We start from the raw sequence: 144,179 nt of genomic DNA on the forward strand, positions 1-144,179 counted from the left end.
ATTTCCCCTGTGAGTCTTTTTGCTTGGAAGTATACCTGGGGATCAAATCTGAAGCTGATTTAGCTGATGTAGCTGAGTAAGGCTGAATCTCATTGGGAGGCTTGGTCACATCATCAAGTGAAAGGACAACAATTGCAGCTAAACCAATTAATTTGAATGGAATTGCTATGATCAATATATTCAGTCATATGCAGAGACAATGTATATCTGGGCAATTTCTGTTTGCATCATATTTGTGCTAATGACCAATAGTAATCAGACTGACGGTGTTGATGTTTGATTGAATCCAGAGATGGAAAGGAAGCATCTGAGGCATATTGATCTATCCGCTTTTATTGAACCTTCCATTGTCTTCATTTTGATTTGGTTCCCCTTTGTGCTACAGCCCTGTTTTTAACTGCATTTTAACTATTGACTTGTGCTAAATAAAATTGTATATTTTTGATAACTTGACACCGCGTCTCCTTCTCCATTAGTATTCGAACCTGTGTGTCCTCTCTATAACTGAAAGAAGTGTTAGTATTTCCTTGGGTGAAACTCTCAAGGTGGCGTTGTCGGAGTTGTGAATGGTGTAATCAAACCAACTTTAACAAATATATTCACCTATCCTCCCCTCTGCGGCTACTGCCACAAACTGGTTATTGCCTTCATTTTGTATATAATAGATGTATTTTCTTTTTAAATGGAGGAATTATTTTGCAACACAAGTTTCTGAAGAAACAAACTAACTCACAAGAAAATAAATAAATTACGTAAGTAGTGCTGCTGCATAAAGGAAGAGAATGTCTTTGTGGAAACTGCTATTCTTCATATAGCCACACCAAACCGTGCACGGCGGTCAAAGACGTTTAGTTGTTAGAAACACAATACTTCACTTGTAAACCTCTGCTTTATATAGAGATGTATATATCACGTTGCACGAGCATTACAAATATTTGAATGCTTTCCAAAAATGCTTGCATCGCATCATTTAAATTGTTTGCCGTTAGAAAAGTTATGCTTTCCTTGCCTGAGCAGCACCACTTTGTGTTTTGAGTTCTACTGCCGGGCATTTCAAAGACTGCCATTGATGATCTGACAATGGACCTTTGAAATCGTAACAAGCTGAGTGCTCCAGACATGTTGCTGACCCTCTTCTTTCCTAGATACTGAATACCCCTTGTCTTATGTCACTTTCTCCTGGAGCCACCAGTGCTGACAGTGGCAGAATACAAGGACCGCTCGTGTCTAGAAATGTCCTCCTTATACCCCTCCAGAGTCTTAGAAGTGAAAGGAGGAAGGACACGGCGTCACTGTGACACAGAGCATTAGAGAACAAAGGAGCAAACTAAAAGCGGAGGTCTTTGTGCACTGAATTCTGACCCCTGCTGCCAAATGTAGGTTAAATATGAACGTTTTGTTGAGCTATTAGAAAGATATGCTTCCATATTCACAAGTTGGAGTTGCCACAACTTTTTCTGTCTCTAAATCTGGTGTGGAAGACAAGAGAGTTGCTTTAAATATCCCCACACCAATACTCCCGCAGTTAGCTGGCCAGGTAGAGAGTTATCACGCTCATGTCCCCTCTGTGGCTATGCATGTTGGTGTTGGCAGTGGGCTGCACTTGCTCTCAAGGCACAATAATGGTCTCAGTCCAGTTGTTCATCAACCTTTTCTGCCATAATTTGCATTAAAGTGCTAGAGACTTGGATTCAACCTTAAAACTTGTTGTGCTAATGGCTAAATACAGCACAAAGCCAGGAGCAAGTGTCATAAAACACCAATTGTATTGCACTAACTTGCCATAAAGGTAATTGTCTTTCACACACACACTCTGGCACTTAAACACTGCTCTCCAGCTTAGTTTCCTCCAACGGTCACCACAAAGCCTCAAGAGGGCCACTTCACATTCCGCAAATCACAGAAGGCGATGTAATTATAATGCTGGATTGATGTGATGCTGTTACTGTATTTGGGGTATAGTTATTTTTCAATTTATAGTCACATCCACAAGCTTGAAAGTGCAATTGACCTTTGGCCGAGCGCTCGTCCCGCTTTGTAATCGTCCTTAAACTTAACAAGCTATCTCTTTTGGCGTGGCACTTATGCAGTTTACAATGACAACCAACACAAATTGACCTTTGTAACTGTTGGTAATTGTTAAAAAATAATGGGTCCTTGATTTCAGGCAGGTGTGCACAAGCAGGCTTTCCCACTTCTATCATGTATCTTTTTTAACAGCCGCAATTACAACACTTGCTGTTGATCTATCCCCGTAGCTGGCTAGCTATTTAAACTAACGTTTTTCTAAAGAAACCCTATAACGGGGATATGGTCTTACTGGCTTCCAAAAAGTCAGCATCTTCACCAGTTCATGATCGATGTGGAAGACATGACAAATAATGAAATGATATTTTGCTTGTATTGCAATGTAGTGCTACTTTGTCCTGGCATTAAGCGGGAATCCATCCGTCTGTTTAGCTTACATCATTTGACAAGCAAGACACAGGTTGGATGCTTTACTTTCATATTTTTAAGCAGTATATTTCACTACAAGAGAATAGGCTTTTAGAATAATGACTAACAACATTTGGTAAACATCGGAACTAACACAGTTGGCTCGATTGAGTTCAAACTTGATCAAATAATATCAACAACAGGATGATGGATGTGTGAGCTTGGAGACTACTCTGTTCACATTTAGGACCGGCTTCCACATAGTGGTTGTATTGTTGTTGTACATTTATATCCCTTGTATCCCTTTTTGGCCTTAGAGCAATTCTAGGTTAGTTCGCTAGTGAGCTGGTCATGCTAATGTTCGTAGTTTATGTTAGAGCAGATAAAAGCAGTGTTTAATGCATTTAAAAAGGTAACTATAGACAATTGTGTTAAACTCAACCCAATGCTCACCACGACATGTTAGCTTGTTTTAGCTAATAGGCTAATGGTTGCTAACCTATGATTGAACTGTTTTGGAATTAAAAAATGCAAAATTCTTCAAATATGTTTGCGATTTATTTAGGTGAATGGCGATCACTTGGTTGTCCTGCTTTTTGTCTCGCATATTTATGCTGACAATGAACTTTTCCTTTATCCCCCCAAAAATGTGCTAAATAAGTAGCATTAATTTCTCTCAATTTCCTTCACATACGACATTCTGTTTCAAGTACCTACTTTTTTGTTTCAAGAAGTTGCTTTCCAAGGCAAGAGTCTCTGTCAAAAAATGCATTCTCTTCTCTTTCATCGACAGTGTCATTTAATGAGAGGCACTTACAGAAGTCTCTAACACAATTAAGTGTTTCATGACACCATCGGTAAGAAAATTAATCCCTCCAAATGAAATTGGTCTCAGTGCTCAGTGTGTCACCCAGTGGGATGCAACTTCATTCCTATTCATTGACCCTCCATGACTTAAAGCTCATTTCCCGAACACGTCGCTTCTCGAGGCTCCCGCAGCAGGATGCAGGCTTTCAACCGGCCTTCCCCTCTTTCCATTTGATTCAAGGATTAGATTTGATTACAGATTTGAGCTGGACAACTTCTGCGAAAGCCGTGCAATCCCCCTTTTTTTTTTCTTCTTGAAGTCTTGTTAAATTTACATAAAGCAGACGGGATTTTGGCTTGAGATTCTTCAGATTCTCCCATGTTTCATGAGCACAACAAGGACGGTTACAACACATTAGATTAACACAAGTGTAGTCAAAGATCTAGGAATTCATTTGTTGACTGATATATTGCTACCATCAACTGTTCCTTCGGTGAATAGGTCCACGATTGGCATTCAAACATCCTTTAAAATGACATTCACTTTTTGCCATTGGCTTGAACCTATATCTACAAACAATACACGGTTTCACTCTACACATCTTGTCTCAAATGATGTTCCTAATTAATAAAATGACAATGTTCAACAACAAGACAAAGACATGTTTTTTCTTTCCCCCTTTGGTGGAAGTGTATTGTGTAAGTGTTTATGTAAACATCGTTTTGACAGCAGCTCTCAAATGAAGAGAACCATGTGCCACACAAGCAAAGAAATAATACAACCAAAGTCTTTGCGCACTCATAGTCCGCATCTAGGACAGGTTGGCAGCAATAGAAAACAAGTAATACATATTTTTGTTTTGCGTAGTCATGAAAATATCTGTTTTATACAAAAATTAAATACAGTTACAGTATGTTACAACTTTTTTTGCCACTTTTACAGGTGAGCTCAAGCATGACTACAAAGCCTCTGAAAAAGAAAAGGAAAAAGTACTAGATTTGTCAAGGGGCTCGATAATAAGACATGTGCAGCATTTGGCAAAACAACAGACACCCTTCAGCAAAGTAAATTCACCAGTCACTGAAACACAGGGGGGAGAAGGTGAAGGAAAGGAGGGGAACAGTGAGGAAAGGAGATAGCAAGTCGGGAAGGAGGCTGTGAGGCAAGATGTTTTAAGATGTCCACATTATTATTATTTTAATAACTTCAGATGATACTTAGAAATCATGTGTCTAGTTTTGTACAGTCTGCTCTGAGTGTGGGCAGCTCGATCCCAGTCTTCAGTCTGCCTTTAATAAAGTACCAGCCAATGACATAATCAAAAAGCCAAGGCTCCAGCCGCTTCCTCTGTGACACTATCAGACAGCAGTGACTCCACCTATCCCTTCACATATCCACTTAGCATTCAGTATAACCGATCAGTGCACAAGCTGTTGCACCAGTAACACTGTCACCCACCACTGTGGCCTTGGATGTACAAAAAAAGTTGCTTATATTGTATGCTGAGCACATTGTCCTGTATGTCCTTAAGGTTGAAAGTTCAATCTCAACACATGTGGTTTTAGGGTTTTGGTTGAGGATGAGAGGCCGTTCAGGTCTCTCAGCAAAGGGAAACGAGCAATAGCGGGAGCACTACGAGGGTAAGCGCGAGCTGGCGGACGATGGGGGGATGATGGAAGGAGTCCTGTCCAGACAGTTGGTCGTCACACCCCCCGGGACCCTGGCAGCGAGCTCTCTCACACAGGACGCCGGTGAAGCTGGGGGAACAATGGCACCGCTGATGATGGTGGCAAGTGCCACCGTTCTGACAGCGCAGCATCGCGTTGTCACACACCCGAGCTGCAGAGACAAAGTAAAAAGGGCAGGGGAGACAGGAAGGGGTGATTAATAGATCACTCAGTGATAGGGAGGCTGAGAACATGAACAGGCAAGTTCACAGGGCACAAGCTGCCTCTTCTTGTCCTGTCTGCATCGGTCTGTGTCCTTAGAGCACAGCTGACACATTAGGGAGGGTGAAGCCAAGGACTTTGTGAAGAAGTATGCAGAGGAGGAGGAGACGGATAACCAGAACACATACTATATGAAAACTAGAATGTAGTCCACAGCCTGTGACAACCCCTTCCCACAAATGATTTGTTATGAAACACATAGACATTTTTATGGATATTTTTAGAATCGCCAAAGGGACTTCAGGGCAAATCCTGCCTCAACAAAAGCGCAAACGAACCATGGCAGTGATGAGGTAAATTAACGATGAGTGAATCCAGGGATGCCAGAGTCTTGTGAAACAGCCCCCCCTGTGTGGGACAGGAGAATTACATGTTGCTTCCCTGTGGCACAATGCAACCTGAAGAGGAGAAGACAAGGGACCTGGCAACACCTTCCCCTTTTGATATGCAAATAAGCATGTTCAATGATAAACAAATTGCTGTTGTTTTCTTTCTGGGTTAAAACAAACAATACAACACTATTAGGATATACTAATGTAACATCCTGACCTGCACTGTTCTAGTTGCCACCACACATTTCTTTGTTTTGATATAGATTGATTAGGACTGCATAACCTAATATACTCATTTCTAGACAATAGATCACAACACAATTATTCCAGGAAGCCTTTCTGCTGGCCGAGGTGAAATCCTGGAAGAGGTCATGTTTGCCAAGAGATTTCACTGTAATTGGATATCTCTGCTTGCATAAATAGTAATCACATTTTTGGTTTTCGGTAATGTGTCTCGTGCATCAGAATACACTTTAGAAGAAAAATAATTGCTCCTGCCAAAACTATTAAAAAGACACTGGTATTGCATTTAAGTGAATAATATTCCACTTCCCTTCACACAGACGCTGTTATGTGCTTTAAATGGAAATTTCACCTGGGGGTAAAGGGGTTTTATGGGATTTGCAATAATTCTGTGATGAATTGTTCTAAATTACTCTTTAGGTAAAACCACTTTCCCTGCGTTGTCTGCCTCTACTTCCGACAACCCTGAGAGGCTGGGTATGTCAGCCTTCTTGTGTTCAACTGTTTTTATGTATTTATAGACGGATTGATAATGATTGCATTGTAAGAGCAAATATAGCTGCTCTTCCAGTCAGTCTCCTGACTGCGTGATGGATTTCTCCCTGAATGACTGTTGAACACTGGTGCGAAATAATGAGACTGCCAAGAATCCACTGCTCTTTGATGACATTTCCAATTGATGTATTACAAATGTTAGTTCACAAAACTTGAATCGCTGCGGGAAATATATCATAAGGTTTATAAATGAATCCCAAAATACAAACACTACACTGATCAACAAGTCATGTCATGAAGAATCTGTTTGTTTAGATTCAGGCCAATACATATCTTGCAATAGCCTAGTAATCCAAAGCAAGAAAAGAATAACACTTAAGTGGCTATAAACCATATTTATTAAAAGTAAACCAAATGATATACCAAATTGCTATATATAAAATAAATTCTGTGATAACCAGTTCTATAGATGGTTATTTTTGTGAATTTCAACTCTCATAAAAATAAATGCTACAATTGTTCTTGTCTGCTGGATGTGTGAATAAATTGATTGCAATACCAACTTAACATTTGATAATATATCAGCGTAGTGTTCACAGCTCATCTTAACTGGTCCCAAGTGGCCACAAATCAGTAATTGCAGGTTTGATGACCGTTTAATTTGGATCTGTAATCCAATGCAAAATTGCGATGTCCATATTTGTCAAGTAAAACAACTCTTAATAACATATTTTGCAAACACAGAAGTAACGTGTTAATATTAGTTGGTATTAATATCATTTCTTGAAGAGGTCCCCCTCTAATACTAGCGTACGAGTATAGGGCTTTGACCAAGTCTGACAGGACCCAGACTTTTAGAGAGTCCATTTATGCCCAACAAAGTAACATTACTAATGCAATAGTGTTTGTAGTTGAACTTTGCATGCATTAAACCAGACTCCTGAACTACAGAGTGCTGCTGCCCTGTCCTCCGTGTGTTCAAACATTAATGGCCCGGTGGCTCCACCCCAATCACTAATTTTCAAAGAAGCTTTCTTATTTGACAGCTAATGGAAAACACCTGCGCTCTGTGTTTTGGTGAAAAATGACCATGGGATCAGCTAAGTCTCCATTAAGGTCCACACATTAACTTTGTTTCCTGTGGCCGAAGAGTAATCTCTCTGTCCTCCGGCGGACCCTCAGGACCGTTGTCTTTCTAAAAGCATCTGTAGCCCAATTTGTTTTCTGATGCTGAGGCTTAAGCCTGCGGTGTACTTGTGGAGCCACAGGGCCCTGCTGTCAGGACAAATACTGAGGGGAATTATTTTGTGTTGCTTGAAGTTAAATCTCACTAAGTGTTATGGTATGTGTGAAATAATTAAAAGTTAGTAAGTTGGTACCTTTTATTTACTATCCAGTAGAACATTTTAGTGAACCTTTTGGGTAACACATCACAGTTAGGCCAATGTGATGTGAGGCTATATTTTACTTTCTTTCTTCAATACGTGAAACGAAAAATGGGATTATTATTTCATAATAAAAAGCATACGGAAAGGAAAAAGAATGTTTAAAGGGTCAATTATATCAATATCAATGTATTATATCCTATGTTTTTCCATCTCCTGTTTATAATACGGCCTTTTGATTTAAAATGAGGAGCCTCCAAACCCAAGCATTACAAACCCAGATGACAGCAGTACTCACTGAGATGAGTAGACTGTACTTGAGGTGTAGAGTCAGTCAAATGCCACCCTTACAATTGATAATAAATAGAAAATCTTTCTTTTGGAACGATTTATACCACTGTCTCTTCTGTAGGCAAGTGCCCTGTGTTATTTACTTTCTTACACTTACTCTTGGACTTGTGCTGGCAGCAAGTGAGAACACAGCAATGTGAGTGGCTAAGCTGGTTCTCTCTCCGAGACATATGTGCACCTCACACCTCCGTCAGATGTGTGACATTTTAGCAGTATAACTGTTGTGACAGATCCTGCCTTGGGCCTTGGTGTCGCACGAAGCAACATGGAGAAAATACAGCAACAGCACAATAGTGAGAGATGGACAAAGAGCTGCATTTCATTTCATACTGCTTCTTCCAGGGGACAAAAGAAGATGTGTTTAGGAAACAGGGGGTGTATTCTGTTTTTAGACTGATAATACCACATTGAGAACATCACATCTGTGTTGACATCAGCAGGAAGAGAGCTAGTTAATATCCTAAGATGAAGCTTTTTTCTGAAAGATCTACATCATATATACTAAAGAAGTTCTAAAGAATAGCCAACCTTTTTTAAATGTGCCAATTGTCATTAAAATACCTAATATTGCACAAACCAAGGCCGATAAGAGCCCAGGGAGACAGCAACACATAAACGGAAGCAATATAGAACGGTTTGTGGATATATATAGTTTAGGTATTCATAGTGATTAATTGAATATTTTAAATAGCTTTAATAACTATAGATTCACCATAGCAATCAACTATAACTGGAGACAGTTTTCAGATACAGGAACTTCTAATTATAAGCTCTGAGACAGAATAGTGTTGCTTCAATTACATTGGATCAATATCTTTCGCCATGGTGTCAGAGTAAGCTGAAACCCGCGTTCAGCTATGCCTCGTGTTATCATATTAACATGAAGGTTTCGTCATTAGTCATGACTCGAAGCTCTGAAGTTCAATACCGGGTGTTGGCTGCAAAGAAGCATTTTAAAGTAGGCATACAATATTGCATCTGAAGACGGAGAGGCGTGGTTTTCATTTTAAACATGTCAGGGTTGGTAAATGCTGGGAAATGTGTTATTGTTAGAATACAAATTACATTAAATGCAAGGAATGATTTAAAAAAAAAGTTGAACATTATTTACTTGTTGAGAGTTGTTCTAAGCTAAAGATAAACAAGAAAGCAAATACACATTCTGTGTCTTAAACATATAGGATCTTTAAAAAAAATGTTTGGAGCCTATCTATAATTGAAGTCCAAGAGGCAAACAGTGTAATGATTGCTTTTCTTTTTAATACATACAAAATGATCAAGATGACTGAAAGGCGTTTTTTGCCCAGCAATAACAATTCCAATTTAACCTTGTTCAGGTACCAAACACACAATTTAGAATTTGAGGTTTTATTGCAAAAGCTAAATAACTACCTTGTGTGAAAAAATTCTCCTCCTATGCACTAAAGCAGTGCTTCTAGTAATGTACCCCCTTTGAAACGTTTTCTCAGCCAAGTACCCCCTGGCCGACCCCGAACATTTTTGATCGAAAAAGCCTATATAAATAATTAAAATATAGTGATGTTCCCTCAGTGTGTGAGTTATGAACTCCTTCGTGCATGCTTTGCAACAAACTAAGGATATTTAATAAAACATTTTTATAAAACAGAGTTTTTCGATTGAAGTAATATCCGTTTAACAAACCAATGAACAACATGATATATTGTGAAAAACTATAAAATACAATACACACATTTGACATGTTTATATGAGGAGTAGTAGTAGAAGTAGTAGTAGAAGTAGTAGAAGTAGTATTAGAAGTAGTAGAAGTAGTAGTAGTAGTAGTAGTAGTAGTAGAAGTAGTAGTAGTAGTAGTAGTAGTAGTAGTAGTAGTAGTAGTAGCGGAAGTAGTAGTAGTGTAGTAGAAGTAGTAGTATTAGTAGTAGTAGTAGTAGAAGTAGTAGTAGTGGTAGCGGTAGTAGAAGTAGTAGTAGAAGTAGTAGTATTAGTAGTAGTAGTAGTAGTAGTAGTAGTAGTAGTAGTAGTAGTAGTAGTAGTCTTAGTGGTTCTATAGGAATATTTTATATAAAATTGTGTTTTCTATTTAACTTATTGTGCTACGATTATTTTTGTAATCATGCATGGTATTTTTTTAATCAACCTTTTTTTAATTAATTTTTTTTAAATCTCACGTACCCCCTGCAGTACCCCAACGTACCCCCAGGGGTCCGCGTACCCCCATTTGAGAATCACTGCACTAAAGGATATTCCTATGGAACACCCACTGTCATGGGGCATTTAGAACGGCTTAAGTAAATGCAGAGAATGCAGCACACGCTTTTCATTGACATTGTTCTCGGTGAGATAGATGCTGCGTTCTGACACTTTATATGGAAATGATGCAGATTACAAAGGAAAAGTGTTATTCACACCAGTCCAGTTTGTTTCACCTCTGACGCTGGCACATCTTGTTCCCAGCTTTAAAAGCTTCGATAAGAGAAGAAACACCCTCTCTTGATTGTGGAAATCCTGAAAGTCCTCTTTTCATGTGTTCTTCTCGTGGCTGTGAGAGCAGTGATGCAGATGCAACTTAACACTCACTACACAGGATATCTGGGCCGCAGGATTAGCTTGAGATAGCTGGAGATCAATCTACATAAACCACCCTCCAGCCTGTCCTCTCCTCTCCTTCCCCTCTTTCCTCTTTCTCCTTGCGTACATGGCAGAAAGGGTGCACCCCCAGAGAGCATTCTGAGTAATTAAAACGAGGGCATGATCAAAGAGGGTTATGACGCTGTGGACTTGGTGATCATGAGGCATGTGGTCCATTCCCTACGGTGTTCTCACAACAAAAGGTCTACCTTGTAAGGACCAGCGTGTGTTGGTGTGCATGCAAGATGAAAGCATCTGGGCTTTGGGAAAACAATCAACTCCATACCTCTATTAGCATATTCTATATTACACTTTTTTTTCAAATCGCCAATCAATAAGCAATCAGTTGTTCCTATGTATTGTTAATGTCATGCTGAAGTTACAAATCCTATAAGCCTACCTTGGTTACGATTTGCAACACCAAGAGATGAAGCATTTGCTCGATCTGTGTAAAAATAGGAAAGGTTATATTACACTGGGTTGAAATATATTTCATGCTGTTATTTAGTTAAAGTACAGTAACAGCATGCAGAGATTTTAAATATATATAAATAGATATATATTTTTACAATAATCGGTACGTTTGTGGGCTGATTTGCCTTAGCATTATTGGAGAGTTTCTTGTGTTTTAGAGTATGTACTGATGTACTGTAGAAAAGTGTGCATGCAGACTTGATGAGTGAAGACAAAATGCAGAGACATACATAATGGTAGCTGCTTTTGTTATCCATTATTAGGAGTCCCCTTCAGGCATCAACACAGATGCATGGTGGGAGCCGTGTCTTCATAGCAAAAATAATTGTTTTTTTTCTGGCTTTGAGCCAATGTCTGTCTGTTCGCTTAGAGCACATATTCTAGAGTAAAAGGGAGAACATCTTTCTCAACAGGCCATCACATTAGGACTCCTCTTGTATTTAATGATCGAGAAAATATCTTCTTTAATCTTAAACTGTTATATTTTGTTCTGAGTTTGTTAACTAATAGTCTATACTTCATTAATTACTGCTGATGATTTTGCAAGCCATGCTGCATACTGGTTGGATGGATGCCTGGAAAGAAGGACACGTCTATGGCTTCCCTTTTAATCCATTGGTCCATTTTCTATATGGCTATTTCTATACACAATTTTAATAGGCCTTTTAAAACCTGGGTGGGGTCTGTTATTCAAAAACACATGAACAAAGCTCTATCTTTCAGACAAAGCATTGGATCACTTAAGATAAGGTTCTGCCTGATTGCCTTTTAGGATGGATATTTTTCACTGTAGAAAACATAGTGATGAATGAAGATGATAATACAGCACAATCCCTCACACCAACTTCATACGTCAAACAAGTGTTAGTCACGACTGAGGGAGGAAACCATAAGTCAGCATGCCAGTTAAAAAAGTCTGATCAACTTACGCGCTGGTCCATGGTTATTGGGGATACCTGTGGAAAAAGCAGGGACAGTGTTTCATGAATAGCGTCATTTTACTCTTGAAACTTGAGTCATGAAACTTCGAGAGGAAACAATATTGTTTGCTTGGAATAATTCAAAGCCGAGCAGCACTTGGTCTCCACTGTGTCCACTGATTAACAGCAGCCATTGCTCTGCAGAGAACCTGACCACATGGTCCAACACCCGCCCACTTCTGATGATAATAACAGGTCTGCCAATGGCGAAATGTCAACGGAATCAAAACTCTATGCGGAAACGTATTTTTCATCAGGATTTTCATTTATCTTTTAACTAAACATTCTTTTTGTTATTGGCTTGATAATTGTAATTGTTAACAAATCTCTGAATGAAACCAGTCAAACAGCATCTGCAAATCATTCAAAGTGTGTGTGTAATCTTCTCCTATTCAAAGGTCAGTGGGATTTACGATATAAAGAAAACAGATGTTAAGCCAATCAAATAAATGAAAATATAAATATATTTTTGGAACATTTGCCCATGATTGATTTTCAAAATAGACACTGTCGGCTGGAAGAACAATTATAGTATTTTTTCAAGTTATATTCAAAAGTCAGAATTTGGCAACCCTGTTCTCGTCTTTGTCTAAAGCATGTGTTATCTGCCCGTGGATTCCCCATCTCTGTGTTGCATTAATGTAGCCAGCTTTGTCTTGCCCCATAGTTTGAGCAATTTCTGGTCATGTTCTCATGCTTTTCCCTTCTGTCAGTTTGTTACAGTGGGAATTGTATATTGTTTGCACCCCATTCATCATGTCATTAGCTGTTTAGGGCTGTCACAACAACGGCAAGCAGATTTTATGCTCCGATTTGCAAGAAAAAAGCAAGCTTCAATTTCTAACCAATAGTTGTTCTGTGTGAGAAATGGAGGGCAAACAATATTGCCCTTTTTAAAGCCAAAGCGCATTCTAAAAACTGATCAAACTCTCAGCCGCAACCCCTCTTAACCTGTGAACCTGCTTTGGAACTCAAGATGAGTTGACGCTCCCTGCAAAGTGGACTGTCAACATAATTCTCAAAGTGATTCCTCTTCTGCTCTGCAGGATTTTTCCCCTCCTTTTGAAAGCCTAGGATTTGAATCACTCTCAGTCACTCTAAGCCGCTGACAGCCATGGCCAATAGCAACGCAGGGCTCCATTTTGGGCTCTAATTTAGTAGACGAAGGGTCACGTATGTCCATATATCTACATGTGCAGGGATTTGAATATGTAATAGGCCTCACCCTGTTCCTATCTGTGAAATAAATGACTTCCATGATTAAAGAGGAACATTGAAGACAGATGAAAGCTATTAAACTATAATTACATTTAGCACGTTCTGGATATTTGTCTTGATACGAGGCCTGTACGTTTAATATTCTTAAAGGGAACATGAGCTTCACATAATGAATAAAGGCATGTTACACGACCTAGGCGTTACTTATGAGAGAAATAAGAATAATTCAAGACCAAAGTTTGTTCATTTAACACCTGGGGGACCAATAATGTTACGTCACTTCCATGTGCAAACATTATTGCATTTTATGCCACTGCCAAACAAGTGCTAATATTGCTTTTGAGATGGCTAGACCTTTGTTTCATCGGTTCAGTGCAGATGCGGCCAAGTGTTGGATTTTTTAATAACGGCCTGTCAATCTGACAGTGAGCACCACATTGCAGGGAGGCTCATAACACCGAGGAGGTGCAGGGGTAAATCCAGCAATATCTCCTTGGAGCTCACAGACGTTCCTAAAAACAAACTCCCACTCGCAATCAAATGGGTTGCATGTGCACACACACATCCACACAGGTTTTGTGCTCAGACATGCATGCGCACACAACCACAGACACATAATACTCAGACAAATGACCGTGTAATTGTCCAATTCATCAACCAAAGCCCAAAGAAGAGCAAGACAAGGTACTACTGTTACTGACTGCACAAATGTACTCGCACTAAATCAGTGGATCAATAGCAATATCACATGTCTGGAAAGTAATCTAATCAGATCACCATGTTGGATAATTCAAGTCAGACAATCAAACCGAGCATCTGAAAAACCTGCTGTCAATCCCCGCAGATTCCTGCCATGAGAGTTGCTGACTGTGAGTCTGAATCAGTGAGAATGGAGGACCAGAGGGCTAGATCTTCACCATCTGGCCTCGCCTGGCCGTCCACCACCACATCCACGAGTGGCTGTATTAGATTTATTGAGGCAATGAGCCCCCTGCCTCAGGCGTGGGGTTTGATAAATGTGACTCAACTCCCATCCAAGATTATAATGGGGATAATGCAAAAGAGCACCTTCTGCCTCAGAGATACCGTGTGAACGGGGAAAGAAATACCCGGCATTATTTCACCATGGTGTTGAGGCAGGAATAATACATTCAATGTGTAATTATTGGAAGGATGGTTGCTATACTGAATGAGCAGAAAAAAACACATGACATTTATTTATTCCCTACAAATCAACATACCCAACAAGGGCCTAAGGGGGAACATGACTCTTTTGACTGTTCCACCATCACTGTGGTTCAAATATAGGTTATCTATACCCAAATACCTGTTCACAAAAAAATGCTCATTGTCTGCCTTTTCAGGAGCTTCCAGCTGTATCCTACTATTTTACTGATTTAAAATTGGACTAAAATAATTCCCTAAGAGTCGGCGGACAGCCAGAAAAAGACGAAGACAAATGACATTATTTTGTTAGTCTTAGCTGAACACAGACAAACTCCAGCAGACAAGATCAGTGCATGTGTTGCTAATTAGCTTAAAGGTAACATTTGTACAGTTTGTAAATAGATTTTCTTCGGTGCAAATCCATGCAAATGACCCAAGCCAAACATTTACTTTATTTCTGTCAATAGGCGCATTCATACCGCAGTACTTTTCCCACAAAGGTTCATGAGAACTCTTTAGTTCTTATGAACTAAGTACAGATCGCGTTCACACCGGATCGCGTTCACACCGGATCGCGTTCACAAGGATTAGGCAAATGAAGCCGCTGACATCACTTCTTCTTCTGCTTTGGGTTTACTGGCAGGCTGCAAACAACTTCACGGCGTATACTGCCACCCGGAGGGACTGGCTTCAGTAGAAGCTGCTGGGACTCCCAGCAGCTTCTACTGAAGCCAGTAAATCGCCAGAACGCCGACACCTCCTCATCTCCACCGCTCCCATGTTTTCTTTTGTGTTGCCATAAATTAGTCTCTCTGCGTTTCTGCGCTGGGCTAATGCTAATGCTAATGCGAGGATAATAAAATGGCGGCTTCATAAAACTTTTTGGGAGTTTTACAGGACGTGGTTTGCATTCCGCCCAGCCAATCAGAAATAGGAACCTTTTTCTCCCACGAAAGTCCCTGCTAGAGAGCAGGGACTGAAAAGTGGGTAAAAAAGGTTCTGATTAACTAATTTGAGTTCTGGCTCTTTTTGGTGTGAACGCGATATTTCGGAACTATATCGGAACTAAAGTGGGAAAAGTACTGCGGTGTGAACGCGCCTAATGGTCTTACTAGTAAATTAGACATATATCTACCATTACATTACAAATACTCATATACTTACATATATTTGCGGTTCCTTTGGGTATGGGGAGGTAGGAGCCCACACTCCAGGCTCTTCCGTGGTAATGCTTCTTACAGCGGCTGCAGTCTGGCCCTGTGGTGTTGTGTTCACACTCACAGCCCAGCTTCCCCTTGTCAAACACACAGCTGTTGGCATGCAGGTTACACTTGCACCTGAGACAGAGAGATAACAACAGACAGACACATGAATGGGCATCATTCTGCATCCATTGAATCAATAACCTCTGGAGAGAATAAACAAAGTCGGCCTCTGCTGCAGCGTGTATTAGTGCTTTTCAAATGTTTCCACAGGAGTCAATTGAAATCCTGGTGGGTTAGCCGACTCGGATCATACCTTCACAAAGCGTCATTGTGCTCTTCATTTGTCTCCGCTTATGTGGAGAGAACAGTGAGGCAAATCACGTTACCTTTGCCACCCTGAGAGCTAGATAAAAGGCAATCTGTGAGATTCGCTAATTGAGCGAAAACCATGGATCTGATAGAGATGATAGCATAAAGAGGAGCTGCGTAGCCTGAGAGTTCTCTTTTCTTTCTTTTCAAAGTCTTTCATTGTCATTTGGCAAGGGAGCCTTCAGGCAGGAGACCCTCGAGGTTGACAGAGCTGGTTTATTAGACAGAGCTGTTACAGATGCTCCTGACCGTAGAGGAGAGAAGGCCTGACAACTGCTCAACACTTAACCAAATATAGTCCCTAGTTTGATCAAAAAGAACAAGTGTGCTTGTCTTTCCAATATTTCGGGGAAAAGTTGGTTTATCTCAATCGTGTGTTTCTAACAATCAGAATGAACATTATTTTGTCACGATCTGTCTGTGTTGTGTTTTGTCTCGTCTTGATCTGTCTTTGGTTTTCCTGTTTTTAATTTTCTGTCTCTGGGTGTTTCTCAATCGCGAGTACGCTTGCTTGGTAGCACATGTCTGCCGAGCATCTTGCTTCAGAAGCGAGGCAAGAATCCTTCCTGGCATTCGGAAAACAAAGAGTGGAACAGGCTAGCAAGAGTGTGCAGGTGTGCGTCATATGAGAGGCCCCGCCTTACATTTTCCGCCACAGATTTGGGGAAATTGGTCCGTGCGCAAAGCATTGTGGGGATTTTAAGGACGCAAAGTCTACTCATGTGCAGCCTCGAAATTTCCCCCAAACCAAGGACGCGGCCTCGGTGGAATCCAAGTATGCTGGACATTGGAACGGTCCTGCTGCGCCACTTGATGACGTAGCATCATTGAAACACCCCTGCCTGATTACCCGATTGTGTGCACCTGGTGCCCCTGTGGTTTCTCCTCCCTCCTCACCTGTGTCTTGTTTGTGTGATTAGTCTTGTGTGCATTTAAGTTCTGGTTTTTCTGTCTGTCATTGTTAGATCCTTGTTGTTGTTGACTGTGTTCACGGGGGAGAGTTATGTATGTTACGTTTAGCCTTGAAATAAAGGTATTATCTGTTAAACCTGCATTTGGGTCCTGCCTGCTTCGCTCAACCCTGACATATTTGTTCTCAGAACCGTTGTGAGAGTTGTGTTTACTGCCAGTGAATAGCTCTATTAGAGACAGACATGCAGTGTTTGATGTCCAAAGAGATACTACAGTTTCATATTCAATGTGTATTCCAGCTATCAATTTCTATATTTTAGTCATAAGAGGGTAAAAGGTTACACCTCAGGAACCTAGGCTTCCAAGGACATGATGTTGTGATACATAATGAGTTGAATGAGGGGGAGGCCATCGGCTCTATCTGACACACAAAGCCTCCCAAGTGGTTCGGCGGCTCATGGTTTCACATCAGTCCTATGTTTGTTTTTACAAAGTGCTTCCAAGGGAAGATGTCTCCCTTTTGAGAGTGAGGTATCTGTTGCCTACAATCGCCAGTGAACATGAGACAGAGAAATCAGCCATCCAACATACATCCATTCTAATTGACTTCCTGACCTTACTGGGACGTCTCACATTAATGATAGATAACTGCGGGAAACTGTAGCCTGGTATGTCAATCTGATAAGCAGTATAAAGTCAGTGAATATGTTCTAAAGTAATGTGGATCTCTGGTAACATCCACCTATTGGTAACACTAACATTGGTAAAAGCACAATTCAGCATTTGTAAGTATCATACAAAAACATACTAAATATTTTTATATAGATAACTATACCGTATAGTCGCAAAGAGACCACTGCGAAATGTCAGTTTCTGTGGTTTTACTATTAATAGGCATGTGGTCTAATAGAATGAACATGTATTGTTGATTTCGAAACCACTGACAACATTTCTCCCACACAAAAAATATATTAAGATAATTGTCCAGATCTTGCAAAATTCAGAAAGAGGGACATTGGAAGACATTTTGAATAATACTTGTGCATTTTGTTTAGAATTGCTTACTTAACAGAAGTTTCAAACATAGCACAGCCATTGGGACACTGGACTGGTGTATACGCCTCACTGCGATTTAACTAAATCATTTGAACATTTTCTATAACTCAAAGTAAAAAACTCCCCAAAACCGAATGTGACCATGCAGAAAATCTAAGATGATCATTCACCAGAAACAATTATTGTCATTTGCTGGGAAATGGATTTCCAATACTGCCACAACAATAAAGCTCCAAACAAAACTTATTTTGTTAATCTTTAAAAGAAAATCACCATCTTTCCTCGGGTTAAGTGCTGTCTCACTACATAATGGATGTGACTGCACACCAGATCACATTCACAGCAACTAAAAGTGAGTGCCTCTTACCCCACATTCCCCAAAGTCCTTAACTTTTTAATCAATTAAAGTCCCTGCTCCATAAAATTAATGACTGGGTGTAGCTCTTCTGCCATGCAGACAGCAGCAGCTCCCTGAAGTCAAGTGCGATGAGATTTGACCTTCCACTTAATTAAAAACCAGCAAAATCTGGATCATCGAGCCCAACCGGTGCACGCGGCACGCTGATAGAGCAGATGATGGGCACTCCGGGGAGCTCTGGGATGTAATGCTTTTGCCGCTGGCATTGTCATATTGCAATCAGAGAGGTTTTTTGTCCCTAATTTAGCCACAAGAGGGAAGAGATCTACTGTATGTCCAGCCTTTTCAACCTGCGCCATTATGAACACTGATTTTATAAAATGTAATGACCTTTAAACCAGTGTACAGTCGAATAACAATTGGTATTTTCCAAACAAGTGACCCTCCCCTAGGAGATACTGGAAATCATCAAGCGTCCTTGACTCTTACTCATCAATTGCATTTGTTCAGCTTGGGGTAAAATGCTCTTAGAAAGGATGAAAGGAAACTGTTATGGATGTTTGTTATCGTTCTGGTGTCTTTCGTGCCACAAAGGAATAGTGGGAGTGATTACAGTACATGTTTTAAAGATGATACTATCAGAATCTTGGTGTCTTCCAATGTAATCTTGGAAAATGTGATATTTTGCAAGAAACCTTATTCAAGGTTACAGTTGTTGCAAGAGGATATCTTGAAAGCAATATGAAATATTTATTGAAGAAGAGCAAGGTAAATATGACCTGTTACATTTCCAAACAAAATCAGTATTCACACTGTAATAAAGTAATGTATGTTACATTTTTGTGTTCGTTTTTTACTGTAGTATTACATTGGTATGCAATGGCAATATAGTGTTGTGCAATCCCTAGGCAAATCATACATTATTGTTGTACTTCTTTTTAATACCAAATAGTTTAAATTAAAATAGTTTACAGAGAGTCTTTCATTTTCCAGAGTAACCAGAACATCACTACCGTTTCATTTTGTGAATTAAATGTGTCCATTATTCCCTTCACCTTCTTTGAACAAGCGTGAAGGCATTGTATACGAAAAATCTCAACGCTATCTGCAAGGTGAAATCCCATTCAAGTAGAAGCATTTATGTATTTTACTGATGTATTATATGGGCGGTGGTGGCGAAGTCCATAGGGACTTGGCTTGGCAACTGGAAGGTCACCAGTTCAAGTCCCAGAAAGACCAAATGCTACCGAGGTGTCCCTGAGCAAGGCACCGTTCCCTACACGGCTCCCCGGGCGCCGTGCATAATGGCAGCCCACTGCTCCTAACACTAGGATGGGTGAAATGCAGAGAAACCGTTTCGTTACATAGTACCTGTATTACGTAATGACAATAAGTTGAATATATCTATTATGAATGGACCAAAGCTTTAACATTCAACAGGATGGACTTTAGGCTTGGTCTCATTACGAGTGTTGTCATGACCTTCTTTGTTACAAACTACCTTCTTTAATCCTCATAATCAAAACAATTATAATGTGCTGCATCTTATTAATGCTTCATCTAGTGAATAATGAGATACAGATACTGGACTATAATCGTGGCCTTAGAATGGGCACGCTAAATGTAACAGGACAAATCTCTACAGTCAAGTAAAGGTGAGGCTCGGGGCTAATTTGTTGATATTCTGGAGCAGACAGCAGCAGTGCCCTGTCTGCTGCCTAACCTTGGCTAATCCTGGATACTTGGCGCTGTGTTGACGGGCTCTCTGAGTCTAACACAGCTTTCCTGTTTTGTGACAGCTTCTACTGTAGCGTCTCTGATTCAAGACAAGAGAGCAGCACAGCACTCGTTAAAAAGGAAACTCAAAGTACGAGCGCCAGAGCTGACGGGTTAGGAACACTGTTCAACCTTTCAGAGACTGCTAAGAAAAATCACATTAAAGCCACTTAAAGTGAACATTTTTGCTTTACTTAAATGGATGTTTCTGGTCTTGGCCACATTTACAGTAATCAAACTTTAAACTGAATTAACTGCATTCTTGCAAGTGTAAGTGTTTCACTGTAAAACATACAGCCTTGAGGTAATTGCGAAAGACTACGAAGAGTATGATATAACTTCCATCTGTTGCATCACCTCTCAGACAAACTCCCAGTTGATAAAGTACACTGAACTCGGTGCCAAGCGATAGAAATGTTTGAATAGGGAGACAACACGGTTATAAAAAGACATAAGATGTCTGGGTGCAGATAATGAATACAGCTGGATTAAAGTAACTGATAGGTGATGTTTTTTTAACCCATGCTACCCATAGAGCAGGGGTGGGGAACCTTTTTCCTCTCAAGGGCCATTTCAATTTCAACATCCTCCGAGGGCCGTACAAATGATTGACCTCTGCTTAAAAATACTAAAATAACAGCCCATTCATTTCGCCTTTCTTTCATGCTGTGCAAAGAAAAAGCAACCTCTTAATCCAGATATCTCACCATGACTCGCGTATCGCTTGTTTAATTTTTTTGCCGTCTAGATTTCTTAATTTTTTTTATTTTTTGCGTGTGTTTATAAATTACCTCGAGGGCCGTACCAAATGGTCTCGTGGGCCGTATACGGGCCGGGGGCCGGGGGTTCCACACCCCTGCAGTAGAGGCATCTTTGTTTGAAAAATGCATTAAAAATGTAAGGAAAAATGTGGCTTTGAAGCCTACAATACATCAAACCTATACGGACGGCTATATGCCTATTGCTTTAACAGCACCAATACTGCAGTATATGAGCCTGGTGTTCCCTATTTTGCAAAATTAGTTTGGCGACATTGAGCATTTTATAAAATAGCTATTAGGTATTTAAGACTGCACCTTTTCCAGTTTTTTTTCCATTGGAGATTTAACCCATGACTGCCACTCTGCTAAGACCCAGTGAGCAGACCAGGCTCCCTGAGCTCTGTGTTTCTCACCTATTCCCTCACCTCCTGGTCAGTAACTATAATGAGCATCCATGCTGTATAAATACATGCTGAGCTTTCCTGAAACTTTCCTCGATACGGCACTTTGAGAGCCTCACAGCCTGACAGTGAAAGCTCTGACAGATACAGAGAGATCAAGGCTGCTGAGGGGAAACTTTGGCCTTGTTGAAAGTTTTAGAGATGAATGTCAATGTGTAACCTGGACAAACCAGAATAACCTGCCAAGAGCTTCCAGGGAAAGGCTGTTTGATGTCTGTTACAGTAAAAGAAGAGATTCTCTTGAAATGTGGAATGTGAGCTACACAGGAACCGACATGGAATTATTTCATTTAAAAAAAAAATGTAGTCGTGGAATCCTATCCGGTTAGAAATATCAAAATGACAGAAATAATTGTTCCTGGAGCCAAAGAAGAATGTTTATCATTCGTCAGTTTTAAAGGGGCCATGTTGTGCTTACTTTCAGGTTCTAACATTTTATTTTGTGCCTCTACTGTGACATGTTTATTTTTCTCATCCTGCCCGTGATTAGTGCTGCGTACCGGTACGCCGAACCGGTACTGGACTTGTAAAACTTTTCGGTTCAAGTCCGGTTAAAACCGGAACGTCGGGAACCGGTACTTGGACTCGCAAAAAAACTAGCACTTACGTCTATTCTGGTTTCTGTGGTTATTTAAACATTCCCTGATAAACGTTATTCAGTGTCAATAAATGAGTGCTAATCCCAGTGTGCTCAGTGTACAACATCACATGTCATTTCCCCTTCGATTCACGGTTTGAAAACGTAGCATTTCGCCACATGCTAATGCTAACCGGAAGTGAATAATTTTCAGAATAAACGTATTAAGTTAATAGCGTGAACTTCCGTTTTTTTCAGAATAAAACTGATTTAAATTAAATAGTGTATTTAATTCAAAATTACGCCATATCAACATTGATTTTAATTTCTAACAGTATGTATGTACATCACTATGTATGTAGTATGTACTGTATAATGTACACATGTAGAGTTGTAGAAAATACATGGTGTACAGACAGTACAGTACACTCTGACTGTACAGTCACTACAGTGTAGCCTATACTGTATAGTAGGTGTGTAACAGTGTAATGCGTATAGTCTACTCTACACTCTACCTTTCAGCAACGTTTTAGGAATGTAGGCTCAGTCAGCTCAGGGACTGTTTGGTTACTTTAGTTTGGTAAATGAAATAAATGTTTGAACTTTGTAGTAGTTCACTGTAGTTGCTGTCATAAGTCATTTGTAGACTAAGTGGCAAAAAGTGTTTTTTTTACATTTGTACTTTGTAGAGAAATGTAGACACAAGTTGGAAGGGAGCACAATAAACCTGACGAGTTTGAATTTGAGTTGATTTTCAATTGATAATTAGCTCACAATAAGTTCACTTTAGTTACTCACACAACTTGAAACAAGCCATGGGTTCAGGTCCGGACTTATAAGTCCGAACCTGAACCTGAACCTCTGGACTTGAGTCCGGACCTGAACCTGAATGTGAGTCCAGGTACGCAGCACTACCCGTGATACAGCACCACTTTTCACAATGTTGTGATTGGTCAACCACTTAGTGATGTGTGATAGTGATGTGGGGATTGCCCACAATATTGAATATGTAAGTCGCTTTGGATAAAAGCGTCTAACACTTAGTGATGTCCTGCCCCTAAACATATGTGTTGGAGCACTAGCCAATAGAAGCGCAAGTGTTACATATTGATGTCACTATGTGGAAGAGCAATTCACTCTGAAGGGAACTTTGGGATTTGCAGACCATTTACATGCACAAAAACCTTTAAAAACAAAGGGAAAGGGAAAACCAAATTGCATTATACAGTTGGGCCCCTTTAAAAAGAACACAAATAAAACAGAAGATAAAAATAAGCTAAAGTTGAATAACAAGATTAGAAGGAAAACAATTACAGTGCACGGGAAGACACAGCATGAGACAATGTCTCACATTTAATTGGATAAAAAGCAGAGTCAAACAGAGAGGGGGGTTAAGCCTTCTTTCACAGAAGATCTGTGAGGTCTTGATCTCTTTCACATTGCAGCTAATAAGTATTACATCTTGTCTTTATGCTTTGCTCATGCCTTTAGTACTCTTAATCTGCTGGCCATTCTACAACAAAACAACAGCTTGTTTATTTAAACTTTGGCTGTCTCGGTTTCATCCCTCTCAATACATTTAAATGTGACTATAGTTTTAGGCCCACACATAAAAAAAATAAAATCATTTTACGACAGAATAACGATTGTGTGCTTAAGACTCAAGTGTGGACAAGGTTTTGAAATCACACTAGACCTTTATCCTGGGAAATAACATTTAGATAAATAAATTACAATAATTGATTGAATAAACAAAGATCAGTATTTATGTGATCTCATGTGAATAAACATGTTAAATGTAATCTGGTTTACTTAGCTGTCTTGACTCTTGGAATAATATCATTCATGTAGATTCAAATGAATAATACACCTCGCATAATGTGATCTAAAAATAAATATGGAGTTAACACATTTAAATGTTAAATGGCCCTAAAGCTGAACATAAATATTTGCTGTAACACACTTTGTTTAAAGTGTAGGTTTATTACTGAGAAGTAAATAGCCTACAGTTTACATGCAGATTCATGACGAGCATTTGACAAAAACGTAAGTGTTCACATTCAGGCAGGTAGGAAAAGAAAATCTCAACAAACATTTTGAGCAGGAAGCAGGCCAATCCGGCTAACATAATGAGTTTGACAACATTACTTTACATTGACTTTTGCTCCTTTTACATTTCGTATTTTGTTGAACTCTTTGCAGAGGAGGGGGGGAGTCACAGAGTCACCTCATTACACCAGGCTGTGTCACCGTGAAATTGAAGAACCCGATTAGGCTTGTTTTCGTCGCTCTGTGCTGTGGCCAATTTTGTCATTCTTCGATGTGTAATATAATACATCTCAGGCAAATTGTTTGTGTCCCCCATCGAAATATAAAGTAGCCACGCTAGGCCTCCACAAATTGTTGGAGAAATATTAGGAATGGATCACAAGTTAATTCCCCATGCTTCAATTTTCTGCCGAGGCAAAATGAAATTTGAATTTACGTAGCTTGGGCAGTTGGCAATGAAAGCCTGTGATTTTATTTCAATGACAGGGAGTGTTATTAAGGTTGTGCATTGATGTAGGCATACAGTATGGTAATATCTACACACCTCAGCCCTAGGAAGACCTTCTCATTCATGTGATGTAAGCCACTGAGACAAGAAAGATGCCATGAAGAAAATGGTATGGGAAGACATATTAATATGGAAATCAGAGGCTGTCTGCATTTTTGTGTTCTGTTTGTTTTGTCCGTGTGTGTGTGTGTGTGTGTGAGTGTGTGTGTGTGTGTGTGTGTGTGTGTGTGTGTGTGTGTGTGTGTGTGTGTGTGTGTGTGTGTGTGTGTGTGTGTGTGTGTGTGTGTGTGTGTGTGTGTGTGTGTGTGTGTGTGTGTGTGTGTGTGTGTGTGTGTGTGTGTGTGTGTGTGTGTGTGTGTGTGTGTGTGTGTGTGTGTGTGTGTGTGTGTGTGTGTGTGTGTGTGTGTGTGTGTGTGTGTGTGTGTGTGTGTGTGTGTGTGTGTGTGTGTCGGACAGAGCTCAGAAGCACACGAGTAGTGCTTTCTGAATGCACTCACTATGGGTGCAAATAAAATAATTCTGTTTTCAGAAACGTAGTGTTAATACTTCAATATGATAAAAAAAACATTCTACTGCTCAGAGGACAGGACACACACACATAAACGTAAACACACATTATACACCATTTGAACTGACATAATAACCTTATCTCTGTCACTGGATCATACAATAACTGACGCAAAAGGACGTGTTGATTTGACTATTCATGGCTGCCGGCCCACTAGAGGCAGCTTATGTTGATGTTCATTCTCTCGATATATTATTTACAAAGAAAGCCTGGGCCTTAATGAGCACTAATTAAACGCTGGAGACAGGGAGATGACTGGCAGGAAACATGGCGGCATGTGACAGACATCTGGTAGAAGATAAGTGAGCAGGAGTTGTCAGAGACAGAGAACCTATAGGTTACTTACGTAACTCCAGTTTTCAGAGTAACATGAAGTGAGATGTCTCACTATGGGATGCGCCTCAACGCGTATGCAAACAGAAGCATCAATCTCATTACGCCAATCCTGATTGGCTGGTGATCTTGACGTCAACGTCAGGGAATCCACCCACCCTTTAAGTAGCTTGCGCTACGACGCAGCGTCATTCAAAATAAGCATCTCTTCTCGCTTCGCCTTAGCAAGAAGGGCCGTCTGGTGAGACATCTCACTTCATGTTACTCTGAGGACTGGGGTTACGTAAGTAACCTATAGTTCTCATTCATAACACTCGTTCGATGTCTCACTATGGGTTATTGAAACTCCCGTATTGCTAGACATGCTTATCTCGAAAATCACCAAAAACAACCAGAACTTAACAGGTAGAACTATGTCTCAACACGGGACCCAGCACTGCGTGGGCCACACTTGGAGCAGAGACATCTAGCCTGTAAAAGCGGACAAAAGTGAGCGGCGAGGACCAGCTCGCTGCTGCACAAATGTCTTGGATGGAAACACCCTTGAACAAAGCCCAGGATGTAGCCAGTCCACGAGTAGAATGAGCACGCAGGCCCGTTGGTGCCTGCAAACCCTGACTCGTATAAGCCAGAGCAATCGCTTCCACAATCCAGTGGGAGAGCCGTTGCGTGGTAACGGGCTTGCCGTTCTGAGGGTTAGCCCAGGATATAAAGAGTTGGTCATTACAACAAAACTCTTTTGACCTGTCCATATAGATGCGTAAAGCACGAACTGGACACAGCAAATTCGACCGCTGTTCCTCAGAGGAACACAGCGGCGGAGGAAATGCCACAATGTCAATGGGGGTACATGAGCCAACCACCTTAGGTATAAAGGCAGGGTTGGGCTTCAGCAATACTCTCGTTTGCCCCGGGGAAAACTGAGTGCATGAAGGATGTACAGAGAGCGCATGCATGTCACTGACTCGCTTGGCAGATGCCAGAGCCAGTAACAGCACTGTCTTGAGTGACAGGTGTTTCATGTCAGGTTCTTCCAGGGGTTCAAATGGAGGTTGAGTGAGCCCATATAAAACCACTGCCAAGTCCCATAAGGGCACCAGTGCCCTGGAAACAGGGAGGAGCCTCCAAGCCCCTTTCATAAAACGGCAGACCAAAGGATGTGGGCTAGCCGTCTTTCCCTCAAAGCCCACATGGCATGCAGCAATAGCAGCCAGGTACACTTTGATTGTAGAGAAAGTTCTGTGTTTATGTAGAAATGATAAAATCACCCCGACAGGACATTGAAAAGAGATGTGTCCTTCTTGAAGGCACCACTCCTCAAACACCCTCCACTTACAGTCATAGAGAGACCTGGTGGAGGAAGCTCTTGCACTCTGAATAGTGTTTATCACCTTCTGAGGGAGTCCCACTGTATTCAGATTGTACCACTCACGGGCCAGGCCCATAGTGCCCCGCGCTCTGGGCGTGGGTGAAAGATCGCCCCCTCCCCTTGAGACAGTATGTCCCTGCGTAGTGGGAGCTGCCACGGCTGCCCGCACAGCAGCTGATATATCTCCGCCAGCCAGTACATTGCAGGCCAGTGCGGAGCTATCAGGATAAGTGTGTGGCGTTGTGCTCTCACTCTGGCCAGAGTTGGGGGTATCAGAGCCAGGGGTGGGAACGCGTACAGAAGGACCGGAGGCCAAACGTGCGCGAGCGCGTCCACGCCTAACGGTGCGTTTAAATCGTGCATTGTAAAGAACAGCTGACATTGAGCATTTTCTTTTGATGCGAACAGATCTACCGCGGCTCGGCCGTAACGCACCCACAGCTGACTCACAATCATTGGATGTAGAGTCCAGTCTGCATAGTGGTGTACCTCTGGACAGCAGATCCGCCCCGAGGTTCATCACTCCTGGTACGTGCGTCGCTCTCAGAGAGAGGAGACGTCCGCAGCTCCATAAGATCAGTTTGCGTGCCAGCATATGTAACTGGAGAGAACGCAAACCCCCTTGGCGGTTTATATACGATATTGTGGTCGTGTTGTCTGTCCTCACGAGGACATGATGTCCTCTGAGAAAAGGCAGAAAGCGTTTCAGGGTGAGGAACACCGCTAAAAGCTCCAGATAATTTATGTGTGACCGTTGGAGGTCTCTGCTCCAGAGACCCCTCACAGGTCGACCTTCGTATATACCCCCCCAGCCCGTCAGACATGCGTCTGTGGTGACCACCTTCCGCGATAGGACAGCACCCATAGACACGCCCCGGACTAGAAAAGTCGGGTGTAGCCAGTGGCGCAGAGCCATTACGCATTTCAAAGTGACCATCACTCTCCGTGCGCCATGTAGCGGGGTCCAATCTGAGGGCAGCTACCCAGCGCTGAAACTCCCTCAGTCGTACCACCAGAATGGCTGACGCCATGAGCCCCAGCAACCGCAGACATGACCTGAAGAGAACATATTTGCGTGGCTAGAAATGAGCGAGGCAAGCCCTGAAGGCTTTCACTCTCTCTGCTGACATGCGGGCTGTAAAGGACACCGAATTCAGGCGTAGGCCCAGGAAGAGTACAGTCTGGGCTGGAGACAATATGCTCTTTTCTGTGTTTATTACGAAACCCAGGTCGAGCAGGTGTTTTACGAGGACATTCGTCTGCGTAATAGCCTCTTGCTCCGACTGTGCGAGAAGGAGCCAATCGTCCAGATAAGTTGCCAGGCGAATACCCTGTTGTCTTAGCGGGGCTATCGCGGCTTCCGTACACCGTACAAACACTCGCGGGCTGAGAGACAGACCGAAGGGAAGTACTCTGTACTCGTAACAGACACCCTGAAAGGCGAACCTCAGATATTTCCTGAGTGGGTAATATACTCGGATGTGGAAATACGCATCTTTCAGGTCGACTGATGTGAACCAGTCGTTTTGGCGCACGAGACGCAAAAGAGATGTGTGAGTGAGCATTCTGAATTTGTATCTTTTGAGATATTTGTTCAGAGCTCTCAAATCTAGTATAGGCCGAATTCCGTTCCCTCCCCGTTTGGGAACGAGGAAATACTTGGAATAAAAGCCGCTCTGACTCTGTTCGGCGGGTATTATCGATATAGCCTTCTTTTCTAGTAGCGAGAAAATCTCTTGCTCTAGAATATGGGCCGACTCTCCCCGGGCCTGTGAATACAGAATGCCCGAGCAGTGAGGGGGGGTGACAGCGAATTGGAGCCTGTAGCCCCGTGTTACTGTCTTGAAAACCCAAGCAGAATCTGTGAGCATCCTCCACTTTTCGCTTCTCAAAGCGAGCCGAGATGTCACAGCTCTGTCGTCTGCCCTCAGTGTCTCTATGTGTTGTGTTATGGGGCCCTCTAGTGTCTGAACACGGTGGTACCCCAGGTTGACAACCCCGGCCGACACTGCGCATGCGCGTAGCGGTGGTGGCTTCACAATCCCGTCTATTGTCCGCCTTTTGAGAGAGGCCGTAGCCGCTCTCAAGGATTGAAAGCATGTGTGGATCAGGGTTTCCGTTAGCCGGTAATTACCGGTTTTTAGCTGGTAACATTTATAAAAAACCGGTAAATTCAAAACCTGACGGTCAAAATGTCTGGTAATAATTAGGGAGGCTCCGATAGATCGGCCGCCGGTCATTATCGTCGATATTCACTCTTAATAGTTTGATCGGTGCTCTCTAGGCCGATCAGGAGAGCTGGATCTGATCGATATGGACATAAACGCGAGTGAAGTGTAACCGGACGCGAGAGAGAGAGATCAGATCAGCTGCTGAGTCAGACCGAGACACGCAGCTCTGTATAATCACCTGAAGCCCCGCCCTCTGTTTAGCGAGCTGCAGGAGCTGCATGAGAAACTGACGGGCTGTCAGGAGAGAGAGGGAGGGAGAGGGGAATGTTATTATTCAAAGTTGATGTAAACTTCTGAATAATGTACGTTATCTACTACAAGTAGTTTGTTTGAATGTAATAATTATGTTGTTTGTTGTTTGTGGAATAATTTATTGAAAAATTAATCTGAATTTTTTTCGATCTGTTACGATTATAAACTGAAGCAATATAAAAATGACTACCATTAACTGAGTTTTAAACATTAGCATATCTGCTCATAGTCCGGTAAATTACCTGCTTACGGAAACTCTGCTACAAAACTCTTATTATTATTATTGAAATATGACCGGTAAGTTTCAAATTTGTCCGGTAAAATAAATTCTGCCCGGACATTTGACCGGCGAGAAAAAGTCCTAGCGGAAACCCTGGTGTGGATGTATGTTTACTGTTTGTGAGAGACTGGGTAGGAGCCAGAGTGGGCGCATAGGTGTGTGTTCAGTTGGCTGGTGTGGTTATGTGAAGGGCAAGACTGCAATATAGCTATTTAAAGTGTTTTAATTAGTGTGTTGTGATTGGTAGGCTTGACTACTGTAGATGGTCCCCCTTCAGTGTAAACATAGCTGTTGGTCATCGTGAGGCTGTTTGAATTGGCCTGTAAACAGGAGACTCGCTGAATGCTTTTCTTGGAAACCAGAGAGAGTAAAAACAAGTCATTTTTAGAGTTGAATTACAGAATTACAATTTAGAGATATTCAATAAAAAAAATATCAAAGCAGCCTTAAAAATCTCAAGTGCGTATTTTAGAATGTATAATTGTCAGGTTTTTTTTTAAACCCTCACATTTCAAACAATATACAAATAAACAATATGTCTTAAAGGGGGAATCATCCAGAAAGATTGATTACTGTATACCTGAACTCAGTGCCTAAAATCTCCCGTTGCCTTCACATTTTTACATCTATGGCCTTTGCTGATTGGTTTTGTGTATAGCTCCATTTTGTGTTTCACTTTTACGTCGCAGGGATGGTTTGTGAACACCAGATTGTTTTCAGCAAACATAAAGAACGGACAGCTAGTTGACAGTGAGGAGATAATCAATGTTTTTGACAAAAGCGAATTGGATTAAAATCGCTGACAGCACCGCTTAGTGATAATTATGGCCTTGCTAATCAGCTATTTAGAGCTCATCTAAATGCTGTATTCAAGTTACAGTGTGTTGTTACTCAGATTATGTAGTTGTTATATCCATTTATCCCCCAAAGAGGTTGATTAAGGTTAAAGATCGCTGTAATCCCTTAGTGCAGTGTTTCTCAAAGTGGGGGGCGAGAAATTGTTATGACAAAAACAAAAATTGGAAAAAAAGATACACTTAGAAACCTTAAAAACCTATGAGGGTACTGTAGGACACAGGTGTGTAATGTACATTTTGAGGAAGGAAGGTCAATAGGCGTCGTCAGGGGGGCGCTAGGGAGTGCTGCAGGTCCCCCTAGGATAGCCATAGCACCCCCTAAGCACCAAGAAATGTATGTATTTTTTATGTGTGAAATTCATAATTGGAAAATGTATTGATTCGAAAATAATATGCTACAGTACAAGTATGTCTGGGTCTCTGTGTTTCATTCAAGCTCGGCTCTGTGTGTGTGTGTGGAACGAGCCATTCTGTGTGCGTGTGCGAGAGAGAGGGAGAGAGCGCACGGGTACCGGCCGGAGATTGTTGTTGTTAGCATCTGATGCTAGGTAGCTACGCTAACGGATATAAGGAGCTTTTTCAACAACAAGGTGGAGGGAGAACTCTCGCCTGTCAGACTGAGAGGCTCAGATAACCTCAGCTCAGGTGAAGTAAAGGACTCTCAGTGTTTAGATTACCCACTGAGTTTAGTTATCTCAGTGGGTCTCAAACGGTTTGGTCACGATTAATGTAAACAATTATTTCCGAGGCACACGTTTCTATGATCATTATAGGTATGCAAAAAATAAGAGAATAAATGAAAAACAGTTATGAAATACTATGACAGTAAAACAAGACTACAGTTAAAAAGGGGAGTGATTTGTAAAATATCCATAAATAAAAAGTACATCTGTTTACAGTTCTGTTTCAAATGGGTGTTGAGTGATAGATCTCTTAATTTTGCTCTCAAATGCACCAGATTGATGCTTTTAACTTAAATATTTAAAAAAATAATCTATTTTAATTAGGTCCAAACAATGCCACACAAGTGCGCACACGAGCAGTGCACTCACAAAACAGGCAGACAGGTCCACAGAAACCGGTATGTAGCTTAATCCTACTGTAGTTACTGTACTGCAAAAAGCAGAGGGCGCTGCGCTCAACACACACACACAGACTCAAAACCATGGACACACAGGCACATAAATTACATAAACAATTTATAGGCCTAAATTGCATAAACTACAGTATTGCAACTAAGCAGACAGCGCTGCTTCTCTCTCTCTCTATCTCCACTTTCAAAATCTATTTAAAACTCATAACAAACAAACAAAATTCCCAAAGTTGTCCTGAAATTAACTTATTAAATAAACGAAACGAAAAATATAGCCTTTATGCAAAGAACATTGAATCTGGATTTGAAAATATTCTGATTAAGCCTACATTGCAAATAAGCAGACAGCGCTGCTTCACACACACACACACACACACACACACACACACACACACACACACACACACACACACACACACACACACACACACACACACACACACACACACACACACACACACACACACACACACACACACACACACACACACACACACACACACACACACACACGCACACACACACCTCTTGTTTCCTCCACCACATCTCCTCCGTCCATACCTCTGGGAAAGGTGAGCTTGAGCTAGCCAGGGGAACGTTGGTAGCGCAGCTAACGTTAACGTTAGTGCTAGCATTATCCACGTCTTTAGACGGCTCTTCTGATGATGTAGTACTAGTAGCAGCTTCACTTGTAGCTTTGGTGCTGCTAGCCTCTTTCTTCTTGTGAATGATATTCTTTTTAGAAAATAAGTAAAGTAAAAAATGTTTTTCTGCCATTATAGAGCTTTTTCGTTAGCGTTCTTGAGGGAAAGAGCTGCCGCAAAATCGGCTGGCGGCGAGCTGGGGGGGTCACGAGCGTGATCACGAAGCATAATTTGTTAAGGAAATCGTTTTTATTTTTTATTATAATTACTTACTGTGAAATGTATTATGTTTTTGTCATTATTACAACAAATACACACTTGCAACTAATAACACTGGCAATGATTGTATGTATTAGACCAGGGGTAGGCTACTCAAATACAAATCTTAAAAGGTCCAAAATAAATGTTTCAATAAGATAAAGGTCCGTTTAATACGGTCATTCAAACTTTTAAACAATTGCAACAAGATTCTTAACACGAGGTTGCAAAAACTAAAATAATCTGAATGCAGCAGTTTTCATTGTTATTGTGTCTGTGCTTGACCCCTCAGAGTCGCAGTGTAAGAGCTGCAGTTATGAATAAAGGCAGCAGCACCCTCTTTCATTCAGCATTCCCATTATTGCTTTATAAATGTCTTGCCCCCTTGTGTGTCCACTGAGGTTCGTCAGGCCCAACACATCTTCAACAAACTCCCCCTTTGCCTCATCATAAAAACTCACAAACACCAGCAACTGAGCATTGTCAGTGTTGTCAGTGGACTCATCCACAGCTAAGGAAATGCACTGTGCATTTTTTATTCCATCACAAAGCTGATTAATCAAATCACCAGCAAGTATTTATGTTCTTCTGGTTGCTGTGGAATCTGAGAGGGGGATTTGCTTGATTTGAACTGTTATTTCCTCTTTTTGTTTGCCTTCAACATGGTCTCCATCACTTCAGTCATGCATTCTTTTATCCATCCATCCATCCATCTTCTCCCGCTTATCCGTGGTCGGGTTGCGGGGGTAGTAGTTCCAGCAGAGAGCCCCAAACTTTCTTTTCCCTGGCGACATCAACCAGCTCTGACTGGGGGATCCCAAGGCGCTCCCAGGCCAGCGAAGAGATATAATCCCTCCACCTGGTCCTAGGTCTACCCCTTGGTCTCTTCCCAGCATTCTTTTATACTTCAGTTATTATCCAGTGGAATGTCCTTACCTACTAACCTAGTTACATCAAAGTGGTTACTTTTTTTTGGCTGGGCAGTGTAGTTTTACACACCATCTTATTTGACTTTCTCAGGACTTAAAACTGTTTTTTGGGGGCAGAAACAAATATATTTACACACGTAAGGTCATCCTCTTAATAGTTTTGTATGCTCATCCGTGAGCAGAGCATCACGTTGACGTGTATTACAGCTGAATGCGGCGATTACCATTTTATTCAGCAAAACGCCTCACAAACATATTAAGATCAGCTTTAGTGCGTTTTGATTCAATGCTGAGTACAGCCAAACTGACAGTCTCTTCTCTGTCAGTGTAGACCGCAAATACCTCATTCCTTCAGTGCTTGTCTCCGAATGCTTCTCGTTTTGCACCGTCCCGTTCAAATGAAATCGCCGCCAATCATATGTCCACGCTCGCGCCAGGACCGGGGGAGGGGTTACATGACGTGCATCTTGTGCTGCATTCACTTGCACTCGCACATTAGAGACTTTCTCTCATAAATGTCCGATGAGCGCTGTTTTCAGTCTATGGACATAGCGGATCATTTTGACTCGTTGCGTTGTGGCGATGTCTCGCAGATAACACAGATAATACATATGAAAAGTATAATTTGCTCAGAGTCCAGAGACAGTTGTGGTTCGGTCCGGATCCGGACCAGAGTCCGTACTTTGAGGATGCCTGTATTAGACTATTGAAAAAAAGATCATGCTCCAAATAAGTGGGGGTACGACGTACATAGATATATATAAACACTAGATGGCTCATGGGAGATTTTCCAGCGTAGCTGACCGGCCGCCATCTTGCTACAGTTAACAGTTACTCTGATTCGCGTTATGGTAGCTGTTGTAAGGTGAGTGATCTGCACAAAAATACTCTTAACTCACTGAAATCTTGACTGATTTACAAACGGTTTGGTTTATTATAAACATGATTAGCATGGCTATGATACAGGATGCTTGGACATGTTGAAATTGCAGCTTTTCTTTGTGTATGTGGTTGTATTTATTAGATGGCTAATAACAAGAAGCTGTCAGTGAGACCTAGTATTACAAAGTTCACCCAGCAACTTTACACCAGTGGGAGAGGCAGAACTGCTCTTTCTTTTCAACACAACTTAAGTTACACATGATTTCTTCCAAGTGGTTTGGCTTGTTAAAAACATATTGCATTATGATACAGGAATTTGCTGGCTTTGTGTTTACAGAAGTACCTGACTATGCCGGACTTTTGTGCAGCCTACGGATGCTCTTATCACCGCAGTCTGTCTGTCTGCAGTCTATATGAAGATCTCATGTCAAAAATAATTGTGATAAATTAGACGGAACTGGCCTGTCTGTGAGCACATTTTATGTTGGTTTGGTTCTTTTGATAAAGGTGTGAATATCTAAATAATATACCAACATATGCTATTGTCATTAGTTGTGTCCCTGTTCTTAAAGCTAAGGCATTGCTAAATTAACAACTCTTGGCTTACAGAGTGGTAACATGAGACCGATTTTTCTATATAAAATATAAATGTATTTTAATTTTATAATTGATTTTAAATATTAACAATATAATAAAATAAATGGAAATATATACACCGGCAAATATTTAATATAAATACCTTGTGTGTGTGTATAGCTATTGCTTTATCTGATTAATGTTGTTTTCATATGAAAGTCCATGATTATAAGTATGCAGTATCATAACTACATCTTTGATGTTTATAAAAAACCAAACCGTTTGAAAATTGGTTGAAAATTGAGCAAGCTATGGTTATTTAAATAGTAAACCATAATGTTATGAATGAGAGAACTCCCTGTAGCAAGATGGCGGCCAAGTGGCAACGTCGGTATCCATTGGCCAGCAGCGCGGGTGAGTCATCTAGTGTTTATATATATCTATGACGACGTACCCCGGCGTCCAACTCCCACTACACCGCTGGCAATGGCTGATTCATTCCCTCTGCATGCTTTGACACAGTCTTCAACAGACTCGGAAAGAAAAAGCATCGATCTGAGGCAGCAAACATCCCAAAGGGAGAAAAACTGCATTTTTCAAAGATGAGTGTCATTCTGGGTTCAGAAAACATTTTGAATGTGAAAAAGCTGCAGAAGATAAAACATGGAGTGGGTTAAACACCCAGCTGTGCAACTGTGGATGCTCTGCTCTCTTTAGAGTGGAAAACTCTGTAACAGGCAACAATTATGAAATCCATTCCTCCCACTGAGTTAAAAATCAACGACAAAAATTCCATCAAGCTACTCAGCAACATCCTTTACTCACACACTCCAGAGGAGTATTGATTTATTTCCTCCTTCTTTATCCTGTCCTGCCTTTATAAATGCTATAGAGAGAAAGAAGGATAGAGACACATTAGCATAGTAAGGAATAGGGCTGCTCGATTATGGCAAAAATCATAATCTCGATTATTTGGGTCAATAATTGATATCATGATTATTAAAAAACGATTATCCATTTACTTTGAAAACATCCATTTATTGAAAAAAAAGGTGTAGTATGTTTTTAACAGTTGATTACCCTGAACTTTAAGTAATTCAATTGAAAAACCAATAAAAAAAAAATATATATTTTTTTAAATAAATAATAATAGCCTAGGCCTATATATATATTTTTAAAAATCGTTTTATTTCGATTATGTTGTTTTCATAATCGTTGCAAGCCAAAATCGTAATTGCGATTAAAATACGATTAATTGAGCAGCCCTCGTAAGGACGACAAGTTGTTCAGTAGGAAATTAAAATGTCAGCAGTTTAAATGTGCCATTATACATTAGATGATAGGATGTAATACCATTACACGTTGTAACATCTCGACCATTGAGCATTTGAAGGAATACTGTGGATAATATTTTGAGCGTAGATCTTCCGTATATGTGGTTCAGCGTGGTTTGCTGAGTAAGAGCTGCATACTTTGAGATAAAATCTTTTTTTAGTGCATGATACAGTTGAAGTGCGATGCAGTACTTTTATGATCTCAGGACTCCCACCGGGAGAGGGTGATGCAGAGTTTATCGATAGCTTGAGGGGGAACATGGGAAGTGTTCAATTATGGTAAAATGTTTCATACCTTATCTAAAACTATTATTATTTTTTCCAAATTGCCTTTGAATAACTTATGTACTATATACCTCAGAGGGAAGACTTAGCATACAGTTTTTGTCTTTGAAATGTGCTTTCTTTTCTGATATTCGTCACTTTACAAAGTCTCAAGGGAATAAAAAGTATCTTTGTTTCTTTTTTATTCTACAAGCCTTCAGTCATGTTAAAATAAAATATTCTAAACTCCTCATGGGATACAACTCAGAGTTTCTGTGGGTATTGAGTTGCACTGACATTATCTTTTATTCATTTGTTCTTTGTATACTCATTTAAACGGGTTTTAAAAGGCTGCATAACTACTAGCTCTTAAAGGGGCCTTTGGGCTTTTTGGGGTTATCCCTTTCCTGTAGTGAGTTATATCGGTTTATTTTGTATGTAAATGGTCTGCAAAGGCTAAAATCCCAAAGTTTACCGACACACTTACCCCGCTTTCTGAAACACCTCCATTAGTCTCCTAATACAGCTTCTATTAATTAGTGCACCAACACATTGTACATGATAGATTAAAGAGCAGGACATCTCTAAGCAGCTGACCAATCACAACAGAGCCGGCCAGCTAACCAATCAAAGCAGAATGGGCTCTGGTTTCAGACAGAGGGTGAAAAGAGGTGCTGCAGCACAGGCAATATCAGAAAAATAAACAACATGTCACAGTTGAGACACAACATAAAAGTATGAACCTGGAAATAGCATAATAGGGCCCTAGAGATTAGTTGATCTAATACAGTATTTACACGCTATAAAGCTGGGATACAATTCCCACCCTTTCTATGAAACACAAAAGTATGAAACACATATTTCTCTGTATGTATATATAGTGAGCTAAATATCATAAAAACACACCGGTGTTCCTGACTTCCTGTACAGTTGTTATTTTCATGGCTAGTTTCACACAGGCCAAAATGGAAAGAAGATAAACAGTGAGGACAGAAAAACGGTCGAAACAGTTAGGGAAAAGCCGAGAATGACATAGAGGGATGAGAGCAATAGTCCATTAGCACTTATGGATTAGCTGCCTCCGTTTCCCAGGCCCCGCTGCAGCCTTGCAGATGTGCAGCTCTGACCAGCAGCAGCCGGCAGCGGTCAGGTCTTAATTAACGAGCAGACATCAGATCAATAAGTGAGGAACGATGGAGGGGGAGACGTGAAAGGTGGGACAGCCTGCACGGTTCAAGGTTTTTGTTTTTCATTTATGTGGAATAACATTAGAAATCAATAGCACGGGAAGCCCCGCCACACGCAACTCAGATTCGGTAAAAAACTCCTCCTTCTACCATTTCCTCATGTGTTCTTTTACCCATAACTTTTGTATCAAAGAATACTATTGTAGTGGAAGATTTATTGAGTATTTCAAAGCAATATTTGCAGGTCTCCCTTGAAAAAGAGATCTATGATCTCAATGGGACCAATCTGGTTAAATAAAGGTTTGAAATGAAATGAAAGCAATATAGGCCTGAGCCTTGTGAAGTCAGTTTTATAAACTTGTACTCTGTAACAATCCTTCGGTTATTAAAGGAGGAATCTACTCTGGTTGTTTTTAGCTGTCATGTGTGGGATCTTAAGCTTTGCAGAATTCATTTCTGAATGAAATGTTCTTTTCTTTTATTGCCGTGTCTGCTTTGCTTCAACCTGCCTACAGCTCTTAATTTTGGAGATTTCATTTTGTTTCTTGCAAACTTTTTCACGGAGGACATTTTGACTTCTCACAGTTGGAAAAACACAGCTGTAAAAACAGGCATTCATCAGTTCAGATTCCTGGTATGTTGCATGCTGGGTCTCTGTCAATCATACTTGAACACTTGAATAGAACAAAGCCATTATTAGTAACATTTGCGCTTTTCCTATTTTGACAAGTCTGCTGTGAGATAGGCTTTCAATACCCTACAGGTAATAAGCCGACTTAATTAAAGATTTGCAAGCACAACTTTGGTATCTATTTACAGAAGGGTTGAGGAAAGATTTTGAAAATGGCAGATACATGCTCAAGGTATGACTGGCATGGTGGATGTATTGTTGATGAAAGCAGTTCAGTCTTTATAGTTCATGGGCAGGTTTCTCGTTATAGCACTATAGCAACTCTTAATGGATGTAACACAATGTTTTTCATTGATCGCCATACTGTATGTGCATGGCTTTATTTACTGTGAAAGAGAGCAGGGGTTGCAGTAAGCAGAAGGTCTGCAGTGGAAATGGCTTTGTATTGCTAGATGTGTCTTACTGAAAAGGAGAAGAAAGAGTGTGATGGTTCATGGTCTCCTGTTGAAAATTCACCACGTCCTTACATTGTACAGGGCTCACTACTTCCTTCATTTGTATTGACTGTTGGTATTAAACTTAAATCCCAAATGAATTGTATTGCTTGGATATTGGTGGACAAAGTGGTATATCCTCCATGTTGTTTTAAGTTGCTGAATGTTTTATGCAATGAAGCTCTATTTTCTGTCTCAACAAACTGTTAAAATATGAAACCATCTACATACTACTTTTGTCCTTTTCTGAAGTATTGCCAATAGTTCAAAACCATTCACATATACTTTTAGAAACATAAATTGTTATCCCTATACATTCACAGCTGTGTCATTCACACAGCTGCCTGTAGGTTACTTGACATCGGGAACTGTCAGCAGTGTAAAGGCACGGACACCCCAGACCGTACCGTCGGGTCTTTTCAGCCAATGCCGACGCCTTTTCGGCCGAAAACCGCAGTCGGCCAAAGGCAGTCGGCAAAAGAAATCACTCTGATTGGCTGTTCAGCTAGCGAATCATTGCATGAGAAACGGAAGTGAGGGACCCAAACAAACTATTAGAATGCAAATCTGAGATTTCATTTAACTCCAGCTCTCGACACAGGTTCGGGAAAGCTCCATGAGCTTCTGGTTGTAGAGTGAAAATGGAACGCACACGCTATTAGAGATGGGTGAGTCCTGATTCATCCGGATCATTAACCTAGAAATGAGCTGGTCGTGACGAGTCTCCCCTCTCCATTAACCCGAGTCCTTTGAGTCCTACACCTGGTGTGACGTACAAATTAAAACTATAAATTGCATCACTCGCTACTCTCTTTATAACATGTAAAATAACATTACCACATAGCCCAGTCCATCTGCCTACCCTTTAGCAAGTAGGATAGCTTCCAGAAGTTATCGTTTGGCTCAGGGGAGGGGACGCGGATCAGTGAAACTTCCTGCAGACTCGTGGGGACTCAGAGGAGCCGTAAGTTACGGCTCCTAACCGTAGTAGCATAGCAGATCCAGAGATCCAACCTCGTCATGTGCACGAGCATAGCTGCGGCCGGGAAGACATTTTACTTAGGGGGTGTGGCCAAAAGTGGGGAGAGATTAACATTAACATCTTGCAGCCCCTCCTCCAGCTCCCGGCTCCCGCGGCTATATCATGCACGAGTCAACAGCTGACTCAGAGATTCACAAATCCTGACTCACTGTGCAAAACACAGCAGAGCAGACTCGTGCGGACTCTGAGCCGTAACCGTAGCAGCAGATCCTGAGATCCAGCAGACTCGTCGTCATGCACGAGTCAACAGCAGACTGAGATTCGCAAAATCGCAAAATGACCCTTTTTTTTGTGATCAAAATGTTGTATGAAAGCAAAAGACACTGTGTAGCGGAGGTTAATATAACGTCAGTTTAATATGCTCGTGAAATGCAACAAGTTTTCGGTTTCACCGATAGGATTTCTACGCTCTTGGTGATGCTGACTCATATGACTCAAATGACTCGTATGATCCGGATCTCTTCAATGACTGACTCAGAAGACCCTGAGTCCGTAAAAGGTTCCGGATTTGCCATCTCTACTCGCCATTTGTTGTTTGTTTATATCACGCAGTCTGTTCTTCTTCTCTCGGTTATCACGCAGTCGGTCTTGCGGTTGTTGCCTCTTTTTTGAATGACGAATACACACTACCGCCGCCTGCTGGTAAGGAGAGTTATTGCCACTCACGCATGCGCAGTTCGTACGTGCTTCTTGGCCATCGGCTGAAGTCTTTGCGGTGTGTTCCAGTGCGACACATGGCCAAAACGCAGAGACGCGAGGCGACGCAACAGTCGGTGTCCGTCTGTGTCAGTTATTTGTCGTCAGATTGGTGTGTCCGGGCCTTAAGAGTGAAAGTTAATCTGCGTTTGTGTTGGGTATTCCGGCATTTCAAGGACAGGATGGCCACTCTGTGATAAGGCTTTCACATTTGGTTGTAGCCGGAAGGCTGGTGGGAGCTCTAATCATTCTCCCCCCCACCCCCCACCAGTCTCAATCACCCTCTTTCAAGTGAGTTACTGATCCATCTCTGGACACAATTCGTATGTTTATTTTTATTTTCTCTCTCACTGCAAACTTTCTGTGGAAAATTGAATTTGATACCTGGGGGCAGGATGCAAACATTGGGCAAAATAGCTTATTTCCCTCCCATCCAACATTTTGCCACTCTTTCTAATGAATAGCAATATGCACTATCTGTGGGAGATGTTATTCTGTGCTCGGTAGGAAGCCCTGCAATTTAGAACTCATCAATTCATGTTTACAGTACATGTGGAAGAGTGTGTCTGACTGCAGATTAGAACATGTACATCTCTCCGATAGGCCTGAATTGCAAATATCCCACCATTATGAACAAGTTGTGAGTTATGTGAACAAAGATATCAAACATGATTAAGTGCTGTATCCTATTTCTGGCAGTTATTAAAGCTCATGTTAGCTGAATTATTTATTCGGGCTTTACAACCAGCATTTTAAAGATAAACAAAATACTAGAGATATCTTACAATGTGTGTCATTTAAAGCTTTTACTGTAGCTTGCTCAAAAAGGAAACCTCATTGATTTCAACATAAATCTACTCGTTATAAAACAGGGCAAAGCTGTGGCCCGGCAATTCTGAATTCTCCACGTTTCACTGATGTGTCTCTGATGATTACCATTTAATCAGCCGCAAATGCTCTTAATTACAAGATTAGTCTCCTACCAATTAGCCAACGTGCTAATGGTTCTGATCTGCCATTGAAGTCGGCTGAATTCTAATTGGGGAGTAACTGTTTCAATTCACAGAGGGCCCGTCTGATGGGTCATTACCAACCTAGTTATCCTCATATAAACCAAATGCAGCAAGCAACACCGGTCCCATTTGGAGAGCAGCTGTAGAGGCTTTATGAGCATCATGCGGGCCATTTTCATGCATCATCAAATGACAATGTTTCCATTCCCTGAAAATCACAGAGGCATTCTGATGACTCACTGATGGATATATTATACGATGCAACATCACAAGCTGTGTACATGACATATGCAGAGGAAGTCTTCCTAATTTGACTGAAAATGTAGGTTTTCAAATTGGAAAAGAACATTTGAACTTTTTAAGTGGAGAGGAAGGAGTATGTAAAGTAAAAAGAATATAATTGTTTCATAACTGCATTTATCTATATAGTTTATATCAACATTAGATCACAAATAGTATTAGTCATGTTAAGGGGGACTATCAAACTAAGAATTCAACAACTCTAACTAACTAAAAAGTTGGATCTTTCCCTCGAGAGACCAAAACACAAAAAAACATGTTCTCCCTGCACGGGCTATAGAGATACAACTAGTGGCATCAAGAGTCCCTTTCTAAAATGCAGTTTCTCATTAAAATCCATACAGAAGAACACAAAAAGTTAGGGACATTTCACTTTAAAGACCACTTACTGTAAATCCTCATATAATTGGCAATAAACTCCATCTCTTTTCCCACTTAAATGTAATCACATCGTCTTTTCTAGCCAGTCGATCTGCCTTTATCTAATTTAAACTTTACAATAACTGTGAAAACAGATCCTTGGCTTTCGGTTGAATTCTCCTGTACGCTGTAGTTGTTTTTCATCAGTCATTAAACTTTAGATGTTTTATATCGTTCATGTATTGTATGTCTACCAGCTTTTCTCTGCGTCCATGTGAAATCTGTCCTCTCTTTCCCGTAGTTTTAATAGTAAACTGAACTGGTTTATTTGGACTTAAAGAAAAACAGTTTTGCTCTTTTTATCATAATTATCTTTTTTACACATTTTGAAATCCTCCAAAAGTCATTGTTATCAAAAGAAAATATGTCTTTTGTCATGAAACATTTCAAGGCAGATAATTCAACCTAAGGTTTTTCAGCTCTCTAGAAAAGATGTGCTCCCTGGCCAAATAATCGTAATGTCATATTGAGGGATTATGCGATGTCTTGAATCTTGATGAGTGTCTGGAGGGACATGCATTAAAACTCTTCTCTGTGCCACGGCGCCAAGGAGGTAATCTCAGCCCTCTGTCCTTGTCAAGTTAGGGTTGTAATAAGTAATTTAGGAGTGTCGAATTTAGCGGCTGCTCAGGCTGTTCCATTTTTTGCCTGATTCATTCTGCTTTTAGAAACCGTATTTTGGGCTTGGTTGAACTTCCTCCAGGCCACTGCAACACGTGTTAACAAGTGCAAATTGTACAAAACATAGCCCGAAGGTATGGAGGCATTGAAGCGTCTTTTTGCACTTGTATCAGTTATGCAAAGTGTCAATTCACTTAATTACATGAAGTTATCCCCCTAGTTGAAATGTATTCATAGACACCAATTATCTCACTATATCCAATCTGGAGAACAACAGTAATTTAAAAGGCGTTGATACAGACCTACTCGCGTTTTAAACACATTTCCCCAGACAAAGACTATTAAAAAAACAAAACAATCTAAGACAATTTTTACCACAGACGGGCTTGTTCCTGTTCAGATTTTGCAGAGAAATGTGCAACGAAGCGAAGTAACAACCTAACAAAAGCAATGAAGAACAAGACTGCTAACAAGGAAACGGGATGTTAAACATGTCCAGTTTAAAATATTCACAAATCAGCTTTATGAATGTTTTACTAGAAAGGATTTGAACCAACACATATCTTTTTAGACAAACAGTGGTTTTAGGTGGAATATTAATGGGTCTTACCTGCCCTGCACCTTGATGTCAGAAATAGCGTAGAAGTATCTGGACAGGTTGTTCTCATCCACCATGGTGGCTCCAGTGGCTGCCTTTAGCAGCTTAATCCTCAGATCAGTGATGGTGAAGAAGTCCCGCAGGTTCTTGGTGGTATCCAGCTGGCCGTACAGCGAGGCCATGTTGTGTAGCCGAGGCCCGGCAAAGAGGGCAAAGCGGTCCTTTATCTCAAAGCGTACCGTCTTGTCGTTCTTCCACACGTAGCCTCTGGAGTAGTCCTCAGTGCAGATGATATCCAGCAGAGTGCGCTGGGTGAGGTCTCCGACCGTCTTGGGCTCCATGGTGAAGGCGTCCAGGCAGTCTGTCGCGTAGAACTGGTACGGGGTCCAGGTCCGCCCGTAGTCCAGGGACTTTTCCAGGACCATCTGCTCGGGTCTGCCTGACTCAAAGGTCAGTACGATGTCATCAGTCAGCTCGACGGTTTTGTTCCATGACAGCGTGATGTTCACCTGGAGGGGCTTCGGGTATTTCTTCCATGAGGTGGACTGCCAAAACGTTGTGGGGTTGCGACCTTCAAAGTCAAACATCAGCTCTGGAGGATGAGCCAGCTCCGTAGTCGTAGCATCACATTCATTGTTGCACATGTAGGGATTCTCCTATAAAAAACAGAAATAGATACACACGTTAGTGCACGTTGAAATCAGGGTATACAAATGCATATTACATGATGTACAATTAAATTTGAAAGAGTTGTTATAAATCAAAGTATTTTTAAATTTCAATACCCACAATGTCACTTGGAGACACAAGCGCATATGATATGAAGAGAAATGTGCAACCAGTGTGTGGTAGTATATTATTTTAAAAGTATATTTTCATTACCAAGAAGTTTTTATTAGCTTTTCTTTTTAATGACTGATTTTAAATGCCATTTTCTTAATGTCTTTCATTTTTTGTAAAGCACTTTGAATTGCCTTGTGTTGAAAAGTGCTATATAAATAAACTTGCCTTGCCTTGCCTTAGCAATGCAATTGTTACTTGTTGAACACTAGACATCTGGATTTGGTGCTTCTTATTTTATATAAATGAAATAAATTGGTATAACCGAAAGCATTTATTTTGTTGTCCTTTTATTATGCACAGAGGAAATAATGATCCAAATCCAAGGGTGTGTGATTTCAACAATTCAACAAATACACATAAGGCAGACCCCTTGAGGATAAAACTAATTGAATAAGTTAAACCTACAGTAATTATACCTGAGATCCAGTTCCTAATATGTATCTTAAAGAGGTAGGAATAATACACTCTTTCTTAGATTACTTGACTTTCTGGTTGACTGTTGGGATTAAATCTAAACACTCGCGTATGCACATGACAAATAAATACAAAACTAGGGACAAACTACGCTCTGTAGTTTGAGTAGGGGAGGTTATGCAATTGAAATGTAAATATGTAGTTAAATATTTAGTTCTGCATAAAATATTCAGAGTAAAAGTGGAGTCCTCCTCATACACTTGTTACTTATAAAGTCACTGTAGTAGTCACGATTATAAACCCCGAAAGCATCTCTCAGGTCGGCCGTTGCGTCAAAAGGTTATTTTAGCTTCCAGTTCCTCGTTGGCTTGCCATCCTTCCTCCATTCCCCCACCGCACTCAATAGCACTTCTAACACATTCAAGCCCCCGTGTATTTTATAATCTGCGAAAGCCATAGTGGCCCGAGAGCTATAGGAGACAGTGACCCTCTCATTACGATGACACTGTAGATCCCATATTCTCGTTCAGCGCCATTCCTGCCTACCCTGCCGCCCAAATTGCCCGTGTAATTGATATTCCTGTGTGGTGCTCCAGCGGAGATGGGAACGGAATCCCGATGAGTGCTTCTTATGAAACACGCAAGGGGACATGCATTTTTCATGGGCCCGTGTCTGCTCTGTACCACAGACATCCACCCAGTCTGGATGTTTGTGTGAGCGTGTTAGTGGGGAGAAAGAGGAGCCCTTGATGTGTTTGTGTTTGTTTGCGAGAGGGATAGAGCGCTCTGAATGTGTTTGCTTGTGTGTGCACGAGGCTTGTATCCCTGTGTGTGAGTGTGTGCGTGTGTCAGTGTGAGTGAAAGGCAGAGAGAGAGAGAGGGAGCTGAAACAGAGCCAGAAAGCAGAAGACACACTCCAATTGACATTCCTCTCACCTCTGCTCCAGGAACAATGAGGTTAAGTGCAGATGAGATTCAGATCAGCTGTAAAGCGGTTCGATAATCAGCAATCATCCGACACTCTACACGCAAAATTATCTAAAGGTGAGAACATTGCTATCTGCCATATTACTCCCTTATCTCTCCAGTATTGCGGCGCATTCGACGGAGACTGCCACTTTGTCGAGTGAAGATCACTGGAAGGAATACTGATAAGCAGACGCCATTATATTTGATTTAAAAGGCCAATGACTGCTTTTTATGTTTGTAGTAAGAACTTCCCTCGCAAAGAAAAAAACGATTTGATGCTCCGTCTTCTTCACAGTTAGATGTGTGTTTGACTTTTTAGACACAGTGAATTGCATTTCCTGTGGTACTGTGATATGCTTTCAGCTCCTCTGCTACATTAGAAGAGATAACTCTGGCATGAGGTAGAACAAGACAGAGGGATTGTGGGTCACTTGGCCTGCTCAGCTAACTCAAAGGAGCGTTGCATGATCCAATTAGGAGGGTAATAAGGGTTATGCTGCTAAGATAGATAGTGAGAGCATAACAGAGAGTGGGAGAGAGAGACAATGTAAAACATGTACACCTTTTTGTGTTTCCAGGAGGTAGACCTGCAGCTGCTGCACACCCACACACACGCAAAGCCAACATGAAACTTGAAAGGCAACATAAGATGCAGAAACACAGAGGAAGAGAGATCTGAAAGAGAGTGTAGGGGTAGTAGAGGGTGGCGTTGGCTGCTTGACTTTGGCCACCGGGACATTCAATTGTACGAATGTCAACTGTTTGCCAATAACGTGTGCTGAGGCTCGTTACATTCCCCCACTTTAGCTCGAACTGCCTTGGAGGTTTGCTCAGACGATGGCGGTACACGAAGAGTGCAGGAGGGAGGGAGGGAAACAAAGACAGTGTGAGATGGAAATTGATTTCCCTGTTGTCATTCAGAGGCATGAGGTTTCACTTTTTCATTTTTCTATTTGTTTCATGTGTTGTCACAGTTAGGCCTGGGACCAGCAGGGTGGCTGCCTTTGCATCTTTCCGAAATGGGAGCCTTATTCACCGATGATATAAAGAACTCAGACCGCAGCGTCCGTGGCTAATGAGAAACACAGTTTCCTGACTGAGTGAATAGAGGCTCTGAAAAGAGACATTTGCTTCATCAATCTAGCATAAAACAAATAAGTGTTCAGAGACCAGAGGAAAGCAAGTCATAAATTCAATCTATAATCATTCTCTCGCCTTCAGGGAAGTGATCATTCTCTCCGTTCACATATGGGAACTGGCTGGGGACACACCTTTCCTAAAAGCACCCTCTATCATTAATAACACTCTAATGTGAAGGCCATGACGTAATCTAACATTAAGTGACATCGGTATTTACTCTCTCCCAGTAAAGCCCAACACACCGGAATGATTTCATCCAATCCAGTGAAGGTGGAAGGGTAGGGACTTAGCCAAAGGTCAGGACCTTTCATCGGATTTCCTGCAGTGGTTATTTAACAACAAAAACATTGCCTTATGAAGATCAATACCTTCTGTGGTCATTTAAGTCCCAAGGCTTCAGTACTCTGCTGTGGGGCAGCTATTGGAAAACAATAAGTCCTCCTCTCAGCTTGATCCGTTAGCTGTGATCATGATTGTGGGAGAGGGAAATAGTCTGCAGAGAATTAGAGATGAACAAGAGTTTTGTACCAAAATGAGATATCGACCAATTTTGGAAAATGTGACCTTCCCTTAAAAAATAATTGCTGCCATGAAAGTATAATTTAGTATGGATCATTGTCAGGTTGAAGGTTTTCTAACTTTAAAAAAGCTATATCGACGATGTAGTGATTGAGAAATAAATCATCTGTATGTCGGAAAGTTTTTAATCTTGATGTTTTGATTAAAGCACCGTCTTCCAGGCCTACACTCGTACATTTGATTGAATTATTAATTCTCAGAGAATATCATATCACAGTAATACTAGATTTGGCTAACTGCTTATTGTGATTATTACACCATGCTAATGTATACAATTATTATGCAGTGTCTCTAATAAGCTTGTATTCATCATAATATAACATTTGTATTATTATAATTGTATTATTTTGTTCTGAATTCAAATGTAAAACATCATAGCAGTCAGATAGCCTCCCTTAATCCACACCGTTGACATTACATACAGGGCTGCAAGGGCTTCTAATGGGGTCTGTCTCTACTTGATATTGCTGACATCTCTATTGCCACCATGGCTGCTGTGTAACGGAGCCCAGCTGGTTTCTATCAGTGCTATATGATCTGTCCGGGGGCAGGGGCTCAGTGGAGGAGGCCTCAGCAGCGAGGCTGCGGCTGGGCGCACAGCTAATGATGTCCCGATCTCTCCAGCCTATAAGGTCAATCCAATATCAGGGTGTCACACAGTAGGAGAGCAAGAAAAGAGGAAGAGAGAGAAACGCAGACCTCAGATGGGAATGTGCATTCAAATGTCATTCACTGGGGAAAAAGCATTCATGTCTGCACATAATCATTAGAGCTCAGTGTGGATATTAAATCTAATTGCATGGTTGTGTTTAAGTGTTTTATTCTATAATAATATAATATATCAAATGAAAAACGCCACAGGACAGCATATACAAATGTATGATAAAAAAGTATAGACACAAAAATACAGTGTTGGATTTTTTTTTCTCTACTAAATGGGCTGCACTGACAACATCTGCAATGTTGCAAATATGCACATGCTTCAAACATCACTGCAAACACCACACACACACACACACACACACACACACACACACACACACACACACACACACACACACACACACACACACACACACACACACACACACACACACACACACACACACACACACACACACACACACACACACACACACACACACACACACACCATGTATACATCACTTCAGGGGACATTACATTGACTTCCATGCATTTCCTAGAGACTTATCCTAACCATAACCATAACCAACACATGCCTAACCCTAACCCTTAACCTTAACCTTACCCTAATCCTAACCAAGTCTTCACCCTAAAATTAATGATTTATGGGGACCTCCAATTTGTCCCCATAAGGGAGGCGAGTCCCCACACGTGACTATGTAAACATATTTAGGTCCCCACAAGTATAGTAATGCTAGTACACACACACACACACACACACACACACACACACACACACACACACACACACACACACACACACACACACACACACACACACACGATGGTGCGATGCGAGGCAGATGTTTAAATGAGTGACATATGGCCTGTGAGATTGACAAAGCGTAGCCTCTCGTTGATGTGTCTTTTGACACAGGATGTGGCTCGGCAGATAAATTCTCTTGCCAGCGACAGCTCCAGTTGAAGGATGGTAGCAGGCAATCCAACCAATCAGTTTAGTTGACAGATTTCTGGACTTGAAGCTCGGATCACGGATTGAACTCACGGCAGTTTTCCACTCTAGCTATCCTTTAAATCAAGCTTCTTATTTCACCTTTTTGACATTTTGAAGTTTGATGTGTCCTCAATGCTTTGTTTCTCTGTAAATCATTCTGAGACACACATTTCTTTTAATTAATTTAGCTCTATTTGGCAAATTCCCCCTTGTTGGAAAAAATAAATATTGGGCTATCAGTCACCCACAGTCTCGGGGGAAATGTATTGTGGGTATGAAATAGGTTCATTCATCACATAAATTGATAAGCAGTTTAGTCAAAAGGCGCAAACATGGAAAAGTATGATAATGAGTATTGTAAAAAAAAAATATTTGTGACTTATTCAATTTTGTTTATTTCTCACCAGAGTTACCACTAACCTTCTTGCCTTCATAAAAAAAACGACACATACAAACTGCACATTCATTCCGTACATGCATGCAAACATGGAATACCGTATACATGGATGACATGTTTAATATTAGAGTTATTGGAGGCAATACATACAAGCCGTCACATGATCAGAAAGTTGATCCAGATTATCTGAACGACTTTTTCCGGAAACATTGCCAAATGAGAGAACCTTCAAAGTGTGTATTACACTCTCTTTAGGCTAATGAAAATCATTTCAAATGTTAAGATTGAAAAAAGAAAGCCTGTCTTTTCACTGATCATTTTTATAGTTTGGGTAATTATTGCACCATGCATCTCCATGTTCTATTAAGAATAGGTTCGGGCCCCCTGCTGTGGGTTTGTTGAAACCTACAGTATGACCATTTTCTTTGTCCCATTTTTGTCAGAAATTGGAATCAACCATATTTTCCCTTTTTTTAAACGTGATGTTTCAGCAACCGCTATACACACAGTTTAAAAGCTAAGGCTACAATGTGAAATCTACAGTAATATACCATTAATCTGTGGCTTGGGCACACTTTACTCGTTAGAGCGAGCCCTCCGTTCTTTCCTCTCTTCAGAGCCTCTGTGGCGGGAAGTCTCTCCCCCTGGACCCGAGGTGTTGCTGGATTAATCAGCCCATCATCCTGCTCAGCCTTACACCTCCTAACCTGCCGCACGACACCTGCAGACCTGTCGCCGACCCAAACCTCTATCACACCTCCGGATGCCCATTCTCATTCATGTGGTGCACCAGAGGAGGAGAATTTGACAAATGACCGCTTGGTGAGATCACTTGTCTGTGATTCAATGTTCAGGGAGTTGATCCAGGACAAAGATGACGATGATTTGAGCTGAAGCACCACTTCACAAAATCACAGGATGCCCATTTTAAGACCACAATACAATCTAAACTTTCAATCAGTCCAAGAAGTCTAGCTCTCTTCGCCCTGCACTCACATGATACTTCCGACATAACTGAGAATGATACGTTTGTCGTGACACTTAGAAGCTCTGCCAAAAAGGATATCAGGAGAGATCTTGGTTGGCTTTTTAGAAGAGGGAATGCTTGAACTTAGAGCGAACACAGGGACGGGGTGTTGATCTTTTCAGGGCTCGGTATAAGCCCTGACGGATGAGACAGCTGAAATGAGCCATGGTGAGATATTGGGAGAGTCAGAGCTTTGGCAGAAACTCAATAGAGCTTTAATAACCTGCAGTCAGGGCCAGCAGTGGCTCACTATAGAGCCAGGCTTTTCATTCTTCTGACCTTCAAAGGAATGAAGGACAGGAGGATTGCTCATCTGACCTGTGAGTGCACCATCATATCATAGGTGAGGTTGGAGGGCTTTGAAGGTCTGAGACCTGACAGCAGATAATGGCAGTTCAATATCATGCAAGTACAGCACAAAAGTACTATTATGTACTTTTGTTCTACCATTACAGGTAACATTTGGCTCACCTTCATTTCTGTACAGTGTGAAAATCAATTCGCCAGGCTTGCTCGAGTAATGTAATCCAGTGATGGCCAACCTGTGTGCCTTGGACCATTATCAAGGCGTCATCAAAGATATTGTTAAATATTCTATCTGCGTTTGCTGCAGCAGTTAACAACAGTTCATGCAAAAGAGGAATATTAAATATGAAATGTGGTTACAGTTTACCCTTGTTGAACCCATCATAGCATATTTATTTTATTACCTATGGATAACTGATCTTCTTTTCTTTTCTTTTTTTATCAATATCTTTATTGATTTTCAGCATACAAAAAAATCACATACGTAGGACGAAGACATAGAGCCCAAAGCCATACATACATATACACAGGACAACTACATTACTGTACATTAAAGACCGTATTTCTGCAGAGGCTATCACAGTCATTTAAATTGTAACATATTATATCATATTATCCAGGTTCGTTCAGAAATTGAGATAGGTCGTTTTTCTTGGTATACTGTATAACACGTCCCCAGACCTTCTGGAACAGTTCTTGTTTGTCTTTGAGAATGTAAGTGATTTTTTCTAAAGGCAGACATAAAGAAAGTTCCCTCAACCACTGTCCAATACCAGGTTTGCCCAACTTTTTCCATGTTAAGGCAATCACTCTTTTTGCTTGTAATAAATAGATATCTATAAAAACGTGTTCATAACGCTGTATGTTATGTCCATCCGGATATAGGCCAAGAACATTTTTGGTTCCAGCTTTAAGCTGATCAATAAACCGATCTTCTTTTAACATATTTGAAACAAAATGAAATATATAAAAAATTAAAAATCTCAAATACCCCATGCAGTACTCCCATAGGGTTTCTAGCACCCTCATTTTAGAAACACTGTTGCAGAGTTAAATCATGATAGCAATAAAGATTGAGTCATGATATGTTGGTAAACCTTACAAAGGCATACCTTTTCCTTTATGTGTGAGGGAGAATGAAGCAAATCAGGTAGTTCAGTAAGCAGCACATTACAGGGTGCAGAGGTGATGGCTGTTACTTGGTATCGGCACCGACGTCTGATCAAAACCAAAACAGTCAAATCTCCCGGCGCTCGTGTTTTCGATTTGCCACACGCCAAGCACTCCGCCCTTTGGAACGCAGCCCTTGCCAAAGCGGTCCCTTTGAGGACTGCAGTACAGCCAGTCTGGGCTTTTTGAAGTACACTGCTTGGCAACTCAGCCTTGATTGGGATTCACGGGGCATCGGTAGACGAGGGGAAACACACTCCACATTAATTAACACCTGGCTTCATTATCTGTCCCATGTGGCAGAGTCCCACTGGGGTAAATTAAACACTGCTTATTACCATGGGGGATGGTGATGGAATTTCATGCGTGTGTGCATTTGCTGTGTGTAAAGCTAAATCAAAGTCATTTGTACTTGCATATTTGTTGCTTTGTGTGGATGTGATCATACCTGCATATTTTGTGTATTGGTGTGTGTTTCGCTGCATGCCTGTAGGTGTGTGAGCTTGGTTGTGTATGGGATCAGATTCCCTCTGATGTCAGGATTCAATAAAAGCTTTAACATTGCTTTAATGAGAGGATGTTTAATTCTCTTTGCCAGATCTCTGCCTCTCTTTGCAGAGCTCCGTATTCCAAAGCAGTCTGGGTGAAACGCTGCCTGCTTGTGTTGCAAAATGTATATCTCTCTTGTCAATAGACTTGAAAGAGAATTCTTAACGGGCAGATATTTGTGTGTAAAATAAATATATCAGATTAATTTTTATAAGCATTTCGTTTGATTCTGTAGAGACAGAGCATGACACTAACAGTTACAGGGTTGAAGGTTTCTCATTGGCTTTCGCTGTGCAAAAAATGCTGAAAAAGAACGAATACAAAATGGCGTTTGCAGTTTGCCTTTGGTTGTATTAATGCTTTTCAATTGTTTTATTTTAACTACATCAAGAGAAACCTTAAAAGTGTCATTGTACCGGTTTATAATGACAATAAAGACCATCTTACAGAACAATGTTTTGTCATGAATAAATAAGAAATGAGATGAGATGAAAGATTCAAGCGAATACATGAGATTTAAGTTTTAGAGCTGCTCGTTGTCATATTTTTGAAAAGGCTTTTCTCTTCATTCAGCTCTTGCGGCATACTTGATGCACAGACAGTTTTAACAAGCCTTTTATCGAACTCCTATACAAAATAAAATAAAAACACTTCAAAGTGGATTGAAAACATTTAAGCTCTGTCAAGACAGTTTGCAATTGGTCAACGCCAAAAGATAACCTTTTCCACCATGTGTGACTAAACTCATAAGTGCTTCTTCTTTTGAAATTAAAGGGCCCCATTATGCTTTGTGGGTTTTTCCCTTTCCTTTAGAGTGTTTATATATTGTAGGTTTTTGTGCAAAGGCTCAAATCCCTAATATAAAGTTTTTCTCCCACACACTTCACTTCCCCTCCCCCTGCCTTAAAACGACTTAATTGGACTTCTTTGTTTACTTCTGAACATAGAGAAATCGCTATGTAACACTTGCGCTTCTATTGGTTAGCGCTCCAACACATTGCACTTGATAGGCTAACGGCCCGTCTACACTACAGGCATAAAAAAATCTTGAAGCTGGGCGTGTCTGAGGCTTGGCGATTTCTCGCGCCCAAGGCGACCAACAACCAATCAGGAATCTCCCGCCCGCCCCGGCATACAAAGCAATAGCAATGTTAAAACGAAGTAAACAGGATATAAAATCCCCAAACAGGCGAAAACCTACCAGTTTCATCCACTGTCTCTGCCACCTCCCTCCATGCCTCGCTCCTCCGGTTTGTATCCCGGTAGATGAACAGAGACTGATCATACAGCACCGGGTGATTCACTACCGCTCCATTTTTTTTAATATGAGGAAATGACCTGCGTAGTCTCTCCCAGCATACACGCGGTTTGATTGGCTAGCGCTTGTACTGTCAGATTTGCATACGCAGGATTTGATTGGCTGATGCCAAGCATCAAGCCTCAAAAGTTGAACATTGTTCAACTTTTGATGCCGATAGATGCTCGTGATGCTTGCAAAGCCATGCTCCGCTCCCCACAATGCAGTTCGGCGAAGTTTACAAATCTTCTACGTCACCCCATTCAAATGAATGGGCGAACCGTTGAAAGCATTTTTCGATGCCTGTAGTGTAGACGGGCCGTAAGGGCGGGACATCTCTAGGCGGCTGACCCACAACAGATCTGCTATCCAATCAGAGCAGACTGGGCTCTGGTTTCAGACAGAGGGTGAAAAGAGGGGCTGCAGCACAGGCAGTATGAGAAAAATAACGACCTTTCTGAACATTAAAGTATGTACACATGTCACGGAAAAGGCACAAAATACAAATATGTATCTGAAAATGATCCCAATAGGACCCCTTTAACTGATTTCAACCCTTGCTTCGTATGGTGTAAATAGCAATGTCCTCAAGGATGGCTGACCTTTGCTAAGGCAACAGATCTCATCACGTGTTGCCAGTACTATGCAACCCAGAATTTCTATTTCACTCCTATTAGGCTGTACAGAAAATGAAAGTATAATTCATTTGCTACCCTGGAATGGCTCTACCTTAACAATGCCCTGATAAACTATTCTAAAAGCATCAGGTTATTGATTTTGATTCTTGGTAGTTTCATATAAGCAGCTTCAAAACACATCAATCTGCCGCTGAAGGATTTTAAGTGCTCTCTCATTGAGAAGAACATCGGAGGACATAGACCCAGTTCTCACCCTGTTACAATGAGACACAGGGGTCATCGCCGAGAAATTGATAGAAACTGGGATGAAATTGAGAGAGCGAAAGAATGAACGAGACACAGCGAGAGTGAAATTGCTGCATTGTTCATCAGTGTGTTAGCTCGTAGTGTGTCATCTCGTCCTCCATCTTTTCAATCTGCATAGTTATTAGAGGCTTTTATTAATTTGAAATGCCAAAGTGAAGAATAAAGCATGACTGAAATGTCACCCACTGAGCATGATACAATCACACCGGTCACTTTTGGAATCGGGCATTCTTTACTTTGATCTGCCTCTCTCCCTTTCCTTCTCTTTCTTCCCACAGCACACTCTCTTTTACTCTCTCCGAGATCGATATGGCGTGACAACATGATGGCTGGGTTTCCTTAGGGGAGGGTGGTCGCCACAGTTGGCTGTCATCTTGCCATTATTTCTCTCTTTCAAGTCTTGGCCCTTTGACTCAGTTCATGATGAAATAAATAATGAAATGAAAACAAAAACATAGAATGCTGCCATGTAATGCTTAACCTTTTCAAAAACCACAGCCAGGGTTTTGACCTGTAAGGGATTCTGGACACACAGACCATTCAAAATGAAAGTGCTGCCTGCTAATATTAAAACCTTTAAGGCACAATTTTGGGAAATTCACTTATTTTCTTTCTTTCAGAGAGTGAGATGAGAAGATTGATAGCAATCTCGTGTGGTCTGTACATTACAGTATAGAGCTTATGCTTGGATATCATTGGCCTAGCTAGCTTAGCAAACAGATTGGAAACAGAGGAAATCGATAGGCTTGGTTCAGTTCAAAGACATAAAAACCTCACTCATAAACATATCTTGTCCTTTTTGCCTAACACGTACGCACACTAAAATGTACAAATTATAATGGGTTCTCCTCATTTGTGATCGTCCCCTGCCATGGTGTAGGGAAAATGATCTTAAATTGTGTCAAGCAGCTAAAACCAGACGCCACATGATGCGATTAAGTAAAATATTGTTCCAAGACTTGATTTTGCACAATATCTGCATGACTTCTTAGCTTAGAAAAATATTAAAGTCATTCCAACTTGATAGCCTCTTCTCCACATTAGTGCTATCCATAATATTGACTTTGAAAATTAAATTTCTCAGTTTCTCAAGCCACGGCAAGAAACTCGTATATGTCTTTTATTATCAGTCAATATCCTATATTAATTCCTTGAAGAGTTTACCTGCTGTGTAAATATACAGGTGAATGTGCTCATTTTCAAAAAGGCTGTCAATACACTGTCTTATTCTCACAAACACACCCTTTTAACGGTTAATTTCCCTAGTTGATCGCTGGACACTACTCCGTCTTGCCAACATTATAGACCGTGTCTTGAGGGAGGGGAAGTCTTTCACAAGCACATGTCATGCCCTTCCCTGCTATGAAGGGGGAAAAAACGTTGGCAAATGGGTGTGCCAAGTTGAGTTCTTTTGGGCAGCAACACAGAGCTATCCTGCCAAATAGCTTTGGAGTAATTCAATTACTGTATCTTTTCCAAGAATCCCATTCAGCTTGTCAGGCGTAAAAGAATGCTGAATGGTTGTGCAAGCACCGAAGGCAAAGAATTCAGTTTAATGGTGAAGGAATTCTTTTTTTAAATTACAGTGAGGACAGTCTTGTTGTTACCCTGTTATTTCTTTATTGAAAGGGCAGCAGAGATGTGTCAAAGGAGCTGAGGCACACAGGTTACCGCAAACCATTTTTTACTAAGAAAGTAATCAATTTAAAGCTCTGAAATACTATGGCTCTCTAAAAACTGCTGTATATTTGGTATCGACAGGCACCACACAGTCTTATATAACTAATTATTTCCTGCGTAATCAAAAGTGTCAGACAAACACAGTGATTCATCGATGAAACAGTAATTATTCCATTATAGAAATGCCGAACAAAAACAAAAAATGCATTCATTCTGTAAAAGCAAATTAGTTATATGCTGCTGGACTGCTGGAAAGAAGCGAAGCTGAGTGATATCGTGAGGGAAAAGGATTTCCTTTGAATTATACCAAAATACAATTTTATCTCCAGCAGTTTGGTTCCCTGAGGTTTGAATGCATCTTTCTTATCCTGCTTTAAAATTCAAACCTCAAGGGAAAAGGGAAGATTTAATATCTTATGTAAAGTTTGTTGATCTAGAATTTGAAACCGGATGAAAAGTTGGGATGTGATCAACTGACTTTCAGTTGTTTTTCTTTCAGTGATCTGCCATCCAAATCGAATTCAAAGACTGTCCGAATTACACTTATTGTAAGTAAATACTGAAATGTAGACTGTGCTTTTAACCCACCTTATCAGCAGTGGGCAGCTACTATACAGCTCAGTGGGGGGGTCCTGTGGTACCAGTCCACTCCCCTTACTTTGTTATTCAGGGATTGACCCAGCAGTGCTACTATCCAAGTCCCCATATACTGCTGCCCCATAATCAGCTGCATTCTCACATCTAATGGAAGTATCTGATTTCAGCAATGGATTCTCAGCTGGTCATGAGCGTCACTGGACTCAATGCTACAGTATAAGTAAAACATGTTTCCAACAGCGATTATTAAACGTACTCCTGCCTGCAGTGCAGCTGTGTTATTTGATATGTAATCATCTCTTTTGACGATAGGGGAGGTACCCTCTAAAACATTGTAAGGGAAACAAGACTTGGATTAAACCAATGTCACAATTGCATGAAGTCATAATGTGTGCAAACCTCCATATGGGTTTAACTGCCACCATGTTTCATCATACTTGAGTTAAAATGTAAGTTATAGGTAACTTGGATATTAGAGAACTAACATTGGTATGAATTCATGTATATGGATAATAGACAATATTTGTATTAGTGAATTAGTCTTTTTTTATAAGCAATATTTCCAGTATGAATAACTATTATTGTAATTTTTTTCTGTGAAAGCAATAGTTCTGCTTACACCTGCAGAAAAATATTCCAAACTGTCTTTCTAAGTGTTTTGTCTGCTTAGAAATTCTTTCGACGAAAGAATGCGTATGGTTATAAGTGCTCCGTATGAAATGGCAAACATGCATTCAAATGTTAAGCAGCACAGAAAGACTCTGTCTATTCAAACCACAAAGCCCATTGCTCTCTATTAAGTTTCCATGCATAATTCATCTGTGTTTGTATTTACAACCCTCTAAGAATGAACCTGTCTCAGATCCCAGGGAATAATGCCGACACATCTCCCTCAAGTGCTCCCCTCATACAGCGTCCAACCTCCACATGTTTGAACAAGGCAGAGACATTGTGCATCATCAGCTGCCAGAGAACAAGAGACAGGGAAATTAAAAAGCTGGGACACAAAACAGGTGGCAGGCGAGTGAAAGAATAAAAGATGACTCCCCCTCTCCGGGCGTCAGGGGACATGTTGCATGTCATCTCAGTGTCTTAGTACGCAGTGGTGCGGTGATGATGTGCCGGGCAGGGCCAGTTCAAAACAGAGTCAAGGGCACAGGGTTGACGGGAAGCTAAACGCTCCAACTGTTTGCTGTCCCCAAACAAATACAATTTATGGATGACTGAATGCAGGGAACAGGGATCAAAGAGTTATGACCTCTGAACTGCTCTGTCATTTAAGCAGAGAGTTGTTCAAACTGGTTTTCCCCACACACAAGCTGTCTGCAATCGCTGTCAACATTGTATTAGTAGTAGTGTCAGAATTGTGTTCATATTATTTAAGAGATTGATGGCATCAGCAATAGATTGACTTGTGGACAATCTCCCCTAACCCTACACATCTCAAATTAGTAATATATGAAGTTAATATACTTGGAGTTTTGTTTCCTGCTATCTAATGATATTTAGTTCGATATGTATTGTTGTTTTTCCAACACATGAGTGAACAGAAACAATGACTTAAGAGAACCACAGTTAAAAGAGGAGAGGGGGGAACTTAAAGGAGCTCTATTATCAGGGCATAACTGGTGCGCACCCCCTGACAAAAAAAGAGCACGGGATCATTTGAAAAAAGGCGCATTTGCGCACCGAGAGAGAGAGAGAGAGAGAGAGAGAGAGAGAGAGAGAGAGAGAGAGAGAGAGAGAGAGAGAGAGAGAGAGAGAGAGAGAGAGACTATATATATTTGCGATTTGCATAAGAACTAAGCTAGCAGGGTTTCCCACACATAGACTTTACTTGGGCGCGAGCCATTTAGGTTTAATTGGTTTTAATCCGTCCGCGAGCACGACAGCATCTGCGATCCCGCGCTCTACCCCTCGCTATCGCATGAAGGGTCTGCTTTATGCGCTCCGCACAGTAACCCTGCTGCGGTTCATGAGCGTGCTCACTAGCGCACCCCCGTTCATAAAGTCAAGAACCCCTCAAAAGATCTGGTTTATTTCATTTTAAGGATGCGCACCAAGCAACATCTCCAGGTACTCCTTTGAGAACCAGGGTAAAAAGGTGATGTGCACCCCTGACTATTATGCTCATTTGCAGGTTTATATTTGTAATGGTGTTTCTCCTGTGATTTTAGCCTGTGCAGACTTCTGCACCATGTAGCACAAAAACCTATATAACACACTACAGGAAATGGAGACCCCCAAAAAGCATTATAGGGCCCCTTTAACTTGTGTAGTGTAGCTTTAGGGTTCGGGAATGATCAGCTGAATATTGTAAAAGTCACAACACACAACATGGAATTCATTTATGCTTTGACTATGCAGTCTTAACCACAACCTTTCTCAAGTGTTATTAGCATCACATGGAAAGCTTCTGTCTCTGGTTACACTTCCTGTACTTTCTTGTATCTAACACTTCCAGGAAACTCATTCCAGACAGCCAAGAGCTCAATGATTTAACTGGAAAAGCAAGTTAGAAGGCTAATATATTAACACATTGTGCAGGACAGAGAGTTGAGGCACTAGCTGTTCTGCAGATGTATTATGTATGCCCTGACCTCTTGGCCTACATGTAGCAAAGGTTACTTCTTTTGTCTATAATCGATTCATTTCTAAAGTCTATTACGTCAATTCTTATGAGCATGTAAGACACAGATTGAATGTTCACAATGGCTCCCGTCATTGCCAGCTAAGATAAGTCTGCTGCATTGACTGTCAATAACGTTGCAGTCTCCGAGCAGCTTAGTAGGAGCTCTCGTCTTTCCTTGCTAAGCCTCCGAGGGGCCGAGTGGTGATCTGGCAGCCGCAACGCCTTTCATCCATTCTGAGAGAACTAAATAAAGTTCAGAGGAATTACAAGAATCCACCCAGTCAGACTCGGAGTAGCTGGAATAAGCACCATTACTGAATCAGTCTCACAAATGTTTATACAATTGCCAACGTGACGGGGATGAATCAGCATGGCTGCAGATACTGTGGAGCATGTGGGCCGATGACACCTAACTCAAAGCTCACATTCCTTCACTTAGATCTGTTGCCAGATCACTGGAGATGTTGTGGGAGAACAGAGAGTCTGTCAACTTCTTCCTCCAAGATTGTCCCTGCCACAATTCAAACCACCACAGTGAAAAGTTTTCTAATCAGCAGGGTACTAATCCAAACACTAGTCTCCGTTAGCAATGCTTCACAAGTGTGGTCTGTTTAACAAAACAGAATGTGTTTACCCAGCAGATTCACATTGTGAAATGTTAAGACGCTGTGGCAGCCATCTGCCAAACGCTTATTTATGTTTTGTGGAATAAACACATCCATGCCCATTACTTAGCATCTACAAATGATTTGGTTTGACTCTGAATTGCATGGAAATTAAACCTCCTCATGAAGCAAAGTAATGACCTGCCACCTTTGTGAATTTCCATTAAATCCACCAAAGCCAACCTGATTTAGACTTAAGGGAGGGAGAAAAGCGCTGTAATTAACTCTCATGTCTGCTAACCATATCAAAAATGAATATGAGAGGTTTTTTAATGCAGATGACGTTCAGCAGGCATTCTTATGCATTAACAGATATTGTTAATTAAAGCCCATGTGGTGCAATAGTGTAATTAATGTCTTTCCTACGAACATTCAAATGGGTCTGATTGGATAATTTGTATTAATCTAAGAAAATTCTCAAAATCATTCTTCATTAGTTGCAGCCAAATGCATGAATAAGAAATATTACACATTTGGAAAATGAATGTTAATTCATCTATCTTCTTAAATGACAGCATACACCTTTCAATGTTTCAGCTTGCCCACTGCCTTTAAGTGGGAAATATATTAAAGCAGTGTTGAATGATAGTGAGTGACAGTACCACAGCGCACCACAGGAGAACAGCTTTAATACCAACTCAATTTTGAAGAACCCCTGAAGGTCTGCAGCTAAAAATAAAAACAGGGCTTACTGCCTGATGCAGAACAACTGTCCTAGACACCCTTTTTTCCTGGACTCTCTGTTATTACTTTCTCTAAAGAGAAAGTAGGCTTGGTATTAGAACAAACACTGAAAGCGGTTTTCATTACCATTTCATCCAAACATAAACCACCTCAAACCTAGACTTATAAAAAATCCACTCTTGAAAGATTAATGCCCTTTTTCGGTCAGCAGAGCTTAGTTTGTACAACAAAAACATCCTTGAGCGAAAAAGATGGCAATCAAAAGCACAAGACAGAGGGAAGGGAGGGTGGACGAGCCAACCAGGACTCTTTGACCGTCCGCTATGAGGGAAACCAACTCCTGGGGAAAGTGATTAGACTAGGCTCACTGCAGGCAACTTAGTGATTGGCTAAAAGAGCTCATTTGCATGCTGCTCTCATCTCCAACAAAGTCTCAGGAAGCACCGGTGGATAAGGTCACCGGTGTCTGTCTGCCTGTGTGCCAACTGAGAATGTAAACAGATCAAAGGCACCACAGCCGTTTAAGCGAGTGCAGAAGGATCCTGCGTTTCTGATCATCTGTACAATGATGACCTCAGATTCATGTCAGAGGTGAGCCTGTCACATGCAGCGACGTATGAACACTCACATAACCAGTGTTGGGTGTAAGGCGTTACAAAAGTAACGGAGTTACAGTAATATATTACTTTTTGCTGTAACGAAGTAATGTAACGCATTACTTATGAAATGTGGGTAATATATTACCCGTTACAATGCCCAGTAACGCAGTTACAACACATTTCAACCCGAAATTAAATGGTGTTTTGTTTTTTAAGAATGTACTAACATAGCGAGACATTCCGACACCAGACACATTGTGCGGGTAGATTAGTAAACCTGGTGTGTTTACCCTTCAGGCTTCGTGTCGGGATCTTCAGGGCAGTTGAATGTTGTGCACCCTCTATTCAAAAAAGAGAACGGAGCGAAAAATACAAACAACAAATTGTGTCCGGTGCGCGTGACCTGCTCCGCTGCGCGTGCATCATTCCCAAAGTGCTTTCACAGCAGTGACACACATCTGTGGATAATTATTTATACGTAAATGGTTAAAGCAACCATCACTAAACGCCAGCAACGCTGCATCTACTGCAGACCGTAAAAGAACAAACATTAAAGAAGTGACTAACTGCATCAGTTAGGGTTAAAAAACATGTATTCAGCTAAAACATAAACATCGCTGCAGCTATTATCCAGTGGAAAGTCCTAGCTACTAACCTAGTTAAATCAAAGTGGTTACTTTCTTTTGGCTGGGCAGTGAAGTTTTACACACCGTCTTATTTGACTTTCTCAGGACTTAAAACTGTTTTTTGGGGGCAGAACCCCACAAAGAAGAAACATATTATACACACGTAAGGTCATCATCTTAACAGTTTATTATTCTCATCGACTCATCCGTGAGCAGAGCATCAAGTTGGCATGCCTAAAACAGCTGAATGTGGTGATTACCATCTTGTTCAGCAAAGCGCCTCACAAACTTATTAAGATTTAAAGCTTTAGTGCGTTTTGATTCAATGCTGAGTACAGCCAAACTTGACAGGCTCATTGTAGACCGCAAACAGTGGCGGCTCCAGAGTATTTGTGTTGGGTAATCTATGGTAGGGCTAACCCATACAGCGGTGGGGCTCAAGTCAGTATTTGCATTGTAATTACATACACGCTCCCCTTGACAGTGAAACGTCACGCGTGAGGTTTAGATTATTTCCCTGTCTCAATCCAAATTGAACTGTATGAAATAAAAAGGCACATTTGTCTTGAAAAATGAATGGTATTTTAGTTTTGTGTTACTTTGTTCTGAAAGCTGAACCTGCTGCTCCTCACAGAGACAAGAGCAGAGGCTGTGTGAATTACTTTACATTGTGGATAGCCCCCATTGTTCTGTGTGTCAAAATGAAAGACAGCCCACACACCTATCAATCATCAAACCGTGGGGTCTTATTCCATTACACATTACGTGTTGATAGAAATCAACACGTAATGTTGTATCGATGTATCGGGACTTCCTGCAACAACACCACGCCGTTATCGTGATTCTGATTGGCCAGAAGACATTATCAAAGATGTTCTATTGAGAAGACGATCACTAAGTGACAAAAGTTTTCAAAACCGTTTCTAGTCTTCGGTATTTCCAGACAAGTGGCTACTGAAATCAATCTTACTAACTGCTGTCTGTGCAATTTACTCTGCGCGAGTTGGCGGACTTTATTTTGCTTACCTTAACATCATTTTTCATGGTGGGGCTAAGCCATTTCTTGGTATGGCTGTAGCCTACCCAAGCCATACCCTGGCGCCGCCACTGACCGCAAATACCTCATTCCTTCCGTCTACTTGGATCCGAAATGCTTCTCGTTTTGAGCTGTCCCCCGTTCAAATGAAATCGCCGCAAATCATATTTCCAGGCTCGTTCCAGGGCCGGGGGAGGGGTTACAAGGCTCGCGTCTTGTGCTGCATTCACTTGCACTCGGACATTAGAGATTTTCTCTCATAAATGTCCGATGAGCCACAACTTTTTTTTCAAAACAAAGCTGCCAACTGGGGTGGCAGCTGGGGTGGCAAGGCATTTTTCTGAGGTGGCAGCTGCCACCCCATGCCACCCTGTAGAACCGCCACTGCCCTCCGTTGTGGACACTAGCAGCAGTCTTCGTCTCCCCAAACTACGCCGCCCCTCTGCGGCCCGCAGGTGCCAGGATACCACGGCAAAACAGAGCCTCCCCAGGTATATCTAAACAAGTACTCGCCTGTACAGTGGGGTTAGGCGGTCATTTTGCAGCTCGTGGTATACAAATAGACAAGGGCTAGAATATTCATGTGAAAATAGTGCCATATTCAAAAATAATGCATACAATAGCACAGATGCCTTCACCACGAATGGCTACAAAAAGATCTCATATCCCAACAAGCTAATGTTGCAGCTGAAATGTTCTCCAGGTCACAAAGTCAACCTCACATGATGATGTGATCCAGTTTTCAAGCACAGTATATTCTCTTCCCAGAGTATATGATGGGACCAAAGTGATGATTTAGTACATGGTTTTAATAATACTTTTGCTTTTCAATATTTGCCATTTCAAACCATGAGCTGGTTTAAATAATATGTGCCTTGATTTACAAAATGTTCTCATTTGTTTTATCAGTACAGCTTTGAAGCTTTGGTGCTTTTCGTTGCCATAGTCTACTTTGGACTATATGAGATATTTCAGGATTGCACTTTTAACTCACTTGAAATGTTCTTACTTGCTTGGTTTCAAAACATAACAAATGCCATCATCTGTTCATTGGGGACCATCAATGCTATCTTTTAGGGATGTCCCGATCACCTTTTTTTGCTCCCGATCCGATTCCGATCATTTGATTTTGACAATCTGCCGATACCGATTTTTCCCGATCCGATCTTTATGCAATGCATTAAGAGAAAAAAAGGTAACAGATAACGGCTGGTCATCAAACGCGATGAATTCAGCTATCTTGGCTGTTATTTTTTTGGCCTTTTCAAAGTCTCTGAAAGTGTCGGTTGTTTCAGTGCCGTTACCTGAGTGGCCGCTGTGTACTGGTCGTGTTGTTGTTGGTGTTTGTTTCTCAGGTAGCGTATTAGATTGGTCGTGTTGAACGTAGCTCTGTTCTTTCCACCACGCGGAACCTCTGCCTTGCAAACATTGCATCTGGCTGTTACACTGCCTTCGCTTTCAATTTTATAATACTTCCAAACTCCTGACATTTTCTCTGTCCCGACTCCCGAGTCACCAGCTGAACGTAGCCTCTCGTTAGCTTACTGCTACTATTAGACACTGCGCCCACTCTGTTGCCAGCTTTCAGAGAAATAAGCAACCAGGTCTGAAAACAAGCCCAAAGAAAGCAACACATACATGATGTTGTGTAATTTTAAATACTAAGTCCTCAGGATGACTTTAAGACGTGAACATGGTCATTTTTTTTTGTAACATTAAATAAAATAATAAAAATATTTTATAAAAAAAAAAAAAAAAAATCCCGATCCCCGATTTTTTTCTCCCGATTCCGATCTTTTGAAAATCACGTGATCGGCTCCGATCCCCGATCACGTGATCGGATCGGGACATCTCTACTATTTGTCATTGCTGTTGCCGGCCACTATTGCTCATGTAAACCTACTACTGCTGCGCCCCCTGTGATCTCAGAGGCACCCTGAGTCATTTTGTTCTGGAGCCGGGCCTGTACACGGCCATATACAAAACACACTACAGAGCCCATTCTATGTCCTGTTAGTGTTTACTTCCTCTCTGCCTTCTTCTGGTGATTTATCTGACGTCCAGCACTCCGTCTTTTAACCTCTTTTCCTTTCTCTTTCTTGATCCTCCTGAGCAACCTTCATTATAGTCCTTGACAGTGGTCTGTACTGTATTAACAACGTGTCACATGTTAAGAAGTTACAATCAGAATTGAGTATTCAACTAACCCGTGTAATACAAGTTGTTAGTAGCCTAAGGGCCTACACAGTTGTTATGCTATACCACATTGCCTTTCACTGGATGTATAATGAGCTGCACTAAACCACATTTTAGCATTTAAAATAACTAGCCATTATTTTGCGGTAATTTTGGTGAAAGTAACTCAAAAGTAACTAAAGTAGTGTAACTCATTACATTTCAGAGACAGTCATATTTTAATGTAACTTATTACTTTCAAAAGAGAGTAATAAGTAATATATTACATTTTGGAAGTAACTTGCCCAACACTGCACATAACAAAACCTTTTAGTTAAGTTGAGGAACAGCTTGAATTGGCAAATGATACGAGGTGTGGATATTGCAAATTCTATTCTACCCGTGATCACTCAGGTCCTGTTATTAAAGATTGATTGTGTTTGTCGTAAACAATTCCCTCTGAGTGGGTGGACAATCCACGCCTTTGATGCCTGCTGTACTACAATGTGGAAAGGGCCATTGCAAAGTTTAGGTGCAATCCAGATGTCTACATCTTACATTGTTGGTGTAACCAACACACTCTCACTCCCTAAGCGTCCAATAGCGACGTTTGGTCAGTGTCTGTGGCGTCCAATTGTGACGCTCCTAGGCTCCTTCAGCGTCATAAAGGGACGCAAATAGCTTTCAACTGATTGCAATGTATTCCCATCTGCGTCGGGATTTGACGCTCATGGAAGCACGGCATTCGTTTATGTCGGCTGCCCTTAAAGGTAATGTGAGCGTCCATTCCCAGGAGTAAAGGATGGCAGAAGACACTACACTACCCAGAATCCCCAGCTATCGTTTGGACTACACCATGTGCTCTTGACAAACCCCTGATAGTCCTCAAGCTCTGTGATTGGAGAGTGTGCTCCGAGGGTTAAGCCGATTCTCGAACAGCACTTGAAATGGGATGGAACCACGGCAGACTGTCCAAAACTGGATTTGAACGGGTCCACCGCGTCCAAATTGCTTGTGCCCATAATGGGCAGTATTAATATATATACCCACATGCCAGCTAAGGTCAGAAGAGCTTTATTTAACAGCTGGTCTTATGTGTGTGACCCCTGTGATAACATTACATTACATTAATTGATAAGCCTGAAACATGCACTTGTCAAGGTTCAGAGGCACATTTTGCAAATATGGCAGTAGCCATCGATCAGCTTAAGATATATATATATACTTTATTGATCCCAAGTTGGAACATTTGCGTTACATCAGCATGTGTAACAGTTAAATATGCAGTTGTGTTTATTTGAAAATCATTTAGTATAATCACACAAATTCTGTTTTTTATATTCAACAATTCTGTGTTCTTTATTTATTGATTGTTCAATACCTGACAAGGCCGGAGATGAAATATCTACATACATCTCATAAGAGTATAATACATTATGTATAATATCAGTTAAAATAAGTGCTTCAACATAGTTAACATTGCTGGAGGTATGCACAAATATTGATAGATGTCTTGTAATGCACTATTGAGGAACCTGCGACCCAAGTTTTTCATTCAGTGCAGAACTACACCACAGTTGTGTAGGCCTATATGAAAGGGATGTGAAAAATAGTCATTATATACAGTCTTTAATTAACAATTAGTAGAGAATAACGAGTAATGAATATACTTTATAGGGATTGTATTAATATCTAATAATAAAAATATTGAAATTCAATAACATGCTTTAACCACCAGGTGTCCCTTTATATCAGCTGTGAACCTTTATGGTGTAAATACAGCCTATCTACCAATTGGATCAAATATAAAAGTGAGCCGAATTAGTGTTGATACTGCAAGGAGACGTATTGTGTGAAAAGAAATGTAAGATGTTGTTTAATGGCTGATATATTTATGATCCACGTCACGTTTTCAGTTCCTCATGTTTGTCTTCTCATCAGGGCTATAAATACAGAACTACGGCAGATATGTAATATGTAATGCAGCCGAACCGTGTATTACAATGCCGTTATGTGATGACTTTCAAAGAGAAAAGCAAGCACACTCGGAATAAGGTATTATTATTATTTTGGTCTGTTTCCGGTATTTGTTAATGACGATGTGCTCTGAGATGTGAGACTGGAATTGCACAGGGGGGAAATAACGTAGGCTATCTTTAGATGCGGATTTTGTTAAACTAATATGTTTAGGCTGTGAACCAACAATATACATTGACGGCGAAGGGGGTAGCAATAAAGATAACACAATTAAACAGTTACACAACATAACAGAAATAATATCGATAGCAGCGTCCCTAGCAACCACCTTGGTAACAATGAAAACGTCGCGATTTCCTGAAGTAATCTTCGTAATAACTAGCAAACTAAAGATCATGTACATCCACTGCACACATAATCTGAAATAACAACTCATATTTCTCGCATCAAATGACATCAAAACGCATTTTAATGGCCAAACTAACTTTAAAATAGGCATTTTCCACCCAGAATAAAACGAAGTTCGGCCATGTTTTCTTTTTCTGCAGGGAGAAATTTGAAGATCACGTGACATAGACGCCAGCCATCGGAATGAATGGTGAAAAAAACGGGGTTTGTCAAACAGAGCACATGGTGTAGGCCAAACGATAGCTGGGGATTCTGGGTAGTGTAGTGTCTTCTGCCATCCTTTACTCAGAAAACATATTTGTTTCTCCGAATCGAAGGGGAAAAATACAAAAGCATTGCACACAATTTAAACCAATCAATGTTGTGTAATTAACAAGGATAATCTGGTGTTTTTTAGTCGATGAGTAGTGCAGATATCACTGTAAAATCAATCGACAGTAAGAGGAGTACTTACTTCCGGGTGTAAAATTCTCCGTTATCCAATGGGAATGGATGCTCACATTGCCTTTAAGGGCAGCCGGCATAAACGCATGCCGTGCTTCCATGAGCGTCAAATCCCGACGCAGATGGGAATACATTGCAATCAGTTGAAAGCTATTTGCGTCCCTTTATGAAGCTGAAGGAGCCTAGGAGCGTCACAATTGGACGCCACGGACACTGACCAAACGTCGCTATTGGACGCTTAGGGAGTGAGAGTGTGTTGGTGTAACAGTAGATTAACGTTTAGTGGTAGCAAAGTGTTTTGTGGTTGAGTAAAATATATAGATCGATGGACTTTAAACATACTATCTTTTTGTTAGATTGTCTTATTGAAAAGTGTCACACAACCTTTCTCCCCTATTAGCAGGGAATGATAGGGTGTATTTTCCTGGACACGTAGTGAGTTTACTAAATCCTTTTGGATTTTAAAGCGTAAGAGAAGCAGGACGCACAACTAAGGTTGCAAAATTCCGGGAATTTTCAAAGATGGAAACTTTCCATGGGAATTAACGGGAATTAACTGGGAATTTTCAAAATTGAAGGTTGGCTCTTCATAGCATTCAATATAGTTGGGGAAAGTATATTTTAGCATAATCTTGACTAAAACAAACAGATGCCATTCAAGTACACTTGAATATCCATGCCATAGCACACTGCTTACTGCAGGGGTGTCAAACTCAAATTCATCGCGGGCCACATTGGCATTATGGTTGCACTCAAAGGGCCGGTTGTAACCATATAAATATACATGTATAAATATAAAATATATACAAAATAATGTATTATAATTACATTATTGCCTCTGCACTGGATTATTATCGGATAGGGTAATAACTTAGTAACTAACTACGTCTGAAAGCAGAAGTCCAGGGCAAATCATTCTCTCTTCAGTGAGCATGTCACAGTGCGCGATGCATTGTGGGACATGTCGTCTGTAAAGTGTCATGTAACCATATAAGAACGTATTATATTCTTTGCAAGCTCTTGCGGGCCACATCAAATGAAGTCGCGGGCCGGATTTGGCCCCCGGGCCTTGAGTTTGACACCCCTGGCTTACTGCATAGCTATTGAGACCACACCCCCTACATGCACTGTGCATTCCTCCATCACATGCACAGTAATATTTAACTCAACATTCCTGTTTTCGTTCTTCAATGAAACAAATAATTTTTCAATAAAATAATTAAAACTTGTTCTGTTCCACTTCAAATCTGTTGGAATGTCATGTTTTTTGTTTAATTTTGCATCGAATATTTCCAAAATTCCCAGCTTAATTTCCCACGGAAACTTTCCGGAAATGTACCGGAAATGTTCCGCCCCTTTGCAACCCTACGCACAACTAGCAACATTGCTAACATCAGTTGAATTTCAACATCAAAATAGACTCAACTAGCATGTATCGTAACCATTATCTTATCATTTGAAACTTAACAAATGTCCAGTAAAACAACTTGGTTTATTAATCCTAACTATCAACTACAAACACAGAGTAATACAAGAATATTCAACAATATTGTAGGAATGTTTCAATTGAAAATATATATATAGACAAAGTTGTGCAAAAACAACGTCAGGTACCAACAGTTACTGTGTAGCCAAATGAGGCACCAGTCTGACCACTATGTGTCTCTTTCTACTCCCTGCGTTATTTCAATGTGCTTTTCGGGATATTCAACTGATGATAAAGGTTTTACTGTTTGTTTTCATAAAAAGCTTTACAGAACATAACACCTGACTAGCGACTTGCTTCTTTTTCATCCTACTGTGGCATTACATGTCTCAATGCCATCTGGAGCTGCACAAATTAAAACTCTCCTTTTAAAGATGCTCATTTTAATTGGTAAATATTTACTTTCAGGGGCTCTCAGTGGGCGCACACGCGACTTCTAATGAAGCACGTTAGAGCCGGTGGGCTCTTGCTGTTTCCTTTTGTGTGATTCTAGACAAATGCAACCGGAGGTTGAACTGTTGATAATGGTTGATAAGGGCCAATAAAACACGACGCTGAGCACTGCTGTGCGCATGCAGTGCGCCAGTACAATTACCCTATATCAGTGGTAAGACTGATCTTGTGTGTGGTTGTGTGTGTGTGTGTGTGTGTGTGTGTGTGTGTGTGTGTGTGTGTGTGTGTGTGTGTGTGTGTGTGTGTGTGTGTGTGTGTGTGTGTGTGTGTGTGTGTGTGTGTGTGTTTGTGTGTGTGTGTGTGTGCGTGCGTGCGTGCGTGCATGCGTGCGTGCGTGCGTGTGTGTGCAGTTCTAAAATAATAGTTCTAATAATGCTTTAGTGTTTGCAGGCATATTTTGTTTGGCATGTGTCTGTTTGCTTATTAAAGCTAAGTGGTCAATTTGAATATTGCCATATTTTTTGACCAAATACCTTAATTGGTCAACATGCTGTTAATTTAAAAAAAAAATAATGTTTAAAGTAAATAACTTCTGCAGCGTTTTATGATATAGCACAACATATATCTATCTATTCAAAGAGATTAAGAACAAAATATCTCACATTTATTAAATGGCTCGTTAGAATATGCATAAATGACCATATGAGCAGGTACATTCTTAACATATTACAGATCATACGAGAATGGCAGAATCACAAGATCCAATCCAGCACATCAGGCTTCACACAAAGCGTTTCCACCAATCAACTTCCAGTGAGCAGCTATGGGTGTGGTTTAGGTGGTTAAAAAAACATCACTGATGGTTCAACTAATCACCTGCTAAATATTTGTTGAAAGTGCCTTCCTTTTCTCAAACAGCTTTCAATGGGTTTTTCTGAATGGTTCTCTCTAACAAACGATCTGTGACCGCAGTTTAAAACCTCAGTACTGTCAGAAAAGTAACACATTTGATTTAACTCGGCTACCAGATGAGTCATTTAACTGTGGTTCATGCTGTATGACTTGTTGCTTGCATGTGCTGTACATATTAGGGTGCTGATATAAACCATTGGATCTTAACACCTGCTTCTCAATGATTGTTTAGCATGTATTGATGTGTTTCTGCATTGTGTCTGTGCTGCTTCATGGAAGTGCATCCTAGTGTGCACACTGTTTCAATGTGCACATTAATCTCTGACGCAGCAACAGCTCGGTGCCTTGTATGCACCACTCTTTATCCCTGACCCAGTACTCTGTGTGATCCTGCCTACAGCCTCATTTGTCTCCATCACGGGACGGGCGAGGTTACTACTCACCAAAGCGCAGTACGTTTCTGGCGGATCTCCACACGTGATGTTTGGGGGGTCGAGGGCCACTCGCAGGTACTTCGTCATGTCGGCGCCTTCTGGCTGACAGGCCATGTAGTCCCACGCCAGTCCCTCCTCTGTATAGATCTGGAACTTACACACGTCATAGTGTCCCCAGGCCGCGGGGTAGTTTTGCATGGCGTGGGCCACGCTGGTGCACCCAGCTTGAAGAGCGAACAAAACGGGCCAAAGCATCACTGATCTCATTCTGTGTGTTTTTTGTGGAACTTTTAGTTTTTACAGCTGCTGCTTTGTCATAAAAAAATGACAAAATCGCTGAGAATTTTCTAATTCAACTTCAGCCAAATGGTGCATTTGGGAACTGTGGCAGCATGTTGCTACTTTTATATGAGCAGCTTCAGGCAACGATTCGCCCCCATTTAGTTATTTTGTTTTTTCGATTGCTAGCACTTCTGCCTGGTTGATGAGGTGTGTCAACAAGGGGCTTTTCACAAGTGGTGGGTGTTGATGAAAGGGTCAACTAACGGTCAGATGTGATGGGCAGAGGGGAGTGACACTCCTCATAAGTCAGCAACTATCAGATGTCCTAGCTTGATCTCCTCTCAGTTGTGGTTTTTGCAGCACACAGCATCCTATAAGACAGAAGAAAAGGACACTTTGGTATAAAGAATATAAAGAATATGAGACATTGTTATTATTACTTTGGAATTATATTAAGTTCTACATGGTTTAAGGGCACTGAGGTGGATAAGATCACCTACTACCACTCACACACACATCATTTATACACAAAGACAATGCAGCAATCCACTATTTATACATTACCCTCAATAATAACCTTGCCAAAATCACTCTATACAATTCAAATCGTGCTTGTTCTGCAAAGCCTAATCTCCATTTTATGTTCATACAAAAAGGCTTATTTCCATGTGTCATGTCACTGCATTTAAGTTATTGCTTTTACCGATTCTCTTGCTCCTTTTACTGCTGAATGTGGAGTTGCCTTTGTCCCAAAGCCTTCAGAGGCATTTGGGAAATATTAAAGTAAAATTGGGAGACAGAAATGGTCTATTTGAGGGATTGTACATTTCCCGGAGCTATCACAAGCCATCATTCAGATGGCCTAACTCATCAGGTAATGGTGCCTGGCAGCAGTCAGTGGAGACACACACAATCTCAATGTCTCAGGTAAATGGTCTGTGCCGGTAGTGGAGAAAATAATATGGAGCAGCTATAACAAAGCTACCTGCAACAGAGCAATGCAACTTTTCAGTAAATAGGAGTTAGGTCAATGTGCTCAGTAGCCGCAGGTTTGTGAGATAAGTCTGTGGAAGTATCCGCTAGTGGCTTTTCAGAAAAATTTACTCACGTTACAATTGAACGTTTGTCTACTTAGGACCCAATTTCAACAAGCATGAACGGTTATCCTTTTTAAAAGCCCATTACAAGTTTGCAATGTCACATCACATTTATTCTAACGCAGATTCAGACGTAAGCTGTGCCTGTTACAACCAATGGGAACATGCCTTTCCCTTCAACAGCTTTACTCTCTCCCCATTTAGGCTACAGCTGTGACTGACTGTCAGTGCTGAAATAAAAAAGTTTCTGGTAAAATTGGGTTGGAAGCATGTGGAGAGTCTTTTATGTTCAGAGGAAAAAGCTTCTTTTGGATTTGTGTCACGAGATTACCGTTTTATCAAGAGATTATCAAGTCATATAAAATTAATTAAGGAAAGAGTTTTAATCAAAAAGGTTCATCGTGTGAAAGGACAAAAGATATGGATCACATTGTGGTAACAGAAACGTATCTTAATGAGTTGCTACAGCTCACACACGCAGGCTGGGTTCTGTGCTCCCTGCTGACATATGGAGGCATTAAAATTCAGTATTTTAAATTGGCCATCTTGTCTTTGACTGAAAATGGTGCCATTTTGAATACATTTGACCACATCTAAGGCAATCACCTCATTCCTTTTCCCAACCTAACGCCCGTTTCACAAAAATGTCTACGGGCGTGAATACATTCCAAATGGAATGACAGATGTTCATCTGAAGCAAAATGAATATCTGCACTACAATTCAGGCTCGGCAGACCTTTCAACCTGAGCCATGTCAGGAGGTTTGAAGGCAGGCTACATTTGATAGACCTCTGGTGGGAGAGGAAAATAAACTGGTGAAAGAAACATTTTAAGGGAGGGAATTTAAAGTAGACCTATCATGCTATATTTGAAACATATATCATAGGGTCATACCTATATAAAGTATATAAATATATATATTTTTTCAAAATACCAAACAGATCCATGCCTCATTTCGCTCTATTTGCTCTTTCCAGCCCTGTTTTTGTAGGAGGCTGATTCTGTGGGCTGCAACTGACCATGCCCCCCTGCAGGGGAGGGGAGTTGCCAGTTACTTTGGCATTAGGGTATGGATATCTAGATACTTTCTAAGGTTTGACATAATGTATTGTGCTACTTTTAAAGCAAGCAACGATGTTATCAAATCTGTAATCAAAAAGCTCCTCAAAAACACTATCGAAGCAGTTCCTGCCGTTGCTACGTTAGTTAAAACAGTAACAACGGACTACTTTTCTTAGCGGATGCATGTCAATTTAAATCAATAGATACAACTATTTTTAAATCAATAAAATCATTTTCTAAATACATAAAAACATTTCAATTAATATTGGGAGTCATGTTGTTACTTTGTTGAGAATGTGGCCATGTAATAAGCGGGATAATAACACCTTCATGCCTGTCGTGTTCTTTCCCCCATAATGACCGCGTCGCTGCACATTATTACATATGATTATATAGAGTCATTATTCATTTGTTTTAAAGCAGGAGGCGCAAACGCTTGCCTCGGGGAGCGAGAAAAAGAGCCATAGCGGAGAATAAACAGAAGGGCAACCATGGCAACCATGCAAGGGAAGTCTTCTTCGCTGCTTTTGTGGCAGACTACAGCGCCACTTACAGGCCTGGCATATGTACTACAGCGTCTCCAGCGCTTTCGAGCAGCAATGGCCGGCCGTGGCCCAACCTCTCATTCCCCTGATAGAGAATTGACCAATAGCGGTAGCGCCACCATCCTGACGTCAGGACAGTGTTCAAATCTGGATCAGTCTGTATCAGATCCGTTGCAGCCCCTTTTTTAGAGATTTGGGCATGGAGGAAAATAGAGAGGGTTGTGTTTTCTGACACTTGGTGAGTTCCCTGGAACCTTTAAGGTTTAAAAAAATGCTCATGTCAATCAACAAGACTCCTAAGATGAGGCCAATTACGAATTTGATAACACGGCTGGAGCTCTGAGTGATGAATGAGCGATTTCTCTTGCGTGTATCAAAATTCATAAATATAAATGTCAGTCGCTGATCAGCGATGCGTCACAGGATGGACCACTCTCCAACTCACATGGCGTCACACACACACACAAGCACTCGCCCTTTCATAATGCTGAGGTTGACTTTCACTATAAAGACAGGTAAATTAGGTACCAGCTGCAGTGTCAGGGAGGTTATTCTTTTATTTAAAAGGGAACATTCAAAGCTAATAAGCGACAGCAAATTGAGCTGACCGCAGGGATATTGGATTTAATTCACAGACACTTGGAGTAATGAAATCTACAGATGAAAGGAAAATGTGCCAGGATGCGCAGTGAACCTCTGTTGACAGATACCATTCAACATCAGAGCACGGCCATTTGAAAAGAAAGGGAGTAAATCATGCAGTAACAAATGTTTTAAGACCAGTTTTCAGTTATTGTTTTAATTAAAAATAACCTACAACAAGTGTTTTGACACCATCTTGGCTAATTTAAATCCAATAGAGAGGTGCAAATATGAAAAAAACATTTATTATAAAAATTACACTCTGAAACTATAAATATACAGGAATTAGAAACTACTCCTCTTGTCTCCCCCGCCTTTTCATCATACCTCGTACCACTATAATGCACGGAGGAACTGAGGAATGTCATAATTTAACTGAGAGAAATATGAGGTCAGATTCTATATTAAAAGTCATAAATATTTGAGCAGCTCTCCGTATGCAGAGAGAGAGAGAGAGAGAGAGAGAGAGAGAGAGAGAGAGAGAGAGAGAGAGAGAGAGAGAGAGAGAGAGAGAGAGAGAGAGAGAGAGAGAGAGATTAGGGTGACCATCCCACCCTCAGCTTCCCCCTCTTTCCCTCTCTCTCTCATTTCCTTCACTTGTTTTTGAAGCCTCTGAAACACCCCCTTGTGTCCGCTTGCATTCCATCCCCTGGGCAGCCCAAGCATGGCGGAGTGTTTTAAAAGTCAGCAGGCAGCCGTACCATGTGGCTTATATTGCTTACAAACTCCCAGCCAGACTCTTAAAAACCATGGACGGATGTATTCTATTCATTTTATAGTAATCCCGCTAAAGTGTGGCTTTGCTCTCTGTCTCCGAGTGTGGCTTTCTGATCTCCTCCTGGCTCCCTTAATGGGCAAAGTGGAAGAGAGCTGCCCATGGTGATGAAATACTATGATTCACAGTAGTACACCTGTACCTTAAACACTGTCATCAATTTCAAGATGACACTTTTATTGATTGCAGTATAAAAACAAGAAAAAAGCCCTTGACAGCCTAAACGGATGCCCCATCTGCAGTTTACCTCGCAACAATTGCTGTTCTGTTGTCTTGCTGTTTCTGTATCGAGCACCTGGTCAGGATTTGGATGTGTACACACACACAATGCCGCCTCGTTGTGTTTATTGATTTTGCTGACTTCCAACCAATAACTTTTGATCCATAGCCAGTTGGAGCAGACTGATGCTTTGTGGCTGGCTGATGAGTGCAACAATAATGGTGTTAATGCTTCCAAGGTCCTCCGCGCCAAGAACCAAACCCTTCCATATGAGTCACAGTGGGATCCAATGGCAAGCAGAAGCATGTCTGTACTGGCAAGCATGTGTCTTCTCATTGTCTTTCACTCCTTCATTCTTTCTCACAGGGTCTCTCATTCAATCGGTCAGACCTGCTCTTTCTCTCTTCAAACCCTTCTCCATTTCGTTGTCTCTCAACGGCACCATTACTGCACTAGATCTATAAGCACATTAAACATCACAATTACTGTCCAGGGGCTCCACCTTTAGCCTCTGAAATCGGAGTCACTTTTTATTTACAACAATGACTGTCTGTGCAAAGAGCTTTTACCCTGGGAGGATGTGGTTGATGTGGAGACAGCGTGAGGGTCCCTCAGTGAGGAGCCCAGCCAGAGAGGCAGTGGTGCAGCTTGCCTGCACCACTGCATGCCACACATGAAATCTGATGCGATACATTATTCAAAGTTCTTTTCCTTAACCACTAACATGCAAAAACGCAGAACATGTTGCATACATTCTAAAATCTAGGACATCTTACATTTATGCAATCAAACACACACAACAGAGAGCAAGGAACAAGTCCTTGGCGTTATAGTTTGTCATGTGATAAAGCACGTTTCAAAGTAAGATGCACAGAAAGCAACCATTAGGCACACACACTTAGATATTTAACAGGAGCTGTCTCGTTATGTTCTGGGTCAGATTTTGCGCAGAGGCGAGGCACACCTATATCTGACTTTACTGACCTGCTGCGCAACAGGTTAAAGTCCCATTATTATCAAATATTCATCGGAAAAAGAATAGGGATGTTTAAGTGCATAGCCTACGTTGCTTTTAGGCTCCCGTATGTTAAACAATACCACTTCAAACCTGATTAGAGTGACAGTTAACCTATAACAGCCCACTGTGATGACTCTATAACTGTGACGGTGTGCACAAAAAGGAAAATGAACAATATGAATGCTCAAAGCTCGACAATACTCACATTTAAATTCGCTCCTGGGTCGAGCTGCTCATTCAACAAGTTAACAGCCAAAATAAGTTGCAGCAGTACTTTGATACGCCTTTGAGTGATTCTTCTCTTTTCAGATTATTCTAATTTCACCAAATGAATCAAGAGAAGCGGCATTCAAATGAAGAGCTAAACGTTTTCTCTCTCTCTTTTTTTTTTTACTTTGTTTTAACTTTTGAGTCTCACTAGAGTAGCTTTACTGTCCATATTTTGTTCCGGGACTTGCTCCCATTGAGACCTTTCCTTTCGCGCCTGCAAACGCCGCCAAGTAACGACAGTCCACACAGGCTGTTTGGCTTTACGCAGCACTGCTCTTCGCGCAGCATATATCGGAATGGCGCACGAGAAACACTTCAAGAAGACGTTAAGGGGATTCGCAGTGGTCGCAAATGCATTAAAGTCCATCAACGCGTATGAAAACACATCCTGATGTTGAGCAACTTATGGAGGCTTTTGGATAGATTTGATAGTGTTGCCGAGTTGTGGACCGTAAAGGAGGAGGGAGATAAACAATCTTCCTCAAATGGAGACGCTATGTCCAGTTGCATACGAGCACTCCGCGGGGTCCTAAAGACAATTCAGACTTGTTTGTAAATCTTCATCTTCAACTTCGTTGTTTTTTACGACGTGGTTAAATTCGAGCAACTGCTTAAAATAACAAACCTTCCCTAGAGTCATTTATCTAACGAGAATTCAGCCTCAAGATCTCTTTTTTTCCCATAGTAGTTTATATTGTGTTTTAAATCCAACTATGACTTTATCTTAGAGGGAATGCTTTTGGAAAATCCCTGACAGCATATTTCCTCCCGTTTACTCATATGAAGGAAATCATTTAAAACTAATTAACATGATTTGTTTCGTCGAAAGTAGAATCTTATATTTAAAGTTGCTCCAAGATGTCAACAGAGTCAAACGGTGGTACAGCCTCAAAAGATGCAAGCCAATACGCACTGACATCAATTGAAAAACAGTTAAAACATTTTCGAATTCAGCAAACAGTAATTACAGTGTTCAGCTCTGATAAGACGTGTCATCTAACGCCGTGCAAACCACACTCATTGCAATTTTATTATCACATTTAGGATCCGTCAACATGACAGGGATGCATGTGGAGAATAAATCAACCAAATCTTAACAGAGGCAAGTCCTCAGGACATACATTCAAAAAGTACACACTTATACATTATTAGTTGGAAGGATTGGATCGCCGAAGAAACTAAACAAAATATCTGGAAATATAATATATGTTGGTTGTTTTGTTGACGCTCATAACAACCTGATAATAAAGACGAACATAGACACTATACAACACCGCTTCAGAACTCGATGCTTTCGGAAAAACAAAAGAAATATCTTACCTTCCATTACGATTGTGTGGATTTCTGCGCGGGCAGAAAAAGGAAAGGGAAAAAAGTCCTCCAGTCGAAGTTGATATTAATAGTCGGCGAATTTTGAAGAGAGAGCTGATAGAATAACTACAGTTAGGTGCGTATTCCGGGCTCCCTTGGCGAAGAGTCATAGGTGTCACCCTCTCCACTACAGGGTGCCAAGCAGCACGGCAAACAGCCGCGGTGACGGGTCGCTTTGAACACGCATTTTAATTGAGGTGTAATGCCAACTGGTGGAGATTGCACGATAAGAATAACCGCGCCCACCTGAAGGTTACCACAGTAATTGAGTGGACTGTATCCCATGTCGGTGCAAAAAACTGAGTTGTAAATGTACTGTATGTCCAGACCCTTATATTCTCAAATCATATTTTAAGAGGTGTGTACATTGATTGTGTTCCATCGAAGCCACAAAGCAACCAGGGTGTTTTCCTCTCTATGTAAATCATTTAGTTAGAAATGTGAAGGTGCACAATTTGTTTTACATTATATTGTTTTCACTCCCTTCTGTTAACTTCTTGCATTCATGTTCAGAACCTTGGACAGCTCTTGTGCTCAATAGCAACTTCACCAGTGGCTTTTTAATCAAGAAAGGGGAGGGAGAAAAAGAGAAAGAAACGCTTTTTCATATTCACAATGCTTTAAAACGGTAAAGTAGACTGTGATGCATGCCGTTTGGGGCTCGCAGTGGGTTCCTTTCTTTCCCTTATTAGATTGTCCTTCTTTCACCCACTTCATCCTTTTTATTTATAGAATAAACATATTGGAATGAACCATCTCAGTTTCAAGGAGTCCTTTTATTCCATCTCTTCCTCTATAGACACACTTCATTTCCTAACCTGTTTTCTTTGGTCTATCACTTTTTCTTTGCACAATGATCACTATGAAGCTGAGGGTTTTAAAATGCCCCCAAATCAGCCAGTATTGATTTCTGGCAAATTAATATGCAAGGAAAGACCTGTAATCCCATTAAAAAAACGGTATAAGCCATTTCTTTTCTGATAAAGGCAGATTTGGTCCAGACCGGAGCTGCATGCATGACAACAAGTCTCTCATCCCCACTGAGGTAAAGTGGCTCACATTGTATCAGAGGGTTCAGCCTTTGCTTGGAGCGACTGCTGCTCTTGACATTTCCATTAAATCATTCCTCCTGGAAATTCTACCATGGCGCCGTGGCAGTCACATGCATGACTGTGTTCTGTCATTTTGATTATAAGCAGTGTAGATACATAGATAGATAGATAGATAGATAGCTATATTGTAGTTTTGGAATTAGTCAACATGTAAATAACAAAAAAACTTACTTTCATTTGGCAGTAGCTTGTATGGAGTTCAACTGCATTCACATTAGCATAGTAGTCATAGTAGTTCAATTGCTTATATTTTGGTCATTTTACGTGTCAAACTACAATCGATTTTGGTCACTGTAAGGGATTTGTTTTCTTTCAGTTATCTTTGGTCATTTCTTCTATAACGTAATGGCGTCCAGTTTTAGTGAAACAAAGGCCTAGGACCATGGCTCTTAGACTAAGTTCTGACAAATTATTATGTTCATAGTAACAATGCTAACATGCTCATTATGTGTTCAGAAGTGTTAGCATGCTAACCTTTCACCAAACACCAAGTACATCCAACAGATTCGGATCATTATGCGACAAAACAAAAAATGTCACCCTCATGTTGGCGCGAGATGAGCTGAGAGAGGATAACCCAAGGCAATTGAAATTCATCCTCTGGGGGTTTTAAATACCTGGACAAAATGGCATCTGATAGCAATCCATCTATTAGTTGTTGAGGTATTACAATCTCGACCACAGTGTTGGACTAAAAGACTGACTCGCACTACTGTCCCTGCAGCCATGCCACTCTAAAAATAAAGCTCTGGAGTCCCAATGTTAAAACATGCCACATGGAAAGGTCAGACAATCACAATGACCTTGTGGATTTTTTGTACCTATATTAACTCCATAAACCGTATAAGCAACCACAAATCTACAGTTTATTGAATTTCAACGTGGGAATATAAATATACTGCAGTTCAATCAGGAGAGACATGATGTATGGAATACATATTTATTATCGGTCACATTATATCAATGGAACATAATGATGACAGTTCATCACAAATGAATGAATGTTGTTTTGGCGATTAGGCCCAAGTTTTAGTAGGATATCAATCGGGAAGGGAAGAACCATTTCCGATGAACCCCCCTGGGTCTAGACACTGGTGGTGGTTATAAGTGGTTAGGTCCGGTTGGAAGGGAGAAGGTTAAGCTTGGCCCTGAGTTGGAAGCAGGAGGCGAAGGGGTGGAGGAGGGTTGCGCGTTGACACCTGGAAGACAGCTGATAGAACAGGGGAGAGCATATATAGAGGGGTTAACAGGTGCGATGATTAGCCCTGTAATGAAGGGGCGTGATAGGTTTAGCTGAGGAGAGGCGCTCCCTGTCATTTAGATGCAGGGAGCAAGTATTGCCATGACGCGCAATACGGAGTGTTAGGTCTTCCTGTCTGAACTTGCGCTAAGCTTCATAAGATGGCTTTCCTCGCGCCCCCGCAGCCCCCTTGGGTCAAAGGTTTCAGGGTCATCTGAATGAATCCACAAAGCCTGCATGAAATCACATCAGAGCGTCCAGAATTCCTCCATTGCAGCTCCTCGGTTTTTCAGCGGCATGCTACGGTGCCTGGTGAAGAGACAGAGGTGGAGTCTGCCCTCTCACCCTCTGCATGTCCTCAACCCAGAGCTAGCACTGACAGAGATGGAGGGTTTGCTGTTTGATTCAGCTCTCGGGGGTCTATTGATGGTTTCAAAGTGGAGTCCACCTGCCACTGCTTTAATCATCCGTGACCCCGGCTGCATGTTGGAAGACCGCAGAGGGGGACCGGATCAGCAGTCCTGTGTGTGTGTTTGTGTGTGAGCAGTCAAAGGAAAGTAACGAAAGAAGGAGAGACGGATATATGGAGAGAGAGGATGAAGAGACATTCAGATGTAAAGAGATAAGACTTTTCAACTTTGTCATCATGTGAGATTTTCTCTATGAGCTTTCTTGGAATAACATTGTTTTGATCCCATCCAGCTCGAGGCTTTTACTTTTTCTCATGAAGCATCTGGTTTAAGTGTATTATTAGTGTATTTAATAAGATTTGTCTCCAGAGGTGGAGCAGAGTGAATCAGCATGCAGACACAACTTATGGCTGCCACATGAATTCAATTTATTCCAAAGCCTTTCTTAAGGCCAAGGTTGTAATTAAGGCATGCAATTAGAGCGGGTATAAATATTAGATAACTTCCCAATTCCCAGTGAAAGTTAACCCAAAAGTTTTTTCTTTCAGGTATTGGTGATTTACATAAATATCTCAGCGCTTCTGGCTATAATTAAAGTGAAATTCACATGGAGCTGACAAACATCACTCATCGTTTGGCCGAGAAGGTTGAGATAAGTGTTTACCTATAATTTTTGTGTCACCAGAAGTCTACTGATAATTGGGTTAGGGTGAAACTTCACCTTTAGGGTTAGGTGTGCCAAGTGGAGCTACCGTGTGATGCCATGTGACTCCACAGTTTTGGATTTGAGTGGGTTGTTACCACACATAAAAGTCACTGTGTACAAGGAGTATTTGAAATTGTTTGGAGAGTATGCCAAAGCCACTGCAGTGCAGCTCAGAAAGGAAGTGTGTGTGTGTGTGTGTGTGTGTGTGTGTGTGTGTGTGTGTGTGTGTGTGTGTGTGTGTGTGTGTGTGTGTGTGTGTGTGTGTGTGTGTGTGTGTGTGTGTGTGTGTGTGTGTGTGTGTGTGTGTGTGTGTGTGTGTGTGTGTGTGTGTGTGTGTGTGTGTGCAAAATGTTGAAAGTAATGTTTATTCGAGACACTAATCATAGAAATTATCCATTTACTTTGTAAACATCTTTAATAACTTATATGGTGACACGTTTTGCCTTGATTCATAGCAGTTTACTCCGCTTTTCATTTATAAAATTTTGTATATTTAATTTATTTTATCAGGCAATCTCATTGAGATTAAAAATGATTTTCCAAGAGAGACCGGATAACAGGAAGAAAAACAGAAGGGAGACAACTTTATTCAGTAATTGAAGAACATGAGATACAGTAGTTACCTATGTTTGGATGTAAGCATTTCCATCCAACTGTTTGATACTGAAAACAATGAGTACGCAATTTGTCATTCGTAATAAAACACAACATACACTTGTATACTCTTTATGAAATCTCGAAATGCTGTTTTGATCATTCCAAAACCCCTACCAAATAGAGACAGAAATGCAATGAAATTGGTCTACTTTTTAGCCTAAGGGGCCACACATTTGTCCTTTTTATAATTCGATCAACTGTTGGAGTCGGGAAGCCTATTAATTTATTCTGGCAATTACTCAGACCTACTAATGGCGCTTTTCCACTGCAGGACCTAGCACGGCTTAGTACGGTATGGTTAGGCTCACTTTATGCTGCGTTTCCATTCCAGTTTAGCAACAGGGGTAGTAACTATAGTAATGCAGTGTAGGCGGGGCGATGGGCTGTTCGGTGGGTGGAGCGACGCTGCGTAAAACTGCCGTGACGTCATCTTCAATGCGAACCACAAAACCAAAACATCAGCCATTAGCTGTTAGCCCTCAGAGCTCAAAGCTCCTCATATCTGTTCAGAAACTGGACAAAAGTTAAACAAATACAAACCACAGACTGTCTGTGTCATGGTGAATACAGTCGCTGGTTTATTTGTCTGTAGGCCATTGTTGTGAGTGTGGACGGAGCATATATAACATTAGCTTAGCCTGATCGATCCGATCTCCATTCTGAAAACACGCATTTTAAAAGGTGTTTCGCCTGCCGTCTTGTCTGCAGACCGGTATCAGTATGTTGTTACTTCGGCATCATTTTGAAACGTGTATTACAATTAAATCACGGTAAAATATGTCCATTTTGTTGTAGTTGTAGCCCACTTGTCAGCGATTCTCTCTGACCATTCAGCAGTCGAGAGTGTTTACGTCACTAGTTTAGCATATTCAGCCCGGTTGTTGGTCCGGTAAGAACCTCGATTTCGGAGGGCCAGAAAAAAGGTGAAAAAGTAGCCCTGAGCCGGAACTACCCTTAGTGGAAAAGCAAAAAAAAGCCGGCCCGCTTAAACCGTGCTACGTGCTGCAGTGGAAAAGCGCCATACAGAAGCTATTGAGTCTATGTAAGTTTACTGCTCGGCTCAGATCCACCAAGGTCAGCAAGGTCTCACCTCTAGTAACTCCTGAAGAACCAGGTACAATTAACTGCTGTTTCAATTCAGACGACACGTTAAATCTTTAAGCGAACCCGAAGGATTTTGGTATCAGTAATGAGGTGTGGCCCTGCCTAAGTGTGAGTGTGGCAGTTGTGCGCAGATTTATTTTAAATTCTCCCATTCCAAAAGGGTGGGATCAGTTTATTTTAAGAAAAATGGTCCACACTTCTAAAGGGTTTTTACCTTCTCTCATTACAATATGACAATCATACAACACATATCATGCTGTGGTCCTTTTCAAATATAAAACCTCAATTCACAGTTTTACATTTCTTACATGCAATTCTAACTTCAACTGCCCACTTCAGTTGTAACATTTAAAGTCTAACTTCAACTGCCCACTTCAGTTGTAACATTTAAATTCTAACTTCAACTGCCCTCTTCAGTTGTAACATTTAAAGTCTAACTTCAACTGCCCTCTTCAGTTGTAACATTTAAAGAAACCCCGCTCCGGAGCTTACTCTCAGTTAGTCATTTTATGCTGCACAAAAGGACAGAAAAAAACCCAAAGACACACCTCATACCCATATAGGAAAAGGTCATGGCCTCTGGTGTACAGGACTGGACATGTTCAGACATATTCTTCTATGGTATGGCCTAAACACATTTTGGGGCTTCAGTATTTTTCCATTGAGTCAGGGCCCCCCTGTGCACAGCCTGCTGTGAGTGAGAAAAACTGTCCCCCCTCTTCAAACAGTGACACCCATAAACTATAATAGGCCTTAAACTCAATTTAACAAACCACTTGTGTTTTGTTAGAAATTAAAATCAATGTTTTGAGAGCATAGTGCACCTTAAACACACAGTCAGTTTAATTGCTGTTTTATACTGAAAACCAGAAGTTCTTGTGCACAAGAACTTGTTAAGCTTTTATTCTGAAAATCCTTCATCTCCGGTTAGCATGAGGCTAATATACCATTTACTATAGAGGTGAATTTAGCAGCGATATGATATGATGTTGCACATCGAAACCTACTGATTTCAACACTACAACTATAGACGTTGAGATATTATTATTGTTGGATAAGGTACAGTTTATTTGATTACGTTATTGTTTACAGATGTGGATAGCATGTGACAACATTCAGACTGACCGGAAACCAAACTGCTGTGAAGTATTTCCTGTATTTTTAGGAGTATTGATTCCAGCATTTAGAATGTGTTAAATGAAAAGTCATGAAAGAGTTAAGGAAGAGAAAAGGCGTGTTTAGATATATATTGAATGTACAATGTCTTTATCCTCTGATATGCGTAACAACGGATATTGAAATGTGGAGAGTCGGCCTGCAGGGAGGAGCCAGCAGAGGATATATAAACAGCACGACCTGAGGGGACGGCCTCTTTTCTTCACTACGAGAGCCATACATCACAGCTGTATTTCTGTTCGGACAATATTCTGTTTGTGACATTACCACGCTTTTTATTAATTAAAGTACCAATTTGAACCTTCTCAGAGACTCCATGTAGTCTCCTTTTTAAACTTCTGTCCTGGACGCTAGAATAATCACACACAGATAACAATTTGTACTGTGATTATAGAACAACATGAAATATAATACATTTTCAGTGTGGGTTATACAAGAATATATTTGATTATATTTGATTATATTAACTTTCGTTTGAATTATTAAGCCTAATATGGAGACCTCAACACAACCAGCGTAGTGCTTGAACGTAGACAGGGTTTCTGGTCCATCCAAACCAACTACAAGTAGGATGCTCTGACGTACCTTAACTTGGCTTTGCTGCAATGAAGGCAAAGTAAACCATCAATAAAATCAAATCTAATTTGAGGACAAAGTCTGATTTAAAACGAAATATTGAGTAGGGTATTCACTTCTGAAACATCTCATGTGACATAAGGGACACGTTTTGGATTGGTATACATCATCATAAATAAATTGATAACATACATGTATGGCATTTCTGGATATAAAGATATATGAATAGTTAGAAATAAACCTCAAGAGAGGGAGATAGAGAGAGAACTAGAGACAACTGTGACTGTGCTCTTTGCACTCCTGGAATCTTGAATGAAAAGTCATGTTGAGTGGGTGGCACACTTCCTCTTGCCAGGCATCAGAGGCAGGGGGCGGAACCTTAGCTGCACCTAAACCAGGCCATTGAAGCAGCTGGTGCCCGGCCTTTCTTTCCTTGAGAGATGTGGGCAACCCGTCAAACTCTCCGCGAGCCGTGCTTCATTTCACTACATGATGGATGGCATGAGTCATGTTCAACAGTAAAAACAAATCAGTTCATCAACAGACCTCCGTAATATGCGTTCTGTTAGGATAAATACTGAGATTTAAATGAGGTGATAAATGTGAATGACACCCAATGTGAATGATACCCAAGGCCAATTAACACCTTTAGGTTACTTCCTGACCTTTTACTGCAATAGACGGATGAGATGGTGCTATTGAGTGTCTAATTGCGGCTGTACAGTAGGCTATGTACTGCGGATGGCTCATACTTGCCACAGGCTTATTCAAATGTTCATGTCCTTAAATAAAATTGAATTCATAATGATATAATCAATGTACTCAACAAGCGGGAATTTAAAGGTCCCATGTCATGGCCATTTCTACTGATCATAATTCCATTGTTGAGGTATACTAAAATAGATTTAAATTGTGCAATTTTCCAAAGTCACATTGGTTTCTCAAACAGCATCTCTGTATTGTATGTGTATTCACCGGGTATTCACTCTCTGTCCTTAACGGCTTGTTGGAGCTCCTGACCCCTCCTCCCTGTGAACCCAGTGTGCTCTGATTGTTCGGGACGTTGAGAGGCTCGTTGCTGCGAGGAGCGGACAGGCTTCCGTGTCGGCGAAACAGGAGAACAAGCGAAACTCATCCTGAGCACACACAAACACTCACAGCCGAAGTAAAAACAAAAAAGTGTGGCTTGATATCGAGTAAGAAAAAGGTTTATAACGCTGTGAGAATGGGTCTGCGGAGAGCATTTCTCCACGATCCCAACGTAGTAGCCCGAAAAACTTTTATCCATTTAAACAGTCGTGGTAGATACCTTGTTTGTTTTAAACATCATAAATACACAAACAACAATGAATACTTACAGGTTGTGTACCCGAATCTCCCGCTGGTCCAAACAAAGTAGGAACAGCATCGTTCTTCAGTGCCCTACGCTGTACATATCCGGCATGGATCGCTGAAAGGTTTTGGAAGCTTTGTTTCGTGAAAGGCTGGCAGAGGGTGTGGCCTCTGGGTATCCCCACGTCAGAGTACCCAGGAAGTAAACATTGGAAAATAAGAAATCTCCAACGGCGTTTTGGGGAGGTATTTTCTGTTACAGTTGTACTCGCTACAGGGTGTACTTTGAGGGTTTTTGACTGCAGACCGTTTACATGCATAAAAACCATCATAACACACAAGGGGACGGGTAATAACCGGAAAAGCATGACATGGGACCTTTAAGGGGAAAACATCACTGCTGGTTTTTAAGGTATAAAAATAAAATAAAATCCCATTTGGTAATAGTCTGGAGGAGGCTTGTTTTTTGTTCTGTAAAGCGTTGATTCAGCTCTAAGTTTTGACTCAAATGTCTACAAACCCATGTGAGCCTCTTGACATTTATTAGGTACGGCATGCCATAAAGTCCACATATTCCCTGAGGTTCTTTTGCTTTGCTCTAAACAAGGTTTAGACTTGTTATGTGGTGCAGAGGAGAGCTGAGATTTTCTTGCAAGATTCCTGGTGGATTGACATGCTGATAAACACTCAGCATGCCGTACAGCGGGGGTTTATATTTCAGATTACATATCTGCAATACTTGACCATAACAGGTTCATTGCTTTGTGGTTTGATCCTTGCCAGGTTCGCCATTTTGTGAATTAAAGCCTCATTTACTGGGAAACTTTGGAATCAGTCGTTGGAGCATATTGTAAAGTTTATGAAATCCTATCTTTTTGTCAGTGCTCATAACAAATAAATGAATGAATTAGACCAAGATAGTATTTCTTGGCTGGACATTAATGTCTTGAAGCTTTTCCGTAGTTGTGTGACCTGTAGCCTGCTTCCCAGAAGGCAGACTGAGATGGAATATATCCCAGAATCAATTATCTATAAATTGGATTGTATTACAGAGAACAGTAGCTCTGAATACGTTTGGTAGGCACTGAGGAGATCGTCAACAGAGTATAACCAACCAACGCTGGGCGCATGTTAACACGCTTTACTGTAGCACAGACAAATGTTGCCTCTGTCATTAATTACAATTCCAAGCAGCCATTCATTATTCTTTGCCGCTACTACATGCATCTCTATATTCTGCAGGCAGTGCAGCGTGGGGTGGATTTTTCTTGTGTTCTGCCTTATTAATCACTTGACTATCAACTAAGGCTGCACAGCCTGCACTGAGCATGCTACTCCCATATATCATGCTATTTGTGTCTGTCGTGTTCTGAGCGGTTCATTATTTCCAACATGGACCATTGGCAGACGACAAGGTAGTCACTGACCTACCTAATCTTCTTTTGATTGAGGGTAACACATTGCAATGTGCAGACTGCTGGCTAATGTTTAGGTGCACTTAGAGAATATTGATTCAGAGGGTTAGCATACATTGTACAAATAAAGTCCACTATCTTGATTTGTGTGTTTGTAAATGCTTGACTAAGCATTCACTCACTCATGTCTAATCTACTTTTCTTTGAGGTTAACCTGTTGGGATGTTACAAACCACAGGGACCTGTGCGCTGCTCTGAAACTGAACTCAAACGGCTGAAGCTGCTGTGGTATCAGGAGGAGAAAAATCTTTGCAAACTTCAACCAGCTCAACCAATAACACACCTTTTGCTCCCACTGGTTCCCCTGAACAGCACACACTTTGAAAGAAGAACAGTAGAAATAGTCTCACAGCTATGTTTGAGATTATAACTCGGAGTGTGTTTAGCCACTTAACATGGCAGGTTATTGTTTTGAAACATATGTGAGCCGAGCACATAACCTGCCACATGTTTGTGAGGGAAACGTCTGAAGCAATTGGAAACAGGACTCAGAGAGACACGAGGAGAGCTGGAGCTTTGATGGCAAACACTGACGGTTTATTTGGAGCTTCGGCCGGAGAATTCACAAGACATGTCACGGGCCACGAGTTGACACAGGTTGAGATGCCAAATCAATTCTGAAGAACTCTTCTGCAGCTCGAGGTTTTAACTAGTGAGGAGTGTAATAATCAACATTCTTCATCAGCGAGACGAAACAAATATGGACCCTGAATCTAACTAGAGTTGTCGTCCATAGAGAAGAATGTGCGCCAGGGAACCTATGTTCCTAAAAGAAGGGCCTCTAGATGTCCCTGAACAATAAACTATCTCATGGCGCCGCGGCTTGTGCTCGGTCATAAACTGCAACAACAATGCGCCCAAGCTGCCCCTCCTAAGAGAGATAGCCGCAATACCCAAGGCCGTAGAACTATGCCATGGGAAAAGAGACAGGGAAAGGAGAACATTATGAACTGTGTCAAAGATTGAATACCTAAGCAAATTATTCCCTAACAATGTTGTATGATGTTCACAGATTATCCAGCATTGCCTCGGTATCCTTGGTGATGAAGTCCAGACAATATGTTGAGTACATTCTCAGAACTCATCCAGTCCGGGTTGTTGTGAGTTCATTTTCAGAGGCCACCACAAACTCACATTATCCCATGGACATTAGTGTCTGGTCCATAACAATATATTCAAGTATTTTCCAATGTAAAATACCACTCAAAGCATAGGTTATTTGTTACAAGTCTCGAATAATGCCCACATTGGATATCACTTCAAGAGGACTTCAATTCCAAATGTCTTGGAAAACTGTATTCTATTCAAGGTCAATCAAAGTTTCAAATCTGTTCATTATCCATTGAGGCCATTTCTAAACACAAACAAGTTTATTCTTTAGTTACACCTTTGTCAATAGTATTCTTCAGTATGGGTTTACTGAGCATCAATTCAATGTCATTTCACATCTAAACGTTTTCCAAAACCAGAAATGTTAAAATTTTTTATTTGTTTTAGTCAGATTTTTCCCTACTTTTTTATTGCAGTATTTGCTTGTTATGTTGTTAAATAGATGTATTTATTTTAGGTATTTAATTCATTGAATCAGTCAAAAAATATATTTGTATGTATATGTTTTTTCACCATTAAAGAAGACATATTATGCACATTTACTGGTTCATATTTATATTTCTGCCTCTACTGCGAAGTGTACATGCTTTAATGTTCCAAAAATGTTAATTCATTAATGATGACTGCCTAACTTTTGCTAATGACTTATTAGTAAGAATTATGCCTTTGAGGTTTTACTAATGAGTAGCATTCTTACCTGTGACCTATGTATATTTAAGAATGAATTTCCAATATTTATTACTGCAACTGTTTATACATCCAGCCATTCACTGTTGAGCTGCAGTCAGGGATCCGTTGGGTTGTATTTACTCCCGGTATTAACAGCCATTGACATGCCTCCAGCTGAGGTATTTCATCAGAAACTCAGGTGATTAAAAGTGGAGTGGAAGCAGAATTCAGATAGTTGGAATGCCTGAGCCACAAGTTTTCTGGAGCATTGCTTGAGCAGACTTTTATGTGGAGGATAACTGTCATCAAATATTTTTTTCCGCCAATCTTATCTCCCCCAAAACATGATATTTTTGGAGATAGAGCTACTGTATTTTACAGGCTCACGCATCCACCCATAGACTTCTCTGTTCTCCCTCTATACTGCCGCTGATATGTACGGTACCTTTATTTATTCCACCCACACAAACAGACACATGTGCACACAAGCATAGACACACACACACACACATACACACACACACACACACACACACACACACACACACACACACACACACACACACACACACACACACACACACACACACACACACACACACACACACACACACACACACACACACACACACACACACACACACACACACACACACACACACCGAGACACACACACCGAGACACACACAAACACATCATCCCAACAAGAATACACATATTTGTAAACACCGCCCCCTAACAGAGGCTTCCTCGTCAAGCGTTTCCTGTTGTTTTCTTATTTAGGTTCAGAGTGCTCCTTCAAGTAACCTTTCTCATTCTGAGAATCTGCAATGCAGGCTGTCTTCATTTAGGTGTTTGTTGGGTCGGCAGGGTGGAGCCTGCATTATTTATGATGAGGCAAACCAGCAGCAAGTGATAGGCACCAAACAGCCACGAGAACAGCCCCTTACACCACAGCGAAGCAATCAAACACAGACAGTCCATGCATTTAGGGACGCCTCATGACATCTCTTTTCATTTTAAACATAAAACATTCTCCCCTGCTGAATGCGTCGGAGAGAACAACGAGGAGAAGCTCAGAATTGGACGTCCTAAGGGAGCATATCTCCTCCGAATGTTGGTGGAAGAGGTGTTTCCGATGGTTTGTCAGAAAATAACAGGAGTGCGTAGAAATCATGATGAACATTGAACAAGATGAACAAGGACATTTCTATCTCCAGCCCTCATCTTCGGGGAAGCATTGTTTCCCGTGGAAACAAAACGTCACATCAGCGCTGAAATAGGCTGCCGGCTCCTGAATATAGACGGATCTAATGAATTAATATTACAATGCAAATAGCACCTATCCATTGTCATCAAGCGCTGAGTCCTCTTTGTTTGTCGGGGTTTACATTAAACACAGAATCTGACAGACAGAGACTTACTTGTGATGTTCATGTTATGGAAAATGAATACAGCATGGATGCGAAGTGTTTGGGTGCATAGCAGGCTTCATGGAGCGGACAGGAAGGGGTTGAGAGATGGGTGGATAGGTGGGAAGGGGGTGTTGTGGGATGGAGGTTGGTGTAGAGGCCACAGGGTGGGTGTGGCCACGTCTGGCAGGTGCTGGAATCCAGCGAAAGCTCTTAAATATTAAACACCAACCACCTGCCGTTTTTCCCTCTCCTTCTATTTAATAATAGAGGACAGCCGTTGAGGCTGTGATATTTCTATGTGTGAGAGAATAATGGTTGCATAACAGAGAATAGTACAAAGCATGTTTACAACAAAGCCATCATGAGTCTAGCCACCTGTGTCTGTACAGGACGTAGATTCATATCGATGGATAATGAACTTTAATTGCACTTTTACTGAATAAGTCTAAATTTGAATTCCTAAAAGATCCTCCTAGAGACATGGCCACTGCACAGCAATAGGCTCATTTGTATTTTACGTAATTAGATAACCATAGGCTTACAATTTGGCAAATAGATAGTTTGTTGATCTTTTCATTCCCTGGATTGACTGCAATCCCCAAAATGGATTTGGGTGTTTCTCTGGAGGCCCTGAGCTGGCCTCATTTCCTGATCAAAAGAGCTCTCCCTGTCTGGTACAGATCTGGGATTAAATGGCTATCTTTGATGACTCACTTAGCAAAATTACAACCCTGTTTCCAAAGATTACCCCCCCCCCCCCCCCCGGCTGCTTTCTTTTTTCCACTATTTCTGAGGTTCGGTCAGTCACAACACTTCATTTTAGATGTCTATTTAAAATCAATTTTCAACATCGAGAAAGAATTTACAAATTGTGTGTTTCTGCTTTTTTTCAATTATGTAAAGTAATATATTTGAATAACAAAATCATATTCATAGACATATGTTGGTGATATGCATGTACAGTATACACAGCTATGAAGATAGATTATACCTTTAAAGCAAAATGTCCCCATGATGGCAGGTTCACAAGGAAGCAAGAGTTAGAATATTTAAGACTGTCATACTCAGAGGTCCGATGGATCTTCTCATTGTTCCCGATTCAAGCTTTCTTGGAGAATAAACGTGTTTACTACCGCTGCTGTTTAAACCGTTTCCATTTTTCCTCATTTAAAATGTTTTACATCATTCCAAAAAAGGTGTCTAAACCTGAGAAACAGAATTAAGATAATTAACTTTGTTAGTTTATATGCTTTCTAGGAGTGAGACCAGAAGATCAATAGCTCTCCTGCAGGAAAACAAAAGTGAATAAAACTCGACACAGGCCATTTTAATGTTTTGTTCACCAAGATTCCGATTTAACATTCAAGTTATAACGTGATTTTGTGACCTATTGATGTGTTGGCAAGGATAGTCACCTGCTTCTTACCCAAACTTCCAATCTGTATGCTAAACTAAGATAATCCCTCTCTTGGCTTCAGCTTTGTCGTGCCAGTGGCACTTGATTTAAAATGCAGCATCTTGATTAATCCAAGCACGCTCTGTTTTGTTTAAGACACATGTGTGTAAATATATGAAGTATTGATACAAAAAATGCTACATCTATACCTTTAACATGTCGCGATGTGCTGGTATGACTGTGCAGGGGCTGTGCAGGTGTCAAGACATAAGAGTGGTACTCATGTTCACATCTCTCTCTCTCTTTGCAAGTGAAATGACAGGAACACAAGTGCACCGGGAAAATATGCTGCTGCTTCATCCAAGTGACAAGTGTTATGGTTTGCTATTGTCTCTTTAAATTGTAGCAATTACTTTATTACATAAACAGTTCAACAGAGCAGATCCGAAAATTATGACCTGTGCATTGTGTCATTAAATGTTTCTTTAAATAAGTTATTTTACGAGTTCCTCACGGATACTTCTCCTCGTCTTACGTTGGAGCTAATGGGGGACAGAAAGTAAAAGACCTTAATGCAACTGAAACAGGGCACATCATTTATATGAATGTCAAAGATGTAAGAAAGAACATACCTCTAGCGACAATGAATATATAGAGTGCACTCTCAGGCAGTGTGGGGACGACGGGGCCGACATATGGAAATCACTTTCCTTCAGGCTTTATTTCTTCCTATATTGTTGGTAGTCTAGAATTAGTGTCGGGCAACCAGTGGGAATATCATGTTATACAAAGAGTGAGTGCTCACAAGAACAGAAAATGCACTGAGATTCTCTTTTTCAATCATGCATTGAATTGTGTCTGCTCACCCCCTGGGTCAAGGTATGTGTTCCTCCAGTGTGTTCTCTATTTCCTCATGCTTATCTGTCACAGAAAGTTAAATAATGGATTTTTCACCCTCGTATAATACACAGAAACGCATTGTGGGGAATGGCATGCAGGTTGGAGAAGGAGTTGTTGAATTAGATCTCTCTTCAGTCCCTCAATGTCTGCTGCTTACATGCTTTTAAGCAAGCTCAGTTGGTCCTACATGCTTTCAATATCAACATGCAGTATTTCATTGGACACATAATACATTTAAACCTTGTGCTGTGCTTGTTTTAGGGGTTGCATTTCCCCCAAAACGATACAATTGACATTGATTAGATATCACATACTGTTGGATATGTACTCTTGTGTATTATTTATATACTGTATTTGTTTTTAAGATGAGCTTAAACTAACCACATGTAAAGCAAATCACACCAAACATGCCATTCAGGTTTTTTCTTTTCTGCCAGAGGTAATGTTCTTGGCTACAGAATATTGAACAAATCACCCTGACATGCTAACAACATTCTGGATTCACACGCATACACGCTACCCTTTTTCATCAGTACATTATATCTCAATAGAGGAAAAGACAACAACATCCCTATAATAGACCAGTCAGTCAATGTCTCCTCTTAACTGTGTCCTCCCGGATGTGCATTTAAAGTTAATCCCGATTCGACGAGCAATTGTAAATGTGTCACACTGGTGTAAAGCCTTTCTTAGGTGGGGGTGACGGTGGTAACAAGGCCCAACAGAGCACTATTAGGGTGCGTTTCAAATGTCGCCCTCGTGTCATTGTGTTCCCTGACAGCTGTGAATGGCAGAGACAGAGAGGTCATAACAGGAGATTTCATCCACTCGCCGGCGAGGGGCGAGCCGAGACGCACACCTCGGCTGACAGATAACTGATACCTGGGCTTTAAAAGAAATGAGAAACGAGCGCAAGTCTAGGGCATCATAATCCCTTTGGAAAGGTTTTCCAGCTGTCACAAACGGTGGTGACCGGGCTTGGGTAATTTCCCCACAGGATTTACAGAGAACATAAAAAAAAGAGCCATGTAATATTCCCCCCTAACTCAAAGAGCCTGGCGAGTAGACGGAAGCGGCGCCGCCAGGTATGCAGGGTATACTGATCCACTCTTTTCATTTCAGATGAAAAGCCAGGGTGTATGTTTGCGTGGCTTGATAGGCATATGTGGCTCTTCTGAACATGTAGAAACCACTGTATGGGGGTGTTTTCTTCAGACTTGATTCACAGTGATGCAAAACAATACAGTGTTTAAAGCACAACAGAAAACGACTCTGTTGCTCTTAGTGAAAAGCTGTGTGAGGAAATGTCTGTGTGATCTGGGCTTTAATAAGGAGTGTTCTTTTTACTCCCCCTTTCCAACCCTGTCGTATATATTACATTGAAATACACCTCACCTCAGGTGCAACACCAAATATGTGTGGCTTCTGCCAACATAGGCTTTCTGATCTTGAAAAAGGTACTGCGGTATTAAACTTGTTTTTATATTCAACCATTGGCAGTACTTGGTTAACATTGTGGACATATTGCAGTCTAATAGAGAACAAATGTGAAGTGCCTTGAGATACGACATGTTTATTAACACTTACCAGCTAGAATGTATCATTGCTTTATCAATAGTGTGGCCATCACATTATCAAATTATGTCTCGCTCGGATCTGTCATTAGCCTGCATGGTTTTTCATACCACTGCTACGCTGACAACACCCAATTAATTCTGTCCTTTCCCCGCTCAGAGACCCAGGTGGTCGCACGCATCTCTGCTTGTTTAGCTGACATCTCTCAGTGGATGTCCGCTCATCATCTCAGGCTCAACCTTGACAAGACTGAACTGCTTTTCCTTCCGGGAAAAGATTGTCCCACTCTTGACCTGACAATCAACATCGGCACCTCTGTTGTTTCCCCGACCCAGACTGCAATGAATCTGGGTGTGATCCTAGATAACAACCTGTCCTTCACTGCAAACATCGCTGCTACAACCCGTTGCTGCAGATACACGCTTTACAACATCAGCAGGATACGTCCCCAGCTGACCCAGAAAGGGATGCAGGTTCTGGTCCAGGCTCTCGTCATCTCACGCCTAGACTACTGCAACTCCCTCCTGGCTGGTCTACCTGCATGTGCCATCCGACTTTTGCAGCTCATCCAGAATGCAGCGGCTCGTCTGGTCTTCAACCTTCCTAAATGTTCCCACACCACTCCGCTCCTCCGCTCCCTTCATTGGCTTCCGGTAACTGCTAGAATTCACTTCAAGACACTGGTACTTGCATACCATGCTGCGAATGCATCTGGCCCTTCCTACATCCAGGTCATGGTTAAACTGTACACCCCAGCGCGTGCACTCTGCTCTGCATCAGCCAAACGACTCGCTGCACCCTCGCTGCGAAGGGGACCCAAGTTCCCATCAGCAAAAACGCGTGGGTTTGCTATCCTGGCTCCAAAATGGTGGAATGAGCTCCCCATTGACATCAGGACGGCGGAAAGCTTACACACCTTCCGGCGCAGACTGAAAACTCATCTCTTTCGACTCCACCTCGAGCGATAGAATTACTAACAAAGAACTGCTAACAGAGCACTTCTATACTAATAAAGGACTGGCGTATCTATAGCCAGTTGAGTAGCACTTGAAATACTTGGCTCTATGAAACCTGATGTACTTATATGATTCTGTTTTCTTCAAGGTTGTGTCTTCCTGGTCGAATGCACTTATTGTAAGTCGCTTTGGATAAAAGCGTCAGCTAAATGCAATGTAATGTAATGTAATGTCTAAACTTTGACTTTTCATGAATGTTTTTAACTTGATATGACATAAAATCCTATGTTTTCCTATCTCTTGCCTGTGTATAAATGTCACATTGTATTCACTCAAACTAAATGTTGCTTCTGAACATAATTCAGATGTCAATGTGTGGCTATAGCACCCTCAATAAGCTGTATGATCAGCAGTCCCTCCCTGACAACCTACCACAGACACTCTTCGTCCATGGAAGAGGGAAACATGGTGCTACATGATGATGAGAATCTCTAACCTCATACAGATTTTACAGATTTTAAAAGTAAAATCTGTGAATTTGAATTGTTTCGTAATGTAAACTTGATGCCCGACTTAAGTAATTGCAAATCAGCTTTATCTATTGCAGGACCATGAGAAATCCAGTTTAATGGAGGAATGTCACAACAGCAGTGATCTGCAGCTGCATTCAGGTTATTAAGACGTCGGCACCAACAAATCGCATGTGGGGTCAGGGGTCACTAGGGCTCATTACCCTTGAAAAGATTCTGCCTTCTATAATTGGATACTGCATCATAAATGGTGTTGTTTCACATAAGGAAGGAGACACAGATCTGGCAAATATTTGCCTACGGGTGATATTAATGGGCCATTGCTTTTCTCGTGTGTCAAGAGAGCTTCACACAGCTCATAGGCAGCTTTAACTGCGGTGTATGGCCTCTTACATACAAAGACAAACAGCAACAAACTGTGTGTAGGTTTGTATATTCTCTTGATGGCATGATATTTATTTATTAGAATGCTGTGTAATTTGCTCTTCTTTAAAACTGTTAAGCCAATTTTCTCAGTTTTAAATAACTTTGTAAGGGCAGATTAAATTGAACATGAAGCTTGTGTTCTGATACTGATTGTGCATGTACATATTAAGTAATGTTTATAAACGACACTAGTGTCTTTGATATCCTTACTTGGCACCAGGAGCAGGCCTTGTGAGTTCTTTGAGACTTCGTTGTGTGTTGAGGTGTTGTTGTACTTCATGCACCTGCATTTCTGCTTCCCACCACCTACTGTTTGGCAGCTGGGAAAGCTGGTGGGTGGCATATGCTGCCGGAGTGTGGTTGATATGGAAGAGATCTGTGTACCGAGCAGAGACCTGCGGGTGTGAGAGGCGGATGCCTGGGCCCACTGTGCTGTGCACTGAATCAAACTTTGTGTGATTTACTGCAGGACTCCACCACCTTCGTGAGAGGCGAAACTACGTAGGTGGCATATTTCCCTGATGGTTGCTGTGTCAGGTATAGTGCTCTCCGGAGAGGGACCTGTGGTATATAGGACCGGGGCTCTGGTCTTATGATGTGGTGCAAGGACACCGGCACTGTCAGCACGCTTTCAGCATGGAAGGAAAGTGCCTGTGATGATTATTCTGGTAAACTTTGTGTGACAGTTATGGAACTGTGTGCTTTAAGCCAAACAATGTGGCCCTCTTGCCCTCTGACAAGCATCTCTTTGGGTCCACAACATGGATGTATTACTGTTAGAGGGACAGGTAATCCCTTACAGCTCAAAAAGCACTACCCCCCCACTGTAGAATGATGAGACACAACAACTGTGGACAGGACTTATACTTGACCAGCAAACACAGTCAATTATTAGAGACCACGAACATATAGCACAGACAGCCGAAGCCAGAAAAAACCCTGATATATGTTGTGAGTCAACACAAAGAAAACTTGGAAAGAAATAATGTGAGGTGTGCAGTCCGAACGCCACTTTCATTCAAATGAATGGGTGCTCTCCTCAGGCCATAATGGTGATATATACTTGTATTTTAGCTACTGTACAAAGGGACAATTATATTATGGAATTTGTGTCTGTTCCCAGAGGAAATATATATAATTAGCAGTATCCAATCATCATACATCATTATATCCATAATTATATGGTCAATAGATCTAAGAGGTTGCCTGATGATGAATTGGAAAACTTATTTGAAGATGCAACAATAATCTTTTCTTGCAAATGACTGGTTAATATTATTTTTTGCGGCCTTCAACTTTTATTAAAAAAGTTAAATTAAAGGTAGGGTATGTACATTTGAGAAACCGGCTCGAGATACACTTTTTGTTATATTCCATGGAATGCTCTTAACATCCCGATAGCAATGAATATCTGAAGCGCTTTGACAAAAAATCCATAAAAAAATGTCATCTGTGGAAGCCGTAGTACTGTAAAAAGCACGACCAATCATTTTAGCCGGCTAAAGTAACTGGATGGCCTACCTGCCTGTCCAACCCAGTCTCATGGCATTTCGTGTTCACCAACACGATTTCCTTCTTTTTTTCGTGTTGCACAGCACGATTTTAAAAGCAATGTATTTCTACCTATGATTTCTACTGGTAATGTGTTTCGTGCCTGCAGCACGTCTTTTTCTCCGGTCGGGTCGTTGAAGACCGGAAGCTGTGTGGTTCATAAAAACATGTTCTTACTCAATATCAAGCCACAATTATTGCTTTAATTTTAAATCGTATAATTTCGGACTTTTGTTTCCGTCTGTGAGGAAAATAAATGGGGCTCAGAGCCTCAGGATACTGAAATCTGTATTTTTTAAAATCTTTTTTTCCTTCTAATTTGTTATTATTTTCAAAATAACACACTGTTATTTACTCACCAATAACACACAATTATCCTTGCTTTTATTTATTGGTTTAATTCCATAATCTCGGGCTCTTTTTGCGTCCGTCAGGAACTGAATTTCAAAATAAAAAGAACCGGAAACAGACATAGGCATTTCGAGTGATTACCCAAGATCCTCAGCTATGGTTTAAACTCGCTGATTGGATGTTTTAGCCGCAATGCATGCTGGAATTTGGTGTGTATATGATATGAAATCCGGCAAACATTTTAAAAGAATAAAATAATACTTAATCCCGAGTGTTCTTGCTTTTCTCTTTGAAAGTCATCACATAACGACATTGTAATATACGGTTCGGCTGCATTACATATTACAGATCTGCCGTAGTTCTTTATTTATAGAGCCCTGATGAGAAGATCTTTGGAAAAAATGGAAGAAATGCCGCCAAAACTGAATACTTGACGTGGATCATAAATATATCAACAATTAAACAACATCTTCAATTTCTCTTCACACAATACGTCTCCTTGCAGTATCAACACTAATTCGGCTGACTTTTACATTTGATCTAATTCATAGATAGGTTATATTTACACCATAACGGTGCACAGCTGATAGGACTTGTAGTTTTTAAAGATATGACTGATTTTCTTTGAATATAAGAATGTAAATACTGAGTCTGAAATAGTATAGCAATATTCTGTAAAATTATGTGAAAGCATGAATAAAACTACACATCTTCAGATGTTGTACTACACTAATAATACAAAGTTATTATGGCTGTGTGTACCTTGTGTGCACCTCCTAGTGGTAAAGCACGTTATTGAATTATTGTTTTTATGTGTTATATTTGATTAAAAAAATATTAAGAGTACATACTTTCATAGGGGGAAAGTAGAAGGTCTGTGATAGAAATATAGAATATAAAAAATCAAGAAGATACTATAAGTGATCTCTACAATAAAACAGTTTAGTGCAGGATGTATAAAGATATTAATAGGAGGAGGTGCAAAACAGAAAAACGAATGAACCTTTATTTAAACATTAAATAATACTTTAGATTAAGGTCTTCTTTTAAATAAGAAAAAAACTTTGGGGGTATCTATCTACAGATAAATATTAAGCCTGACAAAGTACTTAACGTCTAATATATTGCTTTCCTGCAATGTTAACTATGTTGAGGCACTTATTTTAACTGATATTATACATATGGATTATACTCTTATGTATGTAGATAGAATAAGAAATGTGCAGAATATGACAGTTTAATGGTGGAGGTACACACATATTGATAGATGTCTTGTAATGCGCTGTTGAGGAACCTGTGACCCAAGTTTTTCATTCATTGCATAACTACACCGTAGTTATATGATATGTCAATAAACCTTTGAAAATCTTGAAATCTTGAAAGGGATGTGCAAAATAGCCATAATATACAGTCTTTAATTAACTATTAGTAGAGAATAACGAGTAATTAATATACTTTATTACTCGTTTCCATTCATGTCAATTGCAGATACATGTTTAGTCTTCTCAAGCACCAACTATCAAATATCTCTCCTGATTGTTGGCACTTGACAATCACCTTCACTGAATTTTACTCAGGTGTAACTAAAGTCTGATTTAAGGGTTGTTTATATTTCACATCATTAATCAGAATCTGCAAAGTCACTCAAATAAGTGTAGTGAAGTAAAAATACCAGGTTAACCTCTGAATTGTAGTGGAGTAGAATTACAAAGTATCAATGAGCTGTCATGTGGGTATATATTAATGCATTATGCATTATTGCATTAAGGCATTAATGCATTATACATTATGGACACAAGCGATTATTATTATTATGGACACAAGCGAATTTTCACCCATTTATTAATTATATGTTTTACATTTGATAACACCGATGTGTTTAATACTGGCAACTTCTAAGTGTGGGAAAAACGAAAACGTTCAGTAGAGACGTCCAATAGAACATTTTGCGGAACATAATAGCCAGCGTGTTGTTCCGGGGGGGGGCGTTCGATTCCAGTTTTGGATAGTCTGGTGTGGTTTCGTTTCATTTCAAACAGCTGTTTGACGCTCGGCGTAACATTGGCACACTACCACTCCAACATCCAATCCCAGAGCTTGAAGATTAATCACGGGGACTGTAGTCCTAAACGATAGCTGGGGATTATGGGTAGTGTAGTGTCTTCGGCCATCCTAAACTCCTAGAGGCCTACTCTGGTTCCAGTTATTTTTATTTTGAAATTAAGTTCCTGACAAACGCCAAAAAACCCTGAGATTATGGAATTAAACCAATAAATAAAAGCAAGGATAATTGTGTGTTATTGGTGAGTAAATAACAGTGTGTTATTTTGAAAAGAATAACAAATTAGAAGGAAAAAAAGATTTTAAAAATACAGATTTCAGTATTCTGAGGCTCTGAGCCCCATTTATTTTCCTCACAGACGGAAACAAAATTCCGAAATTATACGATTTAAAATAAAAGCAATAATTGTGGCTTGATATTAAGTAAGAACATGTTTTTATGAACCACACAGCTTCCGGTCTTCCACGACCCGACCGGAGAAAAAGACGTGCTGCAGGCACGAAACACATTACCAGTAGAAATACATTGCTTTTAAAATCGTGCTGTGCAGCACGAAAAAAAGGGGAAAATCGTGTTGGTGAACACGAAATGCCATGAGACTGGGTTGGCCTGTCAGCCTTCCATCTGTGCACAAACTTATTTCGTGCCCTCATTCGTCATGTGCGCGTTCGTGTGTGTTGGAGGAGGGGTTCTACAAGGAAGTGGCAGATTTTCTCCGGTCGTGTATTTTCAAATTCTAGCGATCTCGAGCCGGTTGCTCAAACTTACCTACCCTACCTTTAAGTTTAGGAAACGGTTAGAAAATAGGTTTACTAACCAGTGGTTTAAAGTGGCAGCCTTATGTAACCAATTAAGGTGGGTCTCTGAGTTAGCATTACATCAGGGGAAGATGTAGGCTACAGTATATTTGCAAAACAGAATGATTATTCTGCATGTGAATGTAATCGTATGTATCGTAAAGACAGAGCCCTACACACTCTCATCTTTCCTGACAATTCTCCTTTTTGTTCAAACTAATCAGCTCATCAACATTGCCTGAGCAGGTTTATTCAAAATGTAATAACACTGAGTTGTGAAGACAAGGACATTAAATAACTTCATCTGAGTTAAAAATTGCTTTTTGTGTGTTTTCAATGTCTTTTTACCCCATGTTGTAATGTCAAGTCAACTGCAGACTAATAGGTGTCAATGTGAGTGTAAGTGTGTGTGTATCTCAGTGTTTTAGCACTTGTGATGAACTGTCCAGGGTGTCTCCATGTTTTCTCCCAAATGTATCCTGGCATATGCTCGGGCCTCTGGACTCTAAAAAGGTTATAGTCTGAAGAAAAGATGTTCTCCATTAATAATTTATTTTGCCTTCAAAAATTACAGATTGTGATATCAAGGTTCTATTCAAATATAAAACAAGTCCCCATTGTTTAAATTGATCAAATATTATTGCGGTCTTACCTGTTCCCTCTTTCTTCCCTCTGCTAAACAGGTAAATATGGCTCAGAATAGTAATGAAAGCAACAGTGCATGGCCTTGAAATTATGCCTGTCTGATGCTCACCCTTGAGACACAGTTGAACAGTTCAGCGATGAACCAGAGCGGAGCGGTGTGAATGAATATGCTCTTTGACTGGGTGAGTGGAAACCGTAACCCCCTCTGCCGGGCCGCCTGACAGCCTCCTGCTGTTCAGCACTTGACTCGTGGCAACTAACAAAGTTTTTTGTTTTTATTATGGACGGTATGTTTTGACAGATCACAAGATAAGTTGCTCTAAATGAGCAAAACCTTTTAAGATGAAGTTGTAAAGACTCTGAAGACCCCTTCAACGCTTTATTATTTCAGACAACTGAACGCTTTTATTAAAGAGTAAAGTACACAACTTTGTCAAAATGTTTTTGGATATCTTTGACATAAATTATTAAACCTATTCATTATAAAGGAGCGTCTGAAAATTGACGGGTGAAAAAAACCTAAGTATACTGGGTCCCTGCGAGTAACAACCATGTGTGCAACTGCCTTTAATAAAAGTAAAAGTGGCAGATGAAAAGTGACTAAAGTTGCAGCTTGAAATCATATATTTTTTTAAAGTAACTCAAATGTGCCAGCGACTAGCGTATATCTCTCTGCATCCAGCAAATACACTTAACCCCCATGAATTTCCGGTGAGACTTTACCTTGAGTCTCACTTAAAACGCACACATTTGAATGTTTTACAGCAAAGAAAATCCAATTATCTCAATATGTGAAGGCACACCATTGACATACACTTGAGATTCACCAAGATTTATCTGAAAAAAATATGCAAGAAACACAGAATAACACCCTTAATATAACACTTCCTCAATATTGTGCTCACATGTATTCACAGTCTACCTAAGTTATAAAAACCCTCTGTTGTGAAGTGATGCTTTGGCTGGCACACGGCAGAACCTTTATCACCTTTTCCTGAGATAAACATTAACGAGGAAGTTGACTGAGTGTAATAATGCTCTGCACCGTGCCGCCTGTCACAATGAACATAAGCTCAGTGGAGCGAGAGGAGAGTGGACCAGAGGGGGATGTGGAAGGAAGGACTGGGGCTAAGTGTTATGCGGAGAAAGGCGTTGACCTCATGGGAAAGGTACACACCATCTCAGTTCATGAATTGGCTCCAGATGGGAACTGGCAAGTGGCAAAACGTAAGAGAATTGTATCGACAAGCCATGCCTGGGCAGGCCTGGAGAAAGGCCATTAGCCATGTCCGCCCGCTCACCAGGGAATTCTCCTTCAGTCCGAGATTTCACTTCACCTGAGTGTTGATGGGAGCTCTCTCCGGCCAAACACTGAGGCAGCATCCCGATCAGGGTGCTGATGAGAAAAAAACACAACTAAAGTAATAAATACCTCTAATGCAGGGAAGGAATGGGATAATGGTATTGTCCCTGTTTTTAATGAGATTATTACAAGGTCTTATCACCCAAATGATTTGCGCCGTCCTTCCGTAACTTTTACTAATTCACACCATCTATTGTTGGTACCTGAGAGTTGGGAGGCTATTATCACTACCGGGCTCGGAAGGAATGCATCATGTACTTTGTGAGGTCCTTTCTGGCTGTCCTCAGAGAAAGCAGACTCAAATCACCAAGGGGAAGGTTATTCAGACTGATGTTCATTTTAGATTTTGGATTACAATTTCATGTTGTTGGCAAAAGCACCAAGGTATGCGTTATTCTGTGCATGCACATCCAGAACAACGATTACCAAATATATGTCTTTCACATAATAAAGCAATAACTGAAACATGGCACGTTAGAAAACAGAAGAAGTAGATGGAAATGTTGATTTTGACGTCCAGTAGTTGTTGTCTTGTTGTGTAGATGTGTACTCCAATGTGAAGCCAGTACAAAATGAGATCACTACATTTTCTCATCTTTAGAAATAACTTATTGTAAGTTGTTTTCTTCACATGGATAAGTAGAATAACCGATAACGGTAAAGAAGTATTCCAATATCTTTTAGGTAGGAACTGATGGAGAAAGTGTTGAAAATCATCTGACAAACTCCAGTGTGTTATATAACGGAACAAAACACTATTATATTGAGCAAACACTTGAGTGTCTTTAAGAAAGCACTTTCCTATGTTCAGGGGAATTTTAAATGACTATACTTTCATACCTGCAGGCGTAGTGGTCATTACTTCACTTCACTGGAGAAGTCATTTATAATATGTGTCAGTCAATACTAAAGCAATACATGTTGCAGTCTGTTTCTGATGAAAGGATATGTGTGATATGTTATACCTGAAACAAAGATTACGCTGTCTTGCATCAGTTCATACAGAATGCACTGTTGAAAGATGCTTGACCTTTTCCAAACCCCTTATATTTTTCCTTTATGTATTGCAAGTCCACACCTATAATTAGAGCATGAGAATAAGACCTGACATCTTTGAGAGTTAACAAATATGTTACAGGCCATTGCCGTTTTGTAAAGTGAGCATCTCACTGCGGCCCCTACTTTTTAACAGTGGTGACAGATTGTGATGTGGAGCCCGCTTAGCAATGCTGAGAGAGGCGTCTATTCTGATCATCTCTACTCGGAGCGGGATATTTGGAGTGAACACTGTCAGAACCCTCTGCAGTCCTCATCTCAGCTGAAGACAACGCATGCCACAGCACATCAGTCACAGACAGGCCTCAATACCTCTGACGCCACAAGAGAAAGAAATGGTGTGAGGGTGTGATATACAAAAAAAACCTTTACATGTGACATTTAACGCAGAGCAAAAACATCTGGGTTGACAGGTAAATCTATTTTTAATAAGCCCCACCATGCTAAAAGTTGTGAATTGAATAGCAGCAAGTTGGGTATAAAACATTTCTTAGGAGAACTTAAAGGTGGGGTAGGTAATTTTGGAGAAACCAGCTCGAGTGCGCTAGAATTTGAAAATACACAACCGGAAAAAATCTGCCACTTCCTTACAGAGCCCCTCCTCCAACACACACGAACGTGACCAATGAGGGCACGAGATAAGTTTGTGCACGGATGGAAGGCTGACAGGCAGGTAGGCCATCCAGTTATTTCAGCCGGGCCGGCTCAGATGATTGGTCGTGCTTTTTACAGCACTACAGCTTCCACAGATGCATTTTTTTTATGGATTTTTTGTCAAAGCACTTCAGATATTCATTGCAATCGGGATGTTAAGAGCATCCAATGGAATATAACAAAAAGTGTATCTCAAGCCGGTTTCTCAAACTTACCTAAGATAAGATTTGTTCACATGACCACAGAGCCACATTTCTTAGAAAGGTTCAAATCATTGATTAATTAGAAACAATAAGATCTGAACTGCACTTCCAGCACATTTCTCTGTCTTGATAAGTCCCTATCTGTTTGCCAGCATTTCTAGGCATGTGCATTTGTCTCTCACCCCTACAGTATGTGTTGTCTGCTGCATGTGTGTATGCATGTGTTCGCTGTCTGACTCTATAAGCCAGGGTAGTCGAGGGAGTTGTCAGAAGGTGGTTGCCCTGGTTTCCTTTGTAAGAAAGATGAGTATCTCCTGCACAATCCCAGAGGCTGTGCAGGAAATACAACTTGCTTGATTGTAGCTAAAAAACATAATCATCGAGAAAAAAAAAAGAAGCTTCCAATCCAGTTGAATCCACCATCAAATCCTAAATAAATAGATTGTGAAACTAATTAACACCATGTTCCTTATGTGTTTCTTTTACCTACCTCCATATGTGACTTATCAGGTCACATCTGACAGGAAGCATCCTTTGGGAGGGGAGGAATAAAAGTCTTCCTCTTTCAGAAGAGCATTTTGGAGGAAGTTTGTTTGGTGAACTCTTTCCGCCAGCTGATGGATTTGGCATAGCCTGAGCGCAGCCTCCTTGGGCTCTGCTAAATGAATTAGGGAGGCCTGAGTAGCTACATGTGTAGCTTCATGCACATTTTCCTGAGCCGTTGAAAGCCTAAAGACCTGCTGGGCCTCCTAGCGATGACCGTCCGCCTGCCATCAAGAGCCCGCAGAGAGGTCGAAAAGAAAGAGAGACAGGGTAGAGCGAGCGTTCAGCAGAGAGTGGCTGTTGACAGCAAAATCAATTAATTGACTGAGTGGACAACTCTCATGCGGATTGAGTTGCTCTGCTGTGATCAAACAAAGTGCACATTATGTTTTTAAAATGAGTAAAAACTGAGTTAAGCACCTGGAGGCCCGGCAATGATGAGGACTGCATTCACTTCTTCACATGTTTTATAGCTGTGGGAGCTCCCTGTGCTTCGCTGCAGCTCAGACAGACGCAGAGGAGCCAGAAGACGCCTTTGCTTTTCCTCCCAGGAGACTCGCATCCTGCATCAATATTCAAGTTTGTTTATGTTTAGCTGTTCCACTTCATTGACCAGGCTCGGGCTACTTTTATATTTTCTGTACTTATCGTTGTTGTCATTATGCAGCAGCTCTTTCCAGTTAGATGTGTGTGTTGTTCTGTGTGCAGACCTCTGAAGTCAAGGTCTTCTTTTCATCTACACTGAATCCATAAGTACCAGCAGTCTCTCTTTTATCTTACATTTATGTTTCTTTCCTCATGCACGTTTAGCATGGCTGAAGCTATTATCAGCAGCATTATAAACTCTGTCAAGCAATATATTCCCAAATAACATCCAGTTTAATGCTCACTTAGCTGCAAACTACTCAATGATTTGTGACAACCCCCACAAGAACCTCGCTGGTTTGCTGCCAGGTTTATCTGCGATGGAGATGGGGCAAGATAACCAGATCACAGCTGCACTACATCAGTCTCTGCTGGTGTCAATGGGATTACCTGTCCTCTGCAGCCCAAACCGTACAGAGGGGGGGGGGAGGAGCAAAGAAGCTGGGGAAATAGGTCAAGCACACTGATAAGGGCAGGTGTTCCTTTGAAGATGTATTTACAGTCTCCGGGGAACCAGTACAGCAAAAACATTTCTACTTCAATAAAAAAAGAGAAAGCTACTGGTAAAAAACGACTGATAGTATACTACACGTCTGAGCCTTGTAATTAACAACCCAGTCTCACGGCATTTCGTGTTCACCAACACGATTTTTAATCTATTGATTCGTGTTCACCAACACGATTTGCCCCTTTTTTTCGTGTTGCACAGCACGATTTTAAAAGCAATGTATTTCTACTGCCTGCAGCACGTCTTTTTCTCCGGTCGGGTCGTGGGAGACCGGAAGCTGTGTGGTTCATAAAAACATGTTCTTACTCAATATCAAGCCACAATTATTGCTTTTATTTTAAATCGTATAATTTCGGACTTTTGTTGTCGTCTGTGAGGAAAATAAATGGGGCTCAGAGCCTCAGGATACTGAAATCTGTATTTTAAAATATTTTTTCCTTCTAATTTGTTATTCTTTTCAAAATAACACACTGTTATTTACTCACCAATAACACACAATTATCCTTGCTTTTATTTATTGGTTTAATTCCATAATCTCTGGCTTTTTTGGTGTCCGTCAGGAACTGAATTTTTTTTTTTTCTTCCACGACCCGACGAAAAAGACGTGCTGCAGCCTGCAGGCACAAAACACATTACCAGTAGAAATACATTGCTTTTAAAATCGTGCTGTGCAACACGAAAAAAAGGGGCAAATCGTGTTGGTGAACACGAATCAATAGATAAAAAATCGTGTTGGTGAACACGAAATGCCGTGAGACTGGGTTGTAATGAATGACGTTAAGAAAACGAGCCCAGACTCAGAAGTCCAGGATAAATATGAGTAATCTTTACATTTATGTTGTCCCCTTAGAGATGCTGCAGGAATTACAGAGCTTTACGAGTAGACCAAACTTAAAAGTCTTATCTGGATCCAGAGACTGCAAAGTGAGGATAACGATCTGGGGGAAAAAAAGAAGGTGGGTGCTGAAACTGATACTGCAAGACTGAGGAAACAGCAGGGCAGCTGCTGTCAACACTTACAAACTGACTTGGATAGAAAATGCAATACATTTTAGTGCTGGGAGTTTCAAGTGTTATTAATGCCCTTTACTTTTCTTTGGTTTTCCATCAGAAAACATTGTGGATAGTACCTCGACTTTGTCAATGTCACCTCCAATCAAGCTAAGACAGTACTAGAAGATGTTCTTAATTGCAGATCAATTATATTTGATCAGATATTGGTTAAAGAGAATCGTCACTTGCGCATGAGGGGACGTCCTGTATAGTCGACTGGATCCATCTTTTTCTGTTAAAATGTGTTCACATTTCTGTCATTTGGATGTTTGGATTTGTTGTAATTTTATTATCTTTTTTTATTCCATACACAACATCTTTCGGAAGTCTGTCAACCTGGGAGATGGATCCCTCCTCTGTTGCTCCCCAGAGGTTTCTTCAATTCCCCCCCCCCCTATTGTTTTGGGCTTTCTTTGGGGAGTTGTTCTTGATCCGACTCATGGTTCTAAGGACAGAGGGTTTCATAAGCCTCACACTCACACTATATCCACCTTAACATACGCGTGTAATTCGTGATATTTGTGTTGGGGCTGGGTCAAAAGTTCAGGACCTACAATGGCAGAGACCAGATGGATTCAGTCTTTTAACAAAGTTTAATAAAGGAAAAAAGGAGCAACTAAAAAACAATCCACAAAATGAAGGTGGATCTACGTAGTTCACGCCGGTGGCGGCGGCAGGACTCAGGCTGGCTCGAGCAGACACTGGAAAAACAGAGGAAAAAATAAGGTTACTCTTCAACAAAAACAGCAAGAGAAAATCACAGTAAGCTAGGATACTACGACGTTCAGCTCTACCGAGTGAGACGGAATTATCTGGCACTGGAATGTGAACATGACCATGGTTTTATGGAGGAGTTGATTAGATGAGTACAGGTGCTCCTCATTGTGAACCAGCTGAGCCTTCTAACGATCACCACACTGTACAGGAGAGAGAGAGAGAGAGAGAGAAGACAGAGGGGACGAGGAGAAAACAAAACACCTAAACCATAACAGTACTCCCCCTAACGGACGCCTCCTGGCGGCCTTCCTGGCTTGTCAGGGAATTCCCTATAGAAATCTTCCAGGAGGGTGTGGTCCAGGATAAGGGCTTTTGAGATCCAGGACCGTTCTTCAGGACCATATCCGTCCCAGTCCACAAGGTACTGGAAACCCCGACCACGCCGCCGAATGTCCAGCAGCCGGCATACTGTAAATGCAGGGTGATCATCAATGAGCCGGGGAGGTGGGGGGGGTCAGCCGGAGGAGAGACTGGAGACAAAGGGCTTGAGCAGAGACACGTGGAATGAGGGATGTACTTTGAGAGCAGGAGGAAGTCGGACGACATTGAGATTTATGACACGTTCGATTGCATATGGACCAATATATCTTGGAGCCAACTTGCGCGACTCAGTCTGGAGCGACAGGTCACGAGCAGATAACCAGACCCTTTGGCCGACGTGGGTTCGGTGGCGATTTGCTAGCCTCTGGTTACGGGCAGCAGTCCGGGTGAGGGCTGCTCGGCCTTCCCGCCAGACTCGGCGGGCACAACGGAGATGGGCCTGGACTGAGGGAACAGTCACTTCCGTCTCCTGGCTGGGGAACAATGGGGGCAGGAAGCCGTTAGAGACCATAAAAGGGGACATATCTGTGGCGGAACTGACCAGGGAGTTATGGGCATATTCCACCCATGCCAAGTGCGAAGACCAGGAGGCGGGGAGACAGGCAGCGACACAACGTAAGGCTGCCTCCAGGTTCTGGTTGGTGTCAGCAGACATGGTCGGCCACCAAAACATCTGCTGAATTAGGGTCAATGTTCTGTGAAAACCTGGGTGACAGGCAACTATAGAAGAGTGCCCCCACTGGAGCACTGGAGATCTCACAGAGGAAGATACGAACAGCCGATCGGGAGGACAGGCCGCTGGGGCAGGATGTTCCTGGAGGGCCTCCTGAACGGTCTGCTCGATCTCCCACCTGGCCGCTCCAACCACACAGGAGGTAGGGATGATGGTCTCAATGGAGCTCTCTTCAACAGGGGGTGAAAACTGTCAGGAGAGAGCATCTGGCTTGGTGTTCTTTAATCCAGGGCGGTAAGTCAGAGTGAAATTGAACCTTCCAAGGAACAGTTTCCACCGAGCCTGATGGGAGTTCAACCTGTGAGCAGAACGTAAATAGAACAGGTTCTTGTGATCGGTCCAAATGATAAACGGACATACAGAACCCTCCAACCAGTGTCGCCACTCCTGCAGGGCTAGCACAACGGCTAGAATTTCCCGATTCCCCACATCATAGTTCCTCTCTGTCGGTGTGAGGCGTCGAGAGAAGTAGGCGCAGGGGTGGAGTCTATGATCCTGGGACGAGCGCTGGGAAAGGATTGCCCAGACACCTAGATCCGAGGCATCAACCTCCACCACAAATTGGAGTTCTGGATCTGGGTGAATGAGGACAGGAGCGCTGGAAAACAATCTTTTAGTTTACAGGGGACCAGGCAAAAGGCAGTTTGATAGAGGTTAACTGGGTTAGAGGAGCAGCAATATGACTGTAGTTCTTAATGAAACGTCTAGAGAAATTTGCAAACCCGAGGAACCTCTGCAGCTGCTTCCTGGTTGATGGAACCGGCCAGTCCCGAACTGCTTTCACTTTAGCTGGGTCAGGTTTTAACTGCCCCTTTTCAACGATGAAACCCAGGAATTGAACAGATGACACATGAAATTCACATTTCTCAGCCTTAACAAACAGCCTGTTCTCGAGGAGTCTCTGGAGCACACATTTGACATGAAAAACATTTTCATCTAAAGAAAATCAGGATATCATCTATATAAGCAAAGACAAAGTGGTTTAGCATGTCCCTCAAAATATCATGTATAAGGGCCTGGAAGACAGCTGGAGCGTTTGTTAACCCAAAAGGCATGACTAAATACTCAAAATGGCCCAGGTGAGTATTAAATGCTGTTTTCCACTCATCACCCTCTCTGATGCGAACTAAGTAATATGCATTTCTAAGGTCAAGTTTAGTAAAGACAACAGCGTCATGCAATGGGCCGAAAGCAGAGTCCATGAGCGGGAGAGGATACTTGTTTTTGACGGAAATGTCATTTTGACCTTTGAAGTCAATACAAGGGCGCAGGGACTTGTCTTTATTGTCCACAAAGAAAAAACCCGCTCCCACAGGCGAGGAAGAAGGACGAATGATGCCAGTGGACAAGGATTCCCCAATATACTTCTCCATGGCCTCTTTCTCCGGCCTGGAGAGGTTGTACAGTTTTTTTGTGGGTAAGGGAGCACCAGGGAGCAGCTCAATAGCGCAGTCATAGGGCCTATGTGGTGGCAGAGAGAGGGCACGACCCTTGCTAAACACAAGTTTAAGGTCATGGTACTCTATCTGGGGATTATGAACCTTTAGCCAGGGTAAACCGAGAACAACAGGTGACAGCGGAGAGGAGATAACAAAAAGTTCTACAGTCTCTTGATGATTTCCGGATATGGTCAGCGTAATGGGAGCTGTGCGGTGCGTGACCTCAGCTAATAGTCTGCCATCTAATGCTAACACTTCTTTGGAATTAGCCAGTTCAACGGTGGGAATGGACAACTTAGAGATGATGCCAGAGTCAATGAAATTGTCATCAGCACCAGAATCAATGAGGATCTGGAGGGGATATGTGTCCTGTAACATACCTGGGATTTCAATACGACGACCAGGGGATGAGGAAATCGAAGAATGGCACACCAGCGTTCCCCTTATGGCTGATGAGCCCGCTCTTTTGGCATCTCGGGACACCCCGCGATGTAATGACCCCCTTGTCCGCAGTAGTTGCACAACCTCAGACGGAACCTGCATTGGCGCTCTGCTTCAGTCAACTTCATCCGACCAATCTGCATGGGCACCTCCTGGTGAGGCGTGGGTTGAGATGCTGGCGAGAACGGCAAACGAACACTGGCGGGCTCCGGAGGTGGGCGAGGAACAGCTGGTGACACACAAGAAAGGGGGGTAGGGAAGAAGGCCCTCTGCCTGACTGACCTCTCCCTACGTCTCTCCCTCAACCAGTTATCTAGACGAATAGCCAGACTAATTAACTCCTCTAAGTCGGAAGTCTCGTCCCTAGCGGCTAATTCGTCCTTGATTTCATCCGCCAACCCTCTTAAAAACACACTCTGTAAAGCCGCTTGGTCCCAAGTACACTCTGCAGCTAAAATATGGAAATCAAGGGCATATTGGGAAACTGAGTCTCTTCCCTGACGGAGAGAGAGAAGCTGGCTGCCTGCCTCCTTACCCCTAACAGGGTGGTCAAAAACCTTACGCAGCTCTCCGGAGAAAGCATTATAATCTGAACACAGGTAAGGCTTGTTAGAAGAAACTGCCAGCGACCAAGCGGAGGCTCTCTCAGAAAGAAGGCTCATAACAAAAGCTACTCTAAACTGATCAGAGGCATATGTAACTGGCTGCTGACTGAAAACTAATGAGCACTGATGAAGGAATTGGCTGCATGTCCCTGGATTACGTGAATACCTAGCGGGGATGGGAATATGTGGCTCCCGGAGCCCTGGACTCAGTGTTGCTGGATGAGCAGACGGTGAAACGGGAGAGGGAGCTGGAGGGAATGGAACAGGATCTTGGGTAAGCCGGGTCGCCACGTCTTCCATGCGGCCGCTCAGCTGAATCATACCCGTCGTGAGTTGGTCACATTTTTCATTCAAGCTTCTCAGGACGGACTCGTGCTGACCCACGAGCGCCCCCTGTGAGGACAGGGCCTGCTTAAAAAAAATCAGTCTCTGCCGGGTCCATGTTTTTTGGCCAGATAATTCTGTTGGGGCTGGGTCAAAAGTTCAGGACCCACAATGGCAGAGACCAGATGGATTCAGTATTTAACAAAGTTTAATAAAGGAAAAAAGGAGCAACTAAAAACAATCCACAAAATGAAGGTGGATCTAGTTCACGCCGGTGGCGGTGGCAGGACTCAGGCTGGCTCGAGCAGACACTGGAAAAACAGAGAAAAAAACAGCAAGAGAAAATCACACTAAGCTAGGATACTACGACGTTCAGCTCTACCGAGTGAGATGGAATTATCTGGCACTGGAGCAGTGGCAGGCCCACCCAGTTTACTCACTGGCCCACCCTGAGAAAGCTTCGGTGTCATTTAAAAAATGTATTCACCCATTGAGAATATCCAAGAATTCAAAGAGAAATTCAAGTGAACAAATATCGAGTTTAATTAATGTATGTGCTTTATCCTCTGAACCGAACTCATTTACGGTAACAACTGATTGCTGGTTCCGGCGCGCGCCATAATAACGTGAGAGAGGCAGAGAGCTGCCTGCAAAATAAACGATGGCTCAAAGTTCACTAATGAACTTTGTTTTTTTTTTAAAAAGAAGCTAGACTCCAAGAAGAGCCCCCACTGCCCTCATCTAGCAGCGATCTATACGATCATTTTCTGATAACGATGAAATAGCCCCGCCTAACTCTCCCCAAGTCTCCCTCTCCCTACCTCTCCTGCTGCTGTGTATTCAGCTGGCGTTACATTTGAAAAACGAGTAATCTGATTACAGTTACTTTCGTAAACCTGAAGTGAATACATTTTGGAATACTTATTGGAATTATTGGTGGAAAAGATGTCCAGAATGACACCAAGATGTTGTGTTTGTGCTCTTGATAAGCCATTAAAACAGTAAAATATGTGTCTCCTGTTCACCAAAACATACCCATCTGTTATGGGGAAAGAAAGTATTCCAAAAGTATTCTAAAAGTAATCTGCCACCGGTACCGGCGGGGATTGTTGTTAGCTTCTGATGCGCAAAATAAAAATGTGGCCCACCCTATTTTTTACAGGCCCACCCTAAAGTACATTTCTGCCTACGCTACTGCACTGGAGAGAGAGAGAGAGAGAGAGAGAGAGAGAGAGAGAGAGAGAGAGAGAGAGAGAGAGAGAGAGAGAGAGAGAGAGAGAGAGAGAGAGAGAGAGCCATCCATCCATCCTCAAAGTCCGGACTCCAGGGACCGAACCACAACTGTCTCTGGACTCTGAGCAAATTATACTTTTCATATGTATTATCTGTGTTATCTGCGAGACATCGCCACAACTCAACGAGTCAAAATTCTCCGCTATGTCCACTGCAAACAGCGCTCTGCATGTCCGACTGTTCCACTGTCTGTGTGTGTCTGTCAACGCATTGGTCCAATCACATTCAGCATCCCGTTAGCGTTTTTTCCCCCCACCAACAGTCTGCGAATTAGAGTCACAGTAGGGCGGGTCTTCGCGGAATGTCGGTGTCAGTACCAGATGTGTTCGGGCTACCAGATATGTTCGGGTGTATTTCCGTCGCAGCTGTCATCCGTCATATCCGTCTACTCACCTCCCTCTGCTCCCAGCGCTCTGCTGCCACACACCGGCCGTCTGCGGAACTGCAGCCGGAGGAACTCGGTACAGCTTGTTATGTGTGTGTACTTGTGCACATAAATAATGTTTCTAAATACAATTAAAACAAATATATATTCTGCGTTACTTTAGCCATCACTTTTATAAGGCCACTAGATTAGATAATTACAAAATGTGTAGATAGAATACATATCTTTCAGGTTGTTATTTTGTCATTATGTTTCATGTTTTATTTACCTTTTAGTATTTGTATATAGTATCTGAACTTTGGAGAGGAGTTGGGAGATACACGACACATCAAATCACATATACAGATCAAGACGAAGCGAATGGAAGTACTCCTAGCGTGAACATGTTTGTGAAAACGTGTGCAAAGTCTCCGAAAATCCTAAAAATAAACTCATATTTGAATTCCCCATAAAAAAACACATCATTCAGTAAAAACAAGGCCCCACTGATCATCTGCTCCCTGATCTCTCTGCGAATTGAAAGTACTTATTGCCTGAGATCGCATGCTGTGGTTTTATTAAATGTGCCAAGTGCTAGGACTGTCTTATGGAAGAAAGCTTTTAGATGTGCACCTCCACTAACATGGAACAGTCTGCAAAAAGAATGGAAAATTACCAAGCTAGTACCACTACATGTTTTTAAAGCTTGGTTGGATGCTACACAATCAGATGCTGTTGGTACCTGTACATGTGGATAGATATGTTGTTCTGTTGTTTATGTTTTTATGTCTTCATGTGGAACCTACTGCTGCAGGGGCCTGTACTACGAAGCTGGTTCAACCGAACCTGGATATGTTTGAGTTAGCCGGTTGGCCTAATCCAAAACATACGCTCTCTCGCTAAGCGGTCCTACGACGCGGGTTATCAAGTGGATCGCTCAAGCCAGCCGTGGCCTATCTAGTTAGGTGCGCGTTCACACGAAAGGGGTGGTATCTGGAGCATTCGACCAATCACAAACATGGAGAAGCGTACTGACAGCGCAGCGTCATACTTCCTGAATGAAAAGTCAACTATAATATTAGACATATGAAGAAGTTAAACTTTAAACATCCATGACTTAAACACTTGATCCAGGATCAAAGCCACATAGCTGCACCTGCAAGGTGAACACAGCTGGTAACAGAACAAGTGTTTGAATGCGTACATTACAACCCAGTCTCACTGCATTTCGTGTTCACCAACACGATTTTTAATTTATTGAGTCGTGTTCACCAACACGATTTGCCCCTTTTTTTCGTGTTGCACAGCACGATTTTAAAAGCAATGTATTTCTACTGCCTGCAGCACGTCTTTTTCTCCGGTCGGGTCGAGGAAGACCGGAAGCTGTGTGGTTCATAAAAACATGTTCTTACTCAATATCAAGCCACAGTTATTGCTTTTATTTGAAATCGTATAATTTCGGACTTTTGTTGCCGTCTGTGAGGAAAATAAATGGGGCTCAGAGCCTCAGGATACTGAAATCTGTATTTTTTTTTCCTTCTAATTTGTTATTCTTTTCAAAATAACACACTGTTATTTACTCACCAATAACACTCAATTATCCTTGCTTTTATTTATTGGTTTAATTCCATAATCTCGGGCTTTTTTGGCGTCCGTCAGGAACTGAATTTCAAAATAAAAATAACCGGAAACAGACGTAGGCGTTTCGAGCGATTACCCAAGATCCTCAGCTATGGTTTTAAGCTCGCTTATTGGATGTTTTAGCCGCAATGCATGCTGGGATTTGGTGTTTATATGATATGAAATCCGGAAAACATTTTAAAAGAATAAAATAATACTTAATTCCGAGTGCTCTTGCTTTTCTCTTTGAAAGTCCTCACATAACGGCATTGTAATACACGGTTCGGCTGCATTGTATATTACAGATCTGCCGTAGTTCTTTATTTATAAATGAGAAGACCTTTGGAAAAACTGAGAAAATCCCGCCGAAACTGAATACTTGACGTGTATCATAAATATATTCAACAATTAAACAACATCTTCAATTTCTCTTCACACAATACGTCTCCTTGCAGTATCAACACTAATTCGGCTGACTTTTACATTTGATCTAATTCACAGATATGTTATATTTACACCATAACGGTGCACAGCTGATATAAAAGGACTGTAGTTTTTAAAGATATTACTGATTTTCTTTGAATGTAAGAATGTAAATACTGAGTCTGAAATAGTATAGCAATATGCTATAAAATTATGTGAAAGCATGAATAAAACGTGTCCTATACTAATAATACAAAGTTATTATGGCTGTGTGTACCTTGTGTGCACCGCCTAGTGGTTAAAGCACGTTATTGAATTATTGTTTTTATGTGTTATAATATAACATAAAAACAATAATGTACTCTTAATATTTTTTTCATCAAATATTATTTGAATATAAATATGAAGAGTACATGGTCATCCGGGACTCATAGAACCGTAGTTACAGCCGTAACTATCGTTCTATTTCGTCCCTACTGACCGCCAGAGGCGGTGCTTTAAGCACTGGATGACTTATATCAACAATGTCATGAAGAATCCAAGCCTTTGCTCACCACTGGAAGCAGCGGAGCTCGGCAAAAGGACCACGCCCAAAGAATGGGGTGTGGCGACATTGACCTGATGAAAAATGGAGAATGTGCCAGAAGACGCCCACGACGCCGCGGCGCAGATGGTCTCCAGGGGCACCCCTCTCAGGGCAGCCCAACATGTTGAGATGCTCCTTGTAGAGTGGCATCTCAGCCTGATGGCAGGGGGCGGCCACTGGCCCCATAAGCCTGTGAGATGGTATCGACAACCCAGTGGGGCAGCCACTGGTTAGAGGGCATAACTTCCTTTAGTGCCGCCAGGGCAAAATCAAGAGTTGCTCCTTCTGCCGTATACAGGCAGTAGCCTTGATATATGCCCTTTGGGCACCCCCAGGGCACAGCAACTTCGACGTGCCGTACTCCTGAATGTCAAAGCGTGCCAGCTGGGCAGGCTGATTGAAGTGGGTTTGTGGAAGGACCCCGGGCGGGAATACCACATTTGCCCAAAGGGCAACGCCTGAGAGTCTCACCTCGGGCATGTATTGTTTATGCAGAGGACATGCAACTCCCCGACTCGCTTCCCTGAGGCTATGGCAAGCAGAAATGCTGCCTTCATGGGCAGCCACCTAAGCCCCACCTGGGCCAGGGGCTCGAAGGGAGGAGATGATAGGGCATCCGGCAGCAGGGGCAGGTCCCAAGCCGGAGCCCTTGGGGTGCAAGGGGGACGCTGCCGTAAAGCCCCTTTCATAAAGAGGGACACCTGTGGCACCCGCCGTGGCGCCGTCGACCCGAACATGTCGGGCAGAAATCGCAGCCACATAAATTAAGAGTGGAGTGAGAACGTCCACTATCTAGAAGGGACTGTTGTCTAAGCAACAATGTACATGCTGTCCCCAAGGAACACGCACATTCTTGCCCCCCAGTTGGGGTAGAAAGTGCGTGAGTGCAAGCTGGCCCGAAGCTCTAGCACGTTGACCTGGCGCGCACTCTGCTGGGCAGACCGCTGACCCTGAACGGTCCTGCCCTGCCCTGCCGCACTGCACCCCACCCTGAGAGACATGCACCTATGGTGATGGTCTCCTGGCGGGATGGGATGGCGCCCATGGGCACGCCTACCAGGAGATAGGCCCTGCCCCTCCAGCGTGACAGAGAGTGGAGCAATGCTGCGACACCCTGACTTCCCTGTGCCTGTGCCACTTGGCGTCCAAGTGAAGGCTGTTCAGCCACATCTGCATGGGGCGCAACGACAGCGGGCCTAAGGGCCCAGCGGCCGAGGCAGCTGCCAGTCTGCCCAAGGGCCGGAGGAACTGAATATAAGGCACCCTCTTGCCCGGCCCACGTGGAAGTAGGCATCCCTCGGTTGAGAACCACTCCACCTGTGCGTATGCAGTAGTTAGCATATAGAATGGCAGCACCTTCAGGAATCTGTTGACTCCTCTGAGGTCCAAGATCGGGCGAAATCCGCAGACTTTCTTGCTCACGAGAAAGTATGCCCAGTAGAACCCCCTGGCTAAGCAGAGGGTCTTACTGGCTTGATTGCGTCCTTGGACAGAAGGACGGACAACTCTTGGCCCAGAGGTAGGGCCCCTGCCGGATCGCTGACGACTGTCAATTAGACCCAGCCGAAGGCTAGGGGCCAGAGCTGCGGTCCGTACCCCTGGGTTAAGGTGAAAACCACCCAAGGGACGGAAGTACAGACCGCCCAGAAACTGAGCTGCTGCTGGGAAAGCAGCCGCCGACCACCCCCGGGATTTCAGGGCCCAGCCCCCCGGACCCTGGAGCCTCTTCGGGGGCTCCGGTAAGGCTCTGGGGCACGAGGCCGCCTGGAAGGCGGGCGACCTGGGGCACGAAAGTCATTGGGAGGCGGTTGAGTGGGCCGCTAAGACCTCTGCAGACCACCCCTGTAATCCGGCGGCTGAGTGCGGCTGCTAGAGCGGCCCCTGGGCCTGCTGGGAGTGGGCACAGGTCTGAGAGGACCCGAGTGCTGCTGCCTGGTCTGCCTAGCTTGGGCGGCACGCTCCAGTGCCTCCAGGGCAGCTGACCTAAACAGCTCCCCTGGCTCAACTGGTACGCTACGGAGGACTCTCCGACAGCCTGTTTCTAGTCCTTCTATTGGGGGAAGCACACATAGCCATCGCTCCCTCAAGTCGCCGGGAACAGCCGAATTGATCTGGAGGAGGATGTGACAAGGAGAGGTGTCTGTTGGCTGCTGCCAGACGTTCCACCTCAGTGATTCTAGCCACTCTGAGCACCCGAGGCATGCAGCTACAGCTCATGCAGGCGTTTACCGTGAGAACCTCCCTCAGATGCTCGAATTTCGTCCCCACTGACCGCCAGAGGCGGCCGAGGCAGGAGGGGCAGCGGTCGTGGCCGTCCTCGGGCTCAAGAGAAGCCATACAGGCGCTACATGAATTAACCATTCTGTAGGTAGCCAGATGCAGCATAGCCGGGAGCGGGTGCGGGAACACAGCCTTCACCAGTTACCTGCTTAATGGAAAGAGTAGAGCGTTGCTGCTACTCACCGAACAGAAAGAGGGATGTAATTACACCCACGTTACCGGCAGAGGGAGCGGGTGCGAGAGCACTGCCTTCACCTGGCTGGATTAATAAACACGGCAGTTCAGCGTCTACCAGGAGCGGGGGCGAGAATACTGCCGGCTGAGTTAGAGACGAATGCCAGATGCAGAATAACCAGGAGTGGATGCGGGAACACAGCCTTCACCAGCTACCTGCTTAACGGAAAAACAGGGCAGTTCCGCGTCTACCAGGAGCGGGGGCGAGAACACTACCTTCACTGGTTGAGTTAGAGACGAATGCCAGATGCAGCGTAACCGGGAGCGGGTGCGGGAACACAACCTTCACCAGCTACCTGCTGAACAGAAAAACAAGGCAGTTTAGCGTCTACCAGGAGCGGGGGCGACCTTACTCTCTGCATCTAAACGAAAAACGGGTTTAAAGTATGACACTCTGTGCTTTCCATACTAAATTGAATGAGGGACGCAGCCAAAGCTGGGACTCAAATGCTAATGATAGCTCGGGCACAACGCCACAAGCAGAACTTTCAAAAGAGCATAAGGGCAACTTTATGGGAGAGGAAGCGGGAACACTGTCGTCACCAGAAAGTCTAAGCCACAAAAAATAAGACGGCAATCAGGACAACTTGGCTGGGAGAGGGTGCGGGAACACAGCCATCACCAGCAACAAGCTGACACAAACCTGTCTGTCGAGGCTCTGCACAGCGCACAGCCGGCCACAGCTCCTGGAGGACGCGTTAACGACCCGTAGCTCCGACTGTCAGTCGCGAAGCTGCACGCGGCCAGCTGCTTGCAGAGAAATCCCTCAGATCAAACGTTCAAACCTGAACGCTGTAGGCTACAAAAATGTAGCCACGGTACCCTCGCGCAGCAAGAAGATGAAAGGAACAGATCCTCTGACGATACCGGCTGATATAGCCGGTGTCACGTGGGTCACAGGTGACTTTGTTGTTATTGGTACTCAAGCTGCGCATGCGCACGATGGACATATCCAGTGCTTAAAGCACCGCCTCTGGCGGTCAGTAGGGACGAAATAGAACTGAAGGTTGGTCAAATGTGCCTCTTTTAGGTAAAATGATAACCTAAATTGTCTACTATAAACCTTCATTCCAGTTTACAGACCACCAGCCCAGTTTACCTTTGACCAATTCACCTCAAACAATTGTGCAGTGAGGTCTTCTTATTGACATTTAAAGTGGACCTATCATGCTATATTTGAAACATATATTGTAGGGCCATACCTATATAAAAAATATATATTTGTGGACGGGTGGCGCAGTGGTCTGTGCATCTGATCATCAGATCCGATCAGATTTTGAAATCCCATTTTTCGTGATCTAGGATCAGACAAATCGGCCATATTGTGTCCCTGGAGTTCAAAGCAATTCAGGATAGGATCAGCCTGATGAGCTATGAGCACTGGAAAAGCGCTATAATAAATATAAGGAATTATTATTATTATTAAAACATGTCTGTGAAGTTTTTTTTTCAAAATACCAAACAGATCATGCATTTTAGCCATGCCTCATTCATTTCGTTCTATTTGCTCTTTTCCAGCCCTGTTTTTGCAAGGGCTGATTCTGCTTTTGTGGCAGACTACAGCACCACTTATAGGCCTGGCATATGTACTACAGCGTATCCAGCGCTTTCGAGCGGTCTCTCATTCCCCTGATCGGTGGAGAGTTGCCCATATAGGCGGAGCACCCCTTTTCTGACGTCAGAAACATTCAAATAATAATCAGCTCCGTTGCAGCCCCATTTTTAGAGATTTGGGTATGGAGGAAAAGAGAGAGGGTTGTGTTTTCTGACACTTGGTGAGTTCCCTGACACACCGGGGACACATATTCATGTATAAACTCATCAGCTCCCTCTCCATCTTCACCCCAGCATCGGAATACACCATCTCAGAGCTCATCCGTAAAGCTAAAACCACCACCTGTCAGCTTGATCCTCTTCCCACCACCCTGGTCAAGGCTTGCCTACCAGGCATATCATCCATGATCACTGACATAATTAACTCCTCCCTCACCTCTGGAATTGTACCCACCTCCCTCAAACTGGCTGCAATCACTCCCATCCTCAAAAAACCCGGTACTGACCCAGCCGATCTAAACCACTACAGGCCCATCTCCAACCTACCCTTCATTTCCAAGACCCTTGAGAGGGTGGTTGCCGCACAGCTTCAGTCCCATCTTGACACAAACAACCTCCATGAACCCTTCCAATCTGGTTTCCGCCAAAAACACAGTACTGAAACAGCCCTGGTTAAAATCACCAACGACCTCCTCCGTGCAGCTGACTCCGGACTTCTCACCATCCTCATCCTCCTTGACCTCAGCGCTGCATTCAATACCATCTCTCACCCACTACTCCTGGACCGCCTGGCTGGCATTGGGATCACTGGTGTTGCACTATCCTGGTTCTCATCATATCTCACTGACAGACAACAGTTTGTACAACTCGGTAATCACAAGTCACAAGAAAGTGCTATTTCACTGGGTGTCCCCCAGGGGTCAGTACTGGGTCCACTCCTATTCATCATATATCTCCTCCCCCTGGGCAAAATCCTCCGTCACCATGAGGTTAATTTTCACTGCTACGCCGATGACACACAGGTCTACATTTCCTCCAAACCCACCACTGCCCTCCCCCCAACCTCCCTCACCACCTTCCTTGAGGACATCAGGAGATGGATGAACAGGAACCTCCTGAAGCTTAACGGTAGCAAAACTGAGGCCCTGCTCATCGGCTCCAAATCCACCCTCACCAATTCACATATCACCCCAGCATCAAACATCATCATCGACGGCTTCCCCATACCATTCGCTGCCCAAGTGAAAAGCCTCGGTGTCATTCTGGACGGCTCCCTCTCATTCGCACCACACATAAAAAACATCACCCGCACCGCTTTCTTTCATCTTCGGAACATCTCCAGACTCCGCTCATCTCTGTCCCAACCCAGCACTGAAATCCTGGTCCACTCATTCGTCACATCCCGGATTGATTACTGCAATGCACTTCTGACTGGCCTTCCCATCAAGCTCCTCAATAGACTGCAAATAATCCAGAACTCTGCTGCCCGGATCATCACCTGCACCAACTCATCCGACCACATCACCCCCATTCTCACTCAGCTACACTGGCTTCCTGTACGCTACCTAAAACATTCTACTCATATACAAAGCTGTCCATAACCTTGCCCCCATCTACATCTCTGACCTCCTTCAGGAGTACACCCCCTCCCGCACCGTCCGCTCTTCGTCCGTAGGACTTCTCACCGTCCCAAGCTATCGCCTCAAAACCATGGGTGCTCGAACTTTCAGCTGCTCGGCTCCCAGACTCTGGAACTCCCTGCCACTACACATCCGACAGTCTGATTCCATAACAACATTCAAAACCCAACTCAAAACCCACCTGTTCCAACTGGCATTTTCTCTATAATCTGTACCCTGTGTCCTTTTGTAGTCAATTTCCTGTTGTTTGTCTTGTCTTACCCCGGCTGATACTTCACTAAATCCACTGTCTTAATTTGTACGGTAAAATTGTAAATGTAAATTGTAAATCTGTAACCCTGTAAGGTGTCCTTGGGTGTTTTGAAAGGCGCCCCCCAAAATAAATGTATTATTATTATTATTATTATTATAAAAGACGTACAAAAGTGCATTTTGCATGATAGGTCCCCTTTAAGTTGTGCTCGCTTTGAGTTTCTAATCTAGTTAAAGTGGTTTGGATAATCATGCTCAAACCGGGGCTTGTTAACTCGGTCGTCTGTTTTATGGCCAAAATGTAAAATACTGAGTTGCAAAGTCTTTAAAATAGGATCCAAAATCATGATCTTAACAGCAAATGGTATGCCAATCTCTGTACCTAGATCTTAAATACAATTTGAAAGAATTCACGGGAAAACCAATAGCGAGATAACATTTTTGAAAAATAATCACAATGATATGGACAGATTGCCAACATGCTGTATGAATTATACGGATGGAAAGTAGACATTAAGGTGGTAAAATATGAGACAGCAACTCACAGAAGAACAAACTGGATAATGGTGCATTTTCTCGATCAAAATAAAATCAATAATACTGGAGAAAGCGCATTTCAAAATCTAATTAAACTTCATTTCGGAATGAGGAAACAGACCTGTCTCCCATTGACTTTTAATGCAGAGGCTTCAGACCCCCTGAGGATATCCCAAAGCTTTTGTCTGAGCGGGGCTTTTGATTAAACTCTCCTCAACAACAGAAGAGATATATAGGATTCTTTCTTAATATACATCATACCATTTTAATGAGACGAGTCCACAGGTGTAGCCAGGGGGATGATGTCATTGTGATGAAAGGCAAAGTGGTCATGTCTTTCATGTTGGCAATCCCTCCATTAAATAACAGATGAAAGAACAGCTAAAGAGAAAAGAGAGCTGGTCACGGCGGATAGAAAAGACAAAGCTAATGCTTAGAACAGGATTTCAAGGACAGGTGGCATTGTATCTCTGCACTGACAATGAATCCGTCGACCCCACTGTCATCTTGGGAAGAAGCTTTGACCTCGCTGATGGATTTTGCATTTGGCATCCTTTTGACTTTCCTCCGACATGAAATAGAATCCAGATACTTTGAAGTGAGGTGTCAAAACACAAGTCCTAGCTTCCTGGTGAATAAGTTATGACAGTATCTCATGTTGTATAAGTTTTATTTCTCAAGGTTTGTTTGAGTTCAAAACACATATTGTACTGTTAAGTTGGATTTAACTTAAAATACATGATTGAGTTCAATTTAGTAATACAGTCTACTTTCTAGATGCTAGTTATTAGAGATACATCTATTGTCTCTTGGCCACTCGTTTAAGGGTTGTTCACATTTAAAATAAAAGACTGACCTGCCATCTGATATTCTTTCTTTCTTTTACTATTACTGACATGATACAGTAAGAAGACATATTTTAACATTTCTTTCATGGGAAAATGTTTAATTGGATATTCATATTAAATAATTGAATCCCAATTAACACACATTTTATTCCAAATGTACAGTAAAGCGCCGTTTTGGTTGTCAAAACCTTGATTTTAAGTTGTTCACCCATGGATATTTTTGGACATAAAGGTGTGAAATGTAAGCACTTCTTTCATCGCGCTGAGGAACTTCCTAACTGATTTTATAATGTGTGTGTGGCTTTATGTGCTGTTTACACGAGAACGCAAACGGTTGTATCCGCTACTTTTCTCTTTCGTATACAGTGTGAGAAAAAGTTTTTAGAGAGTACTTGTCCATGGACAAGTGAGTTTGGCAATTTACTTGTCCGAATACATTTTTCACTTGTCCAGAATTGACAAAAATTGGGGCCACTGGAATCTTCTTCCTCATCGTATTTTTTACATTTTCCCACAGTTTTTACAACACCGCTAACGTAAGTGAGCGGTAACATTTTACTGCATCACACATAGGGTTGGGTATCGTTTGGATTTTAACGATTCCGGTTCTGCTTTTCGATTCTGGTTATTTTCGGTTCTCGATTCCGGTTCTTTGAGAGGGTAAATCAGTCCCATGACAAACTGGGAGAAAAATATATTTATGAAAACATTAAGTCAAATCTGTATTCCTATTTACAAATCACTTCATACTGTTGAATTTCTTACGGTTATTGAATACAATTATATAAAAATAATCTCTGCATTGTTTAGTTAGTTCTAAGTGGTGCAGTTTGAGAATGTACAAAGACTCCAGCTCATTCAAAACTCTGCAGCTAGACTACTGACTAATACCAAAAGGAGGGAACACGTTAGTCCTGTCTTAGCTACTCTACACTGGCTTCCTGTAACTTTTAGAATTGATTTTAAGGTACTTCTCCTCATATACAAGGCTCTAAAAATGGACAAGGACCCAGCTACATTGCTGACTCTCTAATGAACTACACACCTGCCAGAACACTGCGATCATCAGATGCAGGTCTATTAGAGGTCACCAGAAAGAGTCATAAAAGAAGATCGGTGATGCAGCCTTTGTAAACTACGCCCCAAAACTGTGGAACATGTTACCCAACAATATTAGGGAAGCCAATACATTAGGCATTTTTAAAAGGCAGCTTAAAACCTATCTTTACCAAAGCATTTGACTGATTTTACACTATTATACTGCACTATTCTCTGTGATTGACATTGCACTATTTCTCTGTTTTATTCCCCATGTTTTTATTTTTAATTATTTTATCCCACTTTATGCTTTGCTCTTGCTGCTTGTTTTACACTGATTTTATGTCTTGTTTTTTACTGATGTAAAGCACTTTGAACTGCAATCCCCTGTATGAAAGGTGCTATACAAATAAAGTTATTATTATTATTATTATATTTATAGCCTATAGGCCTAGCGCTTTTCTACAACTCAAAGACACTTGCACGCTTACACATGTCCTGCAATACACATGCTGCAGCTGCCCAGCTACTCACTGTTTGTAAAAGTTAATAAATAGTATAAATAGCATTTCAATAATGTACTTTCTATACCCTGCTTCATAAACAATACTGACATCCCTGTGCTCCTCCGAGCCTGGGGGTCCGGGGATGTGAGGACAGCGCGAGGACACAGACAGGGAGGCTGCTTCACTTCATAAAGGAAATGGTGGTCAATATTAACAACACAGGAGCTAAAACGCTTAATAACCTTCATTACGTGTTAGAGAGAGAACATAAGAACGTTTGACAAAGATGAGGCTGTTAACGGGCAGCAGATCCGCTGTGTGTAGAAAGAGAGAGAGAGAGACGCTGAGCTGCACCATGCAGCGATCAGCTGATACGGAGCATAGAGAGAGCTGCAGTCCGCGGGGCTCGGCCTCCTGTCCTCACAACTCTTATTAATCCCGGTACCGGACAATTGTTATTTGTTCCTACTCGGAACCGAGTTTTGCTTCCCAACCCTGCCACGGTGCTACACTTCCCGCCCCGCCCCCGTCTAACTGTACAGAAAGCGGCGAGATGCATTTCCTTAGGAATCGACAAGCAGAACCGAAACTAACATTTATAAACGAACAATGGCGGACACGGACAATTTGCGAATGAGTTCTGCCTTTTGTAAACTGAATGTATCAATAATTTGTCAATAAATCGGGGCGAAAAACGTCACTTGTCCGCCGGACAAGTCAATTGAAAGATCTACTTGTCCGATATTGTAAATAACACGTCCCGGACGGTGGGACGTGTACTTTTTCGCACACTGGTATAGCCCGTTCGTTCACACGAGGCTGTAACGGAAACGCGGAAACGGACCCCGCAAACGATAACGGGTCCCAAGGTGGATAGATCTGCAAACGGAACGCTCTGGGGGGGCAAACAGCTCCGTGTGTACACCCTATACGATCATTTCCTGATAACGATGAAGCCGTAGCCCCACCTCTGCTGCTCACTGCTGTAGCATGGTCAGTAGCTACTGATACTGCTACTGACCATGCTACAGATGTTAGTGCAACATCTACAGCTCCTCTACCACAACCATCAGCAACAAGTGGACATGGAGAATTACATGAACTACATGTTGCTAAATCCACCGCGGGGCATAAACAGAAGGGCAACCATGCTAGGGGGTATTCTTCGCTGCTTTTGGTGTACTTTGTGGCGAAAGTACAGCGCCACTTACAGGCCCGGCATATGTACTACAGTGTCTCCAGCGCTCCCGAGCGGTCTCGTGTGAACGGAATACTTTTTTGATATCGTATTCGGTTCGTTTGCGTGTAAATGGGATCTGTGTGCCGCAGCTCTTTGGTTGACGAGCATGTTGTGTATGTGCAACCCCCCTTACAAAACAACACTTTCTTTGTATGACCCTTGTGACTCTTTTCAGGGTCACTGGATTGTATACCATATATTAAGTATTGATAAGTAGCTACAACTAGACCAGCTTTCAGCAACGAAACACTGCTTACATACCGTATATTTGACTATCCAACATTTTACGTACTTCTAATACCTAAGAATATATTCCAGATTTACTTAAATAGAAATATAATGCACTAATTGCACTAAACTGCGTTTGACACTGTTGACCACACAACATATTACTGGACCGACTAAAAAACTGGGTGGGACTTTCGGAAACAGTTCTAAATTGGTTTGAATCCTACTTAAAGGACAGAAACAACTTTGTTTGTATAGGTAAATACAAATCTGAGTTGACAAATATGACATGTGGGGTTCCTCAAGGCTCCATCTTGGGGCCTCTTCTCTTTAACATCTACATGCTACCACTGGCTCAGATAATGAAAAACAACAAAATAAATTACCAAAGCTATGCGGATGACACACACATTTACATAACCATTTCACCAGGAGACTATTCTCCAGTTAAAACACTGAGTAAGTGCATTGAACAAATCAATGACTGGATGTGTCAGCACTTTCTCCAATTAAACAAAGATAAAACTGAGGTAATGGTTTTTGGAGCCAAGGCGGAACGTATAAAAGTTAGCGCTGCGCTTCAGCCTGCAATGTTCAAAACAACAGATAAAGCCAGAAATATAGGTGTAGTCATGGACTCTGACCTGAGTTTCAACAGTCACATTAAAACAGTTACTAAATCAGCCTACTATCACCTAAAGAATATATCTAGGATTAAAAGACTAATGTCATAGCAGGATTTGGAAAAACTTGTCCATGCTTTTATCTTCAGTAGACTCGACTACTGCAATGGTGTCTTCACAGGTCTCACTAAAAAATCTATTAGAAAGCTGCACCTGATTCAGAACGCCGCTGCTCGAGTCCTCACTAACACTAAGAAAGTGGATCACATCACTCCTGTTCTGAAGTCTTTACACTGTTGTGTTCATCAGTAAAGTGGAACTTCTGTGTGAACTATTCATATCTTAAACTGCACTGTAACTTTTTATTCATGTATTTTTTCTTTTATTATCTTTTACTGTTTTTAAATGCCTTTGTCTGAATGTCTTTCATTTTTGTAAAGCACCTTGAATTGCTGTTTTGAAAGGTGCTATATAAATAAACTTGCCTTGCCTAATTGAGTATTCATTTATCTCAAGAAAATGATCTGAGTTCCTCCTCTGACTGGGTTCATTTTAAATATGTATTCTGTGTGATCTAGAAACTGCAGGGCGGGGAGTGGGTAAATCAATCATCATAAATGAGGGACATCTGCTACAAAGATACATTATTCCACTCACACACCTACAGTTTAGCCTTCTGGAGGTGATGTGAACAAACTTCAACAATTCGTCTGTGACGGGGAGATGCCCACTTGATAACACCAATGAGATAATGCCTTGGTGTTTTGCTTTAAAGTCCAACTTATCAGGAGGGAGGGGTTATTTCCAAAAGTGTTAAAACCCTCTGCATGAAGCTCATTAAACTGATTTCAAACGAGCCACCATGATAGGCTGTAGCAGTTTAGTCTGCTGAGATCTAATTGTCTATTTCCCCAATGTCACTGGATGGTGCGTATCCGCTACAACCTCCCGTGTTATCATCTTAACATTCCCATCCCGCCCCCTCATTAAGTGAATCACTTCTTGAGATGCTCTAATGGCTCCTACAAATAGTTTATGGGCCAATTTAATGTGTGTGTAAGGAATCCTAATAAACACTCTCGGCACACAGACGAGTAATTATACGTTTGGCTAAATGGATAATTGGACGAGATTGAAGATAGATTAGTGCATCTGTGGAATTTTGTTCTTGCCCCTTTATGGGGCGAGGAACCATATTTGATCACTTCCGCACACACCAAACATGGCGTCACTGCTGCGACTCAGTGAGGTCGAGAAGCATATGGTTTTCTCCCAGCCAATCAGCGAAGATAACTCTACGCCACAAAGCCCGCCATTGGGGAATTTGACCAATCAGCAGAGACCTGAAACGTTTCAAACTTCCGGTTTTCTCGGAATCCGGAAAAAGGCAATTTTGCGGCTCCGTGCATTCACGGAATTCTGTGAAACAACAAAACTAACCATGGTAAGTTGACGAAACTCACACATTGTATGGTTGAATAGTTGTGCTAGGTTAGGACATTTGTGTTGTTAGCGGAAAAGTGAGTGAAATTAGTGAAAATACGGCATGAAAAGTTCGGGCACCATATTTGATCATACGCCCCGTTCAGGTAAACACTGGAGTTAGTAGGATATGACCATATTTGGACATACGCCCGATCCGTCTAGTAAGCGATACATAGTATATTTTAATAACAAATAAGGCAATACAATTTAGCATTTTATATTATAATGTTGCCAAAGGTTTGTATAACACTATACAGTGATTCAGTGAAAAGTTTAACACATTTCTAGAAATGTTCAAGCCATAAATAGTGAATATGATATTCTATTTTATCTATTATGTCAGTTTTATGACCTTATAGCAGTTGTTTTATGTTTTTTTGCATGTGTTTAATTTTTAGCAACTGTCTACCCGATGCGGAAGCCATACATAGCACATTTTAATTACAAATAAGGCAATACAATTTAGGATTTTATATTATAATGTTGCCAAAGGTTTGTATAACACTATACAGTGATTCAGTGAAAAGTTTAACCAATTTCTAGACATTTTCAAGCTATAAATAGTGAATATGATATTCTATTTTATCTATTTTGTCAGTGTTATGACCTTATAACAGTTTTGTTGCATGTGTTTAATTTTTAGCAACTGTCCACTCGGATGTTTTATTCCAAGAGAAAGGATATTGTCATTGTGCCAGCACACCCTGCCATCAGTGACTATGACGAGGAGGAAGATGACGATGTGGAAGACCCTGACTTTGTCCAAGAGGTGGTACATGCGTATGTTTGCATACGCCATTGATGTCAGCCTCACAAATGCCTGGATCATGTACAGGCGGGACTGCAAGGCCCTTGGTGTGAATGGCGTGCCTCTGAAAAGCTTCAGAATTCAGGTGTTCAGGGCTGCCAGCAACCAGTAGCCAGTCAAGTCTAGCTCCCGAAGAAGCTCATCTTCATTGGTTGAGAGCATGACCGTTGCTGACCCCCAGCCTGTCCGTGGACACCGCAGCCACACCCCAAATGTGGCTGTGCGGTTTGATCCCTCCCTCTTCCATGCCCCTGTACATGCCAATCGCCTGACCTGCAAGTACTGCAGCAGGAAAGGCAACATTGTAAGGTCAAATGTGGTCTGCAGGGTCTGCAAGGTCCACCTCTGCATGAATGCGGAGCGTAACTGTTTTGTCAGTTACCATGAGGAATTTGACTAATTTCTCATGTTATGTATGTTTTGTTAGTTAGCTTAGTTTTCAGGGACCATGTTAAAAAGGAACAGAATATAGCAGTTTGCTAATTTCCCATCTGCAGTCCCTGGGCAGGTCAACATGTATACTACATATTAAATACATTATATACAAACATATTTCATACCCCTGCACTAAAACGTTTACATTACAAATATTTATTTCATACCCTTGCACTACAACGTTTACATTACAAATATTTATTTCATACCCTTGCACTAAAACGTTTACATAATATATATTATATTTCATACGACTCTACACTCTTTTTATATTGTATTTAAGTGCATAGTTATGTTCTAATGTTCTAAAATAAATATTCCTTTCACCCTATATGTATTTTTGTCATACTTTTTTTTGTTTACCAGAAACGGGCAAGGAACCATATATGATCACTTCATTGACCTTGATTTTTTATATGAAAATTAAATATTTTGGAAAATTTCACAAAAGTAAAACAGTATTGTTATGTCCTCCAATAACACTCTAGGGTTGAAATTTAGAATTTCAAAGTATTTCAATGAGTGCCCTATAAAGGGTTAAGAAATACAGTAACTTTTGAAGAAATGCAAGTTATTGAATATGCAGTAATTGCCTTCTACATTATAAGAAACACTGATATGTTGCTTGATTTGAAAGTTAGTGAATCTGGGAGAAATTTGCTTTTTTAGGCAAACAGGTTCAGGTTTAGAAAGTAATGTGTTTTTAATTGTGTTACCCCTGCAAATATTAAACGACTATGGGTTTGGTGTATTTGCAATATTTCCTAAACAGCATTACTATTATATATCTTCTTTCAATAACATGAATTATCTCAGGAAATCTCACATATTGTTTCAGTCACACAGGACCACTAACCTCTGACAGAGCAAGGAATATTTCTATTGATGTCAAGCACAATATAGGCAGTGTTGGGCAAGTTACTTCCAAAATGTAATATATTACATATTACTTATTACTCTCTTTTGAAAGTAATAAGTTACATTACAAAATTACTGTCTCTGAAATGTAATGAGTTACACTACTTTAGTTACTTTTCTAGTTACTTTCACCAAAATAACCGCAAAAGAATGGCTAGGTATTTTAAATGCTAACATGTAGTTTAGTGCAGCTCATTATACATCCAATGAAGGGCAATGTGGTGTAGCATAACCACTGTGTAGGCCCTTAAGGCTACTAACAACTTGTATTACACGGGTTAGTTGAATACTCGATTCTGATTGTAAATTCTTAACATGTGACACGTTGTTAATACAGCAGTACAGACCACTGTCAAGGACTATAATGAAGGTTGCTAAGGAGGATTAAGAAAGAGAAAGGAAAAGAGGTTAAAAGACGGAGCGCTGGACGTAAGATAAATCACCAGAAGAAGGCGGAGAGGAAGTAAACAATAACAGGACACGGAATGGTCTCTGTATTTTGTTTAGTATGGCCATGTACAGGCCCGGTTCCAGAACAAAATGACTCAGGGTGCCTCTGAGATTACAGGGGGCGCAGCAGTAGTAGGTTTACATGAGCAATAGTGGCCGGCAACAGCAATGAGAAATAGCATTGATGGTCCCCAATGAACAGATTATGGCATTTGTTATGTTTTGAAACCAAGTGAGAACATTTCAAGTGAGTTAAAAGTGCAATCCTGAAATATCTCATATAGTCCAAAGTGGACTGTGGCAAAGAAAAGCACAACAGCTTCAAAACTGTACTGATAAAACAAATGAGAACATTTTGTAAATCAAGGCAAATATTATTTGAACCAGCTCATGGTTTGAAATGGCAAACATTGAAAAGCAAAAGTATTATTAAAACCATGTAGCCTACTAAACATCACCTTGGTCCCATCATATACTCTGGGAAGAGAATATGTACTGTGCTTGGAAACTGGATCACATCATCATGTGAGGTTGACTTTGTGACCTGGAGAACATTTCAGCTGCAACATTAGCTTGTTGATAAACTTGGGATATGAGATCTTTTTGTAGCCATTCGTGGTGAAGGCATCTGTGCTATTGTGTGCATTATGTTTGACCCAACATTTCTACAGGCAGGCAGAATATGGCACTATTTTCACATATTCTAGCCCTTGTCTATTTGTATACCACGAGCTGCAAAATGACCACCTAACCCCACTGTACAGGCGGGTACTTGTTTAGATATACCTGGGCAGGCTCTGTTTAGCCGTGGTATCCTGGCTGGCACCCGCGGGCCGCAGAGGGGCGGCGGTGTTTCGGGCGATGAAGACTGCTGCTCCGGGGTTGAGGGCGGCGAGTCAGGCGGGAGTAAGCTAGTGTCCACAACGGAGGGTAACGTGACGTCCCCATCTGACCTGTTGCTACGGTCTGCAGTAGATGCAGTGTTGCTGGCGTTTAGTGATGGTTGCTTTAACAATTTCCGTATAAATGATTATCCACAGATGTGTGTCACTGCTGTGGAAGCAGTTTGGAAATTATGCACGCGCAGCGGAGCAGGTCACGCGCACCGGACACAATTTGTTGTTAGTATTTTTCGCTCCGTTCACTTTTTTGAATAGAGGGTGCACAACATTCAACTGCCCCGAAGATCCCGGCGCGAAGCCTGAAGAATAAACACCAGGTTTACTAATCTACCCCCACAATTTGTCTGGTGTCGGAATGTCTCGCTATGTACCATTTAATTTCGGGTTAAAATGTGTTGTAACTGCGTTACTGAGCATTGTAACGGGTAATATATGACCCACATTAGTAATGCGTTACATTACTTCGTTACAGCAAAAAGTAATATATTACTGTAACTCCGTTACTTTTGTAACGCGTTACACCCAACACTGAATATAGGTGCAATATAGTCACACTGATGCTCTAATGTATTATATGTCATTATTCCTGCATTAGTCTATTGATTCCCAGTATTCATTGTAAATTATATTGACCAGAATAATAATGCCCTCAAGTTAAAAGCATGACTTATTATTACATTTATGAAATTGCAGTGTGTGGTACATGTACATATTAGCTTTTTACTTTATCATAGGTCTTTGGATGCAATAGATTTAGAGCTATACCAACACCAGTGACCATTTTAGCACATCAGCGGTGGCCTAAGCCTCAATGTTCTTCTGTGGAAATCATTGGAGCATCAAACATCCTGGGACTGTGTCAAACTGAAATCTCAACGCGGCAGAGCCTGAATGATTTATGCATTTGTCATTTCTCATTTGTTGAAACAAGGTGTCAACGTTTTTGTTCCATTGCACCAGTCAAGCCATTCAGAGACGAGGAGGTAGAGTAAACGCCCTTGAAGAGAACGGCAAAGTCAACCGGGCAATTTGTCCAGCTGCGTCTCTTTTCTCAAGTATTTTGTCATGAACGGTGCAAAGACTCACCCTGTGGCTCATTCGTAAATCATGTCAGTCCTTCCGATATATGATCTCACATCGTGTATTTTCATAGCAAGAGTTTGGAAAATGCAATTGCTGTTTTAAGAGAAATAAGACGAGTCATATACATTCCCCACTCATGGCAGAAACAGATGTCAACTGCTTTAATCCCCTTTAACTTTGATGAAGAATTAATCAGTGTTCTGCATAATTATTTCTTTGACTAAATCATTTGAATGAAATTAGTGAATCCTGCTGTTTTTAAATATGTACTCATATAGTAATACTCTGTGCTAGCGAGTGAGTCATTTACTTTCTGCTGAGTGCATGTTTGCGTTCATCCTACCTAAGAGCAACTTTCTTCTTTCATTATGAGTCTAACACAATCAAAGAGAGCGGTGGTGGCGAAGTCAATAGGGACTTTGCTTGGCAACTGGAAGGTCACCAGTTCAAGTCCCGGCAAGACCAAGTGCTACTGAGCTGTCCCTGAGCAAGGCACCGTTCCCTACACCGTTCCCTACACTGCTCCCCGGGCGCTGTTCAAAATGGCAGCACACTGCTCCTAACACAGGATGGGTCAAATGCTGAGAAAGAATTTCCCCACGGGGATTAATAAAGTATATCAAATCAAATCAAAACCAGGAATAGTTCTGATAAAAACATGATGATGACAAATTAAGCAGCTTGTTCTACATTAGCCAAAGTGCCAATTTGTTTCTCACGCAGGACAATGAAACAGTGTGATATGATTTTACTACAAATAAAAGTGTAAAACCGAGAATGAACTGCAAAAGAAAGAGCAAAGTATCACATCCATATGTGATATTTCAAATTAAATATATTGTCAATAAATTGGCTTTTAAAATGCGCACAGAGTTTCAACAACTGCATGTGTTTTGGACTTTCTACTTGGAAAAAAAAAGTTGGAACTATTTGACTGTGTGTTTTATACGGCCACCTTCACTTATCCAACATCACATGCATGCAGAAGCGTGCAAGGAAGAATTGCATTCTCACAGTTCAAACTTGCATATACTCACGTACACCCACACAACTTTTTGGGGAAGCTTGGCCTCATCCTGTCAGCGCAGGAGCTGACAGACAGGCTTTTGCTGTGTGTGTCAAAGGAAGTGTCCGGTATAGACTTGAGGGATTCACTAACTGAACACTGAACAGGGGAAGAAAGAAGGTGAGAGAGAGAGAGTGACAGACACAGAAAAGAGAGACCGAGAGGTAGAGGAGGAATAAAGCGAGTGTGTGTGTGTTTATATATGTATGCGTGCGTGTGTCGCGAAGGAGGTTTAAAGTGCCCAAGGCATAACCACGTGTGAAGATGGCAAGGCCTGAGAACTCCCTGCTGCTGGGGAACAACACAAAACAACACGCCCAAATGTATAAACTTTAACACCCTGTCCTACCTTGTAAATGCATGAGCAATACCCACAGCCCACTTTCCATTCCACTAACTCTAGAGCACTTTAAAAATGTGGTTCACATGCATGTACTGCTGAATTCAGACACAGTAGCCTATACTGTAATAGGTTAAACTAAAATATATATTGCTGAATATTAGACTATCTGGCAGTTCCTTCCAAAGTCAAGAAGCACCTTATTTACTAACTGCAATATGTTTTTAAGTTACCAGTTATATTAACAAGTATAGTTGTACTTCATGGACTATCAGCCTCAGTCTTATCTATTGGCATGACATCATGTACAGTATATAGCCCTGAAGTGCATATTCAAAACACATTTTTAGGGAGATTCCCTTTTTAAAACAACACTGCTGCAAAAATAAGGGAAATAAAGTCAGCTAGAGACAGCATTTTTAACAAACCCAACGGGCAAATGTTTGATTTATTAGCATGCTAGATACAGCTAATTGAATTTACAGGAGATAATTATCAATTCAGATGGTGAAAAGGAGTTAAAACAACCACCCTCAACATTATAAACTGCATGTGTTGCAAGTAAGGAATTTAGTAGAAATGCCTGATTTGGATGTGGACTGTAAATTGTAAGCTACAGCACTTTAAGGGGATCACTCAACATACAGAATCAGAGCACTGACGTAAGATTTTCCAAATCCGAGACAGGACAGAGAGACAAGATACTTTGAAAGTCAAAAGGCTAAGGGCATTGGGAATGACTCCAGCGCAATCGTGGTCTGCTCAATGTTCAATTATTGCTGATGAAAGGGACATTTTGTGGGGCGGACATCAGAGAGTGGGATTAACGAAAGTGATTTCCTTGTCCTGGGTTGTTTGACAAAGTCTTCCCGTAATCCTCTTGAAAACGTTGCCGTCTTGGCTTTTCCTGACTGTTGGCTTTCCTCTGAGCTGAAGATGGCACACAGAGCAGGACAAAAAAAACCGATGTCCACTTACGCTGTGGAAAAGTGATCCAAACCGTACAGATATAAATTGTAGAGGGTATATATTTCCTTTTTCAGCGCTTTTAGTATCAGCTGAACAATTAAGTGTGACATGAATTTTTAAGCTCTGGTATGATTTGTTTTCTAGTTCACGGTATCCCACTACTGGCAATAATAACATGATGAAATCCTTGATAAATGTTCCATCTTTTTTCTCGTCAAGTTATTACAGGAGCCTGCTCATTTAGTGCATACTGTTCCTGTCTCGATAAGATATGCATAACTAAACTTTTGTATTAAAAGACTATGAAACAATGCAAATTATTCCAATGTGCTAATGATCATTACTGAATGAATGTTTAATGCAGCACTCTCGCACTGATGCTCTTCTTTAAGAAAACCTCTATGCATGAATAATTTAGCAAGGGCACTTTTTTCGTAGTTCTTCCCAAACACGTATTTTAACTATTAATCGATCATTTCAAATGCATTACGGTTTATATTCTTAAAAATCTAAAATGAGATTAGCTGAAATTGGATCGAGTCTAATTCAAGTGTGATTTCGATACGTGTCTAGAATCTGATTGTTTTCTCCTGGCCGTGTCTCCTCCGGTTCCACGATCCAGCCAAGTAGATCCAAAGACATGAGGATTTATTAAAACATACCAACATTTGGAAAACTGTCCCCATTTGAATAAGGCAGGATTATAAAGATGGAGCATGCTGATAGCAGTGAGATCCTGACTGTCTGAAGCTATCACAGAGGGAAGATTTAACCCATTGTCTCCTTTCTGACAGGGAAAGAAAGATAGAAAATAATAATAACTTTATTCATATAGCACCTTTCATGCAAGATGCAGCCCAAAGTGCTTTACAGAGCAAGATAAGATACATCATAACAACGTACCTTATTTACGTTATTTCGCATTACATCATTTTTTTTACAGCAATGTTCATCTTTCTCTTCACAGGATGAGAATATATTTACTGTAAATTAAACCTACTTTCTAATCTAGTATTGTTGACCTGCTGTTCCAAGCTTTCCAGAACACAGATCACAACATAAATTGAGTTATTCTTGCAGCGTCAAGGATTTACTGTTGCGTGGCAGTCCTTCAGTCCTTGGATCTTGGGTTTCCCTTATTCCTATTCATTTTGGCTGAACGTCACAATTGCCCAAAGGTTTTTTTAAAGGATAATACATAATAGTGCCGATATTGTTAGGATTATGTTTTAAACAGGACCCAGGCGCAGGCAAGGACTGAAGATGTTTAAATAATTTATTGCTTCGGAGACTCAGGCAGGTTTGGTGATATGGAGGTCCGGAGTGGAGGTAGGCAGTGAGAGGCTGGACTGATTTACAAGGCAGGCAGGTATGATGCAGGAAGAAACAGGCAGGTTGGCTGGAAGCTCTGGTGGACGATGGCCGAGGGATTGCACACTGATGTAGAAAACAATCTGGCGGTGAGTTGCTGGGAGACTGGAGTAGATAAGCTGTGTCCTGATTAGATGATGAGGGACAGCTGAGTCGGACGGCCAGGTGAGAGCAATCAGGCTGCTGCCTGCAAGGGAAAACACACCCTCTCCACACACAGGGGAACAAACAGGAACACAGTTTGGACCGTGACAGTACCCCCCCCTCAACGGGAGCCTCCAGGCGAACCGCCAGGCTTATCTGGGTGGTCTCTGTGAAAGTCCCGAATGAGAGAGGGACCTAGAATGAGCATGCGGGACACCCAGCTCCTCTCCTCAGGACCATAACCCTCCCAATCGACCAGATACTGGTACCCACGGCCCCGGCGACGAATGTCCAACAGCCGTCGGACCGTGTAGGCCGGGTGGTCATCAATAACAAGGGTGGGTGGAGGGGAGATGGCTGGAGGGCCCAACGGGCTGGACAACACTGGTTTCAACTGGGACACATGAAAGGTTGGGTGAATTCTCATGGAGGGAGGCAGCTTGAGTCTAACAGCAGATGGATTGATTATGCGCTCGATCACATAGGGGCCAATGAAGCGTGGTTTCAACTTCTTAGACTCAGCTTGTATAGAAATATTTTTTGAAGAAAGCCAAACTTTCTGACCTGGTTGGAACTGGGGAGCTGCGGTCCGGTGGCGGTTTGCAATATGTCGATTGCGTTCATCGGAGCGGAGAAGGGCAGAGCGGGCATCCTTCCAAATCCTCCGACAACGACGGAGATGGGCTTGGACAGACGGAACTGCGATCTCGTCCTCTTGGGCTGGGAACAAAGGGGGTTGATATCCAAGAGAACATTCAAATGGGGACATACCGGTGGCAGCACTAGACAGTGAGTTATGAGCGTATTCAACCCAGGGCAGATGTAAGCTCCAGGAGGTGGGTTTCCGGAAGGTGACACAGCGAAGTGCAGCTCCAAGGTCCTGATTGGCTCTTTCGGCCTGCCCGTTAGTCTGAGCATGATAGCCTGAGGAGAGACTGACAGATGCTCCAAGTGCTCGATAGAATGCTTTCCATACCTGAGATATGAACTGTGGCCCTCGGTCGGAAACAATGTCTGTCGGAATGCCATGAAGCCGGACCACATGATTGACTAAGAGGTCAGCAGTTCCAGAGGCTGTGGGGAGTTTAGGAAGAGGCACAAAATGAACCGCTTTGGAAAAGCGATCAACAATAGTGAGAATAGTCGTGTTACCCTGTGAAACCGGGAGGCCGGGAACAAAATCTAGGCCGATGTGACTCCAGGGACGACTAGGGACTGGGAGAGGCTGGAGTAGACCGATAGGAGCCTGGTGTGAAGACTTGCTACGGGCGCAAACAGTGCAGGCCAGCACAAAGGCTCGAGAGTCCGCTTCCATAGAAGGCCACCAGAAGTGTCGTCTCAGGAGGGATAGGGTACGACTCACACCCGGGTGGCAGGCAAAGCGGGAAGCATGGTTCCATAGGAGAACCTGTGAGCGGACAGAGTCAGGTACAAACAAACGGTTATCTGGACCATCTCCTGGATCTGGATGGTCTCTCTGTGCCTTCCTCACTGAGTTCTCAATCTCCCATGTTACAGCGCCCACCACTCTGGTAACGGGGATTATGGTGTCAGGAGCTATGGGATCCTGATCCACTGCAAACTGCCGGGACAATGCGTCAGGTTTAAGGTTTTTAGAACCAGGTCGGTAGGTAAGGGTGAAGTTGAACCTCCCAAAAAACAATGCCCAGCGTGCCTGACGGGAGTTTAGTCGTTTGGCAGTTTGGATGTAGACCAGGTTCCTGTGGTCTGTCCACACAATGAATGGATGTTCAGAGCCTTCCAGCCAGTGCCTCCATTCTTCCAGCGCAAGCTTTACAGCAAGCAGCTGCCTGTTGCCAACATCATAGTTGCGCTCAGGGGTTGTCAGTCGTCGGGAAAAAAAAGCACAAGGGTGAAGCTTTTGGTCGGAGACTGAGCGTTGTGATAGAACAGCCCCCACACCGGTGTTGGATGCATCAACCTCAACAATGAACTGAAGAGATGGGTCAGGGTTCGTAAGAATAGGGGCCGAGGTGAAACGTCTCTTCAGCTCAGAGAAGGCAGCCTCAGCCTGAGTAGTCCACGAGAAGGGGATTGCTGGGGAGGTGAGTTGGTTGAGAGGACCGGCAACACGACTGTAGTCTCTGATGAACCGGCGATAGAAATTTGCAAAGCCCAAAAAACGTTGGAGCTGCTTCCTGGTGGAAGGTTTGGGCCATTGAGCCACTGCTTTTACCTTCTCTGGGTCTGTTCTCAGCTGACCTTGCTCAATGATGTAGCCTAGGAAATCCACTGAATCCACATGAAATTTGCATTTATCTACTTTGACAAACAGCTTGTTCTCAAGGAGCCTTTGTAGAACCTGCTGCACATGTTGGGTGTGTTCCTCCATGGTCTGTGAGAATATCAGGATATCATCAAGATACACAAATACTGAACGGTTCAGGAAGTCACGGAGGACATCGTTCACAAGAGCCTGGAAGACAGCTGGGGCATTGGTGAGTCCAAAGGGCATCACTAGATACTCGAAATGGCCTAGTGGGGTGTTGAACGCCGTCTTCCACTCGTCTCCTTGACGTATGCGGACCAGGTGGTAAGCATTCCTGAGGTCGAGTTTCGAGAAAATGGTGGCCTTCTGTAGGGGTTCGAAGGCTGAATTGATGAGGGGCAGTGGATACTTGTTCTTGATGGTGATGTTGTTAAGGCCTCGGTAGTCAATGCAGGGGCGTAGGGAGCGGTCCTTCTTGGATACAAAGAAGAAGCCTGCTCCGACCGGGGAAGAAGAGGGTCTTATGATGCCAGCAGCCAGTGAGTCTTTGATGTATGTCTCCATGGCCTCACGCTCAGTTCGGGACAGGTTAAACAGGCGACTGGATGGGAGAGATGCCCCAGGAAGAAGATCTATTGTGCAGTCGTAAGGGCGATGAGGGGGCAGAGAAAGAGCTCGCTGTTTGCTGAAAACCTCTCTCAGGCTATGATAAACCGGAGGGACAGCGGACAAGTTGAGTGGCTCCTGCTGCACTGGGGGAATACCGACCTCTGCTGGGGGAATTGCAGACCGCAGGCATGAAGAGTGACAAAAGGAACTCCAACTCCTTACTTGATTCTCCGACCAGTCCATGTGGGGGTTGTGCAGTTTTAACCATGGCTGGCCCAGAACTAGGGGTGTGTGAGGGGAGGACATGACGTGGAACTGAATCATTTCATGGTGATTACCAGACAGGACGAGATGTAGGGGTTCGGTGACATGGGTAATGCGTGCCAGGAGCTTCCCATTCAGACCTCGAGCATTGAGAGGTGCTGTCAGAGGTTGAGTGGAGATGCCGGCTGAAGCAACCAGTTGGGCATCCAAAAAACTCTCATCAGCCCCAGAGTCCACTAGGGCAGGCAGAGAGAGAGACTGTTGATTTAGGGGAGGCGTGTGGCGTAGTGGGTTGTGGGTTGTCCGTAGGTGTTCGGATCAGGGGGTCACAGGTTCAAACCCCGCTGCAGTCAGCATGTCGTTGTGTCCCTGGGCAAGACACTTCACCCCAAATTGCTCCTGTGGGGATTGCCCACAGTACTGAGTATGTAAGTCGCTTTGGATAAAAGCGTCTAACAAGTGACATGTAATGTAATGTAATAATTTAACAGCAGTGTGGCTTCAAGTGGCTTGCGGGTCTGGGGGGTTGAGGAAGAAACAGCTTTGCTCACCAGTATCCCCACCTTTACTGGCTGGGGGCATGTGTCCACGAGATGACCGGAGTGAGCACAGTAGACACAAAGTCCTTCTCTTATTCTCCGGAGACGTTCTTGGGGAGTGAGTCGGGCTCTGCCTAGCTGCATCGGTTCCTCTGAAGACAGGAGAGGAGAAAATACTTCAGATGGAGCAACAGGACTTGGGAAAGTCTCCGACCTGAATCTTGCGAGAGGAGACGAGACGGGGCGAGAGGGCGAGAGGGGAGTGACCCAGGAGATCGGCTGGCTCTTTCCCTACGGCGCTCCCTAAGGCGGTTATCCAGTCTTATGGCTAGGGAGACCAACTCATCCAAGTTAGCTGATTCGTCCCTCACTGCTAACTCATCTTTAACAGAATCAGTTAGCCCGGTTTGAAAAACCCCTTGAAGCGCTGTGTCATTCCACCCTGCCTCTGCAGCTAAGGTCCTAAATTCCACTGAGTATTCGGCTACACTACGGGAGCCCTGTCGCAGTGAGAGGAGGCGTTTAGTAGCGTCCCTACCGCTGACGGGGTGGTGGAAAACTTTCTTCATTTCTTCTGTAAACTCTGGATAAGAATAACAAAGGTTGGACTGACTCTCCCATACAGCTGATGCCCAGGCTAGGGCGCTACCTGTAAGTAAACCTATCATATAACAAATCTTAGCTCTGTCATTAGCATACATAGACGGCTGCTGCTCAAACACAAGACAACACTGCATTAAGAAAGATTTACATGTCCCTAAGGCACCTGCGTACCGCTCTGGAGTGGGAATGTTTGGCTCACGTGAAGGGAGAGCGGGCTGGGCTGGAAACGGTGCTAACTCTTGTGGGGGAGCTGGATCCTCAGGAGCAGGCGGAGCAAGATGAGTGGAAACCAGGTTGAGGTGATGTCCCATCTGTGCTACGTTGGCGGCTAGTGATGAGAGGTTATCCATAACCTCTCTGAGCATCTGCTCATGCCGGCCCACGAGGACGCCTTGGTTGGAGAGAGCCTCACGAATTGGGTCCATTGTGGCCAGATTGTTCTGTTAGGATTATGTTTTAAACAGGACCCAGGCGCAGGCAAGGACTGAAGATGTTTAAATAATTTATTGCTTCGGAGACTCAGGCAGGTTTGGTGATATGGAGGTCCGGAGTGGAGGTAGGCAGTGAGAGGCTGGACTGATTTACAAGGCAGGCAGGTATGATGCAGGAAGAAACAGGCAGGTTGGCTGGAAGCTCTGGTGGACGATGGCCGAGGGATTGCACACTGATGTAGACACTGATCTGGCGGTGAGTTGCTGGGAGACTGGAGTAGATAAGCTGTGTCCTGATTAGATGATGAGGGACAGCTGAGTCGGACGGCCAGGTGAGAGCAATCAGGCTGCTGCCTGCAAGGGAAAACACACCCTCTCCACACACAGGGGAACAAACAGGAACACAGTTTGGACCGTGACAGATATAGCATATATATAGCTATGTGGAGCAGGCCGAGCCTCTCCATACCGTCACAGTCAAGGGAGGAGGCACCCTGGATTGGGGCCTTGTTGCTAAAGGGCCGGTCTCTCCACGAGACCGACACCTCATCCAACATCTCCGGGAAGACCGGGAGGAGTTGCCTCTTCGTCCTCGTTGTTTGGAAAAACAGTTTTCCTTCATAACGGGACCTGGAGGTCTCCTTGGCCACTTCGGGCCATGGGATGTCTAGTCTGGCCGCAGCACGTTGACACACGGCTTGTAGGTCCATGCTGAGACAGGGCGAAGCTGGTGTGCTATCGCCCGAGAGAGCA

At 42.0% G+C, this 144,179-nt stretch overlaps 1 protein-coding gene across 3 annotated transcripts; it reads right to left on the reverse strand.

Annotated features, from left to right (window-relative positions):
* Nucleotides 1-2,584: 2,584 nt before the first annotated feature.
* On the reverse strand, nucleotides 2,585-78,758 carry LOC117461845 (netrin-G1-like). 3 transcript variants are annotated; one of them, XM_034103812.2, is made up of 7 exons: nucleotides 78,627-78,758; nucleotides 71,405-72,048; nucleotides 43,365-44,008; nucleotides 15,613-15,785; nucleotides 12,013-12,039; nucleotides 11,010-11,054; nucleotides 2,585-5,083 (listed from the first exon to the last, which is right to left on the reverse strand). In XM_034103812.2, the coding sequence occupies exons 2-7, from the start codon at nucleotides 71,660-71,662 to the stop codon at nucleotides 4,845-4,847; spliced, it is 1,386 nt and encodes a 461-aa protein (XP_033959703.1). In that variant the 5' UTR covers nucleotides 71,663-72,048; nucleotides 78,627-78,758; the 3' UTR covers nucleotides 2,585-4,844. The 3 variants fall into 3 exon arrangements, with proteins under 3 accessions (XP_033959703.1, XP_033959704.1, XP_033959705.1); XM_034103813.1 differs by lacking the exon at nucleotides 78,627-78,758 and adding an exon at nucleotides 77,242-77,704; XM_034103814.2 differs by lacking the exon at nucleotides 11,010-11,054.
* Nucleotides 78,759-144,179: the final 65,421 nt, after the last annotated feature.

The sequence above is a fragment of the Pseudochaenichthys georgianus genome, chromosome 17 (genome assembly GCF_902827115.2).
Source record: "Pseudochaenichthys georgianus chromosome 17, fPseGeo1.2, whole genome shotgun sequence".
Taxonomy (NCBI): domain Eukaryota; kingdom Metazoa; phylum Chordata; class Actinopteri; order Perciformes; family Channichthyidae; genus Pseudochaenichthys; species Pseudochaenichthys georgianus.

Excerpts from the sequence above, each read along its gene's own strand:
- LOC117461845 (XM_034103812.2), bottom strand. The coding sequence starts at position 71,662 with ATGAGATCAGTGATGCTTTGGCCCGTTTTGTTCGCTCTTCAAGCTGGG. Across the intron at positions 12,040-15,612 it reads CAAAGGAACCGCAAATATAT|GTATCCCCAATAACCATGGA; the intron begins GTAAGTATATGA and ends CTTTTTCCACAG. Across the intron at positions 11,055-12,012 it reads CAATAACCATGGACCAGCGC|ATCGAGCAAATGCTTCATCT; the intron begins GTAAGTTGATCA and ends ATTTTTACACAG.